Raw genomic sequence first — 120,850 nt, 5'->3', positions numbered from 1 at the left:
GCTGGCCTTGGAAGCTGCACATCTAAGTAGCCTAAAACAACATTAAAAATAAACACACACATACAGAGGTAGTAGAATAATTCTTTTTATCCGTAAGATAGCAATGGTGGTCTCTCCACTGGTAAGGGAGGTGGATAGGGAGGCAGGGGCCACTACTCAGATCTTTGCACGTCAGACCAAGTGCAACCCCCTTCCCCCGCTCAGCCAGCAAGCATAATCTCTCTCACTTAACCACCTCCCAGACCCTGCCCTGCCACCAACTAAGGGACACTCACCCAAGCAAACATTTTCTCCTGAGATACAAAAAAGTTAAAATACTGCAAATGCAGCACAGTATCCAGAGAGGGTGGTGGAGGCCACTTTGTGTGCCAAGTGCAAACACACACACACACACACACAGAGTCATCTTTCACCTCCACAGTTCTTTATCTCCATTCTGCTGCTGCCTCCTTCTCCTTCTTTATCCATGTTCTTGCCCTCCGGCTCCTTTTCCCCTCCACTCCATTCTTCACCACCACCATCCATTTTTTAAAACAATTGTTTTCTCCACCCTGTCTCATTCTCCACCTCCTCCTTCATCACCTCCGACCCACCCACAGAGCATGAGGGAAGAGCGACGTTGCACAGAAGCCCAGTTTGAAATATGATTTTCATCCACAAATCAGAGGAGCAGAAGACTTCCCCTGCTCCCCCCCCAAGTAATGCCCCAAAAGTAATGCTGGAAACATTACAATACTCCACAAAAGTAATAACATTACTCCTAGTTCTATTACAATCAAAATGTAAATGCATTACTCATTTGTTCCTCAAAAAAGTAATGAACTACAAGTCATTTGTTACTTGTAACTAATTACTTCCAAGCTCTGCTTTGAAGAGGGACCAATTTCTTGTTTCATTGTGCAATGAAAATGTGTGTATGGTAATCCTATTTTCTGGATCCCATGGTTGTCATCTCTGGCAGAAATTAGTCTTCAGCCAAGCTTCTGGCTCAACCATACAACAATATTTGCTTCATTCATATGGACTAGGACTCACCACACCTCAATTGCATGTCACAGGCATTCTTGGACCTAAATACCTATTCAGGAAGATGAAAATACAGATTGATGGGCTAATCTCATAGGCGAACCTGTCCTGCAATGCAGACCCAGCAGAAAAAATGTTGGACCACCCTTTGTACTTAGTTATAATCAGGGCAGTCTGTATGCCATAATTCCACGGAACTATAGAAAAAATGTAAAATGTATAGTGGGAAGGTGTGAATTCTCAGTTCCTCAAGAATCTTGGGGTTTATTTCTAAAAAGCAATAGCCCTCATGGATGTAAAAATAAGCTGGGAAATGTGTTGGCTATGTCTGTTGAATGCAGCAGTGGCTGGTGCCCATTGGGACTGGTAGGGCAGAAGGCAGAGAGCCAACATTAGAAGGAGCCACAGCCAGAGCCAACTAGTTCTAGTTCTATCCTCATCTTCCTCCTTGCTGACTTCTACAAGGGGCAACACTGAGACTGGGGAGGAAGCTGAGAGCCAGGGCCACCTCCTGAGCTGGCTGTACAAAAGAAGGCAGGTGGTGAAGGGAGGCAGACTGAGGTTGGTGGGGCAGTGCCCCATTTTCCCTAGTGGACCAGTCTCCACTGGCTGAATTTTACATCAGACACTAGAGAAGTTAGCATTCTCAAGGGCCTACAATTTGTGGCTGTTTCATGTCCACTCAAGGTTCTTAACTAACCCAAGGGAAAAAACAGAGGAAAGAGCCAAGAGTAAATATGTAGAGGAGGAAAGGGACGAAGCTAGCTGGGGCTGGAGCAGCTGGTCCTGGAGCATCCCATGGAGGTCCACCAGTGAGCTGAACAGCTGGGTGACTGGATGAACCCAGCAGTGTGAAATGTGGTTTCTGGAAATTACCAATTAAAGTATCAGATACTCAAGGGGAGGTGTCAGTTTAGGATGAAAGGTGAATGGACTGAGACTGAGGCTAGGGGGAGGAAATGCTATTTCAAGACAAAAGGTCACACCCTAAGCAACCAGAGGCATGACAATCCACATTTCCCACCATAGGTTGACAAGGCAAAAATGAGTGCCATGAACCAATTAGGTCAAGGTATCCTAAGTCTATACCATAGTTGGACCTGAGTATCAAATACAAAACTGTGGATTTACTAACAGTTCCATATGCAAACTAGGGGTGGAGGATACTATCCTTAGGAGATGAAAATGGCTATCGGTCAGGTTACCAACAGGGCAGTGTCAGTTGAAAAGGAGGCTTCTGTCTCACCAGGACTAATTAATGATCAGACAGAGGCACATGTTATGTTTGCTTCTGGCAAACAGATCAGGTGTAGAGTTAGGGATTAATGTACATCCAGAGCCTGTGTTTCTCCCATTCAGTGACAGCAAGTTTATCTTCTGTTAAAGAGGGAACCCAGTCTGTGCCAAGGTCTGCTGCTTCTGTTGTGCTTACAAGACTCTACATTCACTGCACGGTCACCTGTAGAGTGAAGCTAAAAGCACCAAGGAATTTTGGCCCATGAGACCTGAGCATCTCAGTAACATGCCAAGGCTCCCATCAGCTGCCTTCTCTGAAGTGAAGGCATAGGAGCATACACAATTGGGTGCATCTACTTGAAGGTCCAACTTCCTCCACCCATCTTCCTTAAGAGACGGGCAGTTGGAGAGGGTGTACTTTTGTGTTCATGATGGTATTGGGGTGGTCAAACTCTATCATGTTTTCAATACTACTGGCATCTGCAACGTTTTAATGCAGTCATACTGCTCTGTTTCTGATTAGTGCATATCCTGTAACTTTCTGTTAAAAACCTGTAACTTTTCATACCACAAATGTTCTAGGGGTTTTTTGGGGTTGCACTTTTGTTGCGCTATAGCCCCTCCAGACAGCAATTATGTGGGGAAGCATTGCAGAATAACGAGTAAAGCAGAATGATGTGTGGACAGTCCATTATAAATCCACCACTAATGTGCTATTAATGTGTCAACAACATGTTATAGAATACACCCGCAATAAAAGAGCAGCCTGGAGGGCTGAATCAGAACCAGATCAAACTTAAACAATTTTGGTTGTAACTTGCTGCAACCCTACATGAACCAAAAATGTTAATGATTTGATTCCCTGTCCACAATGTTGTGCTAGCACGCTATCCAGACTATCACACTGCTGTAGTGCAATCTCAAAAGCTGAGACTTGTGTTGATGCAGTAATCTGAACACTCTTTTGCTAACCCAGTATAGGATTTCAACATCATCAGTGCATTCATGTTGATTTCCTACTTGTTATAATCATGTCTCTACTCTCAGATCTACAGGTATGGTCTCTACCAAGATATCCATATTTGTGATAGAAAGGCATGGAAAACAGTTTTTTGTAAACCACTTAGAGGTTTTCTACAATCAAGTGGTATATAATTTTTTTAAAAATAAATACAAAACAGTTAATGATATAAAATAAATACAAAACATCTGTCTGTCTTGCAGTTTGTGTGCATGCAGTCTCTCACTGTTGCTAGTAGTGATCTTGCTGCCCTTTTCAGCAATAGCCAATGAAATAGTCTGTATGTGTGTAAACTAAGTACATTTGCAAAGTAAAAAGGCGTAAACACAGTATATCTCCCAGTCCATTGTCACACTGTTATGATTTGTCCAGGAAATAAATGAAAATGTAATGACTGGGGGTGCATTGAATACTTTCCTTTTCTAACAAGCCTTTTAAGTGGAGATTTCTATCCCAGTCTCTATATTGGGCTTGACATTGTTTTTGCATATGTTTTTATTGTTAAATTGCTTCGGGATGTTTAATGAGAAACAATTAATACATGAGATAGATAGCTAGAAGGAGGAAACACTTCCATCCAATTTATGTAAAAAGGAAAGACTAGATGAATCCTTATGCAAGCAAAACAACAAAAGGAATATGGCTCAAAGCTGCACATTATTCTGCATTAAAAACACTTGCTGATTGCGGGGGGGATTGTGCAATTGAGGGGTTTCCATGCATTGTTCTAGAAATGTACCTTATCCTTAAATATCAACAAATATGCTGACTCTTGTGAAAGCAAGTATTGCACAATAGAGATGTTCAGCACAGCCATTTTCCCCCAGCCAGGAAATTTTAGCATTTCCTCATTCCTCTCTTTACTGAACAGTTTGGGATTATCATGCATATAAGGGGGCTCCCCAGCCCTGGTTCAGAGACACATCCAGAGAAGCAGCAAAGAAGATTCTGCAAGGCAAGATGACAGCCCAGATTGGATCCCACCTGGCTCTGACATTACTGGTGGTTGTGTCGGTGGAGAGACTAAGCTTTGGACAGGAGACAGAAGCCAGCTGCTGTGCACGTGAGTGCAAAATGTGAGGGGATGCCAAGTGGTCCTTGTTTCTGGACAAGTATAAAAGGCAGCTGGACAGGACATACTCTGCCTTTTATTCACCCATGCTTTTTAACCATGGCTTTAATCTGATCTGGAAATTATTTTATGTTGCTACAATGCAAAGACACTTTTTGCTGTCTTATGGTTTGCTGTTGCTTTACATTTATTATTTTATATTATATTTTTAATTTCTTTGTTGTGATTTTCCTGGGGAAATGTTTATTGGGCAACTATATCAATCTAACAATAATAATAATGTTTTGCAGAAGAAGAATTTTGAGATTTCTCCTACCATTGCAGCAACATAATGAGAATAGCTGTGCCTAGCTACATTGTTCTTCTGTGCAATTAATAAGAGCAAAGGAACTGGATCACATTGCACAAGCCTGTGGCCTACATTCAGGCTGTCACGGTTTCCTCAGTTAGTGGCTTGGGGTGTGCGTGAAGGGATACACCAGGAAGTGATCTTTTAGTCGCAGGGATGGGATAAGTTTTCATCCGGAGGCAGTGAGGGGGCTGGTAAAGGAAGGTTCTTGAAGAATTTAAAGGCTGGAGAGAGAAATGATTTGACAACTTGAGGTGGGATATTCTCTGAAAGAAAGGACAACCCACAAAAAGAAGCTACATCTAGTCACTCTGCATGCATTTTTCTTCATACTGCAACCAGCCTTTCCTTCCTCTTCCTGTCATTTCTCCCCTGAATGTTCACATTGGTAAAGATGTCTCCAGTTACGCCATGACAAATTTCCTGACCGTGGCTAGAATGGCAGGTGCCTAGTTGGTCTTGAATTCTATAAAACTCTGGCTTTTCAGTTTCCAGAAGACACTTAGGGGTTCACACATTCCTTTAGTTTGTGGTACATAAGCTACCCAGATTTCTTTTCTTTAAAATATAGTTAAAGGGCCAATTTCACACTTGATAGTTTTAACGTATTTACCTGAGATGTTTTAATTATACATTTGAAAATGCAAAATATAAACAAATGGGGATGTATTTGAACCTGCAAACACACCCACATACTCATTAGAAAGCCAGGGTTTGCTATCTGTCAGTCAAGTGTACCTGAAGTGGAAACCTCAGGTTTGATTCTATGTAAAGTGTGAAAAGGACTTTAATGCTACTCAGCAGGGATGTTTAGATAGGCACACATTTATGCAAAGGAGGGAAGGTTTCTATGGGAGTGCTAGGAACTCTAATAGAATTGTTTCTACTTCCACCCTATTCCAACATCACAGGGAATGGGTTTTTTATTTATTATTCTGTGTGGTAGGTAAAGATAAGAGATGGAGGATATGGACCTGCAGCCCCCTCGTGCAAACTCAACACTATTTGGTGCCTGCTGCACCACACTAGATTCTTAGCACCCCAGCTCCATCTTGGTTTAACATGCTTCTGCTAGTCCCAAAGGAAAAAAATGTCTTGCCTCGCACAAGTTCATACACTGTCTTATGTTTCCTGTTTCAGAATTGAAGGGCTTATCACAGTGTGGAGCAGACAAGATCTTTCTCCAGGGCCAGGCAGGGCTTCCAGGAATTCCAGGCATGCCAGGCACAAATGGGTTAATTGGGACTAAGGGTGATCCAGGCCTTCAGGGGCCCCCAGGTAAGAGGATGCCTATCTCTTTTTCAGGTTTGGTACCAGAGGCTTATTTGCTCTACTTTGGCATCATAACAGTGGGAAAAAGACTCACTGACCCAGGGCTATGCTCTGTGTTTGCAAATCCCATAGGGCATGAAACTATTTCTAGAGATGTTCTGAATGTTTCCAAAAGCCATATCTCATCTTTTTTCCTCAGGTGAGAAAGGCGTTTCTGGGACCGTTGGGAAAGCTGGACCCAAGGGAGATAAAGGAGACCAAGGTAATGGACCTATAACTCCACTGTGGCAATGCAAGAGCGTAGATCGCTCACAGGTGAAAGCTGGCCCATTTGAACACCTTTCTCTGTTTCATGCTTGAGCACTCTGCAAAAACAGGCCCAAATGCTGGCAGTGACCACCGTTGCCTCTACTTCTCCATGTGAGGAGAAGAAATATGGCTCTAGTTCTCCATAAGAAGAGAAAGAATATGGCTCACATAAAAGCATGCAGTTTTATATTGTATATGGAGCCTCTGGAACTGCTTCCATTCTCCTTTTTGGCTTGAGTGCCATATTTGCTCACCTCACAAAAAGTTGCTTTTCTCTTCCTGCAGGTGAAGCATGCAGTTTGGACACTTCTGCTAGTTGTCAGCAGCAAGGTATGTCTAGTCATCATCATCATCCTCTTGCTAGTATAGCCCTGTTTGTTTGGTTAACCTCACAGTCCTCCCAGATCTAATGCAAGATGGCTGCCTGCAAACATAGATCATGAGATAGCTCTCCATGTGAAAAACAGAAGGATAGGTGAACTTACCCTGTGAGTAATTGTAATTCTCTTGTTAATTAAGAAATTCCATGTTAGGAGCCCAAATTAAACGTCTTAGGGTTTTTTTGAAATCTCATAAATCTATTCACGTTTTGTGAAAACAAAAGTGAGAAGGATGTTGAAAAAGGAAAGGATACTAATTAATATCTCCTGACTATTTCTGCTAGCACTCTCTCCATCTGCACTGCCCCCAGCTCCTCCTCTCCCCCACCTCCACTTTAAAAAAAGTTTTGTTGCAGCCTTAGAGGCAGCAGCACTCAGTCTCTGCCTCGCTCTGAGGAAGGGGAACCTCAGAGTAGAAATGGGGAGAAATTTGATGCAGTTCACATTTAAATTTGATGCAGTTCACATTTACCTAATTCATACTTTCCAAAACAATATAAGAATCTAAACACAGCCATCCTTTGAAATTCACACTTATCAGAATTTTGCAATGCACTTCTTCAGTCAAGTAATGCGCACAAAATACATATAGGTAGAGAAGGCAATGGTAAACCTCCTCTGAATACCGCTTATCATGAAAACCCTATTCATAGGGTCGCCATAAGTCGGAATCGACTTGAAGACAGTCCATTCATTAGTGAATAACATCAAAGTCATTATATTAGGGGAAATTGCTTTGCAAAAATGTATATATTAGACACAATTGTATACAAACAAGCACATATTAGGAGAAATTCACAATAAAGTAATGAATTTTCATGAGGATTTTTTTTAAAAATTGCAAACTGGAGTAGAAATGTGGAAAACCAATCTTAACATTGGGAAAATGAGAATCTGAGAGAAACCAAAGTTGACAGATTTGCCCATCCCTATCTCAGAGCAAGGCATTCTGGGCAAGTTGGCCTACAAGACAACATGCTGCTGCTACTGCTTTGCCACAGTGATTAAAGTATAATTAAAGAGTGAGGAATGGGGATGGGATGGCCGCTCTGGAAAGCCCTGCAGAAGCCTTGCCTGGCAGCTGTGCGGTAGTTGTGGCAGCACTGGCCGTCGGGTGGATGGGTGGGCAATAGCAGCAGGTGGGCAGGCATGCGCAGAATATATATATTATAGCAGAAGCTATACTATCTTTTTAACTTTATAGAACATACCTATATAAAAGGAGTTTAATAATTATTCCTTTCCCATAAGTAACCTGAGAATGGGACTGACCTTAATTCTCACCAAACTACAGTTCCCAGGGTTCTTTGGGAGAAATGGTGACAATTAGAGTGGCATACAAACAATAGAATTTTGTAATATAGATATAACCAGCAAATGCCATTTTGATGCATGGTGATGGTGGGGGTCTCAAGCAGACTGGGCCAAGCCATGAAGGCTGGTTTCCAAGATGGTAGTCAACACCTTTTCCAAGACTTTGCATGAGCTGGGCTGGGCTGATAGCAAAACCATGCCAAAACAGGAAGTATCCGGGAATAGGCTTCACAACTACTGTGTAGACAGCAGAAGAGTCCCAGGGCAAATAAAGGAACAGCAGAAGTTACCAAAAATGGTGGCAGCAAGGCAAGCACAATAAAACAGATGGAGGAGAAATTTGAACCATTTAGCAGGTATTGGTCAGCAAGAATAGTTGGCTTCAGGCTCCCAACCATGCACAGATTTTTACACACACATACAGATTTTCCACAGGGTAGGTGTACAAATGTAGACACAATGCAAGATTACAGCTTCAGTCCGATAATGTGGATTAGATCAGCAGGTCCATTCATGCAATGTATTCTCAGGGCCACTCAATTCAGATTGGTTTAGCCTTAACATGCCTTTAGATATTCCATTGTTCCCCCCCCCCGCTGCTGGTGGTAATAAGGGGTAATCTGCCCATGTAAAGAATGACACTTGAGCCCCTGAGCTCACTAGTCACAGATGGAGGACCATTGTCTATATCAGCCTTTCCCAACCAGTGTGCCTCCAGATGTTGTTGGACCACAACTCCCATCAGCCTCAGCCAGCATTGCCAATGGTCAGGAAAGATGGGAATTGTGGTCCAACAACATCTGGAGGCACACTGGTTGGGAAAGGCTGGTATATATCCATGTGATAATAACATTCTGATGATGTGGCTTTCAAGCTTTCAGCCATCCCACATCAACTAGCTTCCTACAGAACATCTGATTTTGCCATTATTTAGAATTTCTCGGGCTCATGCTCTGTTCATACCAATTACTGATGAGGCCTGTTGGGCTTCAGTGTCATCTTAATATATGAGCTGAGATTGTGCCCTGTAACATACCCAACACTCCCCTGTAGTTAAAGATTGCTGGAGATGATTAGTAGTGAGGAACAATCTGTTTTTTTTAGGAAAGCTTATCCACCACCTTCTCAATGAGGACACCTTGAACTTCAAAACATTGGTCTAAGACAGTAGTCCTAATTACACATGCTAAAAAGCAAGTCTAATTGAACTTAGCAGGATTCACTTCTGAGTAATAATGTTTAAGGTCAGGCTGCAATGATTATATTCCCTGGAGGGTGGGCTGTTTTATCATACAGAAACAGAATGATTTACCCAAAGCAACAAAGGGAGTTTCTACAAAACATGAAATATAATCAGAACAGTCACAATTCCAACAGCTGACAAGTCAGGCACTGCAAACCAGAGGCCTCTAGCACATGTGCTAGAGGCCTCTGGGAGACATAGGCTTTTAATGTATATAGACTGCATAAACAGCCTTCCCTTCATCCACTGTTGGGAGTGCAACAGATATGCACTATGGAACACAACTGACTAATGCATACATTAGTTAATGTAGCATGTGTGTATCACGCCCAGAGGTTGCTTCCACCACACTAACACTTTTCTCTGTAATTTCCATCCTTGTTAACTCACTTTTTATGGAGAATCCTCATGACATCATTGCTAAATTGTTACATACAAATGTGCGCACACTCACTACATTCACACATTATGTTTTCTGCCAAGTAGGGGGTTATATACATAGACCTGTTGCCCTAACCACTGTACATGAGGGCCAAATTCGATTCAGTTTGCATTTAAAGCCAAATCTCTAAAATCCACATTTTCCCTAACAATATGAGAGCCAAAACACAGCTATGCTTTGACATTTGTGCTTATCTAAATTTTGCAATATAGCTCTCCAACCAATGTTTACAAAAATGGATATTTAAGAGAAAATGTAAGTACAAATGAATATTTTATTTAAAATAACATACAAAAATGCATTATATTAGGAGAAGTTGCTTGTAAAAATGTGCATGTTAGTAAAACTGCATACAAAAATGTGTTTATTAAGAGAAATTCACACTAAAACACTGGGTTGTTTTTCACAAGAGTTTTTTTTTTAATGCAAATAGCTGCAGAAATGTGGAGAACTTTTCCAATTTAGACTGGAAAAATGAGAAACTAGGACAACTGAAAATGATAGATCCTTCCATTCCTAGTGGATACCACACACATTATATTTCCAGAATAGAGAATATGTGAACTGGCCCTCATTTTGCTCCCTAATATTTCTCTAGAGGCAGGAGCCCGAGACTGCAAGGAACTCTTGGGACGTGGAGAGACCCTGAGTGGCTGGTACACAATCTACCCTACCACAGGGAAATCAATGGTGGTCTTCTGTGACATGGAGACAGATGGAGGAGGCTGGCTGGTGAGCCCTACCCCTTCAAGGAGAAATAGTTATCTGTTAACGACCTAATAAAAGAGGGCCAAACAACTTGTAAATATAGAGTACACTTTTAAAAAATTGGAACCCCCCAACCAGAAAGCCACCTGGACAATCGCTTCCTGCAGCGGCATCTCCTCCTCTGAGCAAGGAGAATTGAGCCTATGGTGCTGCACAGACAGAGGCAGCCACTCACACTTTCTGATCATGCTTTCTACTCATGCTCAGAAATGGCGAACTAGAGAGATGAAGTAGGAACACAGCTGCCCATGCGGCTTCCTGGAAGTGGGTTCCCTCCCCTTCCCACTTCTACCAAGATTCTGCAGGGGAAGGGAGGAGAGGTTGCTATTTACTGCTTCCTGTTTCATCACTTCTCACCAACAACAGCTGCTGATCGGCTGCTTTTTCCCCAGGATAAAAGTGGTTGCGTTGAGCAAGGTTTTTAAAAAGTCTGCTTAACATAATGTGAACCTGATCTTGAGGCATGAACTCTTAGGTGGTCTCCTTTCTCAGACCAGACCATGATACTTTAAACACCTTGCGTGGTATTCACTGGTAATCATACTCAGAGAAGACACATTGACTAACAAGTTTATTAATTTCAATAGGTTTACTCTGAGTAGGACTTAGTTGAATACAATCTCTCATAACAAAAAGAAGCCTGCTTTGTCCTCACTGGCTTTTTTGGGGGGGACGGGGTATAATGTTTGCTCTGATCCTGCTTTCTTAGGGCAACATAAATACACAAGGCCTCTTGCCTGTTCTAGCAGCTGGGTTCCTTAAAAAATAAGAGAGTCTACTGTACACTTTTAAACTGGTTTAACAGTAATTAACTTGCTCCAGGGAAATCTGGGAACTATAGTTCTGTGAGGGAGGACTAGAGAACCTTAACATAACATTCTGATACTATAGTTTGTAGTATTCTTTTGGAATAACGTTGACAGAGTGGCACAAAACTGAAAAGATGTTTGTGGTGTAGCTATGCCTCAAGTGCACAACAAGAACCAGATAAGGTGGGGGGGAGGGGGAAGAGAGAGATAAACAGGCTGAAGGTTCCCAGAATGAAATCTGGTGCATGGTTCAGAACTATTAATCAGAATCAATAGAAGAGGGACAGGTGCAAATCTATCCCTTAACAAGTAAGTTTCATGGTTCAGTAAGGATTTGAGTTCAGGTCTCCCCAGTCCTAGTCAGAGCTTGGAAAAGTTACTTTTTTAAACTACAACTCCCATCAGCCCCAGTCAGCATGGCACTGGAGTGGGCTGATGGTAGTCCAAAAAAGTAACTTTTCCAAGCTCTGGTCCTAGTCCAATACCCACCACACCACCCAGGCAGTGCTCAGGATGCCTCTTGATACAGTGAGACTTGTTTGGAACCCCTTCAACCAGCATGAGAAAGCCCACTCAGCACCGATAGAGAATAAGAAAATGGCTTGCTGTTCAGCTGAAACATTGAGATATTCCCCACACCCTCACCCCTCTGACCCCAGGTCTTCCAGAGGCGACAGGATGGGTCAGTGGATTTCTATCGTGGCTGGGAGTCCTACAAGAAAGGCTTTGGGAGCCAATCCTCAGAGTTCTGGCTAGGCAATGATAAAATCCATCTTCTCACAAGCTCTGGTAAGCCAATATTTCATCTTCTACCTGGTGCTGGAGCATCACTGGGGAACTCAGGAAAGCTTGGGGATTTCTAAGGAATAATGGAGAAAGGTTTTGCTCAGTAGAATGGTTCTCTATAATATGCATTTTACTCATTGAATCAGTTAATAAACACTCTAGAATCTGGTACATGAAGGCTTTTACAGTAAAATAAATACCTGCAGGATTATTCCAAGGAATAGCTATGGAGTGCCACAGGACACAATGCTGTTGTCCTCAATGCTATTCAACATCTATATGAAGCCATTGGCAGCGGTCATTAGGCATTTTGGAGATGTCATCAATATGTTGATGATACCCAACTCTGTTTCTCCGTTATATCTTAACCAGGAGAGGCTGTGCAAGCCCTGGACTGGTGCCTGGATACAGTGGGGGACTAGAAGAGGGTCAATACATTGAGTTTGAATCTTTGAAAGACAAAGGCCTTATGAGTGGAGAATTTTGCTAAAGTCAGAAATGGCACTGGACTTCCTTATAGTTCACATGTTTGCTATCTTTGAGGACCAAATATTTTTGCTGCGAGCATCTGCGGCTTTTCCCAACACCCAATTTTTAAAAAGAGCCCTCATTGAATATAACAACATGGTTATTGCTAACAACTGTCACTGCAATGATGATTTTACCTCACAGCGCAGCTGCCATTAACAGTCAGTGTACCTGTTTCACTGACTTCTGCCCCACCCCATCCTTCACCCAGCCTCTCTCTCTCCCTTTCTCTCTGCCACCTTCCCCTCCACTTGAGTTATCCAGTCAATCCAAGCAAGGAGGGAGTGAAGGAGGCTGCACAGACTTCCCCACCTGGATGGAAAGGATGGCAGAAGAGGGGTCTGCCTTGGAGATGCTCTTTCCTTCCTCCTTTCCCATTCTGTCTCTCTCTCCTTTCCAGCTAGTTGTTGATGAATATCTGCTAGAATGTCTGATTGTACTGCATTTCTTAAGTGTCCTTACAGAATCAGAACTAATTGGCTCCACCTATTGTTACCACTAGCACAACCTATCATTAGCTGCCTGCCCTCCATCCCGCTGCCACTGCCTGGAGTAAAAGTTCCCAGTTTTCATTAAGGACATAAGAAGAGCCTGCTGGACTAGGTCAATGGCCCATCTGCTCCAACATCCTGTTCTCACAGTGGCCAACCAGATGCCTATGGGAAGCCACCAAGCAGGACCTGAGTGCAAAAGCAGGTTCTCCTCCTGCAGTTTCCAGCAACTGGTATTCAGTAACACTGCCTCCAAAAGTGGAGGAAGAACATAGCCATAATGGCTAGTAGCCATTGATAACCTCATCCTGCATGAATTTGGCTAAACATCTTTCAAAACCATTGAAGCTGGTGGCCATTACTGCCGCTTGTGGGAGCAAATTCAATAGTTTAACTATTCGCTGTGTGAAGAAGTACTTTCTTTTGTCTGTCCTGAATCCTCCAACATTTCATTTCATTGAATGTCCCTGAGCTATATCGGGGTAGGCGTGGGGATGGGGGTTGCTTCTCTATCCACTTTCGCCACAGCATGCATAATTTTATACAACTCTATCATGTCTCCTCTTACTTGCCTTTTTTCTAAACTAAAAAGCCCTAAATGTTGTAGTGTTTCCTCATATGGGAGTTGCTCCATCCCCTTGATCATTCTGGTTACCCTTTTCTGAACCTTTTCCAACCCTACCATATCCTTTCCAAGGTGAAGTGACCAGAACCGTACATTGTATTCTTAAACATGGTTCCATTAAAGGATTTCTCTTGTCAGCAACACTCCCTTTTAGAGATCTTCTGTTCTTTTGGGGATTAGGAGTACAACAGCTGCGAATTGATGTGAAGGACTTCAATGACACTAGAACTTACGCTGCATATACCAGTTTCAAAATCTTGAATGAGAAAGAGAACTACACACTTCAAGTGGGCTCCTATTTAGGCGGTAACATGGGTGAGTTATACACAGAATACTCTTTCATTTGGGGCATTTGCTTTGAGATGACCCATTAAGATAAAGATTGCCTTACTGGATGACATGAACGTCAAGGGATTGGAACAAGGAACTTCTGCATGCAAAGCATGTCCTCTGCCACTTACATTTATATATTTATATTTATTAAATTTATTAGTCGCCCATCTGGCTGGTTGTCCAGCCACTCTGGGCGACGTACAAGATAAAAAAAACCCAATACATTAAAACGTTAAAATTTAAAACCATAACAGTAAAAACCTAACCCACCCCAAAAGCTTAGATGTGATCTCTTGCCTAATACTTCCTAGCAGTGAATTTGCCTTTTTTCATTCCCTTAGCACCTTGAGTGAATGTTGCAGCAGTGAAAGAGATAAATTTGATGTTTCTCTGCTTATTTTCTCCATTCAGGTGATTCTTTCTCAGGACACCGGGGTATGGCTTTCTCCACACTAGATAAAGACAATGATACAAATGAAAAGGGAAGCTGTGCTGTGGCTTACAAAGGTGGCTGGTGGTACAGTGTCTGCCACTCTTCCAACTTGAATGGCCTGTACCTGAAAGGCGAACACACCTCCTATGCTAATGGCATCAACTGGGCTGCTGGGAAGGGACATCATTATTCTTACAAATATGCAGACATGAAGATTAGACCTCAATAGGTCAAACATCTATCTGTTCAGACCTGTTAACAGATCTGCTCAATGGATTTCCTAGCAGGCAAACTTTCTTCTGAATGCTGTGCCTGAATATGGTCTCTTAATGCTGGGTACTGAAATGGTGATGCAAGATCTTTACAATTGTCTTTTACTGTCTGCATGTGAGTCATCATCCATATAATTCTGCTTTTTAAATCTCACAAATGGAGGCCTTACTTGGGGCATTGACCTGAACAGGGAAAGGCCACTCAGATGATGTGCTCCCCTGTCCCTTGCATAAGGTCTCCTTTCATTCAGTTTGAGGTGCTACCTACCATTATCTTGTACAATGTCACTTTAGACTAATTATGGTTGATGACTGGCTTAGAACATCCCCATTCCCAAATAAAGCAATAGTTGCACCTACTACAGTGCTGATGAGTGTTGGACATCCCACAAGGAGTTTACAATATTGGTGAGTCTTTTAAAATGATGTGAAAATGTTATTTTCTAATGTAAAAATGGCCTCATTCCTGAGGCTGTGGCATAAGGATGTCATATATCTCCACAAAGCTAAGGGTGCAAAGCAAACAAGGCCATTTTCTCATAGTGTGCAAATATATAACTTTGGAGAGAGGGCTGGATTTGCAGGTTGTGAAAGTCATCTTCCCCTGTTCTTGTCTTTTTTTTTTTTTAGAAGATTTATGTAACTTTAAAGTCAACAATGAGGACATTGAACTTGTCAAGGATTATCAATACCTCGGCACAGTCATTAACTAAAATGGAAACAATAGTCAAGAAATCAGAAGAAGGCTAGGACTGGGGAGGGTAGCTATGAGAGAACTAGAAAAGATCCTCAAATGCAAAGATGTATCACTGAACACCAAAGTCAGAATCATTCAGACCATGGTATTCCCAATCTCTATGTATGGATGTGAAAGTTGGACAGTGAAAAAAGCGAATAAGAGAAAAATCAACTCATTTGAACTGTGGTGTTGAAGGAGAGCTTTGCAGATACCACGGACCATGAAAAAGACAAGTGGGTGTTAGAACAAACTAAACCAGAACTATCACTAGAAGCTAAAATGATGAAACTGAGGTAATCATAATCTGGACTCATAATGAGAAGACATGATTCACTGGCAAAGACAATAATGCTGGGGAAAAAACAGAAGGGAGTAGAAAAAGAGGAAGACCAAACAAGAGATGGATTGATTCCATAAAGGAAGCCACAGACTCTGAACTTACAATATTTGAACAGAGTGGTTTATAACAAATGCTATTGGAGGTCGCTAATTCATAGCGTCACCATAAGTTGTAATCAACTTGAAGGCACATATCACACACACATGTTGAAATACAAGGGTGCATCTTAACAAGACTGCCCTGATCATAAGGCAAGACAGACCTCCACCTACGGTAGCTACATTTTGGTACAGTTTAAGGGGATCAAATGCTGGGCAAATTTATTCTGAAATGTATGATTCTTCCTTTGGCCCCTTCCTCACCCATCCCAGACAAATGCACTGGCAGAAGGCTGAACAGGTTTCTCCCATGGAGCAAACTCTCCTTCCTACATCCATAATGGTAAAAGATTGCAGCTTTCACTAAAGTGTAAGGTATCTCATTCTTCAAAATCTGTGACATGTCTAACACACAGTGATACAGTGCCATTAAAGAGCAACCTTGCACCTAATTTTGGTAGTTTCTTTAGGAATGAACAGAGTTCTCATGTTCTGTTTCTTTATTGGTGTTTGGGTGTTTTATCAATGCACATGTGCACATGCACATAGATAAAACATCTCACAAAAGAATCTTGATGCATTTTCATATGTACATCAATATCGATGTAAAAGGAAAGAAGATACACTTGTCTGTCTGGGCCCTTCCAGAAAATCTCTTCATTGAGCATTCATCCTGATTTGTTTGCAGGGAGATTAAACCATGTTGGCTACTTAATGAGCATTCATTTTGATTTGTTTGTGGGGAGGTTACATGATGTTGCATCAAAGCAAGAGTTATCCCACATTTTCCACTGCATTTTCATAGAATCATAGCGTTGGAAGGGGCCTATAAGGCCATCAAGTCCAACACCCTGCTCAATGCAGGAATCCAAATTAATGCATACCCCACATTCCCATCTGTTTCCTTATTACAGAAAGTCAGATATTTTGCAGAAGTGGGTTTGTTGTGCAAAGTCTCCCAATCAGCTATAATTGTGCAACCCAAATTTGCTGGTATGTGACTGAATCCTGTGTGAACTAACTACATCTCTTTCTTCAGGTACACATACCATAGCTGGGAGGAACAGCTTTAGCCAAACAAAACAAAACAGGCTTTCAAAGGAAGCCCAGTGCCACCCACGATCCATGCAAATATTGTGACCTTCTCACAGCCAGACTTCCTCCTCCCTCTCTCCTAGCACAGGGAACTAGAGCCTTTCCTCTTCTTTCAGGTGCTGGGTGATAGTCAAAGTATGCAGTCTAGATGATTCATGTATACATTTCTTGAAGCACATTTGTTTTGCAAGATACCACCCTCCTGTATTCCCTTGAGACTGAATTCCTATTGCAGTGTTTCCCAGGGTTCCAGCTGGAATATTTTGCTATTGGGAAAATACATGTACCATGTTACATTCTCTTCTGACTGCCAAACTGTGTGCAGTGGAATTGTTCATGCCAGCCAGGGCTGATAGGAATTGTAGCACAAAACACTGGGAGGGCACAGAGATTTTATGTTCTTCTAGGTGCTTTGCAACTTTCAGATTATATCGAGGGAGGTTGGTAGGAAGAAACACAATGGCTAATTTCCCACTTTTGGGGGGTAAAGAGTTTAGCTGGGCCTCTTAGGCAGCTTTGGACTTTGGCGTTGTGCACTTTCATTCTTTATGTTTACATAGCTCCTGCCCTTGACATGCTGGTTCAAAGTACATACACAGAGAACAATTGGTGAAGCTCAGGAGAACAGCTGAAAACAGTTGTGATGTGGAACAAGAAGTACTGCAGTACCCCAACAACTGGGACAATGATAGCAGCAGAGTACAAAACAAAAGGACGCATAGTTATTGTTAGATTAAATGTTAAACATTATTCATATTTTAAACATGGAGGGGAAGAGATCAGCTAGAACAAGACATTTATCTTGTGCAAGGACAGGGGCTGTCTCTTCAGTACACCATGGTCATGCCATCGTAATGCATGCATCACTCAAACAGTGACAAGCAGTTCAGCTGGCAAAAGCACCAAGTGGTACTGGTCTTGTGTGAATGTATTGGTATGACACAGCCATATGACAAAATTTACAGCTACATGCATTCCAGAGGGTCTTCAGAGCTGAGGAACTACTGATGACCTGAATCTTCCTTGTACTGCTGTGCAAATGGTAGATACTCTAGGACATGTAGGAAGAGCCCAGACTGTGGCTCCTTAGCCTTCCAGAATCACACATCACAGAAGGTGGGGTAACACTGGTATGGCAAGGAGCAGTGACATAAATTTATCCCATGTTACCTGGCACTTCTGGTATTACCTGAGAGTAGGGTTGCCAGGTCAGAAGCATCCCAAAACCTGAGATTTCAGGGGCAGGCCCTAGTGATGTCATGGGGATGGGTCCTAATGATGTCACAGGGGCAGGCATGGGTGATGTCATTAAGCATGATACATTAAGCATCAACCACAGTTGCTTGGAGCATACAATTCAAACAAAAACATGAAGATAGAAATCTTAGCTAAAAGATGGACCCTGAATAGGGAACATTTAATCTAGCCTGCTTGCTTCTGGCAAGAAGGTTTTAAGTGCGCTCAGGCCAGGTCAGTCACCAGAAGGCCATTGTAGGAAGAAAAGAGCCTAGTGTTGTGGAGATGTTAGATGGGAGCACTCAGGAGTGAAGATGGATGCCCCTGAAGGCTGCAATTCTAAACACACTTACTAAATGACTAAGTCCCATAGAACTCAATAGGACTTACTTCTGAGTAGGTATGGTTTGGATTGTGCTACTGGTAAAGCTTGACTAGGGATCCTCTACAAAGATATCCATATCCAAGCAGGGTTGGCAACCCCCTGCCTGGAATGCCTTGCCCCTACCTTTTTACATGGCTGCTCCAAATTTCTTTACAGATTTGACCTTTCACTTCAGAAAGTGATTTGAGAAATGAGTAAGAGTAAGAAATTCTTTACCCTTTTCTCTCTATCCTGTGGGCTGCTATAAACTCACTTTGACAGTCAACCCAATTCCAGTGAGTAATAATTGACAGAGAGAAAACACACATAGTTTGGTCTACTTTCACAGGCGCAGCTTGGGAGCAACAACTGAAGTGATGTGAATTCTTGTTTACCACTGTTGGGCAAGAAACAAACTGTCATATAACCAACAAGGTGCATCATCAGTGGGTTTAAGGGGGTTGAGCTGAGCGCATGGAACCACTGTTGTTGCTTCTATGGATGTAAGGGGGTGAGGTTAAAGGTAAATGAAATGCAAATAGAAAAAGAAAAGACAGCGAAGATTTCCTAAATGCAATACCATACCAACCACAAGATTCCTATGAGTAAGGCAGAAAACTCAGCATCCCACAACCAGTCAGGATTCCTAACCAAAAACCAAAATGAAAAAATCCTGGCAGCCAGTCATCCAAGGTCACTAAAATCCCCATGCAGCACAACCTGACTCAGAGGCTGCAGTCAGTGCAGAATGCTATGGCATGATTGCTGACATGAGTGAGACCCTACCAGTACATAATACCTCTGCTCTGAAATCTGCACTGGTTGCTGATTTGCTACCAGGCCAAGTTCAAAGTGTGATTTCCATGTTACATGCACAGCTTGGAAGATTGCTTTTAAAAAGTAATAAATTACAATTACAGTTACATGGCCCAAAAAAGTAGTAATTACCGTTATAATTACAATTGCTCTGAAAGTAACTGATTACTTTACTTTTCCTCCAAAGTAATTGCTACAATTACATTTCAGTTACTTTTAAAAAACCGCCTACAAGGTGCTGGCCTTGGCTGCTGCACATCTAAGTAGCCTAAAACAACATTAAAAATAAACAAACACATACAGAGGTAGTAGAATAATTATTTTTATTCATAAGATAGCAATGGTGGTCTCTGCTGGTAAGGGTGGTGGGGAGGGAGGCAGAGGCCACAGCTCAGATCTTTGCATGTCATACCAAGTGCAACCCCCCCCTCAGCCAGCCAGCATAATCTCTCTCACTTAACCACCTCCCAGACCCTGCCCTGCCACCAACTAAGGGACACTCACTCAAGCAAACATTTCCCCCGAGATGCAAGAAAGTTAAAATACTGCAAATGCAGCACAGTAGGCAGAGAGGGTGGTGGAGGCCACTTTGTGTGCCAAGTGCAAACACAGTATTCTCTCTCTCTCTCTCTCTCTCTCTCTCTCTCTCTCTCTCTCTCTCTCTCTCTCTCACACACACACACACACACACACACACACACACACACACACACACACACACACACACACACACACACACACACACACACACACACACACACACGTCATCTTTCACCTCCACAGTTCTTTATCTCCATTCTGCTGCTGCCTCCTTCTCCTCCTTTATCCATGTTCTTGACCTCCGGATCCTTTTTCCCTCCACTCCATTCTTCACCACCACCATCCATTTTTTAAACAATTGTTTTCTCCACACCCCGTCTCACTCTCCGCCTCCTCCCTCGTCGCCTCCTACCCATTCACAGAGCGTGAGGAAAGAGCAACGCTGCACGGAAGCCCAGTTTGAGGCACATGATTTTCATCCACAGATCAGAGGAGCAGAAGACTTCCCCTGCTCCCACCCCCCAAGTAATGCCCAAAAGTAATTCTGGAAACGTTACAATTACTCCACAAAAGTAATAAAATTACTCCTAGCTCTATTACAATCAAAATGTAAAGGAATTACCCACTCGTTACTCAAAAAAGTAATGAATTACAAGTAATTCGTTACTTGTAACTAGTTACTTCCAAGCTCTGGTTACATGTGCCAAATAGTACTTGTTCTGCTCTTGTAAGAAATCAATCCTTTAGTGTGGTAGTACCTACGCTTTGGAACTCCCTGCCTATTGATATTAGGCAGATGCCTTCATTGTACTCTTTTCAGCACCTGCTAGGCAAGCCTACCCAGGCATGCAGACATTTTTTATTGTTTAATTGTTTTGAATGTTTTTAAATACCTAACAGTTTTTGCCAAATTTTTGTTTTAATTCCTTCTGTAAACCACTTTGAGATTTTTTACAATAAAGTGGTATATAAATGTTGTAAATAAAATAAATAAATAAAATTTGGAGTCACTGTGACCCTTGGGTCTGTTTCCACTTTTAGGAACAAAGGTATCTGCCTTACACCAACTCAGGCCATTTGGTACCAACCTAGCTTTATACTGATGAAACAGACTAGCATTAGCTCTCCAGGATTCCAGGCAATAGTCTTTTCCAGAAACTGAATTTTGGACCTTTGCATGCAACGCATATGCCGTATCATTGAGCTACAGCACTTCCCATTTTAAAATAGAATCTTTTGTTCTTTTCAGTTCACTAATGAATGCACATCATACCTAGGGCAGATCTACACTATTAATTTAAAGCACATTCAACACACATTTGTTACCAAATTCTTCCAAGCTACACAGGAAATGAATTGGACTGTAAAAGACCAGCCCAAATTGTGTTTGTATTTTTACACATTTGCCAGGAGCATTCACTATAGCTGCCCAATTTCCCTGCTTTTTAAAGTTTGATAGAAATACCTGTTGGCTATAGGTACATTCTTAAACTGCAAGGATTTGTTTTGCCTATTAGTGAATTTATTTGCTTTTTAATCAGGGAGGTAAGAAATGGTATCCAGTGCAAGTTTGCTGAGAATGGATTGATAATTTGCATGCTTATTGAATTCAGTGGGATTTACTGCTCTGCAATCTTGCTTAGGATAGGTGAAACTGATCATGTGGGAGGGGGAGGGGAGGGGTGGAGGAGGAAGGACATGGGTAGGGGAGAAGAGGGAGGGGAGGAGGAGGGGAAGGGGAAGGGGAGGAGGAGGGCAGGTTTGATCATCTGCAAGCTTATTAAGTTTAGTGGGATTTACTCCCATGCAATCATGGTTTGGATAGGTAAAATTGACCATGAGGGAGGAGGAGAAGGGGGGAGAGGGAAGGAGGGGGAGGGGGAGGGGATTGGAAGGGGGAGGGTGGGAAGAGTGAAGGAAGCGGGAGGGAAGGGGGCAGAGGAAGGGGATAGGAGACAGGAGGGGGGGGCAGATTTGATCATTTGCATACTTTTTGAGTTCAGTGGGATTTATTCCTGTACAATCGTGCTTAGGATAGGTGAAACTCACCTGGCAAAATAGTGTAGTGCATGACTGAAAGCAAAAACACAGCTAAAATTTTGCCAGGAATGCTAGCCACCTAGTGGATGCTATGTACAATGGCTATTTTCCTTTAGTTATGAAATATCTAACCATTATGCTGAGGACTCATCAACCTTTTAAGACCCATTTGGAAACATGTCATGGAAGACTACACCCATGACCACACATGTATTGCCCACTGTAACCCCCCCACCCTATAGGACAATAATATGTATGGTTAGACAAGGATCACCAACCTTTTTGGGACTATGGCATATTTGGAAACCTGAGAAACTGTCATGAGGGACCATGCAGCCATGCATGCATCCCCCATTGCATTTCCCTCACACTGCAATCCCATATACATCCTGTCCTGCAGTGAACATCTTTCACACACACTGCTGAACACTGAAACATACCTCAAAAACATACCCCCCCCCACACACGTACACATCCCAACTGCCCAGGAGAGGTTTGATAGGATGACAGTAGTGATTCTCTTCCAGTATTTAATCTCACAAACAATTTTAATAATAAACAAACAATCCTATGAGTTAGACCAAGTAGAGATAATAGCAACTGTAGCAATGTGTCCCTGTGGGATGCATGTAATGTATTTAAGCATTCAGCAAGTCAAACTACTAGAGGAAACCACACCATACATGCACTCCGCGCTCCAAACCCTTATTTATTTATTTATTACATTTGTATACTGCCCTATAGCTGAAGCTCTCTGGGCAGTTTACAACAATTAAAAACCCTTGATCTCAATCTGATGCTACAAGACCCCAGATATCCAGTCCCATACTGAAACCCCTTCTACAATCTCTGCCCCACATTTGCAGCCCATATGAACAATGAACTTCTCACACACACCTCACTAAAACCCCACCCTGTAGTCCATTCTACCCTGAAACAGCCACACCAAACCCTCCTCACAAACACACCACACCACAGGAAATGCACACATCCCCTCCCACACTGAACCCCCCTCTCCCCTCCTGAGGTTCACTAGAGTAATAGTGATTCTCTTCCAGTATTTAATCTCCCAGTGAGTGACCCAGTGAGGTAGGTCATGTGGTGAGAGAGTGACTATGGCAATGTATCCTTGTGAAACACATGTCATGTGTTTAACTAGACCAGAAATCAAACTACGAGAGCACGGTGTCTGCCAACATTTGCACTGTAGCACCACAGTTCTCCTGTCGAAAGTGGAGAGTGTGGTGTAGCAGTGTGACTATTGGACTAGTTAAACACATGGCATGTTTTCCCAGGGATAAATCGCCACCGTCATTATCTCTGGGAGATAAAAGATATGCACGTGGGTATGAGTGATGATGGTGATGGTGGTGGGGGTAAATTTTATGAGTCAACTCAAAGGAGGGTTCCTTTAGCAATACGTAAGACAATGCAGGACCAAGATAATGTGGGGCATCTTTGCTGGTCCCGGGCACTCCATCCTCTCTATCTGGGTTTGGGCCTGAAAGACCAGGGAAAATTGTAGATGCTTGAAGGGTAAGTTGTAAGTAAGCACAGTTTGTGACATTGCACATCAGTGCTAATCATGGGGTACGTTTGTTAAAGCCTTCAGCTTTAGTTTCCAATTTCCCAACTTTCTGGAGCTGGAATCAACATGAAATAGCTTTAACTCTGCTCTTAAAACAAGTTGGGCTATTTTTGTTATTATTATCATTGTGCATAGTTACATACTTTTTAGAAAACAAACATCTCAACAACAAGGAATGGACAATTTTAATTGTGTACACAGTTAAATGAATTGATGATTGTACACAATGAGCAAAGTGTGATTTCTTCCACTGCAAAAGGGCCAAACTACGTATCACACGAAGCACGCTGTTAAAAAACGCGGTAAGGACCTGCCACTTCTTTTAACAACGCGCGGTCCGGATTGGGACAGAGACGCGAGAAGGACTCCAACTTTTCCGGCCGAAAATCGGCTCTCACCCAGTTTAGCTGCAATAACCACGTAACTCCCACAGTGGTGGGACATTTTCTTTAAGTAGGTCTCCTCAAAACTTGCTTCGAAATTATGTCAAGCAAGTCCTGTGTTGGTGGTGTTTAAACTCTCTCTCTCTCTCTCTCTCTTTTAAAAACAGGAATGGTCAAAAACATTTTAAACTATTTAGCAGAAACTGTTGAGAGGCATTCAGTCTGAAGCCTCGACGTTCCCTACGCTTGAAAAGGCCCACTCGTGCGGTTGCAGGCTATCGCGGGGCAGCAGCCAGACAACCCAACCAGCCAATTGGAGGCAAGAAAGCAGGGCTAAATTAATCTTGCGGCGCGGAACTTATTTTCCTCTCCGATCGTTGCAACCTTCGAGTGCCTGCGGACGTGCACACTTGTAGTGACACCGACAGGTGCAACTTCCCAGCTCGAGCCCGAGCCGTTAACACTCCCTACCGAACGGCACAACACGCTATTCCGGCAAGCGCTTGCGGGGTTGGAAAGCGAATACCGAAAGAAAATGTTGGGTTTCCAGAAGACCGTCAGGTTCCTAAATGCAACAATGAGGAGTCAGATTCTTCCTAGAGCAAATATCATGTCGAAGCCCCCTAAAGAGCCCCTAACTGCAGTTGTAAGTACTCTCACTTTTTTTTTGTCTATCAGAAAATGAGTAGATAAACTTATAAATAGCTAGATTTCACATTCAGGTTCCAGAAGGTGAAAACAGCTCAGGAGTCGCCTAAACTGACAGCCACGCATGTTATTCAGCTACAAAATTAAAGCCATGCGTTTGTTTTTCAAGAAATGTCTATAACAAAGGAGCAGGATGGGGAATTGCCCCTTTAAGAATACAGACTTATATATGTCCATTTGAAATAAGGGCCGAGTTTTTTGAGACTTTGTTCCAATGTCAATGTGTATCGAACACCTTCTCCTATAAGAGGAACGAGACACAGGGCCTTTTCGGTTTGCCCTGACTGATTGAGCAAGACTGCAGTCCAATAGGAGTAAACCCGTTTAAACGCAGGGAGACTTCCATCCGAGTAAATACGCATAGGATTACGCAGCAAAAGAAGCCAGAAGTGAAAGCAAAAACAGAAAGAGGGAAATGGTATATATAAAGAGCCTTGCAATATTAGATCCAAAATGTCATTTAAAAAAACCACCACCACCCCAAATACTTTGGCAGGCCATGGCAGAGGTAGAAATCTTCCTCAGAATTTACAGAAGAGGCAGAGATATTCGTTATCAGAGAATTTCAGATTTATTGGTGGCTTGGTTAAATAGGGAACAGGGGCAGCTTGCAGCCTGTGGTATGTGATGTGGAGTTTTAGTCTTCTGTAGTGGTTTTTTTATATATTTGTGTTTTCTATTGTCTTTTATTTTATGATGTAAACCACCTTGGGAGGTCCTTGTAGGCCTGAAAGAAGATATACAAATAAATAAGTAAATTATTGAAACAACTTGCAGAACAAAACATGTTATCTCATTATCATTAATTTCTTCCTATTCTCAGTAGCTTTTTTCTCTCACAGTCACTACCTTCAAAACAATAGAACTTTGTGATACCTTAACAACTAACAATGGTATAAACTTTTGTTCACTTATTTTACTCACTCTTAAGAGTCAAAACTACAGTTTGTTAGTAGCATGTTAGTAATAGATCTGGACTGCAGTATGGAGTCGAGGAATGAACCCTTCTCCCTTGTGTCATTTTCCTACAAAAATCCCCCATGCTGTTTGCACCACTTACCATTTTTTGCCAGGAGGGGTAGTAACAATTTTAGGAAAATGGTTTTAGGAGGGAAATTGCACAGGACATAAGAATCCTGAGCTGAGTTCCACACATACACACCTGGCTGCTTTTTGTTAAGAAAAAGCATTGGCAAATCGTGATCACATGTTTAAGTAGCATGCTTAATATGAAGTGTAATTCAGCCTGCCTTCACACAGTGAGATTTTCAACTGCCTTGAATGGTGCTGTGACTCTAAAGCGCTTCCTCTCGCACCAAGGTAAAACTTAGGACATTGCACCTTTCCCCCATACTGTTATCAAGTTGTTTTCCCAGAGGTTGCAGAACAGATGAAATCAACTGGAATTGTATTGGCGTGAGTTGGACCAACTCCTTAAAAATCTGGCACGCATTTGCTCTGTTAAATATGTAGTAATAGCTCGATATAGCTCAGTCCTGCTGCTCAGACTTGAATGGGACTGAATTATTTTAAGTATAGTATGAACATGTATCAAGTTTGGGGTCCATCAGATTAATCTTCATTTCAAGTCTTGCTTTCTCTCTTGCTACAAGTGTGACTCCATGCTTCATAGAGCCAAGGCCAACTCAAGACATTTTGCAGCCTAAAATGAAGGACAAGACACCCCCTCTCCATTCAGTGTATAGAAGCTGAGTGCATGGCGGCTGGATCTTCCTTCGACACTGGGACAGCATCCTCCACAACTCAAGACAGCAAGCTAGGTTAAGGGGCACAGGGCAGGCTATGTGGCATGTGCACACACTGTTTGGTTCTCACACACCCTGGCACTGCTCCCTGTTGGTTGCATCTGCCTGAGGGTAGAACCAGCACTACATGCAGCAGACATGATTACATAGTAACACTTGTGTTTACCCAGGTGTTTCATTCCACAAAGTATATATAATATACCTCCGTATTGGTCAGAATATACTCCACACACTTTCCCCTCCAAGTCTGGTTTGTATAAATTTGAGTGTAGCCTATAACTGGACTCTTACAGGTAGAGTCCATTTTAGGAGTGTGCTTTCAACAGCCTCGAACTACATCTGAGAACTTTGAGACATGAGTACACGTGTGCTTAAAATTGTGTATGCTTTATATTGCTATTCATATTTTCTTTGCTGCACAAAACACCAATGTAACAAGCCATGTGGATTTGGAGGTATTCTTAATCACTTTTAGGGAAAATAAGCTAAGTTGTCATTTAGCAAGTTTTATAAGTTTTATTAATCTAAGGAACATAGCCAAAAATCTCTCCGTTCCTGCCCCACACTAATAATAGTGTGGCAGAGATATTTGCAGAGAGGCACCACATTTTTCCTCTAACTCTACCATTCATCATGGTGAAAAAAACTTACATTTCCTCAATCTTGCCAGTATTAGGAATGTGCCTACACGAAGCCATTGTTCTCAAGAACTGGCACAAGTACAAGGAAATAGGTTTAACAGCATTATACTTTTTATGGCACAATAAAGTCCAACACAGCTTTCAGAGGAGGAATGGCATTAACCTATAAGAAAATCAATGGATGCATTTGATGCAGGCTTTATTGATCAGCGTAGAATTTTTGTAGCCACAAATATATTATTACCAGTTTTTACAGTGTCCAGTCATGTCCCCCTTTCCTCACAACACATGTCTGTTGCTTATTTAAAATGCTACTCAAATTACTCTGTGTTTTTGTGGCATGCTGAAAAATTTGACGTTTTTGGCACCAAATTAACAGCCCAGATCATGTAAATGACTTACGAGAAAACAGCCATTTGTGAAGGACCATTTTTTTCTTAATTCCTTCATCAGAATCTTAGCTCTATCAAGCTGTTGAATTAAGGGTTAAAAATCACTTCCACACATGTGCTTAATAGAAAAGCAAACAAAAATGTCTGCTTTCCATTTTTTTAGTACACAAAAGAGTAGGTATGCACAGTCCATGCCCCAGTGCAGATTATAACTGGTTCAGATTATTTATAATTGGGTATATCAAGCAGACCTATGCTACATCTCAGTACAGAGTCACTTGAAAGTCAGATTACTGCCAGCATGTCATTGCAAAAAGATTATCTGTAGGCTCAAAAATAGTCTAAATGCTAGGAATACCAAGGTCCACTGCATTGTCCAGCAACACATTTCTGGACAGAGTGCTGCCTTTGCTTCTAGTTAGCAATGATGAGGGCCTAAACAACACCTTGTTTATATTGAATGCTGCAAGTTATATACATTGCATCACAGTGGAAAAGTAAAATGACACAGAAATTAACAGGTAGAGCATGAAGTTCTGATGCAAAGTTGGAAACAAGCTGCAGGGGTTTGTTAACGCCCTCCTCAATATTGATTACTTTTGTTTTCAGTCCCACCCCACAGCTCCCTCATACCCCATCCCTTATGGGGATGGGAACTATGGTAAAGGTGTGTGGGGTGGACAGCAGAGGGTTTTGTTCCCTCTCCCCATTGTGCTTGCTAACAGCATGAAAGTCTGGAGGGAACCGAGAGATGTAGTTTTCCAAGGCTCCTTCTGCTGTGATGGACTTGGGCAAATGTCCCAAGTTTTTCCTTTTACTAGGAACTCAGAAAAACCCCAATCTAATCTGAGGAGCTCCTCAGAGGGCTTCTAAAGAGTGTGCACACAAGCATGTATTATTCATACCCCTGCTGTTTAACAAAGATAGACTCCCAAGGCATTTTCAAATCCACACAATAGGTTAGGTGTATAACAGTCCAGGCTTTTTTCCAGAGTAAGGGTTAGGAGCTGCAGGTGAACTCAGCCTGGCTGATGGTAAAGATGCCAATCTACAGAAGCAGCCCTTGCAATGATCTGTAGATTTTTCTGGGCCCTGGCAGTTGTACTTGTCATACAACTAAACCAAAATCACAATGAATATCCCATATGGACTTCACTGTACTGTACAAAAAGCAAGACAAATTATACACCACATATGGTAACTTCACACACAGCCCACGTGCTTTTTTACTCTACGAACTAGGTATAAAAATTAGCCTGTAAATGGTAATTACCCCAGAATAACCCCAGAGCAGTCTGCTACATCCATAATACTGCAGACAACATTCACTTGTGTCCGTTTCTTCTGTTCACAGGATTATGCTATTGGGCTGACTGTGTTGTTTTCAGTCTTCTTGGTTCCATCTAGCTGGATATTGTGCCATCTGGAGGATTACAAGAACTCATCCCATGACTGAAGCACAAGTAGAAGTTACCTGCCATGAACGTGGTCACAAAGACGATACCATAGAAACTTGTATCCTCTCATATAGAAAGCTGTATCTGGAGGTTTTTAAAACTAAAAACACTTCTTAAAAACCATATAGCCCAAACAAGTTTTTATTCAGAAGCCCCTTTGCCCTCTCCCTGTAGCAATATAAAATGCGGAACCTGTTGTTGCAGTCTGTTCTCCTATCCCTAAAATTGGCAGCTAATAGACTGGAGAAGGGGTAGGGAAAATCATATATTTTGTATTGCTAGATGTTACCAGGACAATGACGATGGCTCCATGTAGAACTATTTTTTAGCAGTAGCATTGAATGCTCAGTAATATCTACTTCATTCCAGTCTGTAGCATAGCTTTAAAAATGCAAGGAGAGGATATCAATGGTCTTTATGGGGAAATAGGGATAGGAAGCCTGCGGTGTATGATGTTAAACAGAATCAATGCATTCCTTCTCCCTGCTCTCAAAGCTTGCAGTAATTGTCTTCCACAGCCCAATCTCACACTTGATACCATAGGATAAGATGTCACATTCCCCACCCCACCCTACGTAATGACTTAAAGCAGGAGTGAGGAACCTGGGGCCCTCCAAATGGTGTTGAGACTCCAACTCCCATGAATCTGAGCAATAAAACATGTCAAGGAAAGCAGAAAAGTCTTCAGTTGGTGCAGTGTAGCAGCTTAAAGACTAAGCTGTGAATCAGGAAGGCCCCAATTCAGATCTCATTTCTGCCATGAATTTTGGGACGACAATAGAAAGAGAATGCAGTTAGCTGCCTTCTTAATTGAGCAGTCCCTTCATAAGTCACTCAGGCTGCAATCCTATGCACACTTACATTGGAGTAAGCCCCATAGAACACAGCCGGGCTTGCTTCTAAGTAAATGTGAGTTCCATAATGTAGATACTTTTCAACCTACATAAACAGGAAGACAAGGAACAAGCAACTCTGGCCTAATGCTTGGGACTAACTTAATTGAATGTGCCTGCAAAATTCCTTCAAATACAACTAGCACATCAAGAAAATGATGAAACCTTTTCAATTTTGAGGTCACCTTGCAGGCTAAAGTGATACAACTGAGACACAGATTTACCATCTCTCCAAGAACAAGGAATATGTTATTGCAAAAAATACCCTCTCACAAGGAATTTTAACAGTATACTGTTAAAACTGACCAATGATTTGCTTTGCAACTTACTGAATCGGTGGAAATGAGGTGCTGAAAATACAGTTGCACAACAGCAAGAAATTCACTGTATCCAAATAAGTAGCCATTCCCACACCTATTTCTTATTTCTTATTATTGTGGCCTTATGTCCACTTTTCATTGTTCCCAGTTAGTGTAGCTGAGCAAGGCTGTGATGTTATCAGAAGGTTGCTTAAAAAGTAAGCCTCCAATATATGATAGGCAGCAGGTGAGTATCTTTTGAGTAGATGAGCAAAGAACTATTATAAATCTGTTGCAGTTGATTTTTACATTGAGCAAACCATTCAACCCCTGTACAACTGGTTAATAGACTTTTAAGAAGCAATTCTGCACCATCAAAACAGTTCACATTGAGTTAACTTGGAAAAAATCTCTGGTGCTATGATCTAAGAGTATTCTGTACTCTACACTTAAAAAGAAAAGCCTGCAGCTAATGCAGCATCTTGCTCTCACAGTGGCCAACCAGTGGCCAAGCAGGACTCTCCCCTCTGCAATTTCCAGCAACTGGTATTCAGAAGCATAATGCCTCAGTAAGCTTACTTACCATCCCCATCCGTGGAAAATTAGTCACAGCACATTTTCTTTCTGCTTCCCCTCCACCCCCTAGGGAATCTGATCTGAACTCAAACAAGGTCAGTTTTAGTTTAGGTGAAAGTGACATTTGAAAATATGTTTTTCAAGGTGCTACAACCTTTAACATGGGTGAGCCCTCTGCTGTTGATGAATGCTGGGTCATCATAAAGCATTACCAAATAAGCCAATGTCTAGATACCTAATGCACCTTGAAATATGAAATTGAAAGATAGTCACTCCAACCCAAAAGCTTATTAAAATAGAGCTGTAACATGTAGGAGGTCATAGAATCATAGAATAGTAGAGTTGGAAGGGACCTATACGGCCATCAAGTCCAACCCCCTGCTCAATGCAGGAATCCATATCAAAGCATTCCCGACAGATGGCTGTCCAGCTGCCTCTTGAATGCCTCCAGTGTCGGAGAGCCCACTACCTCTCTAGGTAATTGGTTCCATTGTTGTATGGCTCTAACAGGAAGTTTTTCCTGATGTCCCATCAAAATCTGGCTTCCTGCAACTTGAGCCCATTACTCTGTGTCCTGCAGTCTGGGACGATCAAGAAGAGATCCCGGCCCTCCTCTGTGACAACCTTTCATGTACTTGAAGAGTGCTATCATATCTCCCCTCAGTCTTCTCCAGGCTAAGCATGCCAAGTTCTTTCAGTTTCTCCTCACAGGGCTTTGTTTCCAGTCCCCTGATCATCCTTGTTGCCCCCCTCTGAACCTGTTCCAGTTTGTCTGCATCCTTCCTGAAGTGCGGAGACCAGAGCTGGACGCAGTATTCAAGATGAGGCCTAATCAGTGCTGAATAGAGGGGAACTAGTACTTCACGTGATTTGGAAACTATACTTCTGTTAATGCAGTCTAATATAGCATTTGCCTTTTTTGCAGCCACATCACACTGTTGGCTCATATTCAGCTTGTGATCAACGACAATTCCAAGATCCTTCTCATATCTTGTATTGCTGTGTCAGGTATCCCCCATTTTATAACTGTGCATTTGGTTTCTTTTTCCCAAGTGTAGAACTTTGCATTTATCCGTTGAATTTCATTCTGTTGTTTTCAGCCCAACACTCCAGCCTATCAAGGTCCCTTTGAATTTTCTTTCTGTCATCTACGGTATTAACTGTGCCCCCCAACTTTGTATCATTTGCAAATTTGATAAGCATGCTCTGTACCTCCTCATCCAAATAGTTAATAAAAATGTTGAGGAGCACTGGGCGCAGGACCGAGCCCTGTGGTACCCCACTTGTTACTTCTGCCCAGTTTGAGAAGGAACCATTGATAAGCAGTCTTGAGTACGATTCTGTAGCCAACTGTGGATCCACCTGATTGTTGTTCCATCCAGCCCACATTTAGCTAGCTTGCTAATCAGAATATCATGGGGCACTTTGTCAAAAGCTTTGCTGAAGGCGAGCTATAATATGTCCACAGCATTCCCACAGTCTACAAGGGAGGTTACCCGATCAAAAAATGAGATTAGCTTGGCAGTATTTGTTCTTCATAAATCCATGTTGGCTCCTAGTAATCACTGCATTGCTTTCAAGGTGCTTACAGATTGACTGCTTTATAATCTGCTCGAGTTTTTCCAGGGATTGATGTTAGGCTGACTGGTCTGTAGTTCCCCGGTTCCTCCTCCTTGCCCTTTTTGAAGATAGGGACAACATTAGCTCTCCTCCAGTCATCCGGCACTTCACCAGTCCTCCATGATTTTGCAAAGATAATAGACAGTGGTTCTGAGAATTCTTCAGCCAGTTCCTTCAATACTCTAGGATGCAGTTTATCGGGCCCTGGAGATTTGAACTCATTCAAAGTGATTAGGTATTCCTTGACCGTTTGTGTATCAATCTCAAGCTCCAATTCTGCCCCTTCTACTTCATGTTTCCCAGGAGGGTCATAGACCCTTTTTTGGGAGAAGACTGAGCCAAAGTAGGAATTGAGCACTTCTGCCTTTTCTTTGTCATCTGTTATCATTTTGCCATCCTCATTGAGTAGCTGTGCCATCATTTCTTTTCTTTTACTATGGACATACCTGAAGAAAGCTTTTTTGTTGCTTTTAGTGTCCCTTGCTAACCTCAGCTCATTCTCAGCTTTAGCCTTCCTGACACCATCCCAGCAATTCCATACCTGCCTGTACTGTTCCTTTGTGGCGTGGCCTTCTTTCCACGTCCTGTATGTGTCCTATTTTGTTTTTAGGTCATCTCTAAGCTTTTTGTGAAGCCACATTGGCTTCTTCTGTTGTTTCCCCCCTTTTTTCCTTGTTGGAATTGCTTGCCATTGCACTTTTAGAATTTCCTTTTTTAGAAACTCCCACCCATCTTGGATTCCTTTTCTCATTAGGGTCGCTTGCCGTGGAACGGTACTTACAACTGTTCTGAGTTTATTAAAATCAGCTTTCCTGAACTCCAGAGTGCATGTATGGCTACTTTCAGCTTGTGCTTCTGTTAAAATCAAGAATTCATGTATGGTGTGGTCACTTCCCCCCCCCCCCGAGTTCCCATAACTGCCACTTCATCCACCAAATCATCTCTATTGGTTAGAATCAAGTCCAGGATAGCTGATCCTCTGGTTGCTTCCTCCACTCTGTAGGAGAAAGTTATCTCCAACAGAAGTCAGAAATTTCTTGGAGGGGCCTTGGTTGGCAGAATTTGTCTCCCAAGAGATATCGGTATAATTGAAATCCCCCATTACTACTACATCATGCCACCTCGAAACATTGGCAATTTGCTTTTCAAAAGTTACATTCTTGTCTTCTCCTTGATTGGGTGGTCGGTAGTAGACTCCAAGCACCACATTCCTTTTGTTATTTGCCCCATTAATTTTAATCCAGATACTCTCGGTGGAGCTACCAAGCTCTTCTTCCTGTATTTCTGTGCAGGAATATATATTTTTAACATATAGCGCGACTCCACCTCCCTTTTTATTCCTTGTTCTTTTTGAACAAGTTGTATCCTTCAATTGTTGTATTCCAGTCATGGGAGTCATCCCCCCAAGTTTCAGTTAAACCTATCAAAAGTCAGGTACTGTTTTAAATAAATGCATCTGGAAATAATAATCCCTTCAATTATCAATTCCATAGTCATCTACTATTGCTGTAAGATGGGGATGGAGAACCTTTTTGCTTCCAGGGTCCCAATCATAACCTGGCTGCAACCTGCAGGCCAACTTTGACAGGTCTGCTGGGAGCTAATGGGTGGTTGGGAATGCACCTTGCTCCAGGCAAAGGAACAATCAGGAGTCCTCTTTAAGCTTCCCAATTATTCTTCTGAAGCTCCGCCCTTGCCCGACCCATATGTGACATCATGTACAATGCTAAGTATAGAGCTGGTTGGCATGGCTTCCTAAAACAGGCTGACAGGCCAAATGGGAAAGTCTGGCAGGCCAAATTTGACCTACGGCCTGGAGGTTCCTCAATCCTGCAGTAAGAGGAGAGTGGTACTAGTACTGATCAAAATAATGTCTTCCACAGACATCTGATCAGTAATGTTTTTTTTTTTTAAAAAAAATCCATTTATCTCTGAAGGGTACAAATACATTAACTCTGATTTTGGACCTCTTAAAATAAGATAATTGTTCAAGATTCAGGGTAAAGCACACCAAAATAACTGCACAAGAGAGAAGGCAGAGAAGTTTATTCCAGCAGTAGTTTTACTGCATCACACTTCAGGATAAAATGTTCATAAAAGACAAGAGCAAACCCAAAGAGAATATAAAAACAAATCCACTAAACGTATGATTTTATTCTTGGAAAACTCATTGATGGGGTTTGAGCAGCTTCCTCTATTGCAAAAGAGAGGGAGGCTAGGGGAAAGAGGTGTTTGTTCTCAATTATGCTGCCTTTGGGGTGGCAGGGAGAAAGATTTCAGGGAGAAGGTCATGCTCTCCCCCCATGTCCATCTTGAATGACCAACGACTGAAGATGGCCCTTCCTTCTTGCACACTAAATGCAAAATGGAAGGTTTCCTTCCATCCCACTGCTGAGCTAGTGACCTCCACCCTTTAGCACATAATCCCCTAGCATCCTCCAATGCAACAGCCTCACACCAAGACCGATTAATCCACACCATTAAGGAGTCCTTATCCCCTTTGGTGACAGCAGGATGAGAGCTCCCATGGAGAACGCTAATCAAAAGCTAGCGCATAGGAGGGAGTGCCCGACTCCAAGCACCAAAGGGTTACACAGCAAAGGCCGCTTAATCCTCTGTACAAGCATCAGAAAAGTAGTTCTTTCCCTCCTCCCCTAGCCCCCCTTTTAATAGAATTCAGTACAGAGTCAGTGGTCAGGACACTGCCAGTTTCAGCATCAGTACATGGTATTCTCTCAGCCAGTGCAAGGTCCTCTATGTCAGGATATCATGGGCTTGGTGCTCCACCAACATCTCCATGCTCTTCACATCTGTGCACCAAAACTCCAGGCGGTCTTTCATGCCCTTTATCTAGGAAAAACCCACAAGTACTTTAGGAATTGGGACACAAAAGAAACACATACAAAACAACTCTTATCAAAATGTGCCTACGTTAACTTCTGTTTTAGAGGCTAAAATGCAATTTATCTCCTAAATGTGTGCAGTTTGTCTTGGCAATAAGACATTTTTGACACACAGATTCAAAGGTGGCAGAAATGTAAAGCATTGTGAATTACACTGAGTGAACTCAATTATTTAACCTGCTTATGAATTCAACAGATGACCTCATAAAGCTTTTTCTGCATTAAAGCCAAGGGATACATATAAATGCAGTGTAGTTAATGAAGAAATCAAAACCTTTACCAACAGTCCCTCCTGCTTTCTATCCAGGAAGCTTCTTTTTCCTGTTTTTCCTAAGATTTCATGCAGAAAAAGGGGGTGTCATACTGAGATTTCTCAACAACGATTACCTGTTGTAAATCCAGTACCCGTGGTTGGACCCATGTCATGTGAACCCTTTTGTCCACTTCATCAATACTGCCTTTCACCAAACCCACTGAAAGTGCTTTCATCACTAGCAGCTCCACCTGCAAGAAAAGAAAACAAAGGCTCTACTGGCTTCCAAAAAAACCCCAGTTGTTTCCACACAAATCACTGCAACTTGCCCATCTGAGAACTTGCTACAACTCAAAATGAAGCAGTTAACAAATACAGAAAGGGAAAAGGGCCTGGGTTGTGGTCTCTGTAAATCCGTATCTAGAAGTTTAACTACACCAAATGTAATAGAAATTATTTGAAATGAAAATGGAAGGGCACACATACTATGATTTTCATCAGTGAATTTATATGTTTCAGTGAATTAATACGTTTGACAGAGTCCCAGACATTTGGTTCCCTCATGTACTATAGCTGCAAAAGCAACTCACCTCATTTACAGTGACTTTGGCACTTTTAGCAATCTCCTCAAACGTGAGTTGCCTGTGGTTAGCTGGTCGGGTGAAGGTCATCTGCAGTCAAGTAAAACTAAAGTTAAAAGTAACTAGAGCATACATGAAAATGACTTCCCAACTGAATTATAAGAAAGCCTGATCCCATCTTTGCCTCCAGGCAAGAGCTTGTTATTTGCAAAACAAACTAGATTTTCAATAGCAAAGTATGCTACATTTTTTTGGAGATGCTGATATAATGGGCACTGAAGAATATATAGATCTGAAAATGGGTTATAGACAACATAGCACTAAAGCAAACATTCTGTCAGAGCAAGGATGTCTTCTTGAACAATGGATAGTTCTTCCCATCTTCTCCCCCGTCCTGTGTGCTCCCTAAATCTGTTCTGGGTCCAGAGCACATCTGGGACGGTGCAGGATTGGGGGGGGGGAATTCTGTTCAGCAAGCAAAAATCGTTCCACTCATGCAATTGTTTACCAGTCCCTTTAATAAGCCCCAAATCAACACAAGATTTAACTGATGTCAAGCTGTTTATCTTGGACAAGCACTTGCAATTATATTAACATATCTCTAGTAAAAAGGATAAGGTTTTTCAAGGCACTCCACCAGTTTTCCAAACAGGTTTTGGCAAGCAAAAGTGTTGAGAACTGACTTACATAATGGAATGTAAAAGGACCTTACCACTTCCATAAAATGGAAACTACAATAAGGAGAGCCTGATAAATTGGGCCATGTATGCCGGCAAAACGGGCCTCATATGGTACTGGGATCTTAAGTGGTGCTCATAGCATATGTAGGCTTTCAAACTTGGACTACCTGTTTTGTTGTTTCATCCACAACAGAAAAAAGGAAACAGCATAAGGGACTGTGGTTTTGCAAGGTTTATGGAAAGATGTTTGGGGCCGGTAACTGAATATTACAGTCATTTCCAGAACTTTTTACTAGTGCCAAGAATATAAAATAAAATCACATTCAGTCACCTGAGACCATCAAATTACTTGAGAAATCATCTACTGAAAGACTACCTGAGTGAAAATATATGACCAAGTTCATCATTCAGATAAATACTTTGGGTCAAACAAACTCCGTATTTTACAGGTGAGGAGCAAAGGTGATAGGAATGCTACAGACTCACCTCCATGAGGCACAACAGCTGGATCTTCTGCAGGAGAAGAGCTTCGTTTGCAGCCAGGTCTGGCTGTAACACATGATAGTTGAGAACTTTAGCTATTCCACAAAGCTTACTGTGTTTTATTTAGCAAGATGCATGCAATGCACACAAAGATAACTGAACATTTCATTTGTTTTGCTTCTGTGTCATGAAACCACAGCCATAAGCCTACAACTACAAATTGTCCCCACAGAAATGTTACTTCTGAATGCAACCATTCAGACTGACTAAACTAGCATCTCCTCTACTGAAGAAATGACAAGATGAACACTAAAAAACATTTAAATAGGTTTAGCTGTGGCAATGCATCTACTGTAGAGCCTGAAATCCTCACTGAAGTGGGATGCTTTGGAGTTTTTCGGACCTACTCTCAAGTGAAGCAGGTATTTCCTTGAGTGGTCTGGTCCTGAAGCTTCAGACTCACTTTGGAGGATATCAAGGCAACTGCCAAAGCCCTGATATTCTCCTTCAGAACAATCCCTACAGGTTGTTCTGAAGGAGGTATTGGAGTTGGGACAGCTCCCCAGACATACATGCCTTCAGAGTTGTCCTTTCTGTCATGATGAAAGTTTCAGGGCAGCCTTGGGGGGGGATAAATTCTATGCACCCCAGAACAGCCAGTGGGGGAGCAAAGCTCACCCCAGACTGTTGCCCCGAGTGTTCTTGGCAGGCTTTGGCTTTCTACTAACCAGAAGTGCACAGGCTTTACTTTCCCCCTAGCCAGTCAATGAGGCAGTACTTAATCATTTTAGAGGATAGGTAGAAAAATTAAAAAGCATTAGTAGAATATACACAGAACTCAAGACACAGTCAGAGCTATCTATATTACTTGCCAGAGTGCTATCAATTCAAACCAGCCACTCACCTGCTGCCCCCATGCTGACTTCAAAGCCTGGAATTTTTCCACATTGCCACTGTTGAAGGCATAAAGTGTGTCAATCAACCACTGTCTGTCAGTGTTCCTCAAAGACTCCAGTACTGGGTGCATAAGCTGAATGGAAATAAGGCAGGGCATTGAGATAAAGTAGATAGCTTATGCTACCCTGACACTTTTACTAATAAAATCCTACTTACCAGTTCCCCAAAGTTATAGACTCCTTCTCCGAGGAGTCCTGCCAACCCTAAAGTAAAGGCTCTCTCCTGCTGGTCTGCCACTGAAAAGAATGATCTGGATCAAGTAACAGTCCTAGAGATCTTACGCCATTTTAATACACATATGCACATGTTCCCCCCTTTTGTGAGCATTCTACACACAAAGGTGGCCAAACACCTCTATTTGGATTATCAAAAGTGAATTTTATATGTGTTTCCACTTTCCAGAGTCAGAATTTCAACTGATTGGGGATATGTTGTCAACACAACAGAGGAAAATGCATGAGAGTTGGGGGTGGATGATCAGCTGAGTTAGAGAACAGGCAACTGTATCATAAGAAGAAGTGAAAGAGTGATGAGATCTGACATCACATTCCATAAATAAAAGTCTTACTCAGATCACCTCTACTTTAGGAGGCTTTGGACACGACTCTCATATCGCCAAGCCTTTCTGCACAATGAGGAGAACCTTTTATAATGCACATACCCGTTTCCATAATATCCCATTTCACCATATAACTGATCACACAAGTCATCTCTCATAATAGTATAATAATTTTTTTGTCTTAGGCCTACTTTTCTGAGACTCATGGTTCCAAAAATGATCTTGAGGACAATTTCAATTTACCTATCTAAACAGTAATCTAAACTCACTTGATACAGATCTTCATAGCACAACCAATGCAGTAATGTTCAATATGGAAAGAAAAGAGCATTACCTGGTAGATCTTTAACATCTATACAGCCCAGGAACCTTAATGCATCCTTATAATAAGAGGCATGATTCCCTATTGTCTGGTAATACTTGCTGGAAAGGTCATAGAAGCGGCTGTGAACAGATGTCACACCAGGAAGATTATTCAGCATCTCCTCAACCTCCTCAATGGTCTCCTAAAGAAAAATAAAGGAGATACCAATTAACCTTCACAGATACAGTAATACCTTGCATTAACGTACTCAATGGGACCAGAGCGAGTACGTAAACCGAAAATGTCCTTAAAATGAAGCACTACCTTTTAAAACTTTTTTTACCTCTCCTTCATGCAGAGCATCAAAGCCCCACGCTAAAGCCTCTACTGCTGCACTGCCGTGCCTCTCAGCTGATCGCGATCGCGCCTCCCAGCTGATTTGCGGTGGCGCAATTGTGTCTATTTCCACCCCTGCGCTCTAAAGCCTCTGCTGCTGCGCTGCTGCGCCTCCCAGCTGATTGCGATCGCGCCTCCCAGCTGATTTGTGGTGGCGCGATTGCGTCTATTTCCACCCCCACACACTAAAGCCTCTGCTGCTGCACTGCGTTTCTGGAGAAATACAGGCATATGGAGCATGTACGTTATAGCCAGGCGACGTTAAGTGAAGCGACGTTAAGCGGGGTATGCCTGTATTTTATATACATCTAAATATAAGCATGTTACAAAACCTTGCCTAACAATGATAAGCAAGTAATATTTGAAGTAAGAGAGAAGAATCACCAACTCCAACGATGGTGTAATCAGATTATTGTAAGGATCATAACATATTTGTTTGTGCTGATAACAGGACTTGAACTGCTGAAAGTCTCAACTTGACTGAAGAAACTAATCCACATCTTGACTGCTTGAACTCTAAAGCTCTTTAGAGCTTTAGCTTCTGCTGGGAGGAAGGGCAGGATATAAATCAAATAATAAATAAATAAAGCTCCCAACTGTGGTTTATAAAAAAAAGGAAACAATCTCTGACTATTATTATTATTTATATAATTTATTGCCGAAATAGGCTTCTAAGCAGACTAAACGAAGATGCTTACAGGTTCAAAAAACCCTATTCTTTGCTTGTGGCAAATTGATAACCATCCATATGTACAATTATGAATACATTGTAAGATACTAATTTCAGACATACGCAGGCAGCTTATAATGGGCGATGGGTAATGATATTGGATTATACCAGCAAAAAGAATCAGTTGGATATTAAAACTGATCTTCAGCCATCTGAGATCTGTTGTCACAGTATTTTTATTGCATACGCTGTGCCTTTATTTGAAAAACTCAGTTATATTATCAGGAAAGCTAGATTTTTGATCATCTAAGTAGTGTTGCATTTCCAATAACACACATCAAAGTGGAACACAAGAATCCAATAGAATTTAATTTTTCCACACATTTCAGTACCATTAACTCAAATACCCAGGATTGGGTAAAAGCAGATCAGGATTATTTGTAGATCAGAAGGATTTCTGACTGTCAATTGATTAACAATGACAACAAAATGACTCTCTCCCCTCCCAACCCCCATGAAAAAAGCACGGAAGGACAGCAAGCTCGTCTTAGTCATGGTACCCAAAACAAACCCTCTGCCCAGCACCTGGAAAGCACAGAATATTCTTTAATTCTAAGTGTATATCTTTTGCACCTGCCTCCAGTAGATGGATTTCAGGGTTTCAATAAGACAGAAAACTAAATGGAGGAAGCCTGAAGTTTGACCTCCCCATACTAAAGACAAAGAGATACTAAACCTATGGTCTGCACAAAAATGTAAGAGCCATCTGATACAACACAGTCAAACAAAACTGCATTAATGCTAACAAGCAAATGTGAATTTTGCCTCACCTTTGTGACTTGTAGATCACCAATGTTTAATTTCAGAGCTCCAATGGCTGTTTTACACAAAATCACAGCTTCATCACTGCTTTTTACCTGCATCCATAATAAAAATTGAGCTTCATAAAACAGCTATCATCCAAATAGTAACGCTATAAGTGCTTGTCAGATTGAGCGTAAGTAACAGCTTTCCCAAGTTTGATCTTATTCCCACCCCTGATCATTCTTACTGAAAATGAAGTGTAGTTTGTTGGCCGGTTTAGCAGATGCGTTATTTATTTATATTGTGCTTTTCAGGACAAGTATTTCCACAAGGTAATATACCAAAACAAAAACTTCATACACATAAAATCAACAATTTAAAATACATATCCTTTAAAACAAGTGATAAAAACATCACTAAGATACAACAATGAATAAAAATTAATAACTGTTGAAAACAATTCCACACAAATGGATCAATATATTATATAAAGTATCCATTGCATTTCATACTTACCTTTTCTCGTGTCTTCTCCAGAAAAGAAAGGGCTACATTAGGATCTAAAGAGGTATAAGCAAGAAATCACATTAAGTGCCATATAACCTCTTATTAGTTCCTATCACAAAAGTCTTAGAATGGAGAGTCTGTTTGAAGAATATTGTCCTTGGAGAAAGATCAGAAGTAGGGGGCATCAAGGCATGCTCCCTCCCGTCATTCTGAGATAGAGTGAACCACCAAATGTTTGCACAGACCTCTGGTCTCAAGGAACTCCTGATTTAAAGTCAGAGGAGATCTTGTGTTCAAAGTAACATGAGATCTCCTGTTTGGGAGCAGGCTTCAGGCTTGCACAATCACTCCCTCTCAGTGGAGAAATGGAATGATCAGACACTCTGGGATCAGTCCTAGAGAAAAACCAGGACTCAAATAGGCCTTCACTCTGTAAAACTCCCAAGGAGTAGATTCCCAACTTCTACATTAATACATCTCTGCTGGCCTTAATGAATACATCAAAGTTAAGGAAAATTAATGGTTAGTGTCCACAAAGGATTTAATGTGGGTATTTCCCTTTCCCCAAGGCGGAGTAGATCAATGCTTTGTTACAAAAGTATCTATTGTTGTTGGCCTCAGATATGCATCCGGAACCAATCTATTCTGGAGGAGACAGCTATGAGGGAATGAAAGTATTTCACCTGTCATTTGCCGCACCACATGAAGAATTATCTCTACAAGGGACAAAGGGTTCACCCTGGAATAAAGAGGTGGTAATGTGAACAACTGAGGTTTTAACTACATGAATTGCAATTTTAATAGCAGTAACTTACTTCAGAATTTAAAAATTAGTTTTAAAATATGAAGTCTTTCCAAAATGTTCAGTATTTTAAAAGCTTTACCTGTGTTCAAACTCACTGATAAAGTTCTCATAAAGCTGTAAAAAAAAAGATTAAGTTTAGCAGTACACATATATTTTGGTTAATGAGTCAACTAGATCATTGATATCTCTAGGATCCTTTCTACAGTTGGATTATTTTCAACTAGTACTGGTGTGCAATCCCCTACAATCAATATTAAGCCTCCTGTCATAGAAGACCTAGTTGTGTACAACGCACAAGGTCCCAGAGTAGAAATTTAGGCTGCTTGGCTCCTTCGCTGGTCCTGCTGCTAAGGTGCTGCTGCAACCTAAGCCACAGTTTGGCTTAGTGTGTCATCTGAACCTGAGCTCATGGTGTGTCTCCTTCAGACAAACCATGAGCAGGAGGCCATAGAACAAGCCATGGTTATAGCTTACAGCACTAAGTCATGGTTTGGCTTAGTATGTCATCTGAACCTGGGTTCAGGCAAACCACAAGCTGCAGACCATAGAATAAACCTTAGTTAAGCTTGTGGTTTGGAGTGAGACACACCATGAACCCAGGTTTGGACAACACGCTAACCCAGGAGTAGGGAACCTATGGCCTTCCAGATGTTGAACTACAACTCCCACCAGCCCTAGCAGCATGGCCAATGACCAAGGATTACAGGAATTGTAGTTCTGCAACATCTGGAGGGCCAAAGTTTCCCCAGACCTGTGTTAAGCCAAACCATGGGTTAGATCACTGCAGCAGCAGCATGACCAGAGAACTTACTCCAAAAGCCCATGCATTCTCATTAAACCATGGCTTACCTTAGCGTTATATGTGACCTGGGCTGAAAAGTGCTCAAACAAATCATTATCACCTATACTAACAAGATTTTCTAATACTGTGTAGTTGTTTTTAAAAGGAATAAATTACACCACTGAAATGTGTCACTACTAGTAGTTGATAAATTATTTTAAGAAATTTGTGCAGTAGCTTTAACACATTGTAAAGTAGGCAGTCCTGTTATAAATAATGTAGATTTTGCCTTCAAAAACGAATATGGCTTGTTCTTCATACATTTTAATGATCCAAAAATGTAACTGCATTTTTCAAATAAATAATGGGGAATATGAATGACCAAGACAACTGAACTGTCCAAATATACCAAAGTTCAAGCCCGAAGATATTTCACACACTGAAGAATAGTTATTTAACAGCTCTGAACTCCAAGAACTTTGAGCACATATCTTTATAGGATCAGAGTTAGAAGTGATTTTGTAAGGCCAACCACTGCCTAATGCAGGAAATCAGGGACTAAAGCATCCCCAAGAGATGGCTGTCCAGCCTCTGCTTGAAGACTTACAGTAAGGTAGAGCCACCTCACCCACCCCCTCCTACAACTGGTTCTATTATTGAATTGTTCTTACAGGAAAAATATTTTATCCTAATATTCAATTAAAATATATCCTTCTGTAACTTAAACCAGTTAGTTGTACCCTTTGGGTCAGCAGAGAGCAAGTCTCTGACTATAACCCAAGGGTGGGCCAGATCCAGAACTCTGATTCAGAGGCCTGGAGGGCCCAACTACTCCTGTGGGGAGGAGGTTCCCCAACACTACTATAAACTCTCAGTTTCTTATTGCAATCATATATTGTGCCGTTTTGCATCATGAATGCAGAGTACCAGCATTATATTTACAAAATACATTCTTTGACCACTGGATTGAGAATAAAACTGTGTTCTTTAGTGCATACAAGTTACTGAAATCAACAGAATTTGCATCCAAACTAATAGATTGGAGCACGAGCTACAAAACCCTGGGAAGTAATGTGTTAAGTAGAGTTGCCACCAAAAATTCCTTACCATCAGCAATATTTGCCTTCACAAAAGGCTAGGGATGTACATTTAGATGGATTTTTCTTTATAATCCCAAGGCATTGGAAATTAGAATATTAAAAATACAGCCTATCACCATCACAATGACTATGATACTTGATATAACTAGGGAGCTTACCTTGATGAGTCCATCTCCTTGGGCAAAGCAGGGGTCCTGCACAAAGTCCAGAACCTGTAGGGTCAACTGGTGCCAGAGTCTGTAAAACACACACAAAGACCAATGGAAGTGACCAATGTCATTAGTGACAGATTGCCACAAGACAAAACCCAGTCAGAGAGCTCTAACTACCCATACAAATGCAAAACTCCACATCTATAGAAGGATCAATATATGTACTCAAGAACTAGCCCAAGCATCTGTTTGAGCACTTAAAAATCTGATTTGAATTAACAGCAAATCTGCCACCAGAAGAGGCCACTTAGTATAGGAAAATAACCAAATTTCTCTATCAGAAACATTTCTCATGAAAAGTGGATAATTTAAAAATATCTCAGGTGACACGGCTCAGAACCTTTAAAGGAGAGCTGCTGTCAGCAGGCATGACAAACCAACGGCCTGCAATTTACACCTAGTAGCTTGGCAGCCCTCCCAAATCAGGCACCTCTTCCTTTCTTCCAACTTACTTGTAAAGACACCTCTTCTCCCTCTGGCACAGCAGCTAGTAGGTGGTCTTGGTATACACAAAACAGGAAGGAGTGCTCCTCCTTGTTTCCTGCACAGTAAGAACTTATAGCAAAGGAGGAGCACTCCTTCCTGTTTTGTGTATACCAAGACCACCTACTAGCTGCTGTGCCAGAGGGAGTCAGGCAAGCAAGTCAGGACCTTGCTACCCCATTGCAGTGCTGGGCTGGAAAGAGAGATTCCTCTCCTCCGGGCCCAGCATTGTAACAAGGAGAGGATGAAATGTTCTTTTCTTCTCCCATTCCCCATTACAAAGCTGCAATAGGGTGTGTGTGTGTGGGGAACACTGTCTCTTGCTCTCCAGGGATTATTCCCTGAAGATCAGGCAGTGTTCCCTACCCATTTCACTGTAAGAGTGGTGTATGAAAGAGAGTATGTCTAAGTATGGGGGGGGGGGAGAGAAGGCAGGAAGTGCATGTGACAGCATGAGTGTATGACAGCATGTGCATGTGGGAACAGTGCTGCACGGTGAGCGGATATGCTGTATGTATAGGTTGGTGTATGCTCTTTTGTATGTTTTAAGTTAAATGTGCAGTGAGTGTGTGTGTCATCTATGTGTGCGCTGTATCTGTGCACTTCTGTATGCAGAAGTGTGCGTTGGCCACCATCACTGCTGGCATGTGGGCCTTGGAGGGTGGCTTTCAATGTGCCCCTCAGTTTGGAGTAGAAAATATTGGGCTAAGTAGACTGATAGTGACTCATAAGCCAGCTTCATGAATTCGCTTAACACGCCTCAGAATATTACACAATACTTTACACAGGCCAATAAGAACAACCGGTATCCTCTGTTTTCAATATAGTATTTCATGCTGTAAAACAAGAGTTACTTTTAAAATATTACAACATATTGATCAACCACTACCTAACCGAATCTGAACCAAGCTAAAAAAGGTGAATTATATCCTGCTGTTACTATTTAAAAAAAAAGGGAGAGGAAAATGATCACACATCTCTGATAACTATTTAGAATGTATTCTGAAGTTATTAAAGACTTAAGGTCTAAATTTTGGTATAAGTAGTATAAACAGAAGCCAGCTTTGCAGAGTGACAGAGTCTAACAATGCTAATGATGTCAGAAGTTGATTTAAGGTGGCTGCCAATTGTACAAAGTGAGGAAGAGCAAGGAAGAGTACAGCACCAGGAGGCCAAAACAAAATATTCATCTGCCTATTTACTCAATTTAAGATTTTTTTTTAATAAAAAAACAAGCTCTTGCACTACACCTACATATTGGCAATCACACCAGTGCAGAATTTCATAGGAGATTCTCCAGCACTTTAAACGCTGTTTGTGCTTATGTGGGCTTGATCCAAAGCGACTGGCACTTTACTATCTAGCATCTTCCTAAAGCAGCCTATATATAGCAGCACGATACATTACTTTTGGGGCAAGTTATTTTGTAACGCTCTAGAAGGATTTGCCACAGAGTTGACGAACAAGCCTCATTCCGCACCGGGGACGAGGGGGAACAGAAGAGAGGCTGAAACCAAGGGCTATAGATAATCCACAACTAATCAGACTGTTAGGAAGGGTGGCGGTGGGCTTCAACAGCAGAACATCCCATAGTTACTTCCTCCACTATACATCTCCAAAATGAGGCGCCTGGTCGCTCCAGGGAAAACACAAAGCGCAGTTCAGCAACCACCAAAAATTACCCCTCCCCAACTCCAACACGCAAACGCAAACTCACTCATCCTTTCCCCACCCGAACCCTACACATTCACTCACTTTTTGTTGTAGAGTTCCTCCAGGCGGTGCCACACGGCGGCCTGGCCGGGCTCCGAGCTTTGGCTCTGCTGTAGGAAACCCGGTACGTCCTTCATGGCAGGGCCGGGATAGAGGGAGGCAGCAGGAAAGAACGCGCGGTTACTCTAAAGAACAGCAGAAGCAGGAGGCCGGGCCACCTTGCCGCCGGAAATGCACACTCACTTCCGGCACCTTGGGTGCGGAGCATGCCGGGTACCGTATGGTCCCGCATAGCGCAGCATCACTTCACAATTCCGCCCCCCGGGGAGGAGGGGCAAGATTTCCGCGGAACAGACTGCTGGTCGCCATGGTAACAGCGGCCTATGTTTCTCTGAAAGGTGTGAACTTTGCAACCGACCCGTGAGCTTCTGTTTGCCGTAGTGGCCTAGCAGTCCCTGCGCGACACCGTTCATTCACCCGGCATGGGGGCGGCGAGCTCCATATTGTTGATACTGAATGCCTCAATGTCACCACTATCTTATTCACACGAGGTCAACCAGTGCAGCCACATTTATTGAACAAAAATTACCAGCAACACCACCACCATCATCATTATTACTATTATTATTGCTCTTCAGGTTCATTATATTCTTTGACACAGGGGGAGGGCCGCAGTTCAGTAGCAAAGAACATGCTTTCCATGCAGAAAGTCCCAGCGAGAGCCGCTGCCTTTCATTGAACGATATGGAGCCCAATGGCCTGACAAGGCCGTTTCTCGTGTTCCTGAGCCGTTTTTGCCAGATTCGATCACTTTGAGAGGTCACTTCTACATACTAGGACAGCGGAGCAAAAAGGTGACAACGAAAACCTATTCCCAAATTATGGAAAGACTCTTAGGAGAAAATGCATTTAAGAAAAAGGCACGAAACAGGTTTGGGCGAGGAAGTTACAAAGGAACAGGGCTCTCTATTTCTCTTTCACACACACCTTCACCTAATCTTAGAACTGCAGGGAGATGCAATATAATTGATGTTACTATAGGTGGTATCTTACAGTACAAATGATAGAACTGGAATATTAATTAAACTAATTTTGGAAATGTCAGCCTCATACTTAACTATAAGTGCTTTTCACTTATGTAGCAGGATTTATGTTGGAATTTGATCCACTTGCACTGTTTTAAATTATTTTAATTTGCACTTATAGTTAAGTATGGAGTGGTTATTCAAAATCTGATTGTGGTTGAATAGTTTATAATTGCTGAACACCAAACATTTAAAGAACCATTTCATGTGTGAGCGATTCCTTGAAAGTAGCTGAAATTGATAGATTGACCAGATTAACAGTTGGGAAACTGATAAATGGATAATTATGGTCATGATCTTTATTTAGAAATGCTTATATTTTCATTTTAGCCAATGGCATATATAACATTTACTTCATTATTAGCACTCAGATCATTTTTCTATATTTTTATACACTTTTAATATGTTCCATAAAAAGAAAAGAGAAGGTGGCAATAGCTATTATTGGGAGAGTAAGGTTTCTCTTATACATGGGGGAGGGTGGATCATGCTAGTAATATTTTCCATCTTGTGTTGTGAATGGAAGCAGCAAATAAACTGAAAACTCTTCAACCCTTTTGATCAACTTTGTTAGTGTTTTCCCTTCATTGCCTTGTTAAGATGTTTTTATTCTGTCAGGTATTTGAGCTGCTGGGCTTAGAAGTTTTAGTGAGCCCTTGCTTTTAAGTTGCTTTTATTGGCTATATTTGTCTCAGGTTTTATTTTATGGTGTTATATTTTTATGATTTATTTTGTAGCTTTCAATTGGTGGGAGTTGCCCTGAGCACAGAACAAGGGGATACAAATTATTTTAAATTAAAGAAAATTTCCTTTTGTAGAGCTCTCCCATAAGGAAATGAGGAAGTGTGATGTGGGCATCCATACTTAACCCATATGGCACTCCCCAACTACCTAAGAGGTCATGTAGGAGTTAACAAAGTTCAAGGTTCTTGCTTTTGGTGTACAAAGCACTATGCAGCTTGGGACCAGGATACCCGAAAGTTCATCTTACTGTTTATATACCCAGTTGATCACTGTGTTTTGCAGGTGAGGGCCTCCTGCAGATACCATCTTATCAGGAGGTCCATTCCACACAACATAGGAAGCAGACCTTTAGTCTTGTGGTACCTAACTTTTGGAATTCCCTCCCCTTAAATATTAGGTGCCATCTCTGTTATCTTTTTGGCGCCTACTGGAGACCTTCCTCTTTCAGCAAGCCTTTTAAGTAGAGACCTTATCCCAGTCTGTGTTGGAATAGCTTTTAAAGATATTTTTTAAGCTTTTTTAAAAATATGTTTTTACAGATGTTTTGTTTTAATATATTTTAAAGTCTGTTTTATAATGTTGTAGAGTGTTTTTAGTCCTTTTGTTTGCTGCTGTGGGCTCTTACTGGGATGAAGGGTAGGATATAAATTTAATAATAATAATAATAGTTTTTGGATATGTGTAAGATCTTAGAGCACAGCAGTAGGTACTAGGCTTGATGAGCTCAAAATGTTTCTGGAATGGAACCATACATTGAATAATTTATGGAATCTAAGTATGCAATGAACCATACATCTTTCTGTGATGTACTTACTCAGTGACTGTAGAATGTTGTGGTCTGGATTGATCAGTTTTTGGATAAATGACTGCACTGTGTCAGAGAGTTTGATTAAATAGCCTTTTGATTCCATCCAGGTCTAGTTCTATGATTTCTGGAATTTAAGGGGCACATGTCAGCTACCAGATCCACACAAAAGCAGCTTGCTCATTTTACTTCCTCACTAAACCCAACAACATGTACCAGCCTTTTCATGATTGTTAAAGAAGCGGTACCAACTTTAATTTGACATATGTTGGACAACAGAGATAATTTTTTTTTTAATGAATAAATGTCATGGATGGGGATATGCAAGGAAGACCTTTATGTCTCTAGAAAAATGGCAAATAAAGTGACAGCCATGGGCTTTGCCTTAATGAGGAGACCGTATTTTTGAAAAAGTTCTCTTTTGAGTAAAATTTAAAGCTGTGCTTCTTGGGCAATTGTGGCAGTGAAACACCAAATGGTGCAGAAGTACAATACAAAGCTACTGTGAGCAAGATTACACCCAACAGGATCTACATTTACATTGGAGTTGCAAAGGAAGAAAGTATTACCAGTTCAGAGGTATTTTGTATAACAAGAACTTTTGCAGCATAATTCCTTAAGTGCTGTTGCATTTCATCTCCATGGCCACTTTTCAGGGGCAAATATATTGCGGGGGGGGGGAACCTGAGAGATGGATTTTTAGCATGAATTTATATAGGTTCTTCTATTAGAAACATTATGGTAAAGAGCAGTTCAGCTGTTCTTTCTGGCTCAAGATCGCTGAAAGCAAACAGAGTGATGCTTTGCCCTATGCTCCAAATCGTCCTCAACCTTCAAATCACTAGTACAACAAGCCAAAAGGGAAGGGGAGAGAGACAGCAGGATGCCAGCCTTTTGCCCACCGGTGCGGGCGGAGCCATTATTATTATCTCAGAGCCAATAAAAGGAAGGATATAGAAGCAGACCTAGGAACCATCTCTTGATTTTTTAAATCTGATACAGGACTAGGCAGCTGGAGCGAAATGAACTGGAGGTTACACTTCAGAGTCTCCGCAGGAAGGCATGTAGGTTGTGATGCCAGTTTTCAGAGATTAATGGGTAAGTAGCAGTCTAATTCAGGAGACTATGAATGATCTGGAAAGGGCACGTCAGATTTTAGAAAAAGGAGAACTAAGAACTGGGAAGGAAAAGCTCACAGGTACCTGGAGAGACTGTTGTAAAGTAAATTTAGAATAATTGTATAAGGAGGACAGTTGAATATAGAAAGTAGCTTTACAGAGAGTCAGATCATTGGTTGACTACTCTGATTTGCTCTCCGAAATCTCAAGCAGGCAGAGGCCTTTTCATGGTAACTCATTAGAGACCCCAGGGCTTGAACCTAGGACTTTTTGCATGCCAAGAGTATGGTCTACCAATGAGCTATGGCTTTCCCCCTATAAGCCATTTTAGAGAGCTGGTATTATTTTACATCTGTACCTGTTTGTAGAACACTTAGTATGCAAAATGGTTTATAACTAACACCCTCAGGGACCATACAAAGCAAGTAAAATGTAATCTCAGAATCCCTTTGTATATTCCCCATTTATCTGTTTCCATCCATTGTCTTGTGTAAATTTTGAGCTTCTCTTTGAAGCAAAGCCCTATTCCTTTGTCCGTACATTGTCAACCACATGATAGGTACTTAAAAATAATTCCTGTTCTGCCGCAAATAGTAACCATATAAAGCAAGGGGGAAACTCCCCAGGGCTTTGTTCTCTTGGGGGCGAGTGGTCAAGGGCCATATACCTGTAGTGTGTGGGGGGAGCAAGGGTTGAAATAGGCAGGGCCAAAGAATACATAGACACACACCCCATTCACAAACCTACATGCATACATACCCACTGCATCAGGTTGCCCTCCAGATAGTGTGGGATTTCACCTCTGTTAATCTCCTGGCCAGCCTGGCCAGTGATCAGGAATTATGGGAGCTGTAGTCCAACAACTTCTGGAGAGCACTATGTTGGCTATGCTTCTCTACGTAACCACATTCTGCTTGCTTGGGTTACCCTTTCTCAGTGCTCAACACAGAAAGGCAGTGGGACTTCCCATGGCGGCTCCTTTTCTCATTATGCAGCATAACAATGCAAAACCTGCCTATGAAGGAAAAGCAGCTCAGCTCACGGCCAGCTTAGCAATGGGACTCAGCCATGTTCCCTCTTCCTTGCTGCTGAGCAATGATCTTCAAACAGCTGAGCAGCACAGGGGAAGATTCCCCCCATCTTTTCCCCCCCATCTCTTCCCCCCCCCGATCACTTTCCCCCATGATTGGAGATTACAACTCAGCAGCAGGGAAAAGGAGGCCTGGAAGATGGGGTGGGATATGGGGAAAGGCCAGCAAGCTGAAGAAGCCCTGTGGGCCACATTTGGCCCAGGGGCTGGAGGTTCTCAATCCTAACATAAAGCTTGAATTAACTAAATTGGACTGCAATCCTAATGCCACCCTTACCTGGGAGTAAGCCTCATTAAATTCAGTAGGACTTACTTCTGAGTAGACATGGTTAGGATTGCACTGTAAAATGGTTTTCCATTCTTTAGCAGAAACTCCATTTAACCAGATGTTATAAGGCCTGAATTTGAAAATGATTGTTATGTCATTTAGCAAGGAGGAATGTCTGGATATATACACAGCAACATCATTACAGGAGCTCTTCTTGTTCTATGGCCTGCAAAAATCTGCCTCTAATCTCATTGAAACCTGTATTCTGCCCTCCAAATGGAAATCTCTTCTTGCAGAGGACTTCAGCAAGCACTATAGAAAAGATGACAAGCACCTATGGAGTGAGGTATGAATTACTTCTCCTTTTTTTGCAGTCTGTGGTTTTGGCTTTGAATTCTGGTACTTTCCTTCACAAAGTGTGCTTGGACTCTTTATTTGTTTGCTTATTTATGTGTGTGTATCCACTTTATCCCATAAGAATATAAGAACCACCTTGACTTAACATGCAGTTCTAATTCTACAGCTGTGGGCACACTAGTCGCTTCAAAAGCAACGAGAATGGTTTTTCTGGCTGCATTTTGAAGTGACTCTACCCATGGTGGACACACCTCCCTTCCCCACTGCTGACTTCGGACCTTTCAGGACTGCTCACAGCAAGGTTCTGGGCCAATCTCTGTCTCTGCCTGAACCTACACCAAAGCGTTTGCATTGGCCACACTTGGAAGACAAACGGGTTGATCTACCAATCAGCTGCAAAATCTGTCTCAAGCTGAGTTTCTCAAAAGGCCTCCTCTCTATCCCACCAGTTAAAACAGCTAGACTGGTGAGAACTAGGTAGAGGGCTTTTTCTATTGTGGCTCCCACTCTGTGGAATTTCCTCCCAAACGATCTCCGTCACGCCCCCACTATGATGAGCTTCTGCCGGGCCTTGAGGACCTGGCTCTTCAGACAGGCTTTTGGGGTGGGTTAGGTTTATTATATTGTTGAGATTTTAATGCTTTAATGTATTTGTATGTTTTTATTCTGTATGTCGCCCAGAGTGGCTGGACAACCAGCCAGATGGGTGACTAATAAATCTGATTAAAAAACAAACAAACCTGCACTGGAGCTGATTCGACCAGGTTTTAGAGTAAAAAGGGGCAGGATTTGACTGCCATTGTGTGCCCCCATTTTCAGAAAAGAGAGGTAGAGTCGCGATGGAACCGGCACAAAAGTGAGTATGTCTCTACCCTTCCTTTACAGCTGGCATTTGAATTCTTTTTGAATTCAAGCCATGGCTGCAAAGGAAGTGTTTTCAGAGTATGCTTTAAATCATATTACATCAAGTGTGGGACAAGTAAAGCCATGACACCAAATTCAAAAGGAAGAATTGGAAGCACACTCTTAAGTGTATTTCACTTCAAGCCTTGGCTGCAGCCACGACTTAAATTCAAAAAGAATCCAAACCCTGGCTGCAACACTTAGCACACTGCAACAGTAGCACACTTAAAGAGCATGCTCTCAATTCTTTCTTTTGAATTTGGTACCTGTTCCATGCAATTATCTTGCTTTCCAATTACTCCTACCTGAAGGAAGGATGGGATATAAATCTAATAAATAAATAAATGCTTTATGCTTCTTCCTAACCATCCTTAAGCCCTTAGATATGTATTTTTATTTTTATTAAAATCCCCACAGCAACTTATTTTACCTAACCCTGTTGCTTCTGCTCAACTCATTGGAATTCCTTTCCTAGCTCAGTAGAAAGGATATTGGATCCAGCTCTTCACTCTCCCATCTAATCCTTCTCTGTATTACCAAATGCTCCACCTGGTCTGATGTTCCTTACCTCTGGTCTACCTGATCACCATATCTGGGATCAAGAATGAATTTAAACCCTCATGTCTATTTCACTACTGATCCTTGGAGTGAGGGGGAAATTTACCTTCCCTAGGTTTATAGCATGTGGTTTGGCTCAGCTGCTTGAAGAGTCTGTCTTCTTTTATTTTAAAAAATACTTTTTTATTGGACCAGCTATGTCAAAAGCCATCCCCTAATATCATTTCACATCTTGACAATAAGAGGTTAGAGATACTTTGTGGAAAAGGTTGCCTTGGCCCTAATTATATATGAAATAGTCAAGTCTTTTAAAATGCACACATACACATACACACAGAGTTATGGGTATTCCCACCTATTAGTTATCACAGTTGGGAAGATCAGTTCCTATTTTCCCTATTTATTAATTAATAAAAGTATTTCCATACTGACATATCATAAAATATCAGGGCAGTGTACAATAATAAAAAGCAAATTCAGTACTGAATGCAAAATTGGTACTACTGTGAAGTGAGGCAGTTTTCTCCCAGGTTCCGTAATTTCATTCTGGAGAATGACATTTGAATGTGTTTCTTTGTAACCTGTTGCATATTTTCTGTCACCAGCAGGCCTTTTTCTTTATCTGCTACTCTAATGGTGTTCTTTGGAGGTGGTGGAGGGGGAGATGATGGTCGAAAGGAGAAGCTCACACTGAAGGATGTGACGGAATTAATTCGGAAGAAAGAATGCCAGAGGATAGTGGCGATGGCTGGAGCAGGGCTCAGCACTCCTAGCGGCATCCCAGATTTCAGGTAACTCTAGAGCTGCTGCCAAGGTCTTGATCGCCTGACTGTGCAAACATTACTCCCACTCTGAAGTTTCCACCTTGTGGAAACTATTTTCAGCATCACCATGCTGCCCATATCACATATGAAGCAGCCCCAAGAAGCAGAGTGCAAGCAGTAGGAGCAAATTAGGGCTCCTTTTTGGAACTGAATGAAGAGGGAGAGAGGCTGTCGCTGTCAATGTAACTTTTTTTTATTCCAACATGGCACCTTATGAGGTCTCTTGATGGTATGCTTTGGCTGTAACCTCTGCTGCCGAAGAATTAAAAAGATGCCAAAAAAATTATGTCTGGTCTTATGCTACATGGAAGATGCCACAATATGTTCTGTAATTGTTTAACCTGAATTTAATGCATCGTTGTCCCTTTTATGGATTTCAGTCTATGGCTGAAGGCAAATAAAAACTGAATCCAAAGCAAATACATCAGCTGTTGTGCATGTTCTTTCTTCCTGGCTTGAAACTGAAGTGACAACATGCACTCCAGTGAACAGAATGCTGACTCACCAGTCTTGCATCTCCCTCCGATGCCTCAGGTGGACTGTCTGCCATTATTTAACTTGTGGAAGCATTGCATGTACGCTTATGTCCATAGTCGTTCAGTCATTGCCTTATTCAATGAAAAAAAACTTTTAAAAAAAGTTTCTTAGTAAGGCAATGAAGTGCAAAACTGCTATGAGGATTTTGGATGACTTCATGCAGTGCACACTCATCTTTAACTTCTGCTTTAAAATTTTAGAATTATTTTTTTCAGAGCTCTGTCCTAGAGAAGAATATAGTATGCTTAGTCTGGGTGCAGTAAGGATGCTTCCAGAGAGCTCAGTTGCTCTAAAAAGGTTGTGTGCGTCTTCACCCCAGTGAGTAAGGTTAAAAGCAGGCCCCTGTGAGCACATAAATCTGATCTGAAAAAGTAGGTTGTATTTAAAGCTAAGTATTCATGTAAAGGTGTTTGTTCCCAAGGGTAGGGAACTTGTATGTTTTGCTGTATTCCCATTTGCTTATTTGATCCTGCTATGCTGACACAGAGGTTATTTATTATTAAATGTATATCTTGCCCTTTCTCCCAAAGTTGCCTGGGGTGGCAAACACACAAGTGAAAAATTAAAACATCTAAAAACAATTCCAGTATAGATACAGACTAGGAAAAAGTTAAACACTTTTAACAACTAATATGTAAATGCATCAGGAGGACAAGGCTATCCTCCTTATGGATTGCAACCTATGCCTTCCCTCCATTGTTGGAGGCAGTGTGCTTCTAAATACCCAGTTCCTGGAAGCCTCAGGAGGGGAGCGTGCTCTTGCGTTCAGGTCTTGCTTGTGGGCTTTCCATAGGCATCTGGCTGGCCACTGTAAGAACAGGATCCTGGACTAGATGGGCCATTGGCCTGATCCAGCAGGTTCTGCTTGTGTTTTTATCAAGTCGAAACACCCTTATCTCATGTGAATTTATTTTACTAAGGAAGCTACCCACTACCATCCTCCCCATTTTCTGATACCATTGTCACAATATCTCCTTCCATCCTTAAATGTATTGTAGCTTCTTGAGAATTAGACTCCGCCATTGCCAAATTTTCCTTCCAGTTCACCACAAGTTGTTCACATAACACATGATAGATCATCTTGGTGGTATGTGTTCTTATACCAACACATTTCTTCTTGACAGGGTTGTGATGAAGTGTTTCTAATTCTGTTCTTGTGTGTATTTTCTCATATGTGAGTTTGCGTCTCATAGGGACATATCACCACATGAAAAACCCTTGGAATGGCTTGGTTTCTTGGCATGTTCTGCATCCTGGTTTTATTCCCTTCTTGTCGCCACAGGTCTCCTGGGAGTGGTCTCTACAGTAACCTCCAGCAGTATAATATTCCTTACCCAGAAGCCGTCTTTGAGCTTAACTACTTTTTCCACAATCCTAAGCCTTTCTTTACATTAGCCAAGGAGTTATACCCTGGTAATTACAGACCCAACTATGCCCATTACTTCCTCCGACTACTACTTGACAAAGGGCTCCTTCTGCGTCTGTACACACAGAACATTGATGGACTGGAGAGAGGTAAGCCCTCCGGACTTGGATTTGGGGGTCCAAACTGAGGTAGTGTTAGAGCTTTTTGGGTGGCAGGGAGGGTATTGTTCGCTTTACTACCTCTCGAGCTGATGAAAGGTTTCAGCTGAACTGATCTTAACTCTACTTTTGTGTTCTAGTTGCTGGGATTCCTCCAGATAAACTAGTTGAGGCTCATGGTACATTTGCTTCTGCAACTTGTACTGTCTGTAGAAGATCATACCCTGGTGAAGATTTCAGAGTGAGTGACAGCCAGCAGATATACCACTCCAGGAATATCAGATGGATATTCCAAGAGGATGCTGGTTATGTTTGGCTTAGGCATCAGGATTCTTTTTTTTGGGGGGGGGAGGGTCGACAGGGTTGCTTTTGGCTTCATTACTGCTTGCTGTGTACCATTGGTATACCTAAGGAATGGGTCCGTTGTCATTTCAGATGATGTAATGTCAGAATGTGGCTTATACTGCCTGACATGGGCTTATGCTACCTATGCTATCATTTTAGGAGGATGTGATGGCTGACAAGATCCCTAACTGCCCTGTGTGCACTGGAATCATCAAACCTGACATTGTGTTTTTTGGAGAGGAGCTCCCTCATCGGTTCTTCTTGCATGTGACTGATTTTCCTATGGCAGACCTGCTCTTTGTCATCGGAACCTCCCTTGAGGTCTGGGCTATCATGAACATAGGAAAAGAGTGAAAGCTGGGGTATTGAGACAGAGTGGTTCAGGGACTTTATAAAGTACTGTGTAAGCAATGAGAATCTAGGGGGAAAGAGTGGCAATTCAGGGAGCAACAAAATCAAGTAGATCTTGTGACACGTGTAAGATGGGTTTGTAAATGGCATGGGAAACACTGCTAAAATCTAAGAAGGGATTCTGAGTGTAGTAATGTAAGAAATATGAACAATTTTGTAGTTTTGAAAAATCAAAGTTGTCATTCAGTGGCAAAACAGAAATAAAGGAAACATCAGCATATACAGATGACAAGAGGGTCTAGCTAAGTATTGTGTACAAAATCAGGAACACTGGAAATGCAAGTAACTTTCTCTCTAGTCCACTACTTTCCCTGCACTCGCAGGAGAAGGCTTAATGTGAAACTTTCTCCTGTCTGCCAATTGTCCCTATCAACAGCTGTGTTAGCTGGAGGGGGGCAGTGCAGACTTGAAGCCAACAGCACACATATACAGAAATGGTGAATCAGCACATCCAGTTCCCTAAATAAGAACCATGTGGGTCTTCTTAGTTATTGTTGGGATGCTCTCTGTTAGTTAAGTAAGGTGAACAGCTGGTATAATGTATGGTTAAGAGCATCTCTGAAACGTGAAGGCCTGGATTGAAATATTAGCTTAGCTCTGAAGTTGTTGAATGGCCTTAAGCAAGTCATTGTCTCATAGCTTCAGCTGCACTCTTTCATTTAGGGATAATATTGCTGGCCTACCTTTCTGAGTTACCAAAATGATTACCTGAAATAATCCATGTTTGAAGTGCTTTGAGCACTTTGCAGAGCCACTATATAAAGGCAGCGGACTGTCATCCTATGTTTTACAATAGCTTCTTTTTTGTCAGCAGGTCCTGATTTGCAGTACCATATAACCCTCTTATTTAATCAATATTTGATGGGCAGTGAGGAATAGGTTGATTTGAGACTCAGGTTTTTCTTGAGCATTTGAGACCTTACAACTGGTTTCTCAGAGAAAACAGATAGCAGTGTGTTATGAATTTCTTTTGAGCTGCCACATTTACTTTTATACAGAATATGCAGCCTTTTTCTTCTTCTTCTTCTGGTGCTTGACTTTTAGGTGGAGCCATTTGCCAGTCTGGCTGGTGCAGTTCGTATCTCTGTTCCACGTGTATTGATCAATCGGGACTTGGTGGGACCATTTGCTTATCAGCCACAGCACAGTGATGTGGCTGAACTGGGAGACGTCATCGATGGAGTGGAGAAAGTGGTGGAACTGTTGGGCTGGAAGCAGGAGTTGCAAGAATTAATCAGGAAAGAAAGAGAAAAGGTATGAAAGTATGACTTCAAAAACTTGCCTTCTCTCACTCCGTTGCAGAATCTCCCGAGTACAAATTGCAGGAGTTCTGGAAAGAACAAAAGTTAATGGCCAATCCTAACATAACATGGTCTATGTAATTGTTTTCTTTCCCAATCTGTACATCCCAGTGTTCAATCTTACAGATATTTCTGTGTCAGTTATATAGTTTTGATCCCAGATAAATCCAGGGACTCTACCTACTATGACATTATCATTCAAATAGTTCCATGTGTTGTTAGCTCTGCAGTTAGAATTGAAATCTGGAGATGATTTTGAATTAGGACTGTGGGTGGTATTCAGTACTAGTCCTACTCAGAATAGACCCATTGAAGTTAATAGTGATGACTAACAGGCTTATTCATTTCAGTGGGTCTGCTCTGAGTAGAACAAAGCATCAGGAACTCAAATCCAAGTGTGCCAGAATATACAACCTCATGGGAACAATCTTGCATTCAGCTGCCCCTCTTTCCATTACGGTTTTTCCCTTGAGAATGACTGGTGTTTGACACACCATGGGCAATTAAAAACAAATAGTGGCAGTTCTGCTATTTTTCACTAGAATCTCATTTATAGCCATCGGAGAAATCAGCATGGTGTTTTAAGTGAAGGCTCGGAGTAGGATCTATGTCAGGCATATTTGCTTTGCTTTCCTCCCCTCTGGCTGATGTTGTGGCGAGGATGAAACATTGGTTTTCACCAGGTTCATTTACCGATCAGGTTTGGGTGACATTACAATCAATGGCTTTTTCCAGTATGGTTGTATTCTTGCAACTCAACAGTAGTATGTTTTCATTAAACTGCAAATGACATCACTTCTTCCTTTTAGACTTGGTCACTATCAGCTGTTGAACTGATGGCCTCTGGAACAAGCAAGTTACATAGACAAGTAATATGTTATTTCTGTTTTTAGCTGGATACAAAAGAAAAATAGGAAAACTGACTGCTGCTGTTGGAAAAGATGTTTATCGCCTAAAAAGACTGTTTTGCCAAAGCCAAAGATTACTGCAATAAGAGCAGAAGTCTGGAGGAAAATATGCTTTCCATTTTGATAACACCTAGTAGGTTAGAAGAACTAAGAATCATGTGGAGAGCCACTTTAGTTGCATTTGAGTGCCCTCTGCAGGCTCTTGGGAGATTACGATCAAATGCTAAGTTGTGAACTGGCTTTTGCATAGAGGCTCCAGATCCCAAAAGGTAAGAAGATGACATCTGCTACCTCCCAATACAGATCACCCTCTTAGACTTTGTCTCCCATAAGACTTTGTGAAAGAATTTGGATTAGGGCAATTTTAATCAAAAGTGAACCTAGAAATTTGACTGTTGAGTCAGTGTCTTCTGCTGTAGTTGCTATGAAGATCAGCCTGAAAGCAGGGATTCTAAAAATAATTTGATGTATTAATATGCAGTGTATCATTTATGTAACATGACAAGATAAGGTGATGTATGTATCCACAATTCTAGCAAAAACTATAACAGGTGTTGAAGCTGCTATTTGAAGAACAGACACTTATACAGCAGCAATGACTAGTATTCAAAATAAAAGCACTCTTTAACAATCTATTTAATATTGTTTGCAAGTTTCCCAGTATCTGAAGTCTAAACTTGTTTTGGGTTTTTTTGCTCTTGAGCTCATTTAATGGTCACAAGTTTTTTTCATCATTCAAATAATTGTCCAACTTACTCAACCTTTGTGACGTTAGGGAATACACAACATCAGTGAATGGTAGACTTTTGTCTGCTCACCATTCCTTTAAAAGAGATGCTAGACTTCAGGGATTCTTCTTTCATCATGTGAGAGCCAGTGTGGTGTAGTGGTTAGAGCAGCCTTTCCCAACCAGTGTGCCCCCAGATGCTGTTGGACCACAGCTCCCATCAGCCTCAGCCAGCATTGCCAATGGTCAGGAAAGATGGGAGTTGTGGTCCAACAACATCTGGAGGCACACTGGTTGGCAAAGTCTGGGTTAGAGTGTTGGACTACGACCTGGGAGACCAGGGTTCAAATCTCCACCCAGCCAAGAAGCTCACTGGGTGATCTTGGTCTTGTCACTGCCTCTCAGCCTCAGAGGAAGGCAACGGTAAACCATCTCTGAATACCGCTTACCATGAAAATCCTATTCATAGGGTCGCCATAAGTCAGAATCAACTTGAAGGCAGTCCATTTCCATATTTCTTTCATTGTGCAATTGTTGATTACGAGATGGAAGGAAGCTCTGGACAGTTAGGATGCTGTTATTTATAATGTTACCCTAAATTAACATGGAAATGGTGAAACCTATTAATCTAGTACTGTTATATTATGCATTTCAAATCACCCCAAAGATGTAAACACCCCTTTGCAGTTCAGTCCTTTGTACATGTCAGACATATTGCTTAATGTTAACTTAATTGATGTACCAGCCAATTTGCAATAGCCACGTAAGCCAAGAAGTACCTGGCCCCTTCACACTTAGAAATTCTGACAAGTCTGGTCCTCTAGTTGGAAGGGCTCTGTTTATTTCTCTCCAATTACTAACTGACCTAAGAGGCTGGATTTTTTTTATTCTCTGAGGCTGCATTTCCAGAAAGGCAGTTTTTGCAAAGAGTTTGCAATAGCATATTTGAATTAACAGATTTGTTTATTTCAGTGTGTGATTCAAATATTGGATTGGCAAGTATTTGAATTTAGGGTAAGCCATTCAAATGACATATTTGAATCACTAGTCCCAATGAAGAGAAATATGTCTCTCTCTGTGTGCGCATGCGCACAAGTGTGTGTTTTATTGCATACTGTAGAACACTAGTAAGGCAAGGGATGTGCTTATGTGAACACCTTGTTACTTCTAAAACATACTTCATTTTTGGACACCAAATGTCTGTCCTGTTCTAAGTGATATTAAATTTATCACCTGCCCTTCACCAGCAGGTCCCAGGGTGGGTTACAACAGTTTAAAATTCAGTATTCATGGAATCTCTTCTCATTTCTAAAAATGTAAAACCAGAAACATGTTTAGGAATAATTCTATATTTGTTTTCTGCTAATACCATCCTAGTTAGAACATAGACACCAGCATACTATCCACTTAATCTAGACAAGTATCTCCACCCACTGCCTTGCCAGTTTTGAAAAAAATATGGCATAACACATGGAAGACAAAAGGAATATCAATGGTCATTAGTCATGGTGGCTACATGACACAACTGGGGAAGGCCTCGTTGTGGGCTTCCTAGAAGTGTCTGGCAATCACTGTGGGAAACAGGTGACTAGACTAGATGGTACTTTAGTGTGAGCTACAGGCCCCCTTTTGCATTCAAAATTGTTTCCTTGTTTTGAAACACATCTGAATAATAGCCTTTTAAATGCATTATATAGCTGGGACAGGACATGCAGAAGGGTCAGGTATAATGATACCAAAGTTTAAAGGCAGTTTGTGGAAACAACCCAGTTTCTAACATTTACAAACAGTACTGCTAGAATCACAGAAGTGAAAGCTCAACATCCAATCCTTCACATGCCATACATGTGTGGAGGCAGGACCCTCCACTTACAGATTAACTCTTATAAACAAATCCCTTCAATGAAGTTCAGTTTGTTGCAGGCATAGAATGTTTAATCCTTGGCTCATCCACACTATATTGTGCTTCAGTATAACTGGACCCTTCCCAGTTTGGCCACGGTTACATGCAGATTCCCTAGAAATATAATTTCTAATTGCTTACATACAGTAACCCATATAATCAGATATAGACACATTGTTATCAGAAGGCTTCATTTATTCTAGTGAAAATCATTTATATTTGTGCTAAGATCAGAAACTGTTGGCAAAGTGAAAAGAAGGTGGAAGATAGGACTGCTTTTTTGAATAGAAAAGTCTATAATCAGGATGACAGTACCTGACAACAACCTGTGAGTGCGAAGTGCTAAGGAAATATGGGAACTGAAGCAGATAATTTTAGAGTGAGCTTAAGTAATTGGTCACTGCCTTTTGTTTGAAGAGCGCAAAGAGTGAGATTAATCCAGAAACTAAACATTGTAGAGAAGAACACATTACAGTGTCAGGCTATATAGGGATCAGAGCCCTCCTGGCCCCACATTATCTGCAAATATCAACATTAATGCCATTGTGAGCAAAGGATGTCTTGAGTTGCTCACATTATCCCATGTCTCTGGATACGTGTCCCACATATACATACTATTTCAACAATGCACACATTTTCTTACCTGAATATTTCCATTGTGCTTTAAAATGTGTGATTACCACACACATCCCACATGTATACCTCCAGCAGTACACAGTCCTACCTTTCACATGTAAAATGCAGGCTTCTCATTGTTCACGCATGCCTAAAATATGAACAAGTCATATCTTATGCAAACACATTTGCCAAGAACATCCGTGTGTTTTAAACACTACCACACTATATGGTTGCTACATTATGTGCTTGGCACAAGTACCAACACGTATTCCAGCTGTGGACACACACATATCAGCTGTGTATACCACACTTTCTTCCTATACAAGTAACTGCATGTGTCCTCACAACACTCCATGTGCTACTAAATCCTCTTGATATAATAAGAGATTGCCCTCTCTTCTCCCTACTTTCCAAACTTCATAAAGCTTGTGCTGGAGAATCCTTGGAATCAGTCAGTGGGAGACTATTGTGGACATAGAGGGGGAAAGAGATCGAGAGAGCTAAGCTGTAAAGAGCTCTCTAGAGTGGGAGTGTTAAAGGGCTAGAGAAGATGATATACCAATCTGGGCAATGGGGGTCCAGCCCATGGAGAGTTTTCCTGGGACTGGTCTCCTGATATAGCACCTGTTATGGAGGGAGAATAGAGGGTCCATAGGTTTTTGAAGAACCAGAAAAGTTGATTCAATCCAATTCTAAGTCAGAGTCAGATGATAACCTCTCCTCAGCTATCTGATGAATAGCATCCTCCAGGGAAGTTAAATTGAGAGAGGTTAGATTGCCATCTGGACCCATTCCCATTGGCTGGATGACTTGCTGCCTGCAATGGTAAGAGAGAAACAGCATGATCAGGGAGAGGCTCCTTAGGAGGATTATCAAGAAAAAGACCATGTCTAGGTCAGGTCAGAGATATGTTCACTTTGAGAACTGTAATCTATCTTTTTACCCTAGACAAGATAGTATAAAATGGACACCCACACCCACACCACAGGCAGTAGAACCAGCCCCAGTCCTCCCTCAGCTTGGCCTACAGTACATGTGCTGGCACTGTTTTGCTCATACCCAGAACTTGCATATTGGCACCTTTTGCCCAAGTACAGGTGTTGCATTATTACTAGTTCTTGGAAGAGAATTTGAAGCTTTAGGCTCTATATATTGAGATTCAGATGCTACTGGTTTTTATGTATACATAAAATCTGCAATAACCCAACAGTCTACAGAGCATTAGGCAGATATCTTTTCCAGCTCAGGTACCTAAAATGCTTTCAGTGGAGATTCTAGGAACTGAATCTGGGGCCCTTATATTGGCAAATAATGTACTCAGTCACTGGGCTATGGGGCTCCCTTGAAGTTAAACTGAAAGGACTTATCCACAGCTTTCCTATCTCGTAAGACTCTATTAACACATCAAGAGAACTTGGCCAGTTGATTTTCCAAATATGAAGAACATTTTTCAAACACAAAAGTTCTCCAGGGGAAACTACTCAGCAACATAAAAAGAATGTAATCAGAACGTAGATTTCTTATTCTCCTGTTTAATGCAAATGGAATATTGTATCAGTTTGTCTAGCTTGAGAGTGCTGTTTAGATTTCTTGAGTAGAGAGGATATGCTCTCCACGTTTGGACACAAAGTAGTTTTTCATGCTCGGAAACTGGAACAGAACTGTCAAACTAAAATAAACTGATTATATTCTGATTGAATTCAGTTTATATGGTGAGCCATTCTCCTTGGGGGAAAATATATTTGAAATTTGGCCCATGTTGCACCCATTAGTTTTCCTTCATTTTGCGGTGCAGTGCAGCCATCTTTTTGGTTGTATCCCTACTCAAAGGGGCATTCTAGCCATGCACCATATGCCAATTATCAGCATTCTGAAGTCCCTCACGACAGACATCCTCTTGAAATGTAAGGGTGTTAAAGTACAAGGAAAGTAATTGCTCTAAAATCTTTCTTTTTACCCTAGACAATCTAGCTGGCAAATGCCTCCAGGGGTCCTTCTGATTAGGCAATGTCAGCAACAAAGGAAAATGAAGCTGTAGTGGAATCATTGTTAATGAAATGCTCAGACTAGCATTTCTCCCTGTCTAATGCACACTAGAACCATGGGGTATCTGCATAAACAGACTACTGCCAAGCACTATGTCATTTGAACCCTTTAGGAAGATCCTGTACTCCTGCCTATGTGACTCTTAAATGATGTATGAACAACTACTGTAGAGTACATGACTGCTGGGAAAGAGAATTGGTGGCATCAGCTGCCATCTGTCTTTGCAATAGCACTTCCTACTAGCAGCCATCCAGAGTCATCACTACAGAGCCTGCAGAATGAACTTTGTGGAGATGACAAAACTCAAATGCTTAAAGTAGATAAACATTGTACAAACCTTCAGGGGATGGCCTATAACTTTCTACCCTGAATTCTCAGGTCAAGCCAGTTGTTAATAGCTTAAAGAAAAAATCCTAAACTGTTTATCTGAGCTAGCAAAATCAAATTTGACTGACTTCTTATCTGCCCACTCCTCACTCTCGCTTTATCATAAGAACATAAGAAGAGCCTGCTGGATCAGGCCAGTGGCCCATCTAGTCCAGCATCCTGTTCTCACAGTGGCCAACCAGGTGCCTGGGGGAAGCCCGCAAGCAGGACCCGAGTGCAAGAACACTCTCCCCTCCTGAGGCTTCCGGCAACTGGTTTTCAGAAGCATGCTGCCTCTGACTAAGGTGGCAGAGCACAGCCATCATGGCTAGTAGCCATTGATAGCCCTGTCCTCCATGAATTTGTCTAATCTTTTAAAGCCATCCAAGCTGGTGGCCATTATTGCAACTTGTGGGAGCAAATTCCATAGTTTAACTATGCGCTGAGTAAAGAAGTACTTCCTTTTGTCTGTCCTGAATCTTCCAACATTCAGCTTCTTTGAATGTCCACAAGTTCTAGTATTATGAGAGAGGGAGAAGAACTTTTCTCTATCCACTTTCTCAATGCCATGCATAATTTTATACACTTCTATCATGTCTCCTCTGACCCACCTTTTCTCTAAACTAAAAAGCCTCAAATGCTGCAACCTTTCCTCATAAGGGAGTCGCTGTTGGCGTGTGTGCGTTGTTGTGTGAAACAGCATACATTACGTTGGAGTTAAGTTGAGCAAGAAACTTCTTCAGAGCATGTTAAGAGTCTTTATTGAAAGACATTAAGGCCAGAGGCTTAAGAGTAAATACATGTAGAGATTCTTCAGTCACCCCCCTTCTGGTACATCTCTCTCCATAGATAAACACAAAAGACAGCCTCTCAACTCAGAGGCATAATTCAGAAGACGACAACACATAGACTCTGTTAGAACTTTCCCAGTCGGTATCAGATGGCTACCATAGCAACGGCCCTGGCAGTCCGTTCCCAGACAGGGCATAGACATAACTCCCCCTTAACCTCAGTTACGTCTTCAAACTTGCAGGCTTCATGGAAAACAACTAGAGACAGTAATGCCTACTGGTCACCATCCCCTTGATCCCCTTGATCATTCTGGTTGCCCTCTTCTGAACCTTTTCCAACTCTATAATATCCTTTTTGAGATGAGGCGACCAGAACTGTACACAGTATTCCAAATGCGGCCGCACTATAGATTTATACAACGGCATTATGATATCGGCTGTTTTATTTTCAATACCTTTCCTAATTATCGCTAGCATGGAATTTGCCTTTTTCACAGCTGCCGCACACTGGGTTGACATTTTCATCGTGCTGTCCACTACAACCCCGAGGTCTCTCTCCTGGTCAGTCACCGCCAGTTCAGACCCCATGAGCGTATATGTGAAAAGATTTTTTGCTCCAATATGCATAATTTTACACTTGTTTATATGGAATTGCATTTGCCATTTTCCCGCCCATTCACTCAGTTTGGAGAGGTCTTTTTGGAGCTCTTCGCAATCCCTTTTTGTTTTAACAACCCTGAACAATTTAGTGTCGTCAGCAAACTTGGCCACTTCACTGCTCACTCCTAATTCTAGGTCATTAATGAACAAGTTGAAAAGTACAGGTCCCAATACCGATCCTTGAGGGACTCCACTTTCTACAGTCCTCCATTGGGAGAACTGTCCGTTTATTCCTACTCTCTCCTTTCTGCTTCTCAACCAATTCCTTATCCACAAGAGGACCTCTCCTCTTATTCCATGACTGCTAAGCTTCCTCAGAAGTCTTTGGTGAGGTACCTTGTCAAACGCTTTTTGAAAGTCTAAGTACACTATGTCCACTGGATCACCTCTATCTATATGCTTGTTGACACTCTCAAAGAATTCTAATAGGTTACTGAGACAGGACTATCCAGAGTGTTCATTTTCCAGCACAGACACGCCACCACCTACAAACACTGATCTTGGAACTCTTTCCCCCCTCTTTTTCAGGATTCTAGGAATTTAAATTTTAATATTAAAACAAATAATTCTAGTCCTCATTGTTGAGGAAGACATCTGATGACATGCGGACAGCATTTTTCATGCCAGCAGCTCTGTAGTTCGCAGTAGTGAAAAGCCAGGATATATGTACCCTCTTGTTGGTCACCAGTTACTGCCTTCTTACTGATCCTAAACAAGTTCCACAAAATTCTCCTAATCTACTAGCACCTTAGCATCTACAAAACATAAATGGTAAAAAAAAATGAGATGCATGCTAAATTCATTTCTAGCAACCATAATTTGGCAAATATAGCAAACAGTGAAGCCCTACTCCTACTGAATAATGAAAATCCAGTGTTGCTAGGAACTTGAAGGCAAGCAATGTACACTACAGCCATCTTGCATAGTGAATGCCTACAGAAGCCATGATGGCAGGGCACTATTTCACTCCTTGGATTCTTTCAGACAAACTAGTTCTACTGCATTCCCACTCCCTGACTCCCAAAGTAATAGCTCATTGGGCAAATCAATTAATTAAATTGATATCCTGCACTATCCAATGGGCTCAGAGTAACTTTCAGCAGCTTTTCTGAGTGTTAATAGTCCCGTCCCCAAAGAGCTTGCAATCTAAGGCAATCAAATGATTTGGGGGATAAAAGAGGTCAAATGTTAATCAGTAAAATTCACAAATTATTTGTTTGAAGGCACAATAAGTTTTGAGTTCAGACCCTTTCATTTTAAGTAGCCTGCTCTTCCTCTTTTAGCTTCCTTTCCAAACCACTGATCCATTTCCAGATAATCTTATCTTGTGGTACCTTGAGAGTTTGTCAAACATGTTCACCAGTTTCATTGCTTCAAACTCCTTCTGCTCATCTGTCATCCCTTCCATTGGGTTGGGAAGTTTCTCCTCCACCCGTCCAGTTATAGGATTAATGCTAGAGAAGTAAGTCAAAACAATAACACATTGAAAGAATTATTATTATTATTGTTGTTGTTGTTGTTGTTGTTGTTGTTATTTATACCCCACCTTTTGGCCAAAGGCCCTCGAGGCGGCTTACAAGAAAAATAAACACAGGTATAAAAATACAATGAAAGCAATACAATTTACAAAAATTAATTTAAGTAACAAATAACATTATCGTTATCGGCACTGCCAAGAAAGAGGAGGTGGTGTTAGCGGGGGCGGCAGTTCCCGAGAGGCAGAAGGGCAACAGGCATTTGTTACAGCAAAGCTGTTTGCTGTTTCAATGTTGTCTTCCTCTCCATGTCCTTGGGCTCGCTCAGCTGCTACTCCCCGGGCTTCTGCTGCTGCTGGTGGTGATGGTTTATGTCAGGAGGTGGCTGCGGGAGCTCAGGCTCAGGGCCTTGCATTCAGTGTTCTGGCCACTTTTGCCTCTGGCCCCGACCACTGTGGGCATGTGGCCCTCAGAAAGTTGTCCAGGAGGGAATGTAGCTGAAAAAGTTCCCCCACCCCTGCCATAAAAGCTGTTTGAGAGTGGAACTAGCTGCCTTTGGGAAAAGGGGGGCACTTCTTCACTGGAGGTATTTTAGCAGGGCCTGGAAAGCCAGCTGCCAGGGATGCCGGAGTTCAACTTCAACAAAGAATGCAGAAGCATGTTAAGCAGAGATATTAACCACAGGCATAATGACTGTTGGCAGCACCAGATGCTACTTGGTCCATCTACTACTGAAAATGACATAAGAGGTTTTCTCAGGGCAAGTGGCAATCCACCTACTGACAAACATATGGGGATTTTTCTCTCCATTTGGACTTTGTTATCCATGGAGGCAGGGCAAAAGGAGGTCAGTAATCTAGAAATCTAGCACTATAATTCACTTGGCTACCACACACACACACAGTTAACATTAAAACTAGCAGAAGCAACTCGGAAGAAAGACAAAGATGCTTTTGTGTCTCTATCCCAAAAGTGTCCAGAACAGGACTCATAAATACATATATATTCTAGAACAGCAGTCTTGACTAATTTCAGTTCACTCCTGTCCCGCTCACTGTCCATGTACTGATCTTCACACTTCTCCCATTCACGTCTTCCTCCTCTGAATCACAATTTTTCCCCTTTAATGAATGCATATATAGCCAATACATCCACATACATCACAATACATTTCAGATGTGCAGAAAAAATGGGTAGGGGCAGCAAAAGGAAAAACCTTGAAATGGGATTGTGACTGCTGATAAAAAAGGAATTAGCCAAATGTCTGCAAAATGTCTTTGTGAGTGAATGATGAACATTCTCTAAATATTTGGGGCCAGGGAGAGAACCTTCTGGTAATGAAGGAGTTGGGAGGAATGGGACAAGAGCTAGGAAGCGAGAGGGAAAGCTACCTAGACCAACTGTGGGGAAGTCAGTACCTTTTTCATGACCCACAAGCTTATGTATAAAGAGCTATGTATAAAGTGGAATGTGAAACAGTGAAAGCATGGCACACCGTGCCAAAGGTGCCACCACCTGGTGTGATTCTCTGCAGCTGCTGGTCTGACCAGAAACTAAGTTCCCACCTGCAACAGCAAAGATGTGGTAGCAGGCAGTGAGCAAGGCCATTAGGCACCGAAGCAGGTAACCACAGCATTAAACATACAGAAATGCACGCCAAGCAGAATGTTAAAAGGAGAAAATGAGTAATGGGGTGAGCAAGGAAGAGATAAAAAGGGACTTTTGTCAAAAGGAGTAGAAGAAAAGGCAACACTAAGAGAAGCAATGGATACAAGCGAGCCCATACTTGGGTTTTGCTTCCTTGTATTCCTCCGTATCAGTGTCTTCATCCTCTGAGTATTCACCTTCTGTCCGGCCTCCAGCTATTAGGCCTCGTGCTGCCAGGAGCCCAGCAGCATTCCCATATCCTGTGTACTTCACAAACCGTGATACTGTTAAGAAAAATAAAAGACAAAAGGTTCACATTCTCCTGCTGCTGCAGAAGCAACTGGAAAAGACTGCTGAATTCAAATGATGGTATGGCTGACTCTTGCTTATTGGGTCACCTTTCAAAGAAATGGTTTCTTGCAAACCTCTCAATCTGTAAGTCACATTTAGAGCCTCACCTCTTTTGTTTCTCACTGCTGTGCAGGCCCAGAGAGTGCCCTTGCTCCCTGACCCCCCATAGAAGCAGGGAGCTTGGCTTCTTCTCTGCCCGTTCAGGTAATCTCTCTTATTAATTTTACCTCAAGCAAATATATCCACACTAGAAAAAGGTGTGAAATGTCACATGGGAATGGCTATACAAATGTTTACATGCTAGTGCACATATTAAGAGGGAAACAGACACCTGTACTACTCTGGAAAAAAAGGCACATGAGAAACTACCTTGGCTGTCCTAAAGTTCAGGAAAACTAATAATTTTCCTGTGAGGGACGGAGGCACTTTGACTGAACAAGAGAAGAGTATGTGCATTTATGGTTATCAAAGCCCGAGCTTCACTCCCTTTTTTGATTCAGATTTTTCTTTTCTAAGAGTATCTCTAGTCAGGGAATGCTTGTGGAAACTTATTTGGATTTTTTCCCATTTCTTCCTTACCCAGGCAATATAGTTGTGGCCTATGGCTCAGGAGCACTTGATTTGCCTCACCTCTTAACAGCTGAACCACCATTAAAACATATCTCTGCCCACCCTAGTAGTAAGAATCTTACAGCAGTTACTACATTGGATGGATCAGCTATTCACTCCATTTCTTTTTCAGATAGCCAACTTGTAATGTCACAAGACAACCTTCACTAGGTAAACAAGAAAAAGGGAAAGACACTCACCGCTCTCTTTGCAGAGAACAAAGAGGAACTCTGCGGCACAGTGCTTCACATCAGTGTCAATGTGAGTCATGAGGCGCACAAGCTTATTTCTCAACAAGTTCCCCACCTCTGGTCTATTTTTCACATCCCGCAGTGGAGGAAGTACCTGCAAACCCATGGAAAGGGAAGAGTTATGTTGAAAGGCCTTCCTAGCGGCTCTCATAAGGATCTGTAAATACTGCACCAAAAATGCCTCAACAACAAAGTTCATCTGCATAAGTCATCATGGTGGCATTTGCCACTTTAACGTTAGACATACATTTATCCACTTACACCTATACAGCAAGGGACTACACAACTTTCAAAGCATTTTTTAAAATATAAAATGGTATCATACACAGCATGGCATACAGAGAGTGACCTGTGTCACCAATCACTGATAATGTCACAAAAAATATCTAGTCGGAAGCCACATCATTCCCACAACTCACAATAGCAAGAAAAACTATCTGGGGTGGGAAAAAGAATGAAATTTCTGTGTCATATCACACTTGGAATAGTGAGAAAATGCAACCTCTTCCTCATCAGAAACAAACGGGGCAGCAAATGAGTCCGAAATGCACATTTTCCATGCAACCTGCTGATGGTATAGAAAAGCCCTTAGACGGGTGGATAACTAACAATGAAATTGCTTCACTGTACCACAAATCCATGATGTAAGTGCACATTTGCTACAGTATGGCAAACTTCCAAAAATGAGTGAAGCGTCAACAGTAACCATGCTGCTGTCTAGGCATATGGTGAAGCAACCACACAATTGCTTCATCTCAAATTTTGCTCTATCAAGATATAGCCAACTTTATATCTGACCTAAATACTCAAATTAACCAACTCTCAGTTAGTATTCCCCTGGGCCTTTTATCCAATGTAGCTGAATGTTGGAAGATTCAGGACAGAAAAGAAAATAGTTCTTCACACAGACCAAAGGAGGCAGTGATGGCCACCAACTTTGATGGCTTTAAAAAAGGATTAGACAAATTCATGGAGGGTAAGGCTATCAATGACTACTAGCCATGATGGCTATGTTCTATAGCAGTGGTTCCCATACTGTTCCCCCCACAGACCACTTGAAAATTGCTGAGGGTCTTGGCAGACCACTTAAGTATTTTTCTGCCTGTTGTAGCAATTGTAATGCAGTCGGCTGGTGGCTTTATTATTTTTAATTGTATTTTTATTGCTTCTTTTAACTTTTATATTGTATGTAATTGTGCTACAATTTGCATCCCATAGAATTCAAATTGTAATACAATCAAATACAATATGACAAATAAAAGAAGCAATGAAATACAATTAAAATCAACATGAATATTTAATACAGGCGTGCCATGGACCACCTGAATGAAGTTCAAGGACCCTTGGGAACCCTTGTTCTAGATCCACTGTTGGAGGCAGTAGGCTTCTGATGCTGGAAACTGCAGGAGGAGAGAGTGCTATTACATTCAGGTCCTGCTTGCGGGCTTGGCCACTGTGAGAACAGGATGATGGACAAGATGGGCCACTGTCTCATCCAGCAGGCTCTTCTCATGTTCTTAACAGGCTCAGTACTATTGAAGCAACAGTGTAGAATTAAAAAAAAAGAAAGTTATGGGAAAAGAGTCACAACGAGGATTACTGATACTGACCAAGCCGGTGGCATGGTTTGTGCATCACACCAAGCCAACCCATGATTTAGTGAAGCAGTTTCTGAATTTTTCCCCACCATGGACCACTTGAAAATTGTTGAGGATCTTGGTGGACCACTTAATGATTGTTTTGCCTGTTTTAGCAACTGCAAAACATTGAGCTAGACGCTGTATGATTTTTAACTGTATTTTATTGCTTCTTTTATTTCCTACATATTGTATTTTATTGTATTACAGTTTGAATTCTATAGAATTCCAATTGTCATACAATAATAAAAGAAATAAAAGCAATTAAAATATGATTAAAATCAATATGAATATTTAATATGATGGATATGCCATCTTCATCAAGAGACAAGCTGCAGTCCACCTGAATGAAGCTCATCGACCACTGGTGGTCCATGGACCACAGTGTGGGAACCCTTGGCTTAGTGCAAACGTACAGGCTCTGGAGAGGAGATTACAGCTGTTTTGCTCCTTCTTGGTTATTCTGCAGATTTAAGCCATGATTTGACTTACTGTATCACCTGAATCAGGAAAACCACAAGCCTTAAAACATGGGACAAATCTTGGTTACACTTCTTGGTTAGTCTGGAGAAAGCTAAACCACAAGTTTGGGTTTAACGATTGATGAAGCTAAACTGTGGCAACAGAACGATCAGGAAGGAGCAGAATGCTCAGTATCTCCTTTCTGGAAGCTTGTACGTTTGCTCATTCATGATAAACCATATGTCTTGTTCTCTGAACAAGTGAAAGACAATGGCTCATGGGCCATGGTTATAGTAACTGAGGCCCTACAAACCTTCTCTAGGACAGGGAAGAGAAAGGATTTCACTGAGATCAACAGATTATTTTCCTAATTCCCCTTGCTGGTTGCCATCCAGTTTAAATTGATGTCAGTTAGAAAGCAATTCGCCATTCTTATCGGATTGCAAAATGCTAAGTAGCAATGTTTAAGTCTGTAAGCTACTAAACTAATGATGCAATAGGAAAACAACGAATATGCAAAATATATGCAATTTGAAGCAAAATCTATCATACTTATGAATCAGGGGGCTCAGAACTCAGGCAAATTAAACAGCTGTGCATACTCAATACCCAAAGAACTTTTTTCCTCTCTAACCACTTGTTGTGTTCCTGGAGTTCCCCACCCTCCACATCATGCACTACATCGAGATAGTGTACGCAATACAGCAGCATCTAGAAGACATGGGGGAGGGGAAGAGGGAAAATGTCTTCGTCAGGACATGAGGAGAAGCCCACCCATACGTCCAAAACCATCCCACAATTGATACATAATGCTAAGCCATGGTTAATATAAAGCAAGGTTTATAAACTAACAGCAAACCATAGCTTATGATGGTGCTTTGTTCATAGTTAACACATCATGGTTAAACCACTGGATGGCATTCAAATGATAAAAAAAACCCATGCTTTAATAAATAATGTCTTGACGCTACATGCAAACAGGCCAAAGTCACAAACGGGTTGGAATATAAGGATATTGTCTACCTGGTGTGTGTAATGTTCCTGCAACATCCAACAATCCCGGGAAACAATTTCACCATATCCGCAATACAGATCTGCAGACTGATGGCACAGGTGGGGCTTACCTTATATTTTTCCTGGATCAATGGAAGTATCCTGACTGACTGAAATACAGTACCTTAGCTTTAAGGAATTTCCTTGTTTGCCGATGGGCCCGAGCACTCTCAGTAAGCAAGTTCAGCACAGGGGTCAGGCTCTCCTTAAGTTTGTGACCCTGTAGCAGAGCCCACAAAAAAAAAAGATTAAAATCACACCCATGCTATGTTGCCCATGTATGAAAAGATTTGTGGAGTACAGGGTTGTATTCAACTAAGTCATACTCAAGAGGAGACCCATTGAAATCAATGAACTGAAGTTAGTCATATCTATTAACTTCAATGGGTCTTCTGTGAGTAGAACTAGCACTGAATATCACCCACAGATTTTTATGGAAGCAACCAAGAATGCTAGTTCTAGTTCTCTAAAACAGAGCAGATAAACTGCAAATCAGCTGCTGGGTACATTACACCGAACTGCAGTAAATCCTCAGAGTAGACAAACCTCATGTCTCATTCATCTTCTCAGGATGCAACTTTATAAGAAATTCAGGGCTGCCACTAAAAACAGTTTCCCTGTGTAAAGTTCCCCCTCACCCTCTGTAAAAAGCACTGCCACATATTTCATGTCCTTCTGTCATTATGTTGAGTATCTACCTGCACCCACTCTACATCAGTGGCTGTTACTGGCAGGAGCACAAAAGTCAGATGTACAACACATTCACAGGATGAGGGGGAAGTCAATGTGAACTCAACACAGGAACAGCATTTTTCATAGCAGCCTTACACTGTACAGCGTTACCCTCAATGTAAAAATATCTGAAAGACCGCCTCCTTCCCTACAGACCCTCTTGGGTGTTGAGATCAGCAGATGGAGCCCTTTGGTAGTTCTGCCATCCTTGGAAGCTCAGGGTGGTGGTGGCCCGGGAGAGGGCATTCTCTGTGCCTGCCCCTAAGTTGTGGAGCTCCCCACCGAGGTGTTTCTGGCAACTTTATTGTACAACTTTTGGCAAATGATGAAGACGCACCTCTTTACCCTGGCCTTCGACACCTGAGCTGTACATTTTTAGGACTCACCCTATTTTCTGTGATGTTGTTTAAGTTGTTTTTAACTGTTTTAATTATGTGTTTTTAAACTGTTGTAAGCTGCCCTGGAACCTCTGGTCAAAGGGCTAGGAATAAATACTAATCATCTTCATCGTTCAGCTGAATGTCCTGTCACAAGATTGTGGCCAAGAACTGCTTCAGGTATTAATGAGAAACAGAAGTATGAGTGATTTGTATTTCTGCTTTACCCACTTCTGCAGTAATGAGTGAAGTGAGACTCCTGAATCGTGCCTGTGGCAAGATTAAAGGGTCATCTGGATTAAGATGCACAAGCCCCTACTTTAATGTATAAATCCTGTCCGCATTCATCAGGCTGCAACTCATTCTTCTAGTCAATTCCCTCTTCAGGATTCTACAAAAACCTGCTATCACCAACATTTTCATCTAGAAAACCAATCAGCATTTTACATTGAAGTTAGTATTTAGCCTGATCCTAGCCACCTAAATGCCTCACCCAAACAACTAATGAAACAATTAACTTTTTATATAGCACAAATCACAAATCTGATCATGGAATGTCCTTCATTCAACTAGTGAATTATCTTTCATCACACTCCACCTACCACACCACCATTAGCCTGTGTTGTTGGCTCCCTGTTTGCTACCATGCTGATCTCTATTACAACTGTTAGTGAGACTCCTGTGCTTAACACAGAAGGCTAAAGCCAGATCATTCAGAGGTGGATGTGCAAACCTGTCCTACAGTGACAGCATGGAAAGTACATGAAGTAAAAGCAGGCATGAAGCAATAAGAAATTGTGAAACCTATCCAATTTACTCACCCTGTCAAGACGTCTGTCAAGGAAATCCAGCAGAACATTGACAGCATCCATGTTGACTCCCATATGTTCAAGTGAGCCCGGATGCACCTTGGGGGCCAGCAGGACATCCAAACACCTGAGAGGCAGATTGCCCAGGAGGTTGACTGTGTGGCTGAACACACAACACAAGACAGAAAAGGCAAATCAGTGAAGAGCTGTTTAGTTTCGTTGTTTAAAACCTATCAACGATCTGGTTAATTTCCAAGCAGCATGAAAACAAGATCTCAGTCTATCCTTTCCTGGCACGGTGACAGAACATTTCACAATAGCATGTACTTGTCCTGTGTACTTTTACCTCCATTTCCTCTCCCCTTCCTCTGTTGTTTCCTGTCAAATGTGTTGTTTGTAACAATAATGATAATAATAACATATAGCACTATATCAGTCACATCTAAAGTTCTTAAATACAAAGTGTATCAAATAGACCTGAACACAGATTCTTGAATACTTGTGTTGGAGAATTCTTGTATTTCTCCTGTGGGATCTTTGCTGGGGGTCCTTTAAATAATCTATGACACAGGCTTAAAGCAAAGAGGTAGGCCTTTATTTCTACAAGCATATGCAAGGTCAGTCCCCCAGAACACATCCAGGAAGTATCCAGGAGGAATTGCAATGAGATATGGTGTGCACAGATCTTTTATACCTTAAAATTACAGCATGTGACAATAATTAACCAATCCCCCAAGTTCTTTTCTATATAACATAGCAGTTTCTTCCCTCTTGAAATATTTCCAACCAACCAGATAACTTTATTAAAATGAATACATGTATATTCATAATCAAGCATCCCCATTTTATTCATTGATGTCAATCTGTCCCCTTGGCTGATATTACCACTATTCTACTGTCATATATTACTGATGACCTTGTACTGTTCTGAAACCAATATATACCATTACATTCCTTTCTATCATGGCTCCTGACCAGTCAAGCTGGTCAAGGAATATCTGTAGGACATAATGGCATGTTCCTTGGGCAAAGCCATGATTACAGCCCAAATCTGGCTCTCCTTAGAGTGACTGGGAGTTCCATGTGAAAATTCCTCTTACTACCTTGCTATAAAGAAAGATTAATTTTAACTCACCATTTTATAACTAAAAAACCCACAAAATATAAAGAATGATTAGGGAACACAGAAAAGGGCAAAGGGCAAACATTTGCTCTATTAATAAAAAGAGATCAGAAACCCCGTTTCCAAGATCACATAGTAAAAAAAAAAAAATTCATTAAGAGATTGTATACATTTGTTCAAACAATACCAGATTAATGATCTGCGGTCATGCATTAACCATTTGGCACCGAAAGATGCTCAGGAATTTGTGGACTTGACCTTCTCTCTGCCTTTCCCTACACACGCTTTGGTTTTAATGCCTGTTGTCTGTGAATGAGGGGAAAGAAATCAATTTTTCCTTCATTAATTTTCAAGGGCCCATATTGACTGGGGCCAAGACCCCTTAGGGGTTCTCCAAGTTGCATGACAAACATGATAATATTTTTTCCAATGTTAATGCAATTTCAGCAACAGCATTCTCTCATCCAGCCAAGAATCCAAGTTCCAAGCTTTTCATCAGGATAACCACCTGTGAAATTCTTCTGTGCGATCCTCACCATCTGCTGAAATCATCAGGCAGTGACGGAGGAGGGCACCCAGGCGTCGGTACAGAGCAGCATCTTCCTGTTTCCAAAACATAATGAAAAGCATGATTATGAGAAGGGAACACATCTCTCTTTTGAAGTCTGTTGCTTGCAACAAGCCACTCTTTACATTCTCAAAACTGAATGTGAAAAACTGTGCCCAAGGAAATGAAAAGATCTGCATAGAGAATAGCCATGCTCAAATACAGCCTTTGTATAGCATTTAAAGTTCCTGCTCCTGTTTTGTGGAGAAATATCTGGTCACAGTAACAAATATGGAGCTCAATGAGGTAGTATGAGACTCCTTTTCAGCACTTCTTTCTTCCTTTGACTCTCATCCTTCTATCTCTGTCTCTATTATGCTCCTGCAATACTGTCTAAGCTACAACCTTCCTTATTTTTCCCCTAAGTGTCAAAGTCTGCAAAACAATAAACCAGGCAGCAAACATATAATGTTTACATTACATTAATTCATACATGAACGAGGCAAATTTCCAAAAGAGATCCCAGTCTGGGAGCTTTGACTGGTTGCTGAATCTGGAATTTACTTTTTAAATGCAGAACACCAGATTTTAAAAACTGAAATAAGATGCAAATAATGGAAATGTTTCCCTACAAAGATATTTAAATCACACTTAACCGTTATTCTACACTTTAACCTCTCTCCTGCTATTTCATATTTTATGTATATTTATTTTAAAACATTTATAAACCACTCACTTCATAAAATATCTGAGCAGTGTAGGGAAAACCAACGGTAAAAAATATACAACAGAAATTATATCTTTCATAAATCTTCCTGAGCTCACAAATAATTGCTAATCCAGAACGAGAAAGAGACCACAGAATTCCTTATAGCTTAATTCGCTAGGTCCACCATTATTATCCCCATCTAGTTACAAAGAGACACTAGGAGATGCCTTGCTGACGCTATGGCTTATATGTCAATTTAACAGGCAATTTACCCGCCTTTCTTTTTCCAAGTTGCCATACATTATTGAAAAATGCATTCTATCAGACTGTAAGATATCTGATTTTAGCATGTTTTAAAACAGAGCAATGGAAGCAAACGTGACATCGTACAATTATAGAAATGAATGGTTGCAGCACCAGTCATTCTTTTCTGTTGGTTTTGGAGTAAAGGGATTTATGCCTTTGGTGGGTGTACGTGATAAACAGATCTGTTTATAACAAAAGGCAGTCAGTGGGCAGCAGTAGTGAATTGGCCAAATACGTAAGGGCTTCCATAGAATAATTCAGAAACACAGGGCTGGGAGTGAGCTGAGACAGGCAACTGCCCCCTTCCCTCCCTAAATGGTGTCTCTAACCACATGAATCATGCACAGAAGAAAATGTTCAATAAAATAAATAAAAAGAAAAATACATCATAAAACTGAGCTACCAAAAGTCACTTCTGGGTGTCTTACCTCATCTACCTCCCTCTTGTTGGTATCAAAAGTGATATTGAAGAGCACCTTCAAGATCTCCATGGCACACTCTGCCTCCGGACGAGGTAAAGATTCAGAAGAACCTCCCTCAGCACCTACTTCATGAGGGTCTAGCCACTTCACTCCCAGGGTAAGTTCCAAGGTATCTGTCATTAGACCGACACCCCGGAGTTCCTGTGCAAGCTGCTGCCGGATGTCCACCCTTAGTGCAGTCAGCAAGAAGAGAAGACGTAAGTCAAAAAATTTTATATCGTGGGGGAGATTCATTGTATTGTAGAGTTTGATGCGATCTGTGAGGCCCACTATGAATCGGGCTTCAGAGGCCAGCTCCTGAGCCCGGGGGCTGCTGAACACAATGTTGAACAGACACTTGAGTCCTTCCAGGATCACTTCCAGGTCAGGGACCTCTAGAATCTGCTCTTCTGTATAATCAATCCCAGCATGTCTGGCTAGCGTCTTCAGGGCTTCCATGGTTGTGAATGGGCCAAGGCAACTTTTGTCACGGGACAGGATTCGTATGCTTTCCAAACATGCAACCTGGCAGGACGGCTGGAGCACCCGCTCCAGGAATTTAATCAGAAGCCCAGCCAGTTTCTGAAATATTAAAAGGTGAAAATTAGAAGCATAACAAATCTAGTAGTAAAGCAATAAGCTTCTATGTGATAAAAGATTAGTCTATGTCTGCGCTTGTGAATTGTACATGTTCGATGAGCTCTGGTGTACCTCAGACCTGGCACAATCCACCCTGTGCCCCAGCCCATGTACATCTTCACTACAAGGAATATAAACACTGTGCCCACATGATTAGCACAGAAATTAGGGGACCTGACACACACATCATCTTGTTGAACAGATGCATTTTGTCCTATAGCCCATTCTCTTTCATTCAACCAAAGCAAACTGATCAGGCAAATACTGGCGAAAGTGACAAAAATGCCCCTCTGGGGGTAGGACTAGCATTTATATTGTTAACTAAGCAAGCCTTATCATGAAATTAGCTGCAAGGCAGGGGCTATCGGCAAAACTCCCTCTTTCTGCCAGAAAGATCCCTCTGCTGAATCAAAAGCCTTCTTTAAATGAACAGAGATGTTCTGTTCATGTAAGGCGAAGTTTGGCTACAACGCATTATCAATCCTTTTTGGGGCCAGATCTGAAGCAAAAGAGTACCTGTAAGCCTGATGGCTGGCCTGAGCTCTCATGAGAGAAGCCACAGAATCAGGTTAGTTAGGCTAAGGATCAAGCAAGATTGGAAACTGCATTCAATTTAGGTTAAGAACAAAAGCAGAGCCTTGCTGGATCAGGCTAATGGCCCATCTAGTTCGGCATCCTGTTCTCTCACTGGCCAACTAGATGCCTACAGGAAGTCCAAAAGAAGCACCTCAGCACAACAGCACTCTCCCCACTTGAGATTCCCAGCAACTGGCATTCAGAGGCATACTGCTGCTGACAGAGGAGACAGAACATACTGTAGCCATCATGATAAGCTTATCCTCCACAAATAATCCTGTTTTAAAACCATTCAAGTTGGTGGCCATTACTACATTTGGTGGGAATGAATTCCACAGATGACTATGTACTGTGTGAAGTAATACTTTCTTTTGTCTGTCCTGAATCTTCCAACATTTAGCCTCGTTGGAGGGCCTCAAGTCCTAGTATTATGAGGGAGAAAAAATTCTCACTACTCACTTTCTCCACACTATGCATAATCTTATACAGCTCTACCATGTCCCGTTACTAAAAAGGCCCAAATATTGTAACCTTTCCACACAAGGGAGTTGTTCCAACCCCTTGATCATTCGGCTGCTCTTTTCTGAGCCTTGTCCATCTCTACTATATTCAACGAGAACTATACACAGTATTCCAAGAATGGTCTCCCTACAGATTTGTATAACAGCATTATGATACTGGCAGTTTTATTTTCCATCCTTTTCCTAATGATCCCTAACATGGAATTCATCTTTCTCACAGCTGCTGCACTGGGTCAGCATCTTCATCAAGCTATCCACTACAACTCCAAGGTCTCATTCCTAGTCAGTCACTGCCAGTTCAGATCCCATTAGTGTATACACAATACTTATGTTTAGAATGTAGAGTGGTTTAAAAATTCTGAAATAAAAAATGTAAATAAAATAAACTAGGATTTTTTTGTGCCCCAATGTGTATCACTTTACACTTGCTTACAAAATGAATTGCATTTGCCATTTTACTGCCAATTCCCCTGATTTTGAGGGATCCTTTTGAAGCTCCTCACAACCCCTTTTTGTTTTAACCACTTTGAACAATTTGGTATCAGCAGCAAATCTGGCTACCTCACTGCTTACCCTCAACTCCAGATCATGAATGAACATGTTAAAAGGACAGGTTCCAATACCAATCCTTAGTGGACTCCACCATCTACATTGTTCCAGATGTTTTAATATGTAGCTTTTTGCTTTCTGTAGATCATAATAAAGCATCAAAATTGTGCAAAAGGGAGTAACTTTTTTGTGGTGCTTCAGTGAAAACAGACATTAACAACTGGACATGTTTGTAGTTTGAAAGGCTTACTTCTTTTTTGTCTTCTCATTGTATGGTTTGATTCTGCAAGAGGCCATGGTTCAATTTCAACCAAAATTCAGTAAAGTTACAGAAGCATTATTAGGAAGCACTATAGAGGGGCTCTCATTCAAATGCCTTTTTAATTGATATTAGGGATCAGGACTATTTATGCAATGAACTTCTGTCCTCCTCTAAGACTGGTGGCTCACTTGTGTCACAGTCCAAATCCAGAAAAGAGAGACTGAGGCTAGTCACCAGATCAAAGCATTTCCATTAGCCACACCTGGAGGCGGAAAGGGTTGATCTACCGATCAGTTGCGAAATCTCTTTGAAGCTGGATTTTTTTTAAAAATGCACTCAGGCTGCTCCCACCAGGTTTTACAGTAAAAAGGGGGCAGAGTTTGACTAGCATTGTGTGCCCCCATTTTCAGAAAAGAAAGGTGATGACACACTGGAACTGGCAGAACAGGGAGTGTGTTTCTACTCTGAAATAAGAATGAGTCACAGCAGCTTTCTGCCCAAAAAGCGAGTGCAAGAAAGATATGTACATGGCCACTGCATGCAGCCACATCTTGTATGATTCCCCCTCCCAGCTTTGACTAATAAATCAGCATGGGGAGCTTATTCCTGCAATTTGGCAATTCTGTTAATCTCAGGGATGCTGATCAAATAAAATTATATTGGCCTCTGCACCTACAAAAAAATGTGTCTGCCAATGTGTGACCCTACTTATAATTTATATCCCGCCTTTCCCATAATGATCCCCAAAGTGCCTAAAAACAAATAAGATAAAATACAACATAAAACAATCCTATACATATAAAACAAGCAAGTAAACAAAAAGGTCAATGGTCAATAAAAAAGGTCAATGCCAGTTAAAAACTCTTCCTCTTTCAACAAGCCTTTTAAGTTGAGCCCATATCCCAATCTGCGTCTGTGTTGGAATCGCTTTTTAATAGGTTTTTAAACTTTCTTTTAAAAAAAAGTTTTTAAAGCTTTTTTTTAAAAAAAGTTTTTAAACATGGTTTGTTTTAATATATTTTAAAGTCTGTTTTTATGATGTTTTAAAGTGTCTTTAGTGCTTTTGTTTGCACCCTGGGCTCCTAGTGGGAGGAAGGGAGGGAGGGATGGATAAATAAATAAATAAATGAATACGAGGCAGCAGCAGCAGCCTTCCTGTAGCAGCTGCCCACATGCTTTCATAAACCCAGAGGGCCATAATATACTTTAAGGATGCTTTCTAAGCTAGCCATTTTTGTTTTCAAGGAAAAGTTGTTCAACAAGGCGAAACTCAACACTTTCATGCCATTCAGTGTCTAGGGCAAGTCACAAGCTCTCAGCCTCAGTGATCCTGATGAACTAAGCACAATAAGAAAACACGATCTTACCCTCCTTTCTTCTTGTTCCTCATCTTCAAAGGTGAAACATTGTGATTTCTGAGAATGCAACAGAGGTAATTAACAGAAATGAACTGAGAAAATAAACTTATTCTAACTACACAAAGGAATTTTTATCATTTGCTTAATCAACTGCTGTAAGACACTCAAGTCTTACAGCAAGCAAGCCTAGGGAACAGTAAAACAAAAAGAAACATGCTTAAAATTGATAAATTCATACAGAGGAGCATATGTAGATTGTGATTTAAGGAAACTACACCTTTGAACAAATCTACATTTTCATATAATGCTATGCCAAAGAAAGTATCATCAAAAGATAAACCAGGATGGAATCTTGAAGCAATATAAGACACAGAAGAAAGCAGCTTTACACTGCAGTCTGTAAAAATTGCACCTGGAGAGCCTCTTTGAAGTCAATGGGGATGTGCTCTTAAGTCTGCAAATAAAATCATTGGGACAATGCAAAAAAGGTTCCGCATGCTGATCACTTCAAGAGTGAATGGCAATCTATACAGTTTCTCTTGGAATTGGAAGGAAAAACTTTACTACATTATCATAAACAGTTTTGATTTCAAGTAAAAATGTTTGAGTTTGCAACACAGAAATATCACCCCCCCCCCGGCCAAAAAAATCTTTCTCACACACACATAAATTTTCTCCCCATTTGGCTTGGATTCAGATCGAGCAGAAGATCTCACCAGCAGAGGAGGAAAGGCAATTTTCTCCCCAGTTCCTCTTTCTTCCTTTGCTACCTCTTATGCTGCTCTGGAGAGTCTCCCAACCATCTACAGCAGATTTTCAGAAGGCACAAGGGACTCCAGGATAAATTAAAGTTGCCCCTCCCATTCATGGGACATTGCTGCCAGCAGAAGGAGGAACTCTGCCGGATGGATGCTCCCACCAGAGAAAGTCTAGTTAGGATCTAAGCCTTTGTATTTTGGAATGTGTATATACTTCACGCACTCCAGTCCCCAGTTAGTCCTTATTGACATGATAATGTTTAACAATATTTTACGTGGTTTCTTTTACCGTAACTGAATAAACTAAAGCACACAGAGCTGAGTATGTTAGAAGGAGCACCTAGCAAAGGTCACATTAAATCCTATACAGAACTGGAGTTATCAGTATCTATAGTTCACTTCTTAAAGGCCATCTCAGCCATGCATACTTAAGTTGGAAGCTTTCCATTAAATTCATGGGGTTTATTTCAAACTATACCTGTTCAGTGCCAAGATACCAGGATACCCAGCCATTCAAACATCAGCAAGAGTCTCACTGTTATGCTAAGGCATGTACAATAGATCAGGTTCATCCCATACTATTCACAGATTATTTTCCTTCCATTTATTTTGTATGCATCTTAAACCTTTAATTCAGTCCTACACTCTCCACATCTTTATTCAGCTCTAATTTGGGCTGTCAACTGCCATCCAAAGGTTCCTACATTCAAGGGCAATCCTCAATACAAGACAGTGCAACTTCACACAGTCTCTCCCCCCCCCCTTTACCCTGAAGGAAAAATACATTGATTTTTTAACATACCCCAAACTATACTCTACTTGCTTTTTAATGCCTTCCAAATTGCTTCATAATTTTATACTACCGTGTAAACATTTCATAATCACAATGTCAAAAAAGTTATTTAGCAAATTTAATTTTCATTTAACCAGCTATAAGAAACAGGCACAGGCAAATCACTGTTGACAGCTATTGTTCACACTCATATTTGTATGTCCCAACTCATGTTCACCTCTCCCTCCTTGTGGGACAATAAAATGAAAAGAATACTCAGATTCCAGATTCAGAAATTATTTAACAATACTGGCTCTGATACACAGTCACTTCTATATTGCTTATGGGGATTGAGTTTTGGCTATATGAGGAGGATTTCTACAATGATTGATCAGGAAGCCTTGTATTTCAGATCTGGTAATACGTATGATTAGCTAGAGTAGTGGTTTTTGAAAGTGTTCTGTGGCACTCTGTGGTTTCTTGGAAGCTTGTCAGATATGCATTTCACTGGAATCCCCAAAGTGCTCACATTCTACAAGGGAAGATATTAGAAGTGGGCAGCAGGGGTGAGGGGAGAGACTGAACAAGATGTGAGCCATTTTCACTGAGAGGATCAGTAATGATGGACAAGCTTCTCTGAGAGACAGCCTGCCCACACCCTACTACTGATCTTCCATGGCAATCTGCAGCTCCAAGGGATCACTGGTTAGGCTACCTTCTCAGTTGGAGGCTTTGTCACTAACTGTATTATTTTAAATTCTGCACCATTAAATGCAAAAGATAATGGATGAACACAGACTAACTGTAAATTCAAATTCCTTCCATTGACCATCCAGAGTAACAATTGCTTTGATCCTGGTAGTATACCTGTTCTTTATTAATGTGGCAGAAGGATACTCTGACTTCTCCTGTGTTATTGTAACATGGCAACATATAATACCTTATTAAAGAATCTTACATTGTTTGCTATAGCAGAAAAACAGGTAAAACATTTTATGTACCATCTTGTTTGATGGCATAGGGAGGAAGGGAAGATACAGGAAGGATGGCCTATTAGTGCCTCAATAACCTTGTTGATTATGGCGGTGGTTTTCAGATTTTCTTCAGGGAAACCTTTCCAAGATGACTTGGTTGTTGAGGGACATCTGTACATTGCGGAAGATTCTGTTCTAAGATTGACTGTTCATGCAGTGCTCTGACCAGACCTACTGGATCTCATCATTGCCTTATATGAATTTAAAAACACGCTCTAGAACATATTAACACATTCCTGTAGTCTCACACTGCAGTGGATGATCAGCAATTGTGGGCAAGCCATTCTTCAGAGAAGTTTGCCCATTACTGATCTTCTGATTGCAGTTTCCAAGGATCTCTTGGGTTTTCCAGACCAGTTTGAAAACCCCTAGCAACATATTGATTGTGGTTTCATATTCACCCAAGAGAATATTTGTGTGTGAATGGGAGAAATATCTTCTCAGTCTGAAAACTGATATATATGTAAACTTTATTTCTATAAATGTTTACTTAAAGAAGCCTGCTAGTTATACTTGATACAGTAGTAGTTTTTGGCAATGAACACAATACAATGTATGTCTGAAGATAGTTTCTTTTTAATTATATTTTAATTTTCTTTTCTGTTCTTTTTAGGGATGAAAACATCTTTTAGTATGTCTTCATAGTATGTTTTCAAAATATTATTGTCCAAATATGGACCTGCCCATTTCAACTTCACCTCACATAAAAATCAGGGCTTTCAGTATCTTATCTATTTTATTCTTTCTTTCTTAGATTTGTATCCTACCCTTCCTCCCAGTAGGAGCCTAGGGTGGCAAACAAAAGAACTAAAAACACTCTAAAACATCATAAAAACAGATTTTAAAATATATTAAACAAAACATCCTTAAAAACATATTTTAAAATCTTTAAAAAATCTTTTCTTAAAAAAATCTTTTAAAACATCCTTTTAAAAAAGATTTTAAAAACACATTAAAAAGCAATTCCAAAAGACACAGACTGGGATACAGTCTCTATGTAAAAGGCTTGTTGAAAGAAGGTCTTCAGTAGGCGCTGAAAAGATAACAGAGATGGCACCTGTCCAAAATTAAAGGGAGGGAATTCCAAAGAGTAGGTGCCACTACACTAAAGGTCCACTTCCTATGTTGTGCGGAATGGACCTCCTGATAAGATGGTATCTGCAGGAGGCCTTCACCTGCATAGTGCAGTGATCGACTGGGTATATAAGGAGTAAGATGGTCTTTCAAGTATCTTGGTCCCAAGCTGTATAGGGCTTTGTGCACCAAAACCAGCACCTTGAACTTAGCCCAGTAGCTAATATGTAGCCAGTGCAATTCTTTCAGCAGTGGGGTGACATATTGGTGATACCCTGCCCAGTGAGCAGTCTCACTGACACATTTTACACCAGCTGCAGCTTCCAGACCAACCTCAAGGGCAACTCCACATAGAGCACATTAGAGTAATCCAGCCTGGAGGTTACCAGTGGATGGACAACAGTGGTCAGGCTATCACAGTCCAGAAAAGCTGTAGCTGTCTTACCAGCTGAAGCTTGTAAAAGGCACTCCTAGCTACTGAGGTCATCTGGGCCTCTAGCTACAAAGATGGATCCAGGAGCACCCCCAGACTATGGACCTGCTTTTTCAGAGGGAGTATGACCTTATCCAAAGCAGGCAACTGACCAATTATCCGAACTCGGGAACCACCAACCCACAACGCCTTCATCTGCTAGGACTCAGACTCAGTTTATTGCCCCTCGTCCAGCCCACCACCGAGTCCAGGCACCAGTCGAGGGCTTGCACAGCCTCTCCCGATTCAGATGTTACAGAGAAATAGAGCTAGGTATCATCAGCGTACTGCTGACACCTTGCCCCAAATCTCCTGATGACTTCTCCCAAGGGCTTCATATAGATGTTAAACAGCATGGGGGACAAGATGGTACCCTGTGGCACCCCACAGCACAACTGCCAGGGGGCTGAAAGATAATTACCTAATGCTATTCTCTGAAAACAACCCTGGAGATAGGATCGGAACCACTGTAAAACAGTGCCTCCAATACCCATCTCACCAAGTTGGCGCAGAAGGATACCATGGTCAATGGTATCAAAAGATATCAAGTAAGAATAACAGGGTCGCACTCCCCCTGTCCTTCTCCTGATACAGGTCATGCATCAGGGCAACCAAGGCCGATTCAGTCCCATAACCAGGCCTCAACCCAGACTGGAATAAGTCAAGATATGTTTCATGCAAGAGTACTCGCAATTGCTGCGCTACAACCGTCTCAATCACCTTGCCTAAAAAGGGAGTATTTGTGCTCTCTCTCTCTCTGCCCCCGCTCTGGTTTAGGTGTTTTTCTACACTAATGAATCTCTGATAATCTGTCAGTATCTGCTTTATTCCTGTTGTCATTGCTACAACTGGACTTTTTTTCACAGTAAAACAAGAGGAAGACTCAGGAGTAGAGCACATGCTCTGCATGCAGAAAGTCCAGGCTCAATTCCCAGCATCTCCAAGGTCAGGACTTGGAAAGACTTGGAAGGCCAGTTGCCAGCTGAAGTAAACAAAACTGGGTTAGACCAATGATCCGAAATAGTATACGTCAGTTTCATATGTAAGTAAAACATACACGCAGTTTACCAATTTGCATTTATTTTTCCTCTGAGAAAATACCACTTGTGCTATATACAATACATGCTGCTCTGCTTATTTCCCACCTACTTTGAAGGACTACCTTCACAGGGGGAGTTACACAGATGCGTAAAACCAAAAGTAATCCTGATGCAACTGGTCTGTAAATTAATGAAACAAGCTTATGTTCACTGGAGCTTGATTTCAAGTTCTTAGATATGTTTAGTATTGAAGTATCTAGGTCTTTGCAATATTTTGAAAGAAATCTGATGGTTAGTGCTTTAGACTGCTTACCACATTCATTTATTTATTTCTTTTCCCCATCAGTTTTCAAATGCCATATCAATGGCAATCCCTTTGTTGAGAGATTATTTATCTAAAAACGCACACTACACAGAAGTTCTGCTCCACATGCAGCTCCTCCTGGGACTGTGCAGTTGTTAATACCACACATCTGCTTGCCACACAGAGCTCTTTCTTTCCCTTCTGTTGTCTGAAATCTACCCCTCAATAGTAACATGGATTTCTCCAGCACATCTCCTTCTGGCCACAATCTCCCCACTGCATCTAATTTTCAGCATGAAAGGAAGAGTCACAAACCATCCATATGCAAAAGACGTACTATATTTGCAAAAAACAAAACAAAAGATACTTGCTTACAGAGGTCAATATTTTATTGAAGCAATGCAGACAAATGAAACAAAAGGCAGCATACAGAGAATGGCACCAAAACACCAAACATGGATTCTTCAGCTGATCCTTCACAGTGACATCAGCCAAACAATTCCCAATGACCACTCACCTCCCGGTTGTAGATCTGCAGCATCTTGAGGACAGTATCTTGCTCCCCACTTTCTACAGTCTCTAGCACAGTCCGGAGTGCCATTTCTCCACACTGTGGAGATGGCCTGGAGTGCTGTAATGCGTGGCAGGCAGCTTTGCAGTCCGGCTGGATAATTACAGATGCGCAGGGCTCTTGTCACACAGCTGAGGAAGAGAGGGAGGAACGCAAAGTGAGACTGCCCACTTCAGTACACCCAAAGTACAGAGTAGATGGGTGATCCTAGTAAAACCAGCCAGCAGCTCACTCGTTCTGTCACATTAATCCTCTTCCTCTCTGAGCTTTGCAGCATTTAATAAATACCTCTGCCCCCAGCAAAGCACCTACAACCTCTCCTTCCCCCAGTCTGAGGATTACCTCAGAAAAGACCAATGTATGCTGCAGGTCCCTGAAATAGCCTCCCTCCTCCAAATGTCCTGATTTCTATTACTGCACAGGAAAACCTAGAAGTATCCCAGTGATATAAAAAAAGAGTCAGGCACAATATAGACAATCACATACATCCTGGCTAGGTTCAGGCGGAAAACTCATTTGCTGAATGTCCATAGATTTGAGTACCTCTTAAATTGATTCACATCAGATCCAAATAGCTACACCTGTTTACAAAACTGAGTGGCATGGGAAGGCTAACACTGACCTACATTCTCTGCCACTCCAGGTCCTTATCTTTGTTTTTACAATTTTCCCTGTGTCATTATGTTAAATGTACTATATGTGTGTTCAAAATAGTCACCACAGTTACAAAATGGCAGCTGTTTAAAGGGTGCAGCCATGTTTTTTCCCTCTAGTAGTCTTCCTAATCACAGTGCATGATGTCAGCACACACTGAAAGGGTGCGAGAGATCAGCAAGCCACACACACAAGCTGGGAGTGGAGATCCTACCCCATATCACATCCTGAGTGCTCAGCCTTATAATTAAGAGCATTCCATGTATATTATAGAATCTGTCCTGGCCTTCACAACTGTGAAAGACTAATCACGATGTATGTCATAGAGTTGCAAGCACCAAGCCAGAATTACAAAAGCCTGATAACATTCCCAGAATACCATGAGTTATACTGTGTAAGAGTCACTTCTTGCTTTATACGGTGCTTGCCATTCACATGTGTACTGAGGAAAATACCTGTGGAACACATAATAGCCCAGCTGTCGCATAAAGAGTGATATTGCTCTAAGGCTAGGTGCAGTTTACACGTACATAATGAACTGCTTACTATGAATACTTGCATACTACTAAAAGGCACAGCACAGAACAATATCTAAATAAAGAAATAAGGAAAAAGATGCTGGAAACCCAAATATGTATGACCGGTCACAGACAGGCATTCTCAATTGTGGCAAAGTATTTGGTGGACTGTAAATGCCTCCTCCCATTAGAATTCAGCTTTCTTTTAACAGAAATTTAATCAGTTCTCAGAGCTACAGGTATGGGGGGCGAGGGAGAAGAGAGTCTGAAAACATAACTGTACAATGCCTATCTGTGTCTGGTCATACATATACATAACTGTATGAAAATAAGTAGTCTTCCTTTCACACAGCAGATGCATTTCCCTTTCCAGGACTACTAATTGTTACATGCAACTGGAGCTGGTCTCTATGGACTAAATCCCCAAACCCTAATGAAACTCAATCAACTGGCATTTATTAACATTCCAGAAATTTCTAAAGCATAGTGAAATCACACAACTTCACCACAGCAGGTAACCTTCCTCTGATTTTTCTAGTGTTTGGTCTTGTTCTGCTAAAATGACAGAGGTTTCCACTGCTGCCTGTGGGCATTAGAACCTGTCAATATCAGAAAAAACAGTCCGTGTGGACCATCTTAAGTCCTTGTGTTTCATCTTATTCTTTCATTCTGCTTTCCTGGTGCATTCTATACTTTTTCTGACCTATTAACATGTAACCTCACATTACAATTTGGGTCCCAATATTAGCAGAATAAAGACTGAAGCTCCAATTCCAGATCCACTCAAATCAATGGCAAGAGCTGCACCAACTTCAGCAACTTTGACTGGGCCTCTCAGTAATTAAACCAGGTCAAAATGGCCACCAAAAAAAAAAAAGCAACATGGAGCTTTACAGAGGCGAGTTAACAAGCAGGTCCAAGAAACACAAGACCTCCCATGAAGTGCTCCATTTTCTTTATTGGTAGCTAGGAAATATGGGCTTGTAGGTTCTTTTGTTGTCTCTTTTAAATGTGGTACAAAAGATTTTATGTTATTTATCTAACAATAAAATTGTTCATCTTAATCCTAATCGACACCATTATTTTCTGTATGATTGGCCCAGATTTCACCACACACACTGATGAAAGGGTGATCAGGACCATTTGTTTCACGTACAAATTGCAATGTGGCACACTGTGACTCAACTCACATTAGGAAGGTTTGCAATGGAGTGGCAAAATGAGTTTTGTGTTTACAACAAATGATTCAGACAATCTTTTTGCCATAAGTTGTAACCCATTTTCTATTGGACTAAAAATATAATATATAATTTTCTTGTAAATTAGCTCTTAGTTGCATTTATATTACATTTCTATATATTATTATGCAATTAAATGTTGGAGTAATTTAAATGCAAGCAATGCCTTTCAGTTGGAGATGTGGGCAATATCTTTTGGATCTCCTCATGTCCTTATTTATCATCTCATAACGGCTACTATCACATGAAAGCCTGGTAGCGTAAAGGAGATTTCCAGTATGGCAGCTTCTATCAATGGAAGCAAGCATTATCAACAAGTGATTGCTTATCAAAGAATGAGGCTAATAGTTCAACAGATTGCATGAACTGACTTGTAACAGGTTGTGAAACAAGGTCACTTCCGTTATGTTACACGGAGTTGTGAAAATCTGAAACAAACGTTTTCATATTAAGGTAAGGTATACTCCATGAAATAAGGAACATCTGGCAGTACATGCTACTGTGATTATAGTTTCCACTTCCACTACAGATCCACACTTGTGTACCAGGATGTACATATTTTGTAATTAACAGCCATACTAGTTTATTTTTCACCCATTTCCAATGCAGACATTAAAAAAATTGGCCTCAAACAGTCATACATTACAAAATACACAAATCCTTGTATACATGCATGAACTGTATGGATAAAATTTAAGGTTGGAATCACACCTGTTTCTCTTTAGCCACACTGTATATATGTACTTAGTTTGTGTTAATCTTTCAAACTCCAACAGCGCCTACTGCCATCCAGATCCATTTGGAAAACATTCACAGGCTAGGAAAAATAGCATATACCCCATTAACTACACAGTCTGGCTGATCCAACATGTAAGCCACATGATAGAATCAAAATGGTAAAAAAAATATTGTTTATATGTTTTTTTCCTTTTCAAAAGAAGCAAGAATTACCTTTTCAACTATAAATTCAATTCTACTAGTTCCAACTTTACCAAAGGGTGAGGGGAAAATGTTACCTTCTTTTTAGCTTAACTGCCTTTTGTGTGTGCCGTTTTCAATCAGGTTCCTGCTTCATTTCCTGAATGCAGCAAACTCTCCCTCCTTCTCTCAGCCCTTCAAATGCAGTTTTCAAGAGCAGGCAGCGGCTTTGTTGTCCTTATGCTGGAAAATCCTGCTAGCAAAAAACAAAGGGCGCAGTGGGGAATCACAATGCTGGGTTGCCTATCCAGAGATTGTAGCAGAGAAAAAACTGATCGCTTGGGAGTTCCACCCCTTTCACAAACTCTCCTAGGCTGATGGGAAATAGTGGATGCAAAACCATACGGAAGTGAAAAATCATGGCACTGGGTGAGTGATTGACTGTAATAATCTCTTGACCTTGCTTCCCAGGCAGCAATCAGAAATGGCAAGCCAGCATCAAACACATCAGAAATCCACAGGGTAAAAGAAGAATCATCAGGACTTTGCTTTTCTCTTGAAGATAACTGGCTCGCTGAAACCCTCACAACCCTGATTGTTATAACATTCAGAGTCTCATTTGATGCTTCACAGACAAAATATACTTTGATTTTCTTCTGCAAGGACATTTATGAAGGCTCATTTACCCTCTTGCTATTATTGTTTTAACATTTTGGTGTTTGCTGCCTTGGAGTCCTTTAGGGCAGAATAGAAATTAATAATAATAATAATAATCAGATTAATTAAGCAGGAATAACAGCTATATGGTTCCTGCACTGCAAATTTATTTCAATGTATCACTTTTCCACATATACGCACCAAAATATATATTTTTACTACTATTTAACCACTCTCACTCTATGACAAGGAGATTAGTATGCTAAAGGAAAATTAATCCATATTGGGTATGCCTGTCCATCATAATTATCTTACTTAAATGCTTACAGTGCAGTCCTTGGATGTTCTGCTGTGGTCGATGAGGCTTACTTCCAGGTAAGTGTGCATAGCAGTCTTACCTATTACTTAGGAATCAACTTTACTGGAGGAAAGACAAAATTATATGCAAATACAGCTCAAAGCTTAATAGTCTGGTTTAAACATGCACATCCCTCACTTGAAGGCTGCTTCGGTGGCATGAAAGATCTTCTTTCAGCTGAGGCTTCCTGTGACCCTTCCTAAACAGAGATAGCCTAGCCACAGTTATCCATGCCCTGCTAACTTTGAGATTGGATTACCGTAATGTACTTCATGTAGGGCTGCATTTAACGACAGTTTGAAAAGTGCAGCTAGTCCAGAACATTGTGGGTAGGTTGCTAACATGGATATGGTGAACATGTATCTTGGCTGTACTGAAACAACTTTGCTGGCTCCCAGCAAGTTTCCAAACTCAGTTCAAAGCGCTGGTCTTCAAAGCAGGGGTGGCTAACCTGTGGTCCTCCAGATGTTGCTGGACTACAACTCCCATCAGCCCTACCTAGCATGGCCAATGGTCAGGTATCATGGAAGATGTAGTTTAGCAACATCTGGAGGGCCACAGGTTAGCCATCTCTGCTTTAAAGTCGTACACAACTTGGGATCAGAAATTTGTTGGACCACCTTCGCTTGTATCAATCCACCTGTCTGCTGAGATTGTCATCTGAGGCCTTTCTCAAGGTGCTCCCACAGTCCATAACACAGCAGGTGATGACTGGAGAGCTTTTTCTGTGGTGGCTTCTCATCTCTGGAATGCTCTCCCCAAGTGGGCCTGTCTGGAAATCTTGTTACTATCTTTTAGATGCCAGGCAAAAACATTTGTTTTCTCAGGCTATTAAGACTGCTAATGTCAGCATTTTTAACTTAGAATAGTTTGATTTTACTGTCTATTTGAATGGGCTGTTGCTGCTTTAGTTTGTTGTTTTAATTAAATTGTATACTGTATTAAATTGTATACTTATTATTAAATCATAATAATGATATAATTAAATGGTATATTTTTGTTTCTTGCTACTCTGTTAGCAACACTGGGAACATAAATTTAGGTTGAAGGTATGAGATATAAACTGAAGGTGTAGGATATAAATTACGTAAATAAATAATACATGACTGGCCATCACAGATATAACACCGCTGATAGAACTTGATACCATTTCACATCATTTCAACCATAATCAATGTTCAGCTGCTAGTCTCCAACTTTACAAAAATCAAGTGTGGAGAAATCAAGTTATGAACATATGGGTGTGAGTTCTTTTTGCATCTGGAATTGATGCAAAATTGCCCTGGATTAGGCAAACCCTTATTCAGAATACACCAAGGGAATACTTCTGTGAAAATAACTTATGTGCCACTGTCCTTTTATTAGCTTTAAACATATGGACTGCACACCCTCAATTATCTGATTTCATTGATCAGCACACATATCATTTTAAAGTGCCTTCTTCAATGAGCTGAGGGACTGGAGTTGTGCCTGAGACTTCATTCTGAGGAAACATTTATTTAAAATACTTGTAGGCTGCTTTTCTAGTAAAACAATATCTAAATTAATCTGATAAAAGTGTCGTTGAACACATGCAGAGTACCCTTCTCTTTCCACTGAACAGGTGCACCTCTTGCTGCTGCGTTAACTTATGCATAATTAGGTGCACCTAACTGCATGGAATTGGACTGTAAGCCATCATAACACAAAACTATCTGGCCCCTGGGCATTCTTACTCACCAAAATGAAAAACACCTTGCTACTGGTGTATTGATGACTGCTTTTGTACAAGACTGAACTTGCCCCTTATAAATGTACTTAGGATTTCAGTCAGAATCCCACTGCTTTCAATGGGATTTAAGCAAGTTGCACACAGGATTCCAGCCTCAAGAATCTTCTTTTGATGTTATATACCAATTATTGGCAATGCCAACAAAACTATACTGGATCTAATACAAGAAAATTAGTGTCCAGTTTATTTTGCATAACGAAATTATATGAACTGAAGAAACTGAGCATTTAAAATGTGTTTACGTTGTAAGCAAACAATTTTCTTTAAGCTAATATTTAACACACACACCAAAAAACTGGAAGGGTACAACTGTGGCACTAAAATGTCACACTTCTGTATTTGGCTTGTCAGCTGAGCTGAGGTGCCTGTTCACCTAGCAGAAATAAACATTTCTTATTTTAATCTGCCAACACTGGAAGAGATGTATGGCTATGTAAACATGGGACACTGCTTAAATTCTATGGGCCTGTGCTGTTCAGGAAGAAAGGGCTGAGGATGGATTGCTACCTTTTCCTCAGGGTTCTTGCCGTTTAATAGTGGTGTGACAGTTCAGCCACTGAGCTTATATGTGCAGCATTCTTCATCACTCTATTTCCGTACTGGGAGCTTTCTATCACCAACCGTTGTGGTGAAACCTGGGCCCATCATGTGGAAACGCAGTGATGGAGACCACTGAATACATGACAATTTTCTGTCTATCATGCAACTATTAAATACAGTTAAAAAAGAAGTTCCATGAGGAAAGGGGGGGGCAGAAAAGAAAGTTATTCCTTTTGCTCACTTTCCCCAGCCCGCCCTCAGCACACCAGAATTCAGAGGCAGGCTTGCCAACTTTTGAAGACGTCCCAGTTTAGTTTTTCCTTTAACAGCAGTTTGATCTACTGCAATTAGCTGTTGATCGTGGTTAGTGCCACACAACCACAGAAAGAGAACCTTGCGGATTTCTACATCCCTCTCAACCCGCTCTGTTGAAGGCGCAGGAACAAGTCAGTTATTTTTATGGCCAGATGGCATCTAGAGGTAGGGGAGTCATACGTAACAAGAAAGAACCAAGAACCACACGTAACCTATCTCTCTATCTAAATGGAGGAAATATACGTCACAACCAGAAGCCCAAGCCACTACTGCCCGAGGCAGAACATCCCAATCGCGCTCTGCTCCACCCCAAATAACATGCGGGTCTACTAGACGAAGCTGACCTGAGCACGCCTCGCTGGAATGAAGAGCGGTAGTCTTGTCAGCCGCCCCAAGAGCACCCAAAGCCCACTTGCCTGAGACGGCCCCTCACGCTGCCCCTTATTAATAGGGCCACCGCGGGTAGGAGCCTCCTTCTGCAGAGAAGGTCCCGTTGCCACTGAGACAGCAAGCATTGTCCAGCGCCCCCTCCATCTCACCAGCCCAGCCTTGGCAGCAACGCCAGCAGAAGCAGCCCTATCCGCTTCTCCTGGCCGGTCGACAGCCCGCCTTCTCTCCAGCTGAGGGGAGGACCGAGAGGCGGGGACGCTGCTGCTGAAGCGAGCACACCCTCCCCTTCCTTCCCTAAACAAACCTCCCGTGCTGCTGCTGCTCTTCCCCCTCCTCTTCCCGATGGGCGGAGCGGGACACGGAGGCAGGAAGCAGTTATGGCGGACTGGGGACGAGGTGAGAATCCAGAAGAGGCTTGAGAGAGGACTCGACGGCGGGGAGGGGGTTCCCGCAAGTAATGGGGGCGCCGTTGCTTTAGCTTGTCTTACTGCCTCAGGACAGGGCCTGACCTCCTTTCTCTATGCTGGGGGAACAAAAGAAGGAAAGGAAGGGAGGTATTTTCTATCCCTCCCCGACTCAGGGTTGCCACTTTCCCCCCTCTCGGGTTCTTGTGTGTCTCTTATAGTGCCTGACGGGCAAATATTTGGCAATATTTTCCCATCGCATGGCTAATTCTTCCGGAGGGTTATCGAATTTCTGCCAAGTAGCGGTGAAAGATAGAAGCCCTGCTAGGAAAAAGCAACTGACGAGGGTATCGCAATTCCCTCCCTCTCTCCCTTTCGCCTCACATGCTGGGTCGCCTAGTTCCCCAATTTGCCACTTTTCTAGTCACAGTTGTAGCTGGGATACAATGAAATGAAATAAGGTTACATCAGAGCACATCAGGTGGTAGCGGTGTGCCCTGTTTGGATATGCTTTTCCAGCATGGCTGTCTATAGTGGTGGTGGAAGGACGCTGTCCTTGGCAATAGGGAAGTCGCTGTGCCCTATGATTGTGAACATAGGGTTAGAAGTAAGCTAGAGGAGGCTCTACAAAATAACCACACATTTTAAGTGTAAGCTTTTGTTTTAACAACTAGTTCAGCCTTTGCCAACCTCGCATCCTCCAGTGGTTTTGGACTACAGCTACCATCAGCCCGGTGTGCTGGTTGGGGCTGAAGGGAGTTGTCCAAAACCGCTGGAGGGTGCCAGATTGGTGAAGGCTGAACTAGATGTTTTAGCTGTGCTAATGATCAGTGGCAAGACTCTTTACCTTTGTTTCAGGTCAGAATGGAAGTGCTGTGGATGATATGTTAGATGTGGAAAACAAACGCATGTCGGAAAACCTAGCCACTAAAGTCACTCGGCTAAAATCGGTTTGTAGATTATTTAAGTTACTTGCTTTTTAATCACTGTTTTTCTTCATTGATGTTCTGTTCTCCAGAAGGCTTTGGTCTTTTTTTTGGGGGGGGGTATATTTAGTAATGTTGGTAAAATGGGAAGGAGCAAATGAAATTCTTGTTTGCAATTTTTATTAGTTCTGTCTGAAAGGAATAACAATTTCTTCTGTCTTTTGAATAGCTTGCACTGGACATTGATAAAGATGCTGAGGATCAAAATCACTATTTGGATAGCATGGTAAGCAACTTGCACTCCATACAGACTTACTGGTGAAGCTCAATATAAGCATATGTGTCTAATACAGGATATTGCCCAGTACAGGACAACTGATTTATAAAACCAAGTTTCTGTAAGGTCATTGTACTCATCACACACACAGAGAGAAAGAGTCTGTACGGAGAGAAAATCACCCACATATTGTAGTCATGGTGGCACTAAGTAACATAGGAAGCTGCCCTATAGTGAGTCAAACCATTGGTCCATCTAGCTCAATATTGGCTACACTGACTGGCAGGAGCTCTCCAGGGTTTCAAGCAAGAGTCGAGCTTCTCTACTTGGAGATGCCGGGGAATGAACCTGGGCTTCTGCCGGGAAGGCAGATACTCTTCTACAGAACTGTGACCCTTCCCTAAGTAGTTCTGCCCTTGTTCCAGAGAGGTTCAGATTTTAAACTGCCACTGCACTTCTGGGGCATGCACATAACTGGTCTTTTCTTTGTCGAGAGGGATCAAGCTTGAATCTGTTGGTCTTCTGTTGATGGTGACGTTCTGGTAAATGGAAGCTCAGTCACTTGGCATCTAATGACAAATGTGCTATGAAAATATTTTATGCACTATGATTGATGAGGGCCACTCTAAATATTATTAATTTCTTATACAGGATTACTTCCATGTATGAGAGTGTACAAATCTTGTGTAGACTGCCATATATTACACTGATCATACAGGAGTCTTTTTCTCTCTCATTAGACTATTGTGAGGATAAAAGAGATAGGATCTCTATAAAGTAAAGTCCTATAAAATTGCTATTTGCAATGTTAAATTAAATTTTGCTAATGCATGTACTTATTTTAGGATTTGTGTGCACGTGACTGCATTTGTTAGGATTTTATCTTCAAATATTACTAACTAATTAGAATTTGAGTTAACTAAATTTTCTGTCACTGAAATCAGCTAGTTCCTTTAAATGGAATTTTAATATATATGTATATATAGTCAAGTTGATTATAATTGCTGTTTTAGAGTGGGGGTGGTGCCATTTCAATAAACACTGCCTTCTAAATTTCTTATTTTGCTTACTGTTTGCCTCAGGATTCTGATTTCATGAGTGTGACAGGCCTTCTGTCAGGGAGTGTGAAGCGTTTCTCCACCATGACCCGGTCAGGGAGAGACAATCGTAAACTTCTTTGTTACGTCTCTGCTGGACTGATTGTTGTCTTCTTCATTCTCTATTATTTGGTGACAAGAGCACAAACTTGAGAGTAATGGTCAAGATTTTGTACTCGATGCTTCTTGAAGAGAAAAAAACAATAATGAAAGTGGCTTTGGAAGACTTTTAAATGTATATCCTAGGAAGGATTATTCAAATGTTCACAGTGATCCAGAAGTTCCTCTATGGACTCCAGTTTCATTTCTCTGGATTGTTTGGAGTTGATCTTTTACTTTAAAAAGGATGTAATTTATTCTGTTGCTCTCCCTTTGAAAGCTTAAATACAGCACAGTTCACATCCTGTCCATATTACCTTATTCTCTCTAGTGGGCTGGAGGGAAAGCATACTGATGATGCCACTTCCTAAAGTTGTTTGGTTCGACAAGATAATCATGACATTCATATCATAGCAGAGAGGTTCTAGTGCCCACTTTAAATGAAAAAGTGTGACTTAAAGGACTGTGATACTAGGTTGCATGAATTTCCTGAAAACAAATGTAATTCTGGTAAGGGCAGCTTCTTCCTAGAAAAGTTGCTTAACTTTATTTCTAATTCTATGACCACCATCAATTAAAGTATTCTAACAATCCTTTTTCCTTGTGACTGTCAAAGACTTGCTGAGTAGAACAGAGTTGTACTTAGAATATTCCTAAAAGAAGGAAGAGCGAGAACTTGCACAAATGATGTTATCACTTTTGCTTTTTCCATCCTGTTCTAGTCTGTCCCCTAACTATATTATATATACAAACCTTACCTTACCTTAAGTTAACATACTTTCACTTTAAAACATTTATCCAAATCAACCTGTTGATGGTGACCTTTTTGTTAAGTGCTTTTTATTGATTCATCAATTCTACATTAACTTTCCTATTTGTAATTATTCCCCTCTCTCTAGAATCAAGTAACTTTTTATCCAGTTTTAATGTTTATTATTAGGTTTTGGCTCCTGAAGTGCCGGTAAGATTTTAACACCAACATCTTAACTGATGGTCTGACATTGTGATTTCCAAGACATAATTTGCCATAATTTACTGTGGCACAGTGAAAAGAAGAATGTAGGGAAGAAAGGACCTGGTACCAATCAGTTTCTGGATCTTGACCAAATTAGTACATTATTGATCTTTACTGTTAGCAGCCTGACTCTTGACATAGGTGAATCTTGTATTTTTGTTTGTCATTTATTCCATAACATCTCACCATAGCAATAGTATCTTCTCATTAGTTTTCAACTTGAAAATAAAGTTAAAACAGATTTTAAACACTTGACAGTATCTTTTTTTATCTATATCCCTCTCCCAAGGATACATTCTGATATATACAGGCTGGCCCTACCTTTAGCAGAATTCTACCATGAGGCAATCACCTCAGGCAGCAGATGCTAGTGGGTAGCAGCAACAACTCCCTCAAGTCATTCCTCCTGAGCCCCCAGACTACTCATCCTGTAACATGAACTTGAATCATGTCCCATCCCTCTACTGTCCTCAGTACTGGAGGACACTATCCTGTTGCTAGCAGTGAAGTAAGATTCAGCTGCTAGTCCAGTTAACTTCTGTACGCGGAATGGAAGGGGCACCATCTTGCCCTTTGCCTCAGGCAGCAAAATGGACCAGCCTTGAATATATAGTAGGCAGTTTCTCAAGCCTTTCTTAGTGATTTGTGTCTGTTATAAGGCTGCTGTTCTGAAAAGCAAATGTTTGTTCTTGCATATGTAAAAGCAGAGCAAATAAGACAATAGACGCTGCTGCCAAAAGCCATTTGTAGTGTAGATGATACTGCTAGATATTTGGCTACCTCTCTGGAGTAGGACGAGTGGGCTAACTAGATTGGTAACATATTTTTGAAGGCAAGTTATCTACCCTGTTTTGTGATGTTCTGTGTTTTTAATTGTTTTTACTGCAGTCTTTTAAAATTGTAACCAGCCTTGGGACCTCTGGGTGAAGGGATGATGATGATAATAATAAATACAAATCTTGCAGGAGAACTTCTGGATGTGGGACATTGCAGCAAACCCAGGTTTGCCAGCCTCTAAGTATATACTTAAGAGGAACCTTCAGCCAATTGTGGCTCTCAGACAAGCATGCCTGCATGATACATGTGGCTGCAACAATGTCATATTCTCTTCATATTTCTAGGTGTACAGTGCACCTAAAAATGTAATGGGTGAAGTGACCCTGAGATCACTAAGAAGCTAAGCAACCTTTAGCTCAGGGATACTACCAAAAGATGTAGAATTTATTAAAGTTACTCTGAATCATTTATTATTTTCTAATGCCAGAAAATAATAAAAAGCATACTCTTCAGCTGTGAAACCAGACCAACTTTGTAGCATGCCATTGCTGATCAACTTAAAAGTTGTTGGCAGGGGGCAGTACAACTGGATCAGGGCAGAAACACTAGAGGGTATTTACTCCCTGTCTACTCAAAATCTCTTTCCCCCCCCAGCTGTTTTCCCTCCTGTTTCTCCCTTAGTAGGGCTAATTGCATGTGTGCCAAGGAAAAGTGTTAAATGCCCCTCCCTCAGTGGTGCTGTCTGGATCTAATTTGCAGGTTTTAAAGCTCTAAAGATACCAGAGATCTGGTCACAGATATTCCACATGTGTATTTTTGCTATAAGAGGCTTTATGCTTTTATTTTGAAACGCATCTCAACTGGTATTCTGTTGCAGCCTCAGATGCTTATCTGTAAGTGGCTTTCCTCACAGAGCTGCTTTGAGGATGAACACAATAAATATAATGCACGAATGATGCTAAGGAAGGGAACTGGTGAGGTCCTGTTTCCCCTCAACACTTTTCTGTTTCTGCAGGAGGGGTTGTAATCACTGTCCTTACTCCAGTGTCAATGATTTCAGCTGCTTTCCTAATTCTAGGGACAGGATTCCTGACTGAGCTGCAAGTTATGATTGACTGCTGTCACTTCTATGAAAAAACTAAGCATCCTGTTTCTCAGGTTGTCTGTATCCCTACAATTTTTGTCGTAAAAAGGACAGATTTTGCTGAAAAGGTAGCACATGAAATAAACACTGATTCCTTATTTATTTATTTTAAAACATATTTCACAACTGAAGGCAGTAAAATATAGAAAATACTTTTATGTGAGTTATTGTAAGAGTAAACAAGTTCCATGAAATGGTTCTGGAGCAGGAACCTGAGTAGCTTTTTACAGAAAAAAATATATATATACATATATCAAATGTATATTGTGTCCCAAGTTCTGGATAATGACACCTTTGTACACTAGTGTCAGAATGTAGACATACCCTTAAATATATATTCGTTGGGCTCGAAGCAGTAGGGCAAGTATGAACTGCAAATGTCTTCACAAGAAAGGTCTGGTGCTTTTCTTCATCGGAAGATAGAACTTCAGTCTTGAACAATAATCAGTTTCTGAATTTTTGAAATGGTCCTTCAGTGCTGGCATTTGTAAAAATGTAGTTAAACATCTCATGGATAATTGAGAAGTTATGCAAATAAGCAGCTTTAAAATGTGGAGGAACATGATACAGAAATATTGGTAGAAAAATCAATTTGACTTCTGTGCAGAGGGCAAATCAGTAGACGTCCACAATTACAGGTGTTGTATAGTCAGAGTGTCTGATTCCAAAAGTGACAACTGGAGCACAAGATTTGACCAATGAAACCTAGAAGCAGGAGAGGTGAAACAAAGTGTAAGGTGAAACAAGATAGTCTTCCATTAACTGATTCTTAATCACTTTGGTTCCTTGATCTTTATTGTTGACTTAACAGAACAGATTGTTTCCTAATGGTTTACTGAATAAGAATTTTAAGCAGAATAAAGTGTACAGATAATTTATAATTGCAGAACGCAATACTGCTGGAACAGATAGATGGGCAAATGTGAATTTTATTTATTTATTTATTTATTTTAACAGCTGTGGTTCCTCCTTAAGTTCCTGTTACTTTGCATGATGCAAGCATATCCCAATATGCTCTATCTACAAAGAAATATCTTGTGTGTTGTTGTTATATGCCTGCAAGTCGAGTTCAACTTACGGCGATCCTATGAATCTTTTGGATATATTCATAGGGTCTTCATGGTAAGAGAGGTGGTTTACCACTGCCTTCCTCTAAGCCTACGGCACCTGGTATTCCCAGGCGGTCTCCCATCCAAGTATTAATCCAGCCTGACCCTGCTTAGATTCTGAGATCAGACGAGATCAGGCGTGCTCAGGGTAGTATGGCCATAGGCATCTTGTGTGTAGTGATGGGTAATTAATTATAATCTGGAGAACCTCCATGACCTTGCCAGAGGATCTTTGGAAACTAGAAACCCCAAATGAGAGTCTTCGAAACCTATTAGTGGCTCATTCTAGAAGGGAAGGACTATGGATTTCTGTGAAAACCAGCCCTGCAATAGCAGCTGTCCCTGGATAGCAACTTCACAAGCTCCTTGAGTACTTTACACAGAGTACAAGATAATGCAATTGATCAATTAACAACATGTGAATTTATTACCTTGACTGAGGTAGATTTACCCTTACTACACATTATGTGAAAGGACAATATGAATTAAGAAGCCAGCCTCAATAATTTCAATATCTTGTTACTTCTGGCCTAAGTAACCACATAAGCAAATTAGCAGCTCGGCAGTTGATTCTGGTAATGGCAGTTTGTACAATAATATAAACAAGAACCAGCTGCACATGCTTGCAAAAATTTTTCATGTAATCTTCCTCCTTAACAGTTTACCATACCTGCAAACTACTTTGTACATCCCCATTGTCATCTTACTATGTTCCTAGTGTGTCAAACCATGCATCTAGCAGCAGAGGAGACTTCCTGTTTTGTTAAACCGGTTTGCATGATATCCAAACCAGAAAACTGGTTTGAGCCCTCCATGTAAACCAGAATTGCAAACCACTGGGTGATCTTGGTTTACAATCCTGGTATGTGGGGAGTGTTCAAGTCACACTCTCCTAGGTTAGACATTGTAGCAAACTGTGAATCCAGAAGTTTCCCCAGGTGTGTGAGGAGAGGAGGGACCACTTAAACTCATTGCTTCTTCCTGATTCAACACACCATGGTTTCTTGAAGCAGGAATGTCATATCCAAATCAGGCCTATCTATCAAATGGACCAATCTAGAATTATTTGCATAGACCATAACAAGTTCTATGGTGATTAATAAAAATGAATTGGGTTGCTAAGCTACCTATTACCAGCTTCTAACTTGTTTCTGTTACATCTGGAGAAACACAATATTCCTCTCTCCCCACAAATTCAAGCTTTGTTGCTAGGAAAATAGGATGTCTGTACATGTATGGAAGGAATCTCACCTTTCCTAACTCATACTCTGCAGGCCCAGGTGTTATTTTTCCACCTCTTAGAAGCTTGCTTCGGCTGGCCATAGAATACTTCGGTGCTCTCTTTTTGTAGATCTCTGTATCCGGCTTTTTATATGCGGCAGGACCGGGGGTCTGTAAGAGAGAAGTAATAGTGTTCCCATGGATGAAAAAGGAATATACAGTCCATATCTCCAGTTTTCAGGAAAACTGAGCTTCAGAAAACTGAAACCCTATGTTGCACTAAAACACCTTGAATTTAGTTTTCTACAGTAGCAACCTCTTATTTCTCTCATTAATTGTCTTCGCCTTGCCATGAAATCTCTATAGTATAGTCCAGTCTTTGCCAACCTTTGGGTCCCCAGATGTTGCTGGACTACAATTCGCCCATCATTCCTGACCATTGGCCATGCTGGCTGGGGCTGATGGGAATTGTGGTCCAACAGCATCTGGGGACCCAAAGGTTGGGAAAGGCTGATTTAGTCTGTCCCAATTCCCTTTACAGTGCCTCCAGACTGTCAGTATTTTGCAGAAGGGATTCAAGCACATGCCAAAACTTTAGGCTTGTGCGATTAAAGCAGATTAAAGTGCTCTGTCATTCTAGTGCAACAAATTCGCCTTTTAAAAAACCCGACATTTAGCAGTTTAGAAAGTGGTTGGGAAATGCATTGAAAAGTGTGGAATTGACAAATAATTAAGAGATAGATGTGAAAACACCCTGCAAGCAAATCAGGATGAATGCTCATTGTCATGTAACTGCCCTGTAAACAAATTTTTTAAAAATGGAAATGGACTGCCTTCAAGTCAGTCCTGACTTATGGCGACCCTATGAATAGGGATTTCATGGTAAGCGGTACTCAGAAGGGGGTTTACCATTGCCTCCCTCTGAGGCTAGGCCTCCCCAGCTGGCTAGGGCCTGCTCAGCTTGCCACAACTGCACAAGCCAGCCCCTTCCTTGTCCGCAAAGGAATACTCAATAAAGGCCAGACATAGTCTAACCACAATCTAAACTTTGTGCAAGCAAATCAGGATGAATAAACGGGTTGTCTGGAGGAGCACCTAATCTCTCACTAAACAAGCCTTCTTTTCCCCATTGATTGCCTTTCCTCTTCCAATGTGTGTTGTCCATTTTATTTGGAAGCCTGTGGGCAGGCATGTGTTTTATTTTATCCCTTTTAGAGTACTTAATACATTTTGACTGTTTTAAAAATATATTTTTACAGTAATAATAGTGTAAGGTTTATTTGCTACCATTATTTATTGTTATTTTTCAAAATCCTTGCAAATCACTTTGTTTTTATGCCAGAAAATTACAGTTGATTGAGAGTCCTTGGCCAACAAACTCGCTTCCCCAACTGTTCAGTCTTTTTGTGATAAAGAAAAAGGTGGGGACTTGTGTGGGGTCACACTTGCTTTGATGCAACTTCATCTCACCTCCCCACAAACAAATCAGAATAAAAGCCCATTAACAGCTAGCGCCATCTAATCTCCTTGCAAACGAATCTGGTTGAATGCTCAATAAGCAAGTAGTTGAAAGTGTCAAAACAGAATGGTAATTATCTCCAAATGTTGTGGATGCACCAATTTGCAATAGTATACTGACTAAAGACAGGAGAAATGATAAAAAGTAATAACCTATATAGAGTTGTGTTTGGATCCATTACAATTTTTACTGACTTACTGAAGGAGTATACATTTACAATATCTTGAAAAGATAATGCATAGGATAGTTGAGCAGGAATATGTTGTTTCATGGCATCAACTCCTACAGGGGATGACTGGGAAGATAAAGGTTGAAATCCAGCTGTGTCTGTGTGCAAACAGAATGCACTTCTCACACAATGGGACTTGACCTTCCTCTGTTCTCATTGGAGCACGTGTGTGTGTGTGTGTGCATGCACGTGCACACACAGACACACACATGCTCTCAAAATCTAGTCCAAAGGATTGGGGAATCTTGCAGAGCATACTTGGGGGGAGGGATTGGGGAGGAGGAGAGGAAGGGGGAAGTCTATATTATATTAAACTTCGCCCCAAGTATAATTGCTGATAACATGTCTAAATTGACTAATTATATAAGAGCAAAGGAGGGAAGACAAACTGACTAGATTTTTGATGAGCTAGAAACTCTTTATTGCAGTGGTGGGGAACTTTAGGCCCAGACACTGAATGTGGCCCTCAGGCAGAGCTTGGAAAAGTTACTTTTTTGAACTACAACTCCCATCAGCCCCAGCCAGCATGGCCACTGGATTGGGCTGATAGGAGTTAGTTGAAAAAAAGTAACTTTTCCAAGCTCTGCCCTCAGGCCTTTTTATCTGGTAACTTAGGACTCTCCCCAGGCCACAACCTCCTTGGCCCTGCTTTGCATCCTTCTCCAGTGCTTTTGCCTGACTCAAAGGTGTCCTTGAAATGTGACAATGCTTCTTTCTTGCCTAGACTGAGGATGAAGTGGTGTCTGTGTGTTTAGAAACCTCTGGTATTTGTGTGGTTATAATATAGCCTACACAGTAAAAGGTAAAAGTTACATCTGTTGCTCCACCCATTTTTTCCCCTGCCCCTGCCGACCACTAGGATAAGTCCCTTGGAAGGCTGCAAATGAGGGACTCCAGCCCTCGGGCTCAGAAAGGTTCCCCACCCCTGCTTTACTGAATAATGGTAAAAATAGTTTATTTATTTATTTATTACATTTACTGTATATTCCTCCTTTCCTCCGAGGAGCTCAAGGTAATTTTAGCATTAAAATCCCATGAAAGAGCACAAATTGGGATGTGATATTAGATGTGAACTGTACTCACAACCAGCAGTGTATATTTGAATTAAAATGTTAAATCAAGATTAAAACAAATCACACACACACACAAAATGACCAGGAATAGGTATAACCTTGACTAGTGGTAACCAGCAGAGAAAGGAGACATGAAACGCGCCACCAACAACCTACCTTATGGAGGTCTTCATCAAAACGTCCAAGCTTACTCTTCCCCATTATGGAATAAGAAGGGCTGGCAGAGGTAGCTACTGTGTGTGGCCCAAGCACCTCTGGAATCATGTAAGTATTGGGACCTGAAAGAGGAAAATGTGGGCAATTGTGAAAAGCACCAGAGATAGACCACGGCTGGAATCCTAAGTGATACTTTACTTGTGCCTAAGAGTTTGGGAATATCGTATGGAATATGTCACTGTTTTTCTTAGTACAGCAAAGCATCACGATATATCAGAAGTTGCTTTTGAATGTCACCTCTATTTCAAAAGTGCTTTCTTATTTCCCCCCCCCAGAGCCCAGGTGCTCATTCTCTCCAGTGCTTAAGTGCACCGTTCCAAACTTAAAAAGCCATTTCCCATTTCCACAAAGCTTATTCTTTAGCTGCAAAGGCTAGCCCCACTCCTTTCCATAATTTGTGAATGCTGATAGCTTGGCAGATGGCTAGTGCTGGGTTAGCATGGTGCTAGCCATCTGCATGCTTACCACCGTGAGAAAAAACCTTCCTGAATGACGGAAGCATAATGCTACAACTCCATGCTCACATATGTGCAAGTAAGTCCCGCTGAACTTGCTTCTAAGTAAACATGAACAGAACTGAGCTAATGTGTTAGGCTTCATTAATATGAAATTTCGAATATGAATTTCATAAGAGGTCCTGTGCTTGATTCCTTCAAACAACAGCAAAGAAAGAAAAAATAACAAGGGATTAGTCTTACCTGGTGTGCTGTCTACTCTGGCACCATGAGTCCTGAATGACATGGAATGCACAGGAACACTTTTGTAGACAATTTTTTGTGACTTCTCTGGTGAGTAAGAGGCTAGGCAAACAGGAAGGCAATGGATGCAACTGATTAGAGTTCATCTTTAATCATGCCAGAATTACCCTTTTAAAGCCTTTGAAGGGCTGTCTAGAATTTTGTTAATTAAAAAGTGCAAATTCTATGACCAGGGAGGGGAAATCTCTCACCAAATTTGGACTAAGCTATGTAAATGAAACTACAGGATAAATGTACATTTTGCATTATTTATTTTGATTGCAAATGGGCATCTGATTGGATGAATATCTCAATAGGGGTGGCAGATACAGAAGGAATAGAGTGAGGTGTGGGAAGCAGGGGTGTGGGTGGCAGAGCCCCAGGTCCTTTGTAGTAGACCCTGGCTCTCCCGCTCTTAACTTTGATTATAGGATTTATTTTTATTTATTTAGTTTAATTTATATACCGCCCTAAGCCTGAAGGCTCTCTGGGCGGTGTACAAAAAGATAAAAACAAGCACAATATATAAATACAATAAATACAATAAATAATAAAAAACAAACAAACAAACAATAACGAACCAAACAACATCCAAAATACGGAAATGCTGTTTAAAATACACTTTAAAATGCCTGGGAGTATAAAAAGGTTTTCACCTGGCGCCGAAAAGATAGTAGCGTCGGCGCCAGGCGCACCTCATCAGTAAGACTGTTCCACAGTTCCACAGATAACTGGGCCCACTCCAAAGTGTCGTGTTTGTAAGGCCCCAGCCACTCGCCATCTTAATTTCTCAGAGGCATTTTTATGCATACTGCCTCTGATAATGGAGGTAATATAGTTGTCATGACTAGTAGCCATTGATAACCTTATCCTCCGTGAGTTTGCCTAAACTGCATCTGTGTTGGAATTGCTTTTTACTATATTTTTAAACCTTTTAATAAATGTTTTTAAAGCTTTTTAAAAATGTTTTTAAATGTGTTGTGTTTTAATATATTTTAAAGTCTGTTTTTCTTATGTTTTAAAGTGTTTTCAGTGCTTTTGTTTGCCGCCCTAGGCTGCTACTGAGAGAAAGGGTGAAATATAAATCAAATAAATAAATAAATTCGTGACATGGAACTCTGCCCTGAGTACCTAGCAATGTACTGTTGTGTGAAAAAGGCTCTTTGGTTTTTAAGCAAATAGCAGATCATTCTGGCATATTTTTAATCAAGTACTCTATTGTTGATGATGATGATGATGATTTTACACCCTGTCTTTCTATAGAAGTACACAAGGGATGGTATCTCAGTGAAGTGCTTCCATCTAACACAAAGACTTTTAGCTGCACAACAGAGCTTCCTCTCCCTCTCTTCTCCCTGAGCCCCCCCCTGCATGCCCCCTAAATCTGTTCTGGGTTTTCCCCCAACCCTCCAAATATGTTTGGGGAGGTTGCGGTGGTATATGGCAAGAAGGAGGGGAAGTACTGTTGCGCAAGTGGAAATCCTTATGCTAACACAGGTGTGGGGACCTTTGGCCCTCCAGATGTTGTTGAATTACATCTCCCATCAGCTCCAGCAAGCACAGTCAATGACCAAGGATGATGGGAGTTATAGTTCAGCAACATCTGGAGAGCCGAATGTGCCCCACCCCTGTGCTACCAGAAGTTGGATACTGCCAATGGCAGCTTACACAAAATTGACACAACACACAATAAAAATATACCCTGAAACAAGACAAAATGCAACCTAAAACCAAAGCAAAACCAACAGCAGTATACTAGATATGGGAGAGTTTGTGGCATTATCTGATGACACTTTTAACAAACATCCAGATGCAGCCTTTGACAGAACTTTCTTATTGTCTAAAAACAATCCTACATGTTGGAACTGAACAAGACAGAATCAGTTCAGTCTCTGAGCAATTTGCATGGATTACTTAATCTGATGACACATTTTTTTGCATTCATGTACCCATAAAGAGTCATTCCAAAGGCCAGCTTTAAAATGATGCATCAAAACTCTGCCCCTGTCTTGTTAGCAGATGCAGTTGGCAAATACCTCGGATGGGTGAATATCACTCACCAGGACCTGGGGTAATCTCCACTTTCACTCTGGGTCGACCAGCCATTGTATAAGATGGAGCAGATTTCCTTCCCCTGTTAGTCATAGAACTCTGCACATGGTAAGGGCCCGGAATGAGGTCTTTGCCAGGTGGAGGCTTTGAGCCATACATACTGTAGGCAGGGGCTTTTCTTTTGGTTGGGATGTGTGATACATAACCTGAAAAAACAAGACAATATTTCATGCCAAATTACTTAAGTATAAGGAGTGCCCCATACTGAGTAAGACCATTGGTCACTCTAGCCCAGTATCTTCTGTTCTGACAGGCTGCAATTCTCCAGTATCTCAAATACTTTCATGGCTCTGATCCCTCCGATCCTTTAGTCAGAGGCACGGGGGACTGAATCTACAACTGCAGTACGTATTCTGTATCACTGAATTGTGTAAGCATGCCTATGGATCATGCAGCTGATTTCATGTGTTCCTAGTTATGGGGCACTGATCTTTACACTCCCAGCTTCATGTTATAAGATCTTCTAAATAGTACCAGCTGATTGATACATTTTGCAGATTGAGGTGGTTAGAAACCTCACTCACCATCACTAAAGCCTGCTGGTGCAGGGTCATATCTTTGAGTGATGGAAGCTATTTGCATGTAGTAAACATCACTGGGAGAAGGTTGTGTTCCTTTCCCTTTGATGCACTAGCTTATTACATGAAATGAGTTTTTTTTACATGAGGTGCTACAACTTAAAAAGTCTATCAGCTCATTCTGCTTGAAATGTTTGTTGGCTCTAATTCTGAAAAGCAGAAAATAGTTTTAAACAAGGTCAGTGCACACAAGAGCTGGCTCCATGGTGAAGGAACTATCTGATGCCCTGTTTTATAGCTAGACTAGATTTTCAATAGATAACTTATTTGAATGTTTCCAATCCACACCCTTCAACAGAGCTGAAAACTGATCTGACTGAACAAGCAGGTCACCTGACCGGGCTCATTTTCAGTTTGGTCAGGATGGACAATTTCAGACGTAGGAGCTGAATGTGGCCCTCAGGCCTCTCGTATCTGGCCATCAAGACTCTCCCCATGCCACATCCTTTCCCCAGCCACACCCCTTCTCCCCAGGCCACAGTCCTCACTGGCCCTGCTCAGCACCCTCCTTGAGTGTTTTTGCCTGGCTGGAATCTGTCCTTGAACTCTGATAACGCCTCTTGCTTTGTCTGTATGGAGGATGGAAAAGGGTGTGTGTGTGTGTAGTAACTTTGTTGTTGTTGTTGTTATGTGCCTTCAAGTCGATTACGAGTTATGGCGACCCTATGAATCAGCGACCTCCAAGAGCATCTGTCGTGAACCACCCTGTTCAGATCTTGTAAGTTCAGGTCTGTGGCTTCCTTTATGGAATCAATCCATCTCTAGTTTGGCCTTCATCTTTTTCTACTCCCTATTTTTCCCAGCATTATTGTCTTTTCTAGTGAATCATGTCTTCTCATGATGTGTCCAAAGTATGATAACCCCAGTTTCATCATTTTAGCTTCTAGTGACAGTTCTGGTTTAATTTGGTCTAACACCCAATTATTTGTCTTTTTTGCAGTCCATGGTATGTGCAAAGCTCTCCTCCAGCACCACATTTCAAATGAGTTGACTTTTCTCATATCTGCCTTTTTCACTGTCCAACTTTCACATCCACACATAGAGATTGGGAAAACCATGGCCTGAATGATCCTGACTTTGGTGTTCAGTGATACATCTTTGCATTTGAGGACCTTTTCTAGTTCTCTCATAGTTGCCTAGCCTTCTTCTGATTTCTTGACTATTATCTCCATTTTGGTTAATGACTGTGCCGAGGTATATAATATTTGACAGGTTCAACGTCCTCATTGTCAACTTTTTAAAGTTACACAAATCTTCTGTTGTCATTGCTTTAGTCTTTTTGACGTTCAGCTGTAGTCCTGCTTTTGTGCTTTCCTCTTTAACTTTCGTCAGCATTCGTTCCAAATCATTACTGGTTTCTGCTAAGAGTATGGTATCGTCTGCATATCTTAAATTATTGATGTTTCTCCCTCCAATTTTCACACCTCCTTCATCTTGGTCCAATCCCACTTTCCATATGATCTGCATACAGATTAAACAAATAGGGTGATAAAATACACCCCTGTCTCACACCCTTTCCGATGGTGAACCAATCGGTTTCTCCATATTCTGTCCTTACAGTAGCCTCTTGTCCAGAGTATAGGCTGTGCATCAGGACAATCAGATGCTATGGCACCCCCATTTCTTTTAAAGCATTCCATAGTTTTTCATGAACTACACAGTCAAAGGCTTTGCTGTAGTCTATAAAGCACAGGGTGATTTCTTCTGAAATTCCTTGCTGTGTTCCATTATCCAACGTATGTTTGCAATATGATCTCTGGTGCCTCTTCCCTTTCTAAATCCAGCTTGGATGTCTGGCATTTCTCGCTCCATATATGGTAAGAGCCTTTATTGTAGAATCTTGAGCATTACTTTACTTGCATGGGATATTAAGGCAATAGTTTGGTAATTACTGCATTCTCTGGGATCCCCTTTCTTTGGAATTGGGATATATATTGAACGCTTCCAGTCTGTGGGCCATTGTTTAGTTTTCCATATTTCTTGACATATTTTTGTCAAAATGTGGACAGATACAGACTCAGTAGCTTGTAGCAACTCTATTGGTATGCCATCTATTCCTGGTGATTTGTTTCTTCCAAGAATTTTAAGAGCAGCTTTCACCTCACATTCTAAAATTCCTCGTTCTTCATCATATGGTTCCTCTGTGAATGAATCTGTCATCCTGCCATCTCTTTTATAGAGTTCTTCAGTGTATTGCTTCCATCTTCCTTTTATTTCATCTCGGTCAGTCAGTGTGTTCCCCTGTTGATTATTCAACATCCCTACTCGTGGTTTAAATTTCCCTTTCATTTCTCTAACCTTTTCGAATAGGGCTCTTGTTCTTCCCATTTTGTTGTCCTTTTCTATTTCTATACAATAATTGTAATAATTTTCTTTGTCCCTACGTACTAGTCATTGTATAGTTGCATTTAGGGTTCTGACCGTGTTTCTATCTCCTTTTGCTTTTGCTTTCCTTCTCTCTTTACCATTTTAAGAGTTTCTTCAGTCATCCATTGACGTCTTTCTCTCTTTTTAACAAGAGGTATTGTCTTTTTGCATTCTTCCCTGATAATGTCCCTGACTTCAGTCCATAGTTCTTCTGGTTCTCTGTCAACTAAGTTTAAAGCCTCAAACCCCCTGGAACATTGCCCAGAGGGAAAAGTGGGCCTCAATCTGAAAAAGGTTCTCCACCTCTTAGTTAGGTGAATATTTGTATTGTATCTCTACATTTTACCTTTGGCAGCTAATAGCAACTTCAGGTAAAGGTTTACATCAGGGAATTGGTGCAAGGGGAAGAGTTAAAGCCTCCCCCTTCCCTAGCAACACCACTCCAGTCAAACCGCCCATCACCAACTATTTTAGGAAAATAGAAAAAGACACTGAGAGATCAATTTGCAGATCTCTCACATCACATGTAGTTTGGCCCAGAGAATCTCAGGATACTCAGTTCTGCTTCCAGTACCAATTGTAGTGCTTCCATGTCTCAACATATTTGTTAGTCTTTAGCTGCTCTTCTCTTTGTTGTTTTGGGGCTTGCATGACATGATCGCCGAACTGCAAGATCCACATAGCCTGGATTATGATATGGGCTAATCTATGTTATGATGAACTGTGTCATATCCAAAATTCATAATGAGAATTAGTAATATACTGGCATTAAGCAAGTGATTATATTATCACATCAGTGTATGCCAAGAAACTTGCCAGGACAAGCACCATTGAAATAAATGGGAGTTGTATAGGAACTCTTGCATTCATTTCAACAAAACTTCTGCTGGAGATCTCAGAATCTTATTCTGAAAGTGGAGATGTTCCACCTGAATGTGAGAGTTGATATAAACCAAATGTGCTTGACCGTTGCATATTTAAAGTAATGATTGAATCAACTGTTTAAAATTCCACTACACTTTTATTTCCTTTTGCTTACCTGTTGCTCCTTGTATGCGGTACTTGGGCCCAGGGCTGGTATACTGGGCCATGATTGGCCCTCTTGGACGATGAGGCCTCCATGTTCCCACCCAGCCTCCGTTAATCATGATGGAAGCCTATTCCAAAGCCTAAGAACTGAAGAACACAAAGTGAATTCTGGAAAAGGCTAGGTTGGATACGTCCTCCTGTAGAAAAACCTCTCAATAACTCTTTTGTGTCTGGCACAGAGCCGGCAGGATCTATATCTAGCTATTAACACAACTGTGAGACATTCTATGGAGTTTCATTGTATTCTCTGGGTTATGTTGGTGCTCCAAGTATAAATAGTGAAAGTATTAGATCTTCTTCACTCCATATGTGTAATGTAATATTCTCTTTTCCCTTTGTAGTGACATGTGATATCTAGGGCCTCTCCAGATGTCCTTTGTATTGTGTGCTCACAATGATTTGTGCTCATGATGCTATCTGGGTGGACATATGCAATCCTGCTTTCAATACTGTTTGCACTTGCAAACGTTTTGGAGTGGTCACACTTCTTCATTACCAATCAGTGCATATCTTGCAATTCCTGCTTAAATCCCATAACTTTCTATACCACAAATGTTCTAGTTTATTTTTGTTTCACTTTTGTTGTGCTATAGCCCCTCCAGACAGCAATAATGTGGTAGCATGGGGGAAGCATCACAGAACAAACTAAAGCAGAATAAATCCACCACAAATGCACTATTATTGTGGTAAGAACATATTGCAGATACACCCACATTAAAATAGCAGCCTGCAGGAGCTCTCAGGCTTAGTGGCAGCCCCAGAAAAAAAATATGGGAGAGGGTACAGAAAAGTGTCCGGGGATGTGGGAGATTTGTTCTACATGTTAGATTTCTTCACATAAATCCTGCTATCCTAAACATATTTTTTCTTAAGAGTGCCCACTACGTGCCTGTCAATCACGTGACAGATGGTTCAAATTTAAAGACCTGTTCCACTCATCTATATCCAAGTCTTGTACAATCACCACTCTCTATGAACCCTCACAGATGATCCTCTTGTAAATACACATAACTAAATTAAAAATAAAAGCCCATGCAGAGATTAAACAGAGATATACAGTTATACAAAATGTCCTAACAATGTAGTGAATGAGATGGAGGAAGAATTTGGCTGGGACTTGCTCATTTTTGGTGACCAGTGGAATGGGAAACTACACGTCTGGGGAGGTTAGTGAAGACATATGGACAAGCTAGCACCTGGCAACCATGATGTCAGCTTTTGACACCTGCCTCCACCCATTTTTGTACCTTGTTAAATTTAACTGGGAACACGGATCATTCAAACCATTGCATCCTGTAGTCTCTGGCAGCACCTACCCTGATCCCAGGGTGCTTCCAGGCAGGTGTTTATTGTGGGAGGGTGAGAGTGCACATTTTCTTTGCAGTATCCACATGACATCGTCGTCATCAAAATGCCAATCTGTATTTCCCCCTCCATTTAATCCAATTTAATGTGGATGTGCCCTTTCTGGGGGAAATCCAATAAATTTAAAAAGTGCTGATTCCCACTTTGCGATATCTGAATGACCCATTTACAATATTCAGCCCCTGCCTGGAAGCAGCCCCAATTGCCATTGACTTGCAGAGGAACCAGAGAAGCTAACGACACTGCATGGAACAGAGGGAAAATGGATAAAGTAAGACATGTCTTAAATGGTCAGTGGGTGCTAATTCACCTTCTTTTGCCTTTGGAGATTTAATTTATGTGGGTAATCTTGTTGTCTGCAGGATCTTTCCTTTCTGTCTTTCAACAGAGCTGTGGGTAGTATGAGGAGAAGATAGAATTCTGACCAGGCAGGGTCCATCTCTGTTGGCATTGATTTATCCTCCCCTCCATGTGGACTTAAGAAGAACCTTCATGAAAGTGTCATAGAAACAAACAATTGCCCTTCATATTCCTTCTGGGTGTTCTAGAACACCAGGTACGACTTGGAAAGCCAGGGCTGTGTGTCATGAATGCAAATCAAACTATACATCATGTAGGAGATCCTTAACTGGATCTCCAAATTTGTTTTTCTTTTGCTACAAGCAACCTGGGATTTGGATTGGCAACACAGCATAGGAAGAGGGGGATTAACCCTTTCCCCTTACCCCATGTCAGTTCCCTTAAGTAAATTGCCTCCAACCATGCTGTTAGCCTTGGAAGGTAAAACATACAGGTATAAGAATCTTCGAGAATGGATGATCTATTTGGAAATAGTTCACAACAGAAACCCACAAAACCAGTACAAGTGCAGAGCTCACAAAGTTTGCATCCTTGGAAAGTCAGGACAGCAGGGAAGAAGAGGAGCAGAGCTAGGAGAATCTAGGGGTCAGCAATGGGCCTTCTGCAAGGGTGTGGGCCCTGGCAGGTCCCCTACAATGCTGACCCCTAAAAGCCAGCCCTGCAGATGGAAGAGATTCATGCTTCAAGTTCACATGTAAAAACCAAAAGATTGAGAACAAGCTCCGAGTTATACCTAGGAATGGAAGGATCTGTTAATTTCACTTCTCTCAGTTTCTGATTTTTCCATTCTTAAATTCAGTTCTCCACAATTCTGCTGCAATTTGAGAACTTCTTTTTAATCATCATGAAAATTCGTCAGAGCGAATTTCTCCTTACTAAATAATTTTTGCACGTAGTTTTGACTAATGTACACATTTTTACAAGGAATGTCATTAATATGTTAATTTTTATTGACACAGTTACCTAATATATGCATTTTTGTGCACACTGGTTGGTTGGAGAACTGCATCGCAAAATTCACATAGCGAATTTGAAAGGATGGCTATGTTTCAGTTCTCATATTTTGAAAAGGACAAATTTGTAAGATTCGCCTTTAAATGTGAACTGCATCTCATTTCTGCCCCATTCCTAGTTATACCCATAAGAAAAAGCATAGTGCTTGAAATGTACAGTCCACAGTCCAGGCTCATGGATTAGTTGTGGTGGTGGGGGGCTTAGACAAGCCACCCTCAGTGGGGCCCTTAACGCATGAGTGATGCCCCACGCAAAGTGACAATGATGACATTATTAACAAGATAGGCCCATTGTTAGAATTTGGTTCCAGAAAATGCTTGTTGACCTGATACCAGCCATGTTAGAGTATTAGTTTTTTTTCCATAGTACTGATGGCTTTTGTTTCATTTCAGTTTCATATACAGTTATACAAAATGTCCTAAAGCCAAAATCATTGCCTAATCACTGGACTGGCTTGCAGCTGCTCTGCAACTGTTGAGCCCCAGGTGACCTGGGGGGGCTGGATCAGGAGGTGGAGGAGCCCCAGGGCTCCTTCCTGGTGCAGAGTGACTCTGGGGGGGAGCTGTCTGAGGGCGCACTGTGATGTTCCTCTGTTAGTGTATATATGGTAAGTGCTGTTTGTATAGGAGATACATGGTAAGTGGAATGAAAGAGGAGGGGGGAGTGAATGGGCAGTAGAATGCTGGATGATTGGCTGAATGTTTAAAATGGCTGACAGTATAAATGGAAGGATGTCAGGTAAATCTGGGTGGATGTGAGGTGGAAGGGGAATGTGAGGTGGACGTTGGTGGACTTGAGAGGGTTGTTTTGGTGGGTTTTGAGAGGAGATTGTGTGGAGAGTTGGTGGATGTGAGGAGAGGGTGGAGTTCGGATTAATACTAAGACCAGTACCTCAGGAATAGATGAAACCATATGCTTAAGTGCCTTTATAAAGAAATCTTGTTATCTTTGTTATATTTAATAAAAACTATATTTGGTTTACCGAAGGCCTGATCCTTGGCTGGGGTTTCACAGACCAGAAGGGAGGGTAAGGTAATGACCAAGGCTGAAGGGAAACTGTAACAATTGGTGGCAGCGGTGAAGGGAAATATAACACCACAAGTATTCAGAGCAAACCAGAATTATCAGCATTGATACAAAGGGATTGGGACAGCTTAAGCACGCAGTCACAGAGGTAACCTGATAGAGAGACTCAGGCAGAGTCTCTGGGAATACTGGTTATAGGACGTGACTGGTGGTGCTGCCTAGCAGGGGGATCTGTTGAGATCTGTGCTACAGCAGGGAGAGAAACCAAAAAAAAAGGACAGTCCGGACTGGTGGAGTCCCTGGTGGTGCCTAGTGACAGGCAGTAACCACGAGCAGGTAGGAACCTGACAGGGAGAGCCAGGGAAGGACCGTCACACGCACCCCCAGCTCTGCAGATGGGAGAGATGTCAGATGTGGAGAATGCTCCTGAAGATCTGGGAGGAGACATTACCAACCGCTCTTTGATTCCCACGGGAAATTTGCCCGCTCACATGGAAACCCCTCCCTTGCCAAGCGCCCCAGGAGAGCTGTTGGAGCAAGACCTCACACGTGCGCCAACTCCACCCCCCCCCCAGAATTCCTTGTCTGGCCCTTCAAACGCTTCCCTGCCGGAAATGTCTCCTCCCCCTTCCATGGAGCCGGCACCTGAGGAGTCGAGACTGTCCGATGAGCAGATGTGTGCGCCGCCGAGAAAAGAGGCTTGGCCAGAGGGAGGTTCCATGCAGGAGTCAGAGATTATGAGCGAAAACCTTTCCTACTTAAACCAGTGCCCCCCTGATGAGGGTGCTGAGTCAACTCTCCTTACATGCTGCAGAGTAAGCCTGAGTAGTTTAGTTGGGGATTACAGTGAGTTAGTTAGCGAAATCTATGAGACACCTTGCCTTCGATGTTACTCTAATAAAGCAGGAATTAATTCCAGTCTCGCCTCCATTTCATGATTCTCACTCTGGGCAGGACAGGAACACTAGAACACTGGCTAGGATTATGGAATGGATTATGGAATGGATCCATCACAAGTGCTATCACCGAAGTGAGGAAAACCCTGAAAGGACTCCAAATTAGCCTTCCACATTTTGAGATTATGGATGGTGATCCCTACAGTAGTGATGAGCAGCTGGTGGTCACAGGGCTAAATCTGGCCCCAAAACCTTAAACCCCAGCATAGCTGCTGATCCCAAGGAATTTCAGAAAAAGATGCAGCTCTTACCCTGGCCTTTGAGATGTACATTTTTAAGACCCACCCTATTTTTTGTGATGATGTGATTTTACATTGTTTTTAACTGTTTTTTATAATGTATTTTTAAACTATTGTGACCTGCCTTGCGACCTTTGGATGATGATGATGATGATACACACTGTTACACACTTCAGTCACTTTCTCCTGTGCTGAGGAGAAGGCTCGTTTACTAACTTTCTTCCAGCTAGGATTGCCAACTGGCTGGAAAAAAACCCTGACCTGCTCTTGTGCCTTAGAAACAGCTTCAGGGCAACCCTGAATGGGAGTTGCCCCTTGGCAGCTACTGCAAGGGCACCCCCAGGGCCAGTGCTATCATTAGACCAACTAGGCAGCCGCCTAGGGCCAGTGATGGTGCCAGGCTATTTCGCGCCTTAGGCACTTGCACCCCCCCCCCCAAAATTGCTAACTTCAATTTTCAAAAACAGATGTCTTGTAGAAAAAATGAAAAGTACAAAACTTGAAACTACTAAATTTATTTTAAATTGCAAGAATAAGTAATACAACAATCTTTGATTATCTTTCTCAAATACAAAAGAAAATGTTTTAGCACACAAATCATTTTGAATAATCTTGTGAATTGTGATGTTAAAATTTAAGTCTCTTAAAAGTTTCAATTTCAGGCACATCAAAATCTCACTTTGCGTGCCTTTTCCTTTGCAAATTTTGTCACCAATTCCTTCAGGTCAAGTGCTGATGCTTGGGCATGTTCAATTGATATAGTTGCCAAGCCAGCTAGTCTCTTTTGCAACATTGTTGAGCGTATGTAAGTTTTTATATGTTTGAGCTTTGAGAAACTGCGTTCACCACTTGCCACTGACACTGGAAGTGTGAGAAGGATCCTTAGAGCAACAGAAACATTAGGCACATTATCCAGGAGTTTTTGTTGTAGTATGAAGAGAAGTACTCCTTGTGGCGGCATAGACTTTGGAAGTCTTCGAGCTATTGCTATAAGTTCACAGCATGGATCTTCAGCATCAGTATCTTTGTTACCATTGTGCATCAATGATTTTTCCAAATTCTTGCAGGCCTTAAGTACATCTTCAGTAGATTTTTTGTTGATACTGTATATATCATACAGGAAGCCAAATAGGGAATTATATTGTTGTAGCTGTTGGAATCTCTCTTCAACAGATTGTATGGCCATGTCTAAGACAGCATAGTAGAAACCTACTTTGAATTTCTGCTTTGGATCTTGCGGTGCCTCTTCTTGGGCCTCATACTCAAACTGCCATTTCTTTCTCCTTTTTCTAACCTGTTCTGTCTCAAAGTTTGGCAGTATTTCTAGCTCCTTTGCAATCTCAGTAGCATCTATCAAAACTTGTTGAAAACCCTCATCACACCTGCAGCCCACAAGGTAATTCTTGGTCACTTGCAATTCGCTTGTAGCTGAATTTAAATCAGCTTCCTTATTTTGTAGTAGCTTGCTTGTAAGATTGACTTCAAAAAGGATGTTGTACCATGTAAAAGGGATACCACATACTTGAACTTACAAACTGCATCAGCAAGGGCCTTAGCTTCAATTTGGGAAGTATTTCCAGATAAACCTTTTAGGTTTGTGTCATCAAAGATCTCTATTAAAGCATCATATATACTACCAAGATGATATCTCAGTGGTTTCAAAGCATCGATCCGACTCTCCCA

At 41.4% G+C, this 120,850-nt stretch overlaps 6 protein-coding genes and 1 non-coding gene across 14 annotated transcripts; 3 read left to right on the top strand and 4 right to left on the bottom strand.

Annotated features, from left to right (window-relative positions):
- The first annotated feature begins 4,125 nt into the window (after nt 1-4,125).
- LOC133376913 (veficolin-1-like) lies at nt 4,126-15,068 on the top strand. The gene is made up of 8 exons (XM_061609864.1): nt 4,126-4,346; nt 5,845-5,982; nt 6,176-6,238; nt 6,571-6,615; nt 10,263-10,396; nt 11,901-12,030; nt 13,852-13,986; nt 14,416-15,068. The coding sequence occupies exons 1-8, from the start codon at nt 4,244-4,246 to the stop codon at nt 14,664-14,666; spliced, it is 999 nt and encodes a 332-aa protein (XP_061465848.1). The 5' UTR covers nt 4,126-4,243; the 3' UTR covers nt 14,667-15,068.
- A 19,263-nt stretch (nt 15,069-34,331) lies between these two features.
- PSMD13 (proteasome 26S subunit, non-ATPase 13) lies at nt 34,332-46,756 on the bottom strand. The gene is made up of 13 exons (XM_061609863.1): nt 46,534-46,756; nt 44,242-44,320; nt 42,282-42,316; nt 42,081-42,136; nt 41,407-41,450; nt 40,917-41,003; nt 39,051-39,222; nt 38,314-38,393; nt 38,105-38,230; nt 37,204-37,266; nt 36,047-36,127; nt 35,591-35,707; nt 34,332-35,150 (listed from the first exon to the last, which is right to left on the bottom strand). Exons 1-13 carry the CDS (start codon nt 46,626-46,628, stop codon nt 35,055-35,057), a joined length of 1,131 nt encoding a protein of 376 aa, XP_061465847.1. The 5' UTR covers nt 46,629-46,756; the 3' UTR covers nt 34,332-35,054.
- A 75-nt stretch (nt 46,757-46,831) lies between these two features.
- SIRT3 (sirtuin 3) lies at nt 46,832-59,909 on the top strand. Of its 5 annotated transcripts, none has more exons than XM_061609859.1 (9): nt 46,832-46,889; nt 50,128-50,223; nt 51,764-51,947; nt 54,028-54,210; nt 56,063-56,295; nt 56,445-56,545; nt 56,809-56,970; nt 58,105-58,314; nt 59,255-59,909. In XM_061609859.1, the coding sequence occupies exons 1-9, from the start codon at nt 46,859-46,861 to the stop codon at nt 59,273-59,275; spliced, it is 1,221 nt and encodes a 406-aa protein (XP_061465843.1). In that variant the 5' UTR covers nt 46,832-46,858; the 3' UTR covers nt 59,276-59,909. The 5 variants fall into 5 exon arrangements, with proteins under 5 accessions (XP_061465843.1, XP_061465842.1, XP_061465845.1 ...); XM_061609858.1 differs by having other exon boundaries at nt 46,834-46,889; nt 54,025-54,210; XM_061609861.1 differs by lacking the exon at nt 46,832-46,889 and adding an exon at nt 46,917-47,345 and having other exon boundaries at nt 54,025-54,210.
- Nucleotides 59,910-61,338: 1,429 nt separating this feature from the next.
- Nucleotides 61,339-96,524, bottom strand: RIC8A (RIC8 guanine nucleotide exchange factor A). Of its 2 annotated transcripts, XM_061609856.1 has the most exons (12): nt 96,173-96,524; nt 92,286-92,440; nt 88,806-88,990; nt 82,844-82,891; nt 78,897-79,511; nt 77,415-77,509; nt 75,796-75,946; nt 73,990-74,085; nt 70,663-70,807; nt 69,642-69,786; nt 67,715-67,834; nt 61,339-63,334 (listed from the first exon to the last, which is right to left on the bottom strand). In XM_061609856.1, exons 3-12 carry the CDS (start codon nt 88,887-88,889, stop codon nt 63,199-63,201), a joined length of 1,635 nt encoding a protein of 544 aa, XP_061465840.1. In that variant the 5' UTR covers nt 88,890-88,990; nt 92,286-92,440; nt 96,173-96,524; the 3' UTR covers nt 61,339-63,198. The 2 variants fall into 2 exon arrangements, with proteins under 2 accessions (XP_061465840.1, XP_061465841.1); XM_061609857.1 differs by lacking the exon at nt 96,173-96,524 and having other exon boundaries at nt 92,286-92,443.
- BET1L (Bet1 golgi vesicular membrane trafficking protein like) lies at nt 96,359-100,286 on the top strand. 2 transcript variants are annotated; one of them, XM_061609869.1, is made up of 4 exons: nt 96,359-96,614; nt 97,481-97,572; nt 97,778-97,834; nt 98,908-100,286. In XM_061609869.1, the coding sequence occupies exons 1-4, from the start codon at nt 96,596-96,598 to the stop codon at nt 99,073-99,075; spliced, it is 336 nt and encodes a 111-aa protein (XP_061465853.1). In that variant the 5' UTR covers nt 96,359-96,595; the 3' UTR covers nt 99,076-100,286. The 2 variants fall into 2 exon arrangements, with proteins under 2 accessions (XP_061465853.1, XP_061465852.1); XM_061609868.1 differs by lacking the exon at nt 96,359-96,614 and adding an exon at nt 96,679-96,772.
- Nucleotides 100,287-102,122: 1,836 nt separating this feature from the next.
- Nucleotides 102,123-114,266, bottom strand: CIMAP1A (ciliary microtubule associated protein 1A). 2 transcript variants are annotated; one of them, XM_061609866.1, is made up of 6 exons: nt 114,158-114,266; nt 110,122-110,319; nt 108,023-108,124; nt 107,265-107,386; nt 104,318-104,458; nt 102,123-102,662 (listed from the first exon to the last, which is right to left on the bottom strand). In XM_061609866.1, the coding sequence occupies exons 1-6, from the start codon at nt 114,264-114,266 to the stop codon at nt 102,573-102,575; spliced, it is 762 nt and encodes a 253-aa protein (XP_061465850.1). In that variant the 3' UTR covers nt 102,123-102,572. The 2 variants fall into 2 exon arrangements, with proteins under 2 accessions (XP_061465850.1, XP_061465851.1); XM_061609867.1 differs by lacking the exon at nt 114,158-114,266 and adding an exon at nt 110,698-110,757.
- LOC133378667 (5S ribosomal RNA) lies at nt 103,113-103,231 on the bottom strand. The gene has a single exon (XR_009761099.1). It is a non-coding gene; the product is annotated as a 5S ribosomal RNA (ribosomal RNA).
- Nucleotides 114,267-120,850: the final 6,584 nt, after the last annotated feature.

The sequence above is a fragment of the Rhineura floridana genome, chromosome 2 (genome assembly GCF_030035675.1).
Source record: "Rhineura floridana isolate rRhiFlo1 chromosome 2, rRhiFlo1.hap2, whole genome shotgun sequence".
NCBI lineage: Eukaryota > Metazoa > Chordata > Lepidosauria > Squamata > Rhineuridae > Rhineura > Rhineura floridana.
This window is presented reverse-complemented; position numbering and strand designations above follow the sequence as displayed.

Excerpts from the sequence above, each read along its gene's own strand:
- PSMD13 (XM_061609863.1), bottom strand. The coding sequence starts at position 46,628 with ATGAAGGACGTACCGGGTTTCCTACAGCAGAGCCAAAGCTCGGAGCCC. Across the intron at positions 38,394-39,050 it reads AGATGTTAAAGATCTACCAG|TGGCAGACCAGCAGGAGAGA; the intron begins GTAATGCTCTTT and ends CATTCTTTTCAG. Across the intron at positions 35,708-36,046 it reads CCAAAGTCACTGTAAATGAG|GTGGAGCTGCTAGTGATGAA; the intron begins GTGAGTTGCTTT and ends CTTTTCTTGCAG.
- SIRT3 (XM_061609858.1), top strand. The coding sequence starts at position 46,859 with ATGGTAACAGCGGCCTATGTTTCTCTGAAAG. Across the intron at positions 46,890-50,127 it reads GGCCTATGTTTCTCTGAAAG|GACTAGGCAGCTGGAGCGAA; the intron begins GTGTGAACTTTG and ends AATCTGATACAG. Across the intron at positions 54,211-56,062 it reads AGCGGCATCCCAGATTTCAG|GTCTCCTGGGAGTGGTCTCT; the intron begins GTAACTCTAGAG and ends TTGTCGCCACAG.
- BET1L (XM_061609868.1), top strand. The coding sequence starts at position 96,739 with ATGCTGGGGGAACAAAAGAAGGAAAGGAAGGGAG. Across the intron at positions 96,773-97,480 it reads AAAGAAGGAAAGGAAGGGAG|GTCAGAATGGAAGTGCTGTG; the intron begins GTATTTTCTATC and ends CCTTTGTTTCAG. Across the intron at positions 97,573-97,777 it reads AAGTCACTCGGCTAAAATCG|CTTGCACTGGACATTGATAA; the intron begins GTTTGTAGATTA and ends TCTTTTGAATAG.
- RIC8A (XM_061609856.1), bottom strand. The coding sequence starts at position 88,889 with ATGGCACTCCGGACTGTGCTAGAGACTGTAGAAAGTGGGGAGCAAGAT. Across the intron at positions 82,892-88,805 it reads TGCAGATCTACAACCGGGAG|AAATCACAATGTTTCACCTT; the intron begins GTGAGTGGTCAT and ends TTGCATTCTCAG. Across the intron at positions 79,512-82,843 it reads AGGAACAAGAAGAAAGGAGG|AAACTGGCTGGGCTTCTGAT; the intron begins GTAAGATCGTGT and ends TTAATATTTCAG.
- CIMAP1A (XM_061609866.1), bottom strand. The coding sequence starts at position 114,266 with ATGATTAACGGAGGCTGGGTGGGAACATGGAGGCCTCATCGTCCAAGA. Across the intron at positions 108,125-110,121 it reads GGAGATTACCCCAGGTCCTG|CCTCTTACTCACCAGAGAAG; the intron begins GTGAGTGATATT and ends CTGTTTGCCTAG. Across the intron at positions 102,663-104,317 it reads CAGAGTATGAGTTAGGAAAG|GTTTCATTGGTCAAATCTTG; the intron begins GTGAGATTCCTT and ends TCCTGCTTCTAG.
- LOC133376913 (XM_061609864.1), top strand. The coding sequence starts at position 4,244 with ATGACAGCCCAGATTGGATCCCACCTGGCTCTGACATTACTGGTGGTT. Across the intron at positions 5,983-6,175 it reads AGGCCTTCAGGGGCCCCCAG|GTGAGAAAGGCGTTTCTGGG; the intron begins GTAAGAGGATGC and ends TTTTTTCCTCAG. Across the intron at positions 12,031-13,851 it reads CCATCTTCTCACAAGCTCTG|GAGTACAACAGCTGCGAATT; the intron begins GTAAGCCAATAT and ends TTTGGGGATTAG.